The sequence below is a fragment of the Ochotona princeps genome, chromosome 30 (assembly GCF_030435755.1).
Source record: "Ochotona princeps isolate mOchPri1 chromosome 30, mOchPri1.hap1, whole genome shotgun sequence".
Lineage (NCBI taxonomy): Eukaryota > Metazoa > Chordata > Mammalia > Lagomorpha > Ochotonidae > Ochotona > Ochotona princeps.
The window spans coordinates 4,181,289-4,323,419 of NC_080861.1; the positions used below are offsets into that span (position 1 = coordinate 4,181,289).

The 142,131-nt window shown below is 49.6% G+C and overlaps 1 protein-coding gene across 2 annotated transcripts; it reads left to right on the forward strand.

The window, feature by feature from the left end:
• Window positions 1-30,080: 30,080 nt before the first annotated feature.
• RYK (receptor like tyrosine kinase) lies at window positions 30,081-92,911 on the forward strand. 2 transcript variants are annotated; one of them, XM_058657090.1, is made up of 15 exons: window positions 30,081-30,514; window positions 46,373-46,494; window positions 51,747-51,846; window positions 53,492-53,626; window positions 55,118-55,171; window positions 59,064-59,208; window positions 62,648-62,748; window positions 63,001-63,135; window positions 66,288-66,374; window positions 73,070-73,139; window positions 77,530-77,662; window positions 78,980-79,089; window positions 79,237-79,396; window positions 91,460-91,596; window positions 92,495-92,911. In XM_058657090.1, exons 1-15 carry the CDS (start codon window positions 30,286-30,288, stop codon window positions 92,604-92,606), a joined length of 1,830 nt encoding a protein of 609 aa, XP_058513073.1. In that variant the 5' UTR covers window positions 30,081-30,285; the 3' UTR covers window positions 92,607-92,911. The 2 variants fall into 2 exon arrangements, with proteins under 2 accessions (XP_058513073.1, XP_058513074.1); XM_058657091.1 differs by having other exon boundaries at window positions 63,010-63,135.
• The last annotated feature ends 49,220 nt before the right edge of the window (window positions 92,912-142,131 follow it).

A 142,131-nucleotide genomic window follows, 5' to 3' on the forward strand; every position in this document is an offset into this window, starting at 1 on the left:
GCCTCTAGGACTGGAGCAGCATGGCTGCGCAACAAGCTTGAGAAGGAGACCTTTCCACTGTATTTCGCTTCCAGACTCTAATCATATAGGAACACAAGGAGGATGTTTGGCACAGTTGCCAAGATTCCCCTTGGGAGAGCTGCTTCCCAGCTTGCCTCGGCTTGCGTCCCAGCCCTGTCCCAATCCCAGCTTCTTGCTTCTTCCCATCCTGACAGAGAGCAGGCGATGACCCCATGGGGGGCCTCTGCCGTCCAGGAGGGAGACCAGAGCTTCTGCCTGCCCCAGCCCGGCTGTTGGAGGCATTTGGAGCGTGAGCCAACAGGTGGGCAGATCTCCCTGTCTCTGTTAAATAATGTAAATAAATACACTATAAATTTTTTCAAAAAGAGTTATAAGGATGTTTTCCTTATTCAGATAAAAACAAGAAAGTACTGGGCTCGGCAGCGTGGCCTAGTGGCTAAGGTCCTCGCCTTGATCCCATATGGCTGCTGGTTCTAATCCCGGCAGCTCCACTTCCTCTCTGTCTCTCCTCCTCTCAGTATATCTGACTTTGTAATAAAAATAAAATAAGTCTTTAAAAAAAAAAAAAAAACAAACAACAAGTAAGTACTGCCTAAGGCATTCTCAGTGCCAGGCCAGCACACAGCACACCTGTTCTGTCCCTGGCACGGGCTGTGGCAGGCTGCCTGGGAATGGAGTCCTGGGAAGCAGGGCTCCAGGGTGGGGGCAGCAGGGACGGGAGCTTCGGCTCTGACTCACTGCGCTGCCCTGGGCACCGTGGCAAGGCCTCCTCCCTAGCAAAGTAGAGATAATGGGAATGACTCAGCGCCCAGCACTCCGACATAACACACACACAGAGGTACACATGTGCACATCTAACTGCATGTATGTACTGCACACGCAGGTACACGTGTTGATGTGTTTACATGAACACACACAAGCACATTCCTGTGTGTTAATGCCACAGCCTAAGGAATGCACCTCCGGACCGGGATCCCACATGGATGCCAGTTCCAATCCCGGCAGCCCCGCCCCGGCCATCACCTCTTTATTACAGGCAGCAGGATGCAGAAAAGACTGGACGGCATCGTGTCAACCATTTCCACTTGCACGGCATTGGCCATCACTTACGTGCATAGTCACTGCTAGCTGTTCTATGTCAGGGTCACCTTTATTACTGTTATTATTATTAGAAAGGCAGGTTTAAAGACAGAAGGGGAGAAAGAGATCTTTCATCTGCTGGTTCATTCCCAAAATGGCCACAATGGCCAGAGCTGAGCTGATTCAGAAACAAGAACCTCATCTGATTCTCCCACGCGGGTGCAGGGTCCCAAGGCTTTGGGCCGTCCGCTGCTGCTTTCCCGGGCCACAAGCAGAGAGCTGGATGGGAAGCGGGGCTGCCGGGACACACACTGGTGCCCATATGGGATGTGAACGCTTGCAGGTGGAGGATTAAACAGTTGAGCCATCACCTCTGTCAGGTGAGCAGCGACCACACAAGGCTCAGGTTTGCTGGAGCTGGGAGCCCAGGTCATGGCAGTGAAAGGACTTCTTTGGGTTCCCACTTGAGTTGTGCTAAAGCTAGCAAACCCAATGAGTCATGGAGAGGCTGCTTGGGAGCCCGCTGCAGGCCCCGGAGCCCACCACTGCCCGGGTTCCTCTCTGCCCGGCGTCCTCCCCAGGGAATGGGCAAGTGCTTTGTGGCTGGGTGTGGTACGGCCCCACCTCTACGGCATCTCTCCTCCGTGGGAAACAGCCCGAGGCATGTCCAGGCCTGGGGGGCTCTAGGAATTGCTGACGAGTCATGCCAGCCTGTGGGGTGTGTCTGCAACTGAGAGGAAAACACAGCCTGGGCAACACATTCCGACCAGGATCACCCCGGCACCCATCATGCGCTGAGGTCCCTGGGGGGCGATGGCGGTGGCAACGCGCACTGGTCTCACAGCTCAGCCCTGGTTGGGGGGCTGGTGTGAGGGGCCCCCCAGGCTCCAGCAGGACTGCTCTGCCACAGTGCCTCTGCTCTGAGAGTGCTTTAGGAGAATCAGTTATTACACGGTCACTGCTAAGACAGCCCAGAAACAGGCGCAAAAGGAAGGCCAGCAGCCAACCCTTTCTTTCAAAAATGATTTCTTTTTATTTGAAAGCTGAACTTCCAGAAATAGAGAGAGAGGCAGAAAGAGAGAGTGAATTTGCATCCACTGGTTCACTCCCCAAAACAGCAGCAGTGGCTGGCACTGAGCCAGGGTGAAGGTGCCCACCAGGGCTCAGCGGAACTGTCTGCAGTGGGACCCGCACCTGCGCCCGCACCGGCACGCACACCCAGCCCAGGGAGCCCCACGCATGGGCTCCCGAGTCCACTGTGGCGGAGCCCCAGCTGCAGAACAACTCTCTGGGGCACAGGTCGCTGGCTCTGCACAGGAGGACAGGGGATTTTCCCGTGCCTGACAAATGTGTGGAATTTTCAAAAAACAAAGCCAAACCCAAGACAGGAAATGCTAAGAACATGGACTGAGCGTGTAGGGCAACGCTTCCTGGTCTCTCTGCCTCCTTCCCCGGGTGCCAGAGGCGGGCGGCCGCAGGGCAGGGGGGTGGGGAGTGGCACGGAGGGCTTGTTGTGCTGGGGGTGTCTGTATTTACTGGCACAGGGCTCAAGGAAGCCATTTTCCTGTGTTTGCCTAGGAACAATGCTGCGTGGCCGCCTCAAGGCCTGCCCTTGCCCTCTGCACCGATGCATTCCAGGGAGGGGGCCCAGCAAGGGACCCATGGGCACACATCCATAGGGACCCCTGCCAGGTGAAGACCTAACTGCACATGCAGCCCAGGGACTGTGAATCCCACCTCGCTGCAGCTCCAAGCAAGACCCTCCCAGGCTCCAAGGCCTCCTCAGCACCCACAGGTGCCCTGGATGGACTCCAGGAGGGGCCAGGCACGCAGTCTCATCTTCCTTGTGTTGTCACCTAAAAAGGGAGGTACAAACGACGGGGTGGTCCCCCAGCGTGGTTCTGGCCTACAGGAGCCAGGAAGGTGACGGAGGGGCTGCCCACGTTTCTCCCAGCACCCCCTGCAGCCACGCACCCTGTCCAAAGCTAGGTGTGCGCTCTCTCTGTCTTTACAACACCCCCAGGGAAACGCCCAGAGCCCCTCTCATTCCTGCTCCTCGCAGGCCACTCCGGGGCTTTCCTTCCTGGGAGTGAAGGCCCAACACCAGCCACATGGTGGGTGCAGGTCGGCAGGGCTCCTCTTAGTATGCCTCTGCTGGCCTCGGCCGACACTCAGGCCAGGAGATGGCTTCACACCCGCGCCCCCAGAATGCAACTCAGGGCTGGCATCGCGCACAGGCCGTGTAGATATCTGCCAAATGAATAGAGTGTTCCCTTTGAACTCCCTCCCAGGCCAGAGCACCTAAGGCGACAGCGAACTGTCCCTCTTACCCCTGCTCTCCCATCTCCGAACCCCATGCCATGCCAGCCAAGGCTGATGTTGGCCCAGCCAGCGTTCCCCTGCTCCAGTTACTCCCTCTTTTCACCCCAGATCCTCACGTTCGGCCTTTGTCCCACACCCCTCTCCGGACGGACAGGAGGGGAAGAGGGCCGGTGCGCCCAGGGCGCGCGGCGAACACGCCGTTCACATTCCTGCGCGGCGGCGCGGAGCCAAGGGCGCATTCCTGGGCCGAGGCCCGAGTGCAGCCCCGCCGGCGCCCCCCGGCGGCGGGAACGCGCCCCAGCCTGCCACCCGCTCCCGGCCCCCTGCCCCCAGCAAGCAGTCAGCAAGCAGCCTGCCCGTGCAGTGCCCCCAGCCCAGCCTCACCCACCGCGAGCCTGAAATCTCAGCTGCCAAGGCTGCACCCCAGGGGAGGGCCTGTCTGCACAGTTGGCCACCCTCACGGGTCCCCTTCTGAGCTGCAACCCTCCCATCAAGGTGCACCTCACGGTGCAGGTGGCTTTTCCCGTAGCTCGTGGGGGGCTCAGTGGGAAGGAATGTGGTGGGTGCCTTGAGTAAGGAATGAGAGTGCTGGCCCTGAGAGGATGGGCGGCGAGCTGTGGGTTGGCCCGCAGTGACTGCTGCTGAGAGCTGACCCCAAGAAAGTGGAACAACACAGGCCCGGAATTTCCATGGGGCGTGGGAAACACTCGCTAGGTACACCAACCAACACACACACCTGCGTTAGCAGTAAAATGGCACCCACACCTTGTTACAGTTGCTGCCATGCTCCGGGTACTTGAAGGAGTGAACTGTGTCATGTTGACTTCCTCCTCCGTGCCCTGAGAATTTGTCCGCATTCCTGGGCAGTGGGCGTGCCTGTCCCCACCATCTTCGCAGCTTGTTGGCTTCTGGCACCAAACACGGGGAAGGAGCGCTGTTTGCACAGGGAACAGTGCCTGGTTATCAGACCTGGGGGAGCACACCCCTGAGTGACACCTGCGAAGCCATTAACCAAGGGGAACATTCCTGGAACTTGCCTGGCTCAACATCCTGCAGGGCTGTGCGGGAGGCTCCGGAAGGGTGGGAAGCAGGCGGCGGCCTCCCATTGGCCCACACCCCAGCTGTGAGAAAGGGTGCGGAGAGCTGGAAGCGGGCTGGGCTGGAAGTCACCTGGTTTGACATCCTTCCCTACTGCGCAGGGGTGGGGCCTGGGAGGGAAGCCAGAGGGACTGGGCGGGCCACTGACCATGCAGGCATGGGTTGGAGTTGCAGAACTGGCTCGGGTCAACCTCTTCCCGGTGCCCAGAAAATGGGTACTGTGGATGCTACACGCGCCGTGAGGATCACCCCCAGGCTCAGCTTCGGTGAGCCGCAGGGGCACTGGGGCAGTAGTGACCACACCAGACTCCAGGGAGCCCAGCTGATGAGCCTCTACTTACTACAAACATTCCTGAACCCAGGTCCCACCCCCACCCCAGAAAACTCAAAATGCTGCCCCTCCCCGCCATTCTAAGGCAGATTGGTGAGTGACAAAGACTCGGGTAGACCACGGGGTGGCGTGGCCCAGCACGGCAGAGCAGGCCGTGAGTCATGGGGTGGTGGAAGTGGGCAGTTGCCCCTTGTCGCCATAGCCCTCCTCAGGGCTTTGGTCCCTGGGCCAGCACACTGATTATTATTTTTTTCTCTCCCCTTTCCAGAAGCTCTGTGAGCCTCACTGCTAAGGTGGCTGGGCTGACTGGCCCGATGGGGTCACTTTGATGAATCCAACATGTGACTCGACATGAAGATGATTTAGTTATGTAACACAGTCCCAGATCCGCTCAGCAGGCAGATGAACTTAGCGCCAGTTCATATGATGGATCTCAGCAGAAACAATTGGCCTATCTAGTATTAATGAAGTCACATTCTTATTTTTAGGTTGAAAGTATAAATACTGAGACCAGCAGGGCAGATTAACGGCTAGTCCTCCACCTTACAGTGCAGCATGCTGTGTAGCTGCTAGTTCGAGTCCTGGTTGTTCTAGTACCTGTTGAGCTCCCTGCTAATGTGCCTGGGAAAGCAGCTGAGGATGGCTCAAGTCCTTGGGCCCCTGCATCCATGTGGGAGACCCAGAAGAAACTTCTGGCTCCTGGCTTCAAACTGGCTCAGCTCTGGCTGATGAGGCCGCAAGACCCCTCCCTCCGTTAATCTGCCTTTCAAATAAAAACAAATAAATCTTGTAAAAAGAATTATAAATACTAAATACAAATCATTGCATTTTCTTCCTGCACCCCCAAAGAATTATCTTTTTACTGAGATCAGGCGCATTCAGGGTGGTATGGCCGTAGACGAATTACCTTTTAAAAAAAGATTTATTTATTTTTATTAGAAAGTCAGATTTACAGAGAAGAAGATCTTCCATCCAATGATTCACTCCTCAATTGGCCACAACTGCCGGAACTGAGCTGATCTGAAGCCAGAAGCCAGGAGCTTCTTCCAGGTCTCCCAGGCAGGTGCAGGGTCCCAAGGCCACAGGCAGGGAGCTGGATGGGAAGAGGAACAGCCAGGAAGTGAATCTGTGCCCATGCGGGATCCTGGCACGTGCAAGTTGAGCATTTAGCTACTGAGCCATCGTGATGGGACCCCAAAATATTGTTTCCAGAATCAATGTGGAAACCAGTGACCCAGCCTGGATCCTCACAGCCCAGGGACCCACATTTCTGAAAACCATGTTTCCTCCCTGAAGAATGGGTCTGGGTGTTTAGCCATGCCCCTCAAGCTGGGTGCACATGCCCTAGCAGAGGAAACCCGGTCCCTTGTCATAGGGTGAAAGGCTGGGCCGAGGTGTAGTGAGGGTAGTGAGGGTAGTGAGGTAGGTCCCAAAGAATCTGCATTCCTGGGATCCCCTGTAGTTCTTTCAGGCCTGTGGTTCCTGAGGGGGGCCGCTGAGCAGTGGCTGGGCCCCAGGTCTGCATATGGAGAAACAGCGTCCCCTGGTGGCTCTGCTGCGCGCCTGCATTGGAACTCCAGCTCTCTGGCTCTAGGATGGGCTGGCCTTGCATTGGTGCCCAAGGCTGGTGACCGCCTGGTTATTTGTACAGACCCGCAAAGGGGAGACCTGATCTCCTGGCTGCGTTCGTCAGTGTGCTTCCAGGCACAGGATCCTCACTGAGTTCCAGTGTCTTCAGTAACACAGTGGAACACCCAGACCTACTTCTTGGAGTTGCTGCTAGAAGCAAAAGAGGGCGGATGACACACAGCAAACAGTGCCGAAGTGGCGGATGTCCACGCCTCCACACAGCCGCAAAGCACAGCCCTGGAGGGAGAGTGGGGAGCCATGGTAGGCAGGGACACCTGTGCCCTAACACGCAATCAGCAGGGGACAAGCCGGGAGCTGTGAACCTGTGTGTCTGCGGTGTGTGTGTGTAGGGAGTGCAGGTGTGTGCAGGCGTGTCCTCAAGCCCAGGCAGGGTAGGAATGTGCAGTGCCCCAGGCACACCCACCTAGGAGGAGGAGTGGCAGCAAGGATCAAGCCGTCCTCTCTTACTTTTGGGTCACAGCCCTGAAACGAGTCCTGAGCTCCGGGAGCTTACAGCCTAGAACACAGCGGCCCACACCTCTTACCCACAGCGGATCCTTTGCCAAGTTCCTAGTGCAGACCTAAAGTCACAGATAGAACCGCTCTTGTACGTCCTGGTTTTTTCCTGTACGTACCCCTACACACGATCTAAGGCCTTTCCCGTCTTAACCTAGGTGCTGTGCCCATAACTTTGGCAGCAAAGCTAGTATAAGCTTCACTCCAATTTCACTAGCTGAAGATTGGCAACTTCAGCATACATGCTTCTGGTCCACTTATTCAACAACTTTCATCTTCTCCCTCCATGGAAACACTTCACAGGGTTTTTCTCCAGTAAAATAGAAATGCCTGGAACACAGCAGAACAGTCGCTCCAGTGACAGTGACAGCTGCTGGGTGACTAACGGCGCGTAGTGCATGCAGCATAAACATGCTGGACGAAGGGATGAGTCACTTCCCAAGCAGGCTGGTGTCTGGCTTCAGCGTACTTCGCAGAACGACATGCAGTCTGCAACTTAAGAAGTGCTTATTTCTGGAATCTTCTATTGAATATTTTCGGACCCCACTGAACCCTAAGTAACTGAAGCTGTGGAAAGTCAAACCACACATAAGGGATGGTTGCCACGCTTCCTGAACACCTGCTGCAAACTTGGCAGGATCAAGCACCTGGGGACGTGGGGGCGCTGAGGTCAAGGTTGACACTTGTGCGTCCTGTGCCCCTCCTCTTCCCCTTGGACACTCTTTCTCTCCCAGGTCCCTCACTCCTCTAGAGGCCAGCAGGACCCATCTTTGGCCCTTTTCTGTCCGCACTAAGCATGGACCGTCAATACTACCTCTACTCCAACACAGTCATTCAAGAGAAAAGCCAAAATTGCTGTCTTCCTGTCTCCACTTTCCTGCGGATTTGGACAAACACCACTGCCACAGTGTCACAGCTGACCTGGAGAAGTGCGGGCAGCTGTATGGCTGGGGAGCAGGCTGCTGTGGCTGAGGAACCACCCACTCCGGAAAATGAGACGTGCATGGAGGTCTTCTGCGGCCTCCACCACTCGGATGCTGGGGACCCCGTGTTCCCCTGATTGTCCTCTCCTCTCCCTTGACACCCTGATCCTGTTCTAGGCTCTGCCCTTGCTTCTCAGAAAGGAGAGAAGTCATGATCCAGGGTGCGTCTGAATTCAGAAGCGTTCAGTTCTCCTGGGTGACTTTAGTAGGCTTCAGTTATAGGTCTACAGGAAACTAAGCTCTCTGCCAAAACCTCCCCCCACCCCAATATTAAACAATAATTAACTCCAGGAAAACTGAAAGGAAACATAACTGTAATGGATCTTTCACAAGACTCCAGTGGACATGAATGTAACCAACAGTTGGGACGGCACTGTTGGAGGACAGAAGGCCAGCAGGGGGACCCAGGAGTGATGGGCTCAGTCTTCACCTTCCACAGCAGAAAGTTGAAAGCATCAAGAGTTGACAAATATGGAGGTAGACATCAGAACAGAATCGATTAAACATTTTTGGGGGGTGTTAGGAGTAATTGTGATATGGTAATATTTTGATTATAAACCGTATGAGACATATTTTACTTGCAAATCAATCCTTATGTGTTGGCTAAACTTTTTGTTCTAGAATTTTAAAAATGCAGGGCCAACGTGCAGGAGATATTTTGAAAAGCATCCCCTTTAGCATAGAGTGAAAAGGCCAACAGACACAAATTATGGACTAAAGTTGAAATGACACAGCGACAAAGCCAGCCATCTGGGCTGAGAGACAGAGGACAGACAACAGGGCAGCCACGGACAGATGTGTCCTAAGGCCAAGGCCAATGCAGGCCGTCAAAGAACCTGACCAGGGCAAATGCACAGGAAATCGGGGAAATACTATGGAAATACACGCAGCTAAAGAAACGCACATTGAAATGCTGGTGTTTCCAACGTGCTGGAAGCCTGCTGATGCTAAGGCAGCAAAGAAGTGAGAATCTGGGGCCCGGCGGCGTGGCCTAGTGGCTAAAGTCCTCACCTTGAACACGCCAGGATCCCATATGGGCGCCGGTTCTAATCCCGGCAGCTCCACTTCCCATTCAGCTCCCTGCTTGTGGCCTGGGAAAGCAGTCGAGGACGGCCCAAGGATTTGGGACCCTGCACCCGTGTGGGAGACCTGGAAGAGGTTCCTGGTTCCCAGCTTCGGATCGGCGTGCACTGGCCCGTTGTGGCTCACTTGGGGAGTGAATCATCAGACGGAAGATCTTCCTCTCTGTCTCTCCTCCTCTGTGTATATCTGACTTTGTAAAAAAAAAAAAAAAAAGTAAGAATCTGACATCCTGAGTGTGTGTTGGAAACACAATGGTACAACCCTCTTGCAAGGCAAATTATCCCCCAGGAAGGATCACATTTGAAAATATCCCTATTCTTGGGCCCGGCACGTTGGCCTAGCAGCGAAAGTCCTCACCTTGAAAGCACCACATGAGTGCTGGTTCTAATCCCGGCAGCCCTGGGAATGAATAAATCTTTCAAAAATATATGCCCCTATTGTTTTTCTATATTTTTTTTTAAGATTTATTTATTTCCATTGGAAAGGCAGATAAACAGAGAGGAGAGAGAGAGGAAGAGCTCCCATCCAATGATTCACTCAACGGCTGGAGCTGAGCCAATCCAAAGCCAGGAGCCAGGAGCTTCTTCCAGGTCTCCCACACGGGTGCAGGCTCCCAAGGCCATCGGCCTTCCTCGACTGACTGCTTTCTCAGGCCACAGGCAGGGAGCTGGATGGGAAGTGAGGCAGCTGGGATTAGAACCGGCATCCATATGATCCTGGTGGGTTCAAGGCGAGGACTTTAGCCGCTAGGGTACTGTGCCAGGCCCTGATCCTTTTCTTCAGCTCCCCAGTCACACTACAATGATAACCATACAATGTAAGCTCATGTTACAGTGACATTGCCTGCATGGAGTTGTGGTATTTCAAAACGGACCTGCAAAACACGTGGTGAAAGGAACAGAACAGCACATAAACACGATAAACCTTGACAAAGAAAGGGAAAAACAGGGAGAGTGAAATTCTCTAAATTCTTTCAGCTGCCTACATTGTATCAAAAGCCAGCTGCGGTCTTTGGATTCTGTTACGAACACAACCGGGAAGGACCCCAGGCTGGACCAGAAAGGAAGTGGCTCCAGAGGGGTATGGGAGCTGGGTCTGACTAATCCTGCCTCTGAGCCCCTTAGATGCCTCATCAGGGTGGCAGCTTGAATTGAACCACAGCAGGAATATTCACACCTGGGATGTGAGTAAATTCTGTGCCTTCCTCTCTGCTCCCACAGCACCCTTGTCACATAGTTACCCCACAGAGCGGGGAGCGGGACTGAGGCCCCCCGGACCAAACGGGCAAGGCTCCCCTGCGGTGCCTGCTGCCTGCTTCCTGGGGCCCTGGCCCTGGCTCACCTGACGTCTCCAAACCGCAAGCCATCCTCCACTGCTTTCCCAGGTGCATTAGGTGGTTCAGAGTGGAGCGGCCAGGACTCCCACTGGTTCCCCTATGAGATGAGATGCGATGCCAGCACAGTAGGTGGAGGCGTAGCACGGTACACCATGGCCACTGACGCCTCAGGTACGACTGCAACTTAGGTCCAAGTCTGAGATTATTTTCAGGGAAAAAATTGGCTCTTCATTACCCATTAACTCTGTGATCACAACCCCCAGGTTCACACTCAAGGTGTTCTCCAGGTTGTTTGTAGGCAGGCAGGGAGCCAGGAAGGAGCTGTGTCCCTCAACACACTCCCAGCTGAGGTCGAGCTGGGCCAGCTTTTTCAGCTCTCACCCTGTGGACAGCTGTCCTTGCTGGGGCTGGCACTACACGTTTCCATTTTGTTCTGCTTCGGGTGGGTGATTCTGCTGCTCAAAATGCCCCCAGGTGGGCCTAGCACGGTGGCCTAGCGGCTAAATCCTCACCTGGCACAAGCCGGAATCCCAATGGGCACTGGTTCCTATCCTGGCTACTTCACTTCCCTTCCAGCTCCCTGCCTGTGGCCTGGGAAAGCAGGAGAGGACGGCCCAAAGGTTTGGGACCCTGCACCCGGGGAGTGAACCACAAAAAAAAAAAAAAAAAAAAAAAGTTCCCAGGCACTGTGCTGCAGCGCCATCTCGTGGTCTGTCCGTGCATCACCGAGGAGACGCCTTTCGGCCCTAGAGTGCTGTGTAGGGTGACTCGGCCGTGGGATGCAAACAGCAGCAGGTGAGAGCAAATGGCTCTGTGGCTACTATCCCAATGTTCCAACACTTTCTAAAAATACAGCTAGCATAACTCAAGGAGTGATGCTGCATGCGCTGGTGTGTGTTTGTTTGTTTTGTGGTGTCAGGACTGTAATATCTTGCAATTAACTAGAGTCACCATGGCGTGTTGTGTACCTTGGGAGTTTATTCCTGCAGACTCCTGCAAGTTTGTGTATCCTTCCCCCAACTGCACCCTACTCCTCCCAGCCCGTGCTGGTCCGCCACTCAACCCTCTACTACTCTGTGTTTCAACTTTTAAAAGTTAAAAATTCAAGTGAAGTTTTGTGGCATTTGTTCTGTGATTTCTTCTGCTTAGCATTTTGTTTTCCATGTTGCCACAGATAACACAATTTCCTGCTTCTTCAAGGTTGCGTGTATTCATCGTGCATTTACAGCACATTTTCTTGATCTAGTCATGCCGTGCTGGGCGCCTGGGTTGGCTGCGTATCTCGGCTATCGTGAAGAGCGTGGCGATGAACGCAGGCGGACCTGTGCTTTGACATACTGCTCTCCTCTGCTGTGGCACACGCACATACAGACTCAGTGACTGAGTCATACGGCAGTTCTATTTTTGATTGTCTGAGGTCTCCACACTGTTTTCTACATGATTGTACGAATTCGCATTCCCGCCAACAATGAGCGAGCGAGCGAGGGTTTCCTTCTTCCCATCCTCCCTCACACCTGTCCTGTTTCATCTTCGTGCTGATAAACACCAACAGGTGCGAGGTGACAGCTGATAATGCGTTTCGTTTGCATTTCTATGATGGTCAGGGCTGATGGGTGTTTTTTATAGCCCTGGCCACTTGGAGAAGCATCTAGTCAGATTCTTTACCCATTTGTTTTCCTACTATTGCTTTGTGAGCCCCTTAGCTGTTTTGGATGCTAAGCTCTTAGCGGATGTGTAGTTTAGCACCTCTTTCTCCGTTCCATCTCTTCCACTGCTGCCTTGGCTCTGCAGAAGCTTTTAATTTGGTGCAGTCCGCCGTGTTGTGCTTATTTTTGCCTCTGTTGCCTGCGCCTTTGGGTTCCTATCCAAGAAAGCTGTTGCCCAAATCAGCATACTAGAGTAGTTTTTTTTTTTCTATTTTCTCTTAGTAGCTTTTATAGTTTCAGGTCCTGCACTTAAATTAAATCCATTTTGGATGGATTGGTGTGTACTGAGTCAAGCGCCTAATTCTTGTCTTTGTGCACGTGGCTATCCAGCTATCCGAGCACTGTTTATTAAACACACCATCCTCACTCCACTGTGTATTCTTGGTACCCTTATCAAGAATCAATTGAAAATAAATATGTGGAGTGATTTTGTCCTGTTGTTTCGTTGCTAGCACCGTGATGCTGTGATTAGTACATGAGATGTGAACGTGTTTGATTTTTACATATTCTGGCTATTATAGGAATATGTATGTTTGAAGTCAATTTTAAAGTCAGGTGACTTGGTGCCCCTGCTTTGCTCTTTTACTCAAGATTGTTCTGACTACATAAGATATTTTTGGGTCCCCCATGAATTTTGGATTGCTTTTGCTCTTACTGTGAAAAGCATCATCACAGTTTGGGGTTGCACTGGAGCTGTACATGACTTTGGGCAACATGGGGAGCTGAACGACGTCGGTGTTTGCAGTCCGTCAACGCGGAGTAGCTTTCCGCTTGTTCGTGTCGCCGTCTGGCATCAAGGGCTCCCGTCTCCAGCGTGCAGTCTTTCCCTGTGCGAGTTGACCGGTTCCTTTGCAGTTACTGGAGGAATTGTTTTCTGGATCTGTCTTTCAGGTAGCTCATAGTCAGTGTGTAGAAATGACCTGGACTCCAAGAGCTGCTTGGAAACCCTGCGTCTTTACTGAAGTTGTCCATCCCTTTGAGGACTTTCTGTCAACACGTTTGGGTCTTATCTTCTCAGAATGCAAGTCTGGTCACGTCACAAAGCTGCTTCAAATGTTTCCACGGCATCTCCTTGCTCCTGGGATAAAAATTATTAAACCACCTAACACGACCGGCCAGCCTCCACACGCGGCCTCCTTGCCAGGCCCTGCTCTCTTGCTTACTCCCTGTCACCCCAGGCACTCTGCAAGCTCCCCTGCCAGAAAGTTTTCCCTGCCGCTCCCCCTGGGCCTGTTTAAATCTGCTCTCCTTCCAAATCTAACCTCACAGTGTATCCCCAGGCCTAAACCAGAACCTGGGGTACCGCAGGTGAAGGGGGGAGGCCAGCTGGGGAGGATTGTGCTGATGTGGGTCTCTGATCAAACACTCGGTGAACAGGTTCTTTTATCTTATTATCATTTTTTTAAGATTTATTTCTTTATTTGGAAAGGCAGATCTACAGAGAGGAGAGACAAAGATCTTCCTTCCACTGGTCCACTCCCCAAATGAGCTGGGAACTGGGTGGGAAGCACCACTTGGAGCACCAGACTCGAAATGGCGCCCAGATGGGATCTGGTGCATGCAAGGTGAAGACTTTAGCCACTAGGCTACTGCGCTGGGCCCCAGCACAGATTCTTGATTTGCCAACCTGGAAGAGATTTTTGTGTAACCAGACACGTGATGATGGTGAGAAAGCAGATCAATCCTGCAACGATGCCTTGGGGACGCTGTCCTTCCTGTCTGTGCGAGTTCCTCAGCCCTGGCAAGGGGGCAGAGGAGGCTGGGAACCGGCTGGTGGTTACTGCAGCTGCTGGCATGTGGCACCCTCTTAGGGAGCACCGGCTGCCCTTGAGCACAGCTGCCTGCAGGAAGGGAAGCCTGTGCCTCTGCATTGCAGCATCCTGGTGCTCGGCAAGGGATGACCAAACATTGTCACCCCCACCCCCACCTGGCACCCTCCCACTCTCTCCACCAAGAGATGTCTTGGGCATTCAGCAGAAGGCGGATTCCCAAGAGGAAGTGTCACAGCCAAGGACGCCCATCCCTACCCCCTGCCACCGGATGCTGGCCGCCGCCACAACCCCAAGTGGGTGGGAGAGGCGATCCCCAGGCTGCCACCTTGGAGCCACTCGTTCTGAACTCAGGGAGTCTCCACAATGGTGAGGAACTTGTGGCAAAACCCACATCCTTCCCGTGTGCCCAGGGCCCCCACCCACATACTCCCTGCTGACTCTATTTTTGGTGGCAAAAAGAAGCAAAAGTCACTTAAAGGTACTAAGAAAGAGACTAACAGATTACCCAGGGGTTCTCCTCTCTGCAGCGTTCAGGGGCTCCTGGCTATTCAGCATCCACTCCTCGGCTCTGAGCTCTGAGCCGGCTCCTCCCCTCACCTGCTTCACCTCCTCTCTGTATCTAGGTTGCCAGATAAAACTCAGTGCCTCCCACAGTTAAATGCGCATTTCAGACAAGTCACCTCTTCCTATAGAGCTGTCACAGACATCTCTGGGGTCTACTCACACTTAAGAAACCTCGTAATTCATCTGCAATGCAATTATCATTGCACTTCTGGCAGTTCTACTGGCTGATTCTGCCCACTCCACTGTGTAGCCACCAGAGTCAAGCTACAAAAATGTAGAATAGCTCATGTCGCCAGTCTGCTGAAAATCCAGCAGCGGCTTCCCGTCTGAGCAAAGCCCCTCTTGGTTCTGTGGGACTGGCCTCCTGTTCCCGCTGGCTGCCGGGCATCTCTCGGACAGCTGCCCTTGCATCTGCTCCAGGTCACTGCTGAGATGCTGTGGAGCCCCAGGGGGCCTTCTCTGACTGCTCTGAGGGCACCGCCCAACCCCCTGGCCCTCTCACTGCCTGGCCTCCACACTGCATTAGACAGATGTATCAGCTTGTTTGCTGCCTCTGCCGACGTTCATGGTCCACGATGGCAGGGGTGGTGTTTTGTGTAAGTCAGAACTCCACACCACCCCGTGTGGCACGGAACGTACAGCTGAGACGTGCTGAACCCAGCGTGAGAGCTAGGACAAGACAACCGGTCAAGTCCAGAAGCGCAGAGTTTGGTGACGTTTTTCCTCTTGGACAGGCTTGCTCTAATCTTGCTCTGCTCATTGTTCAGGGTTTCCTATGGCCACTGCTCCAGGTCTCGAGAGGACTGCCCAGCGGTGCTCCCAAGGACAGGACCGGGTGGACATGGGGCGCAGCAAGTGAAGCCATTGCCTGGGAGGACTGCTGTGTGTCCCCTACGGGAGCCCCAGCTGGCTGCCCTGTTTCTTACCTGACTCCTTGCAGATGCAAACTGAGCAGGCAGCAGGAGACGGTCCCACAGGGACTGCCACCCTCATGGAAAGCCCAGATGGAGCCCCTGGCTCCTGGCTGCAGGATGGCCCAGCCCTGGCTATTGCAGACATTGGAGAAGTGAAGCGGAAGATGGAGAAGATGGAAGATCTTGAAATTTCTCTCTTTTTGTTTATTTATTTATTTTAATTGAAAAGACAGATTTAAGGAGAGACAGAGAGAAAGATCTTCCATCTGCTGGTTCATTCCCCAAATGGCCACAACGGCCAGAGTTGAACCAATCCAAAGCCAGAAGCTTCTTCCAGGTCTCCCCCACGGTACAGGATCTCAAGGTTTTGGCCCATCCCCTGCTGCTTCCAGGCCATTAGCTGGGAGCTAGACGGGAAGTGGAGCAGTGGGGACACAAACTGGCACCCATATGGATGTCAGCACTTAGGGGTGGAGGTTGGTTAGTTGAACCATTGCACCGGGACCTATTTTTGTTCTTTCAAATAAAGTAAATAAACATTAAAAATGAGGTAATGAGTGACTCAGTTCCTATCCCCTCTCCCTCCCTCTCTTTCTATCAGTGCTTTTAATTTTTTAATTAAATGAGTAACATTTCTAAAATTAGACTTAAATCTTAAAAAATAAAACAAAGCGGGCCCGGCGCTGTGGCCTAGCAGCTTAAGTCCTCACCTTGAACACGCCAGGATCCCATATGGGCGCTGGTTGTAATCCCCGCAGCCTCATTTCCCATCCAACTCCCTGCCTGTGGCCTGGGAAAGCAGTCGAGGATGACCCAAAGCGTTGGGACCCTGCACCCTCTTGGGAGACCTTGAAGAAGTTCCTGGCTCCTGGCTTCGGATTAGCATAGCACCGGCCGTTGTGCTCACTTGGGGAGTGAATCACTGGACAGAAGATCTTCCTCTCTGTCTCTCCTCCTCTCTGTATATCTGACTTTGTGATAAAAATAAAATAAATCTTTTTAAAAAATTAAATAAAGCAAAGCTTCCCATCCACCTCCCTGCTTATGACTTGGGAAATTAGCAGAGCAGGGTCCATGATCCTGGGACCCTGCACCTTCACAGGAGGCCTGGATAAAGTCCCCAGCTTCAGCCTACCCATGATGGCCATTGGGAGAGGATTTCTCTCCTATCTCTCCCTCTAGCTGTAGCTCCAACTTTCAAAAAATTAAAAACAGAAAAAAATGGAGGTGCAGCTTGGTAGGCAGCAGTGGTACCGGCGACATCACAATGCCGACCCAGCTCCGCGAAGCTGCTTCCCTGTGTTGCCAGCAGGATTAGGATTCTTTCAGATTTTGCTATTGCATTGAACGAAAATCACATTTGTGTCTCATTTCCATGTGCTTGTGTGTTTCCCACAGCGTTGAGTCTTCCTCCACGGTGGTTCACAGCCGTGTTTCCGCAGTGAGGTGTGTGAGCTCAGCTACCGGCTTGCTCGTTCCAGCCTTGAGGTCTTAAGCCAACATTCTACCTGCTCTTTCTAGAACAGAACATAGGAGTCTTCTCTGTGTGTGTGGTGGTGGCATATTTGGGCCTTCAACTTTTTATCCCAATCTGGCATTTTTATATTTTTGCTTTAGTTATTTATTTTTATTGTTTTTATTGTGGTACACGTGTTTTAAATTTTTGTTTACTTAAACATTCATCAGCTTATGTTTTGTGGTTTCTTTCTTTTGGTTTCTTTTTCTGTTTTCACTTAAAAGCTGACAGACGTGTTTCCTGTCTGGAAATTTGATCAATATCATCAATATTTTATTTTCTTTTCTTCCAGTTTGCCTTCTGTGATTTGGCTTTCTGACACTTACCATAGAATGATGTCATTTCTTCTTCTTCTAAATTGTGGAAAATGCAAGATTTCCTACACTTTTTGAAAGTAAATAAGTATATAGAAGTGTGGCTGGTGCAGCGGTGCCGTGGGTTGAGGCTTTCTCCAGGCCTCCCACATGGGGTGCCGTGCTTGGCTGTGCTGTGGACCCCGCTGCCTGCTCACGGCCTGGGAAGGCAGCAGAGGATGAGCCAAGCCCTCGTGTCGCTACGAGCGGTGTGGGAGATCCCGGTGGAGTTGCCTCAGCCTGGTCCATCCCCAGCTGTTGTAGCTTTAGGGGGAACGAACGAGTGAGTGGTCCTGCCACTCCGTCCTTCTCGCTCTGCAACTCTGCATTTCAAATCAATAAATCTTTACAAAGTATTTATTTATTTGAAAAGCAGACTTACACAGGGTTTTGGGGAAAGAGCTCTTCCATCTGCTGGTTCCCTCCCCAAATGGCCGCAATGACAAGAGTTGGGCTGGTTGGAAGCCAGGAGCTTCCCCTGGATCGGTGTCCCAGATGAGTAGCAGTTCAAGTCTCAGCAGTTCCATTTCTCACCCAGTTCCCTGATACCGCCCTGAGAAAACTCAGGAAGATGGCCCATCTCTGACCGTTGCGGTCATTTGGGGAGTGAAGCAGTGGATGGAAGCTAGCTCTCCTTGTCTCTCCCTCTGTGTAACTCTGCCTTTCAGACAGATAAATAAAGCTAGGCAGAAAGAAGGAAGGAAGGAAGGAAGGAAGGAAGGAAGGAAGGAAGGAAGGAAGGAAGGAAGGAAGGAAGGGAGGGAGGAAGGAAGGAGAAAGAAGAAAGAAAGAAAGAAAGAAAGAAAGAAAGAAAGAAAGAAAGAAAGAAAGAAAGAAGGGACTCGATTGCTGATGCTGGTGCTATGGTGTAGCATCCCAGAGGGATGCTCAATCTTGTCCTGCTATCTCTACTTTTAAGAAAAAGGAGGGGCTGGCAATGTGGCATAGCAGTTTAAGCATCTGTTTGGAACATCCGCATCCCATTGGGAGGGCCTGGGTAAAGTCCTGCCTCCACTTCCAGCGCAGCTTGCTGTGAACGCCCCTTGGAGGCAACAGCGGCTCAGGTGCTAGAGTCTCTGCCACCCACTTGGGAGATTGCAACTAGCTTTAGCCTGGTCCGGTTCTGACTGCTTTGGCCCTTTGTGGGGGGGTCAACCAGCGGATGGGAGATCCCTTTGGTCTCTGCCTCAGTCACTCTCCATTTCAAATAAAATTAAAATGAATAAATGCACATTTCATAAAAAGGAAGAGTCAGGAGAAACATGATCATGTATACATAAATCTATTTGCTTATATGATTTTTTTTGAAAGGAAAAAAATGGAAGAATAAACCAAAAACTAAAAGGAACTGGGGCTCTTTGGAAAAGTGCCGGGAGCAGGAAATGTACAAGACAAGCCTGGACTATTTTGTTATACCAGCAAACAAAGAAGCTATCAGAGACTGCTGGGGCTGTGCCAAAGGGCACAGCAGCCAACGGGAAGGACTGCCCAGGAACCAAAGATGGAAATATTAGGACATCAAAAGTAAACCAACAGGAGCATGGCACTTGGCACAGCAGTTAAGACGCTATGAGGGGCACCGCATCCTATCTCAGGCTGCTTGGGCTCGAGACTGCTGCTTCTGGCTCCTGCGCACACTGGCAAGGCAACAGGTGCTGGTTCAGGTCCTTGGCTTGAGCCTGACCCAAACCCAGCAGATGGGAGATCTCTCACTGACTGTGTCTGACTCCATCTCTCTTCCTTTGTAAAAAATAAATGCAATTGTCAAAGGAAACAAAACATAAAATCAGAAAAACTGAGAAAATAACAACATGTGTGTGCTTGATGGAAACTGAATGTATCCAAATCAGTGCGTTCCATAGACATATGAAAAATCTTTCTCAATTCAGAGAGGTGAATGTTGGGGAGCCAAGTGATTATTTTGAAGAGCAGTAAATGAAGGAGAGAAAATAGAACATTTATTACACCTCTCCTAAACAAGCTCTGTTTCCTGAGAGCAGGGTGGGCAAGCAAGTGCAGGCTTTCAGGATGAATCTCCGACTGACATTTGCAAAGGAGGATGAAGGACAGCCCCATGGGGGATTCTTGGGGGCTCTGCCTCCTCCCAAGTTCTCACCTGGTGTGACTCCAAGGTGGGACTGTGTGACCAGCAGCACAGTGATGGAGTGCCATCTCGGAGGGTGGATTGCAGGATAGCCCGGCTTCCACCTGGCTCAGCATTGCCGGTGTCTGTCTCTGGCTCTCTTGTCTCCAACCCTCACTGCTCATCCGGGCAGCTGCCACATTGGGAGACGGGCATACAGTCCTCCAGGCAGGCTTGGCTTTTGTTATTGTGAGAAGGAAATGAGACATTTCATCCACGATTCTGGCATTTCTGAGGCCTCACAATCACAAATCCCTCTCCCAAAGCTCAAAGTTCATGGGGTTAAGACAGCTTTTCAAGCATTCAAGCTGAGGACTTTAGCCACTAGGATACTGTGCTGGGTCCCACAACCGTTTACATTTATTGCTCAAAGTTCTGGGAGTTGGGTGGGCTCAGCGCGATTGTTGTTGCTGAGGGCCTCCTGTGATGTTGTACTCAGATACAAACCAGGGCTTGAGTGAACTGAAGGTTTCGCTGGGCTTGACGTTCAAGGTCCCTTGGTTATGCGCAGTTGCAGCTAGCTGGAAGTTCATCTATTCCTACCAGCTAGAGTGCTTGCAGCTGGTTTCTCCATACAGCCCTGGTTCTGACAATGGATTCCTCCAAGAATCATGCAAAAGCCACGTGACAGCCACAAAAGGCCCAGAATGTAACTTCCACCACACCCTGTGATGTAGCAAGCAACTCGGGCTTGCACAGAGAAAGGGTAACTACTGGACTCCACATCTCATGTGACGAGCATCAGGTGCAGGCAGGGAGACAAGGGGTGGATGGCAGCCGCCCTGGGAGAGGACCTCGCCACACGTGTAAGCATGGGAAGGTGGAATAATTGTTTCCAAGATCGCAGTCAGTGGCCAGCCTGCAGTCCCTCATCTTCTCTACAAACTGAACTCCGATGAGATGGTGCCCTGTCTTCCCCCAGAATCAACATGTGATCCTTACAGTTCACGGGAGTGGCATTGTACAGGGATAGAACGGTGACTAAGAAAGACTTCGGGGGAGGGATGGTGTTTTTGACACAACAGGTTAAGCCACCATCTACCATGCATTCCATATGGCCACTGATTCAAGTCCCATTTACTCCCATCCTGTTCCACACCCGGGAAAGCAGCCGAAGCTAGCCCAGAGCACTCGGGCCCCTGCGGCCCGTGTGGAAGACCCAGACAGAATTCTAGGTTCCTGGCATCCTCCATGAACATGATCGACATGCAGTCACCGCCAGATCTGGGTTCCAACTAATCTGGAAGAGGGGAGAGATGGCTCAGACTTGAGATTGGGCCACACAGCTTCCTGCACACAACTTGGTCACACCTTGGTCACTCGGCCTTACCTAAGCCCAGGGAGGTTGGCAAAACGTTGCCCAATGAGCCAGCCACAGCAGTGATTCTGTTTCTAAGCAAGGGGAAGGAAGAGGCAGACTCAGCTGCCAGTTCTTCAGTCTGGCAGCAGAGTGTGGGGGCTGCTTGAGGCTAAAGCCACATGTTCTTCATCATTGGCCCCCAGCCCTGAGCCTGCTTCCTGCTCAGGGTAGTGCTCCGGCCAATCCACCGGGCCGACTGAGCCATTGTCCTGGACTAAGCTGAATGTGCACACAGAGCAAGCCTGACTGGGATCTGCACAGGGAGAGGGGGAGGAGAGAGGCACGGCCACATTTAATAAGGAGATGCAGAGGGCTTGATGAATCTTGCCAGAACAGAGTTGTTAGTGTTATGATTTTTTGTGGTCTAAATTGACAGCTCTTTGGCTCAAGTTGAAAGAGCTTGCACTGAATACCTCACTTAACAGAAATGTATTGAACCCAATCCAACGTCATGAAATTCCTCAACTGTTTTAGGAAAAAGCATGTCCTGAGCTTGAAGCCTTCCAGGGTTCTGGTTCAATACCTGCCTCTGCTACTGTCAACAGGTTCCAGAGCCGAGCTGCACTTTAGGGCTTCCACCTGCGGCCACTGCAGGCGGTTCACCAGGCCTGGCCGGCGCTGGCAACAAGCAGCAACCCCCTTGCCAAGCGAACGTGCACACTCAGTCACCGTGTCCAGATGCTGGCTGTTTTCTAACCAAGCTCTGCTGCTAGGCCTGGTTTACACACATGATTTCTCCAGGCCAGAGAGGCGTTAGAAACAGCACAGGCCGAGTCAGAGTTTAGCTGACTCTCATCGGATGACTTCATTGTTTAAACCCTAGCTTCTTGGCTTGTAAAATGGGGCTTTATTGGGGCTACCTAATTGTCTGTATGAGAATTAAGTACAATGCTCTTGGCCCTGATTCAAAATGAAGGCCAACAAACAGTAACTTTTCAAATACTATGGCAGCTGGTGAACTCCTTGGGCAGCTAGTAGAATGTTACTCGTACCTCCATTTGCTCTCAAACAATAAAGCAAGTGGCACAGAAAGAAATAACTACTTACTGCCAGTTACGAAGTTCAAGAGTGAGAAAATGAAAACTTCTTCATTTTTTTTAACAGGCCTTGGTTCCCAACCCTGTGTCTCTAGCCTGGTCCCTAGAAGATGACCTGCTCCTGGTCCATACAGCACCACCCGTGACAACCTGCTCAGCAACAGAATCAACCTGAGGAGAAGTAAGTATCTTCCTTTGTCTCCTGTGCTTGGACGGCCCGAGCTATGGTTGGCTACTGGTGTTCTGGGGCTCGTGTCATGACAGAAGCTGTGCCTTCATGTCAGTGGCTGTTTCTGCCCCACCCCATAGGGCCCTGTCTGGGCCTTCCCTCACTTGTAGGACTCAGGGTCACTGGTCCCCTTTCCCTGGAGGCAGCCAGGCCCTGCCTTCCAGGGAGCAGGTGGCACTCCCCTGACCAAGGTCAGCTAAGTCGCAGTCTCAGCTTACCTATGTCCCTGACTAAGTGTTCCCTGATGTCATTGCACTGGCTTCGCCCGCCTGAGAAGGCACAAAGCCCCTCTGAGCACCTGCAGTTGGAAAACGGAGCCTGTGTGCCTGCCACTCTCTCTGGCACCCTGCCTGCCCCTGGGGGATCCGCCTTTCCATTCCGTCCCCTTCCCTTCTCAGCAAAGCTCATGCTGTGTCCTGTGGTCCCCCTGCTTGTCCCTCTCTCCTTCCTCTGTAACCCTGACTCTGCCTCCATCTTCCCCAGCACAGCACTCCCCGAGGGGAGGTGGAGGGATGTCTGCACACACGCATGCGCACGTGCACCTGGCAGAAACCAGTTCTCCAAGTTTGTGCATACTTTTTCCAGACTGTCTTTGTCTCCCATCGACTGGGGAACAGAATTACTTTGAAAATGATAAGCTGAGAAGTCTCCTCTTGCTATTAGCAGACCCTGGGTGGTGGTGGAGGGGGTGTGAACTAGCTGTTTGATGTCTCAGCTGCTGGCTGCCATCAATTAGTATTCGTGTTCCATCATGTCTCGTGAGTTCCATAGGTGTTTACCAAGCTAACTTTGAAAATAGGCCTGCCAGGCTGTGCAGCCCATATAGAGGGCTCCACTCGACCCCTCTGTATCCCATTCCAATCTTTTTATTTAATCTTAATGTTTTTTGCAAAGTTATGTGTAGTTTAAAAAGTCAAATAATTCTCTGAGACATTAAATGCACAGCAGCGTTTTGGCCGCTACTCCTTCCATACTTTCCTCTCGGGTACCGAGGCCTGGGATTGGGGGGCTACTCCTTGATTTCTCGGTTTTCAGCATCATCTGCTCATTTCCAGTTTGAGAAGTGAACACGTAGTACTTCTCCAAGACTTCCCTGCCGTGATATCGATGCTGTAGAATAACCACCACAGGTGAGCCTCGCAGCAAATGACAATTACCTTTGCTTTCATAAAATCCATTCGTGTTTGTCCTGGAGCTTCCCTGGCTTTCCCTGTTGCTTAGTTTTCTGCACACGTAATCTCCGAGTCAACAACCTCTTCCACAAGACTCTGCTCCTAGAGCCTTCTTTCTTACTTTCTGGATGAGAACTCTCTTGACATTCATCCCTTCATCTGCTTCCAGAAGGGTCCCTTTACCTCTCCTGCAGCAAATTCACTCTTTTCTGGACCCCATTCACTGTGTGACCCAAATCATTTTGGCCATTCCCTACCTTTTGGTTCTTTTATAGCCTCTAGCTGTAAGTCCCTTCCAACAACTTTGCTACCTGGTGATAAACATCAGACTAATTTCTGCCAAAGATTCAAGTATTTAATGCAAGGCGGCACAGAAAGATCTGCACAGACACTTGTTGCAGTCTGGGCGATGTCCTTATTTCCCATGCTTGGACATTCTGACAGGTATCATAATGAAAAACAATGTGTCAGGAGCTGGCATCATTGCCCAGTGGGCTATGACCCACCTGTGTTCTCTCAAGTATTTTTTAGACATAATTAACATCTAAATCCTAAAGCAGTTGACCCACCACAGTGAGAGTGGGCCTCAACCCACATTAGCCGTGATAGCTAACGTTTTCCAAAGAAGGAATTCTGAACTTCCGACATATAGACCCTCTCTGAGTGTCTAGCTTGCAGATTTCACTTTCAGGACCGCAACAAGGGGGCTGGCATTTGTTCCTGTGATTAAGATGCTAGTTAAGACTCCCATAATGGAATGTCTGGATTCCATTTCCTGCTGTGATGCTGATTTCAATGTCCGGCTTGTGGGCCCTGGGAGACCTCAAGTAGCTGGATTCCTGTCACCCACAGGGGAGTCTGATTGAATCCCCAACTCCAAGTGTGTCAGCCTAATCCAATCATAGGCACACACATATACATGTATGTGTATATGTGTACATGTGTGTGTTATAGCTTCTTAGCCTACATTGTGCACATACAAGTCTTCCAGTTGTGTCTCTTTTTAAAAAGATAATTTATTTTTATTGGCAAGGCAGATTTTTATAAAAATATAAAATATTTTCATTTACAAAGAGAAGGAGAGACAGAGAAAGATCTTCTGCTGGTTTGGTTCCCAGTGGCTATAATGGCTGGAGCTGAAGCCAGGAGTTTCTTTTGGGTTGCCCACATGGGGACAGGGTCTCAAGACTTTGGGCTATCATCCACTGTTTTCTCAGACCACAAGTAGGGAACTGGATGGGAAGCGAAGCAGCCATGGTATGAACCAGCGCCCATGTGGGATCCTGGTGCTTGCAGGTGGAGGCTAAGCTAATTGAGCCACCGTGCATCAGCCCTGGAAGCTGCATTTCTCTCCCCCCTCTTTACACACACGGTGGCATGTTTCACATAGTGCTGTGTGCCTGGTCTTACTCATTGAGAATGGAGACAATTCCATATCCACGCACAAAGAGCTGTGCCATCTGTCTTTGCAGCCACATGACTTCAGGGCCTCAGCATAACTTCCTAAACCATTGCACCGTGGATGAGCAAATGCTTCCCAGAGACTACGACGGAATGGGTGACTCAGTATACACAGCGTTTCCTCCACGTGCAAATACGCCTTCCGGATAAAAGACTGTCCGTGGAAGTGCTCAGTCCAAGCCTGTGTGCACTTGCGAACGTTGGAGGCAAGGGACACAACGGCTGCCTTGGAGATGTGTGTGAATTCCATTCCGGTCAGCTCTGTAAGAGGCTGGCGTCTCCACACTGGGACCAGCCCCATGTGTTTGTTATCAAACTGCTAAAGACTGGCTAATCTAATTTAGTGAAACATGGTATTTCACCATACTTTCACTTGCATTTCACTTATTTAGACTAACATTAAGCACCTTAATGTATGTCCAAATTATTTGCACTTCTCCATGATTTTTACATTTTTTCACTCTTTTTTATTGCTGTTGAATTATTTAGGTATTTGCATGGATTAAGAATTGCAGCTCCCCTTCTCAGTTCATCTTTTTTTTTTTTTTACCTTGTTTATGGCTTTTTGACCTATAGAAAGATTTTGTCATGCCAATCACATTTGTTATGATGGATCAGAAAAATTTAGAAATGTCCCAAAGGATGGAAAGCAAATGCTGTCAAACAGTGAAACCTGATCACAGAGAGTTGCGGCCTGACGTAACCCCAGGAGAGCTCTGCTAGGGCAGGTGGGAGTGGCCTTGGAACAGTTTCAAGTTCAGAATCCATGGGCCCAAGGTCAGGGGGAGGGGGCAACTCTCAGGGTGCAGAATTGGAATCTTTGGGCTAAGGAGACCCTCTCCTCCAGCTCCTTTTGTCCTCAGCAGGAATTCCCCCTGGGTCATCCCAGAGACCATCACGAAGGCCAAAGAGGAAGGTGCATGCTCTGGTAACAGGTGCTTGCCAGGCCAGGCAGGAAGACCTCAGCGCCAAAGGAAAGCTGGCAGAGGGGCCCACCACTCTGCCAAAGGTACACTCCCCGCGCCAAAACTGCACCCTCAGAGACTCATGTCGGGTCACACACACATGCAGCAAGCAGCAGTAGGCTCCACTCTGTTCCGAGAGAGCAGCAGGTTCAGCAAGCAGAGGGAACTTGGAGAGTGTCAGTGGAGAGCAAAGGCAAGGATTTAAGCGAGTCTAAATGGTTGAAAACACGGCCTCAGGACCCAAGCTGTCTGAAACGGACTGCTAGCTCTACACTTTCTAGATGTATGAACAGCACTTGGGAGAATGATCTGACAGCTCAACTGTATGTGGGTTATTTTGAAAATTAGTCATATGAAAATAGTTAATTCATAATGAACTAATACTAAATACTCAATAAAATCTTAGACAATGTTACTTTTATTTCAAGAAATAGCTAGGTGCCGTAAAGAAAGGAAAAAAAATGGGGATTTAAAAATGAAAACAGGGCAGGCCTTGAATGTAGGGAATTGTCACTTGGATGCCGGCCTGCCTCCCGATCGGTGACGGGGTCTGAGTCCCAGCTCTGCCCCTGATTCCAGCTTCCTGCTCATCACAGCCTGGAAGGTAGCAGGTGATGGTTCAAACAGCTGGGGCCCTTCCATCCACACGGGACACCCAGATGGTGAGCTGAGCCCCTGGCTGTTTATTGCAAGCATCTGGAGGAATGTCTGCTTGTGCCTCAAATAAATAGAAAGAAAAAGATTTTCAAATTAAAATTCACGGCAAAGTTCTCCTTGAAGCAGATACCGGGAATCGAATGGACACCTGTGGGACAAGGAGCTAGTGACAGATGTTGCCAGGGCACCCAGAGGGCCTTGCCTTTTACGGTTCCCCTGCTTGACCTGGGATGGGGGAAGGGGAGAGGACAGAGACCGGTGAGCTTTGTAGGCAGCTCCAGCAGTGTTCTTATCTAAGGAAGCTTCGGATGAGTAAACAGACACACTGAAGGGACTGGCAGCTCTGCGTCTTGTTGTCTGAGAAACGAGTTGCAGATGGGGAATGAAGAAGGAATGGTGGCAGACGGGGACCAGAAGTTCCAGAGCGAGCTCATGGATTTTACAGATGTGTGTGTTGTGTTCACAAGTACAGGCAAACACATAAATAAACCCATGTGCCTTCTTCATATCTCCCTAATGGGCCTAGAAGTAGTTCTGTCCGAGCAGCAATGAGCAGCCCAGACTCCCAAACTGTGGTTTCTAAATACCACTCTTTACAAGCAGGAACTGTGGCTCCTACGGGAAAGGGCTGGTTCCAGGGACAGTGTAGGAAACAGGAAAGATTATTTTGTTGTTCCAAAAAGCAAGACGATGCTCAATGAATGTTATGAAGGAATGTCAAAAGGACACAGGGCCACACTGAAGAAGCCCCCCCCCCCCCAACCCTCAGTTAAACTGGGGACACTACGAGCATGAAAACAGTAATTTAAAAAAATGCAACATAAAACAGTGTTAAAACGGTGATTGTAATATTTTCCATTCTTTTCGTACCATATCTTCAGAAGCTGGTGTGTATCTTGTACTTATTGCATATCTTAATTCTACTAGCCATATTTTAGTTACACAACAGCCTCGCATGGCGAGTGTCTGCCACCCGGCCAGCAGAGATCAACACGGACGGGTACACAGGAGGGGGGTGTGAAACAGGCTGAGATTGTAGTCTGTTTCACGTTAGCTGCAGCTACTAAGCAGGGAATCTTCGATACATGTAACAAATAGTGTTTGGGACAGATGCCCCAATACAGAAAAAAATGAAATTGTGCTGTGTGCCATATACAAACTGATTCCAGATGGATTCAGGAGCTAGTTTTGTCAAAAGAAAAATAGAAAAGTATTAGAAAAACCTCAGTTGTGTCATTCACTCACCCCTCCCCCCCTTTGTCAGTGGTCCACAAGGTTGTACATGCTTATGTAAATATCATCAAAAATAAAATTTTAAAAAGTATTAGAAAGTGAATTTTGTCTCTTTTCTCCCTCTATTTAAAAAGATTTATTTATTCATTTAAAGGGCAGAAGGGGAGATAGAAAGAGAGAGGGAGGAAGAAAGAGGGAGAGGGAGAGGGAGGGAGAGAGACAGAGAGAAATTTTTCCTCTCTGGTTCACTTGGCAAGTGGCTATCACAGCCAGGCTGGAGCAGACGGCAGCTGGGAGCTTCTTCCCAGCCTCCTACACAGACAGCAGAGATCCAGGCACTTGCTCCATTTTTTCTCTGCTTTACCAGTCTACTAGTAGGGAGCTGGATTGGGAGTATCTATGACATGAACCCACACTGGCATGCTGGCATTACAGGCAGTGGCTTTATCTGGGAAATCTCACAAGCTGCCACCTCCACCTTGGCACAGGCTGGAAGCTTCCTCTGTAGGGATTAGGGGTGCTGGAAACCTGGAAAGAAAGAAGTGGGGGGACTTGGAACTAAGGGCTTAATTAAGCCAAAGGAAGTTTGTGATTTTCATCCCATTCAGAAGTTACCACCTGGAGTATTGATTCCAAAGAGGTCAGAGATGAGGCCACGTACACCTCCCACAGAACACTGCAGACTTGGAAAACGGCAGTGCGCAGGCCCTGTAGTGGGAGGCAGGTGGGGTTTGGGAACTGCCTTGATTCCTGTAACAACCTTGCTCTATCTTCTACATGAAATGGGGTGCTTTGGGCACGTAGCACCTCCAAGCCAACATGCACCAGGGTGGCTCTGACTGCTGTGTGCCTAACACACGAATGCAGCATTGAGGAAGCCGCTGCAATAGGTCAGTGGAGACACAGTACATGGAGATTATCTTCCCTAAGTGGCGCAAAGAAGTACCTGAGGGCCATGAGAAACAGAGTCCCCAGGGTCCCATCCCTGCGTCGCTGGTTTGGGATGGAGCTTAGGAGTTGGAGTCCTCAGGTGAAGATGATCCTGCCCACCTGGGACAACCATGAGCCCTTCCCTCGTAGCACTGGTGACAATGCACAGGAGACACTGCCCTTCTGGGGCCCCAGGATCCCAGCGTCTCGTGGGAGGCCCTGGAATGAACGGGCAGAGAGCCCAGGCTCTGGGCCAGGTAGAGCAGGCCCTCTGGCCTAAGCTGCCAGGAGGTGATTGGTGATGACAGTGCTACAGGAAGTGGTCATTAGAGGGAAGGGATTCTTTGTAACAATAGTAATTAACGGGTGTGACAACCAGCCAGTGTCTGCCCTGGGCTGTTTAGTTACACCTGTGCAGGCACTGCCAGTCAGGCATGATCCTCTCTGCTCTGGGAATGAGGAAACCAAGGACCGGAGAGTTTAAGTCATTTTCCCAACATCATGCAATTAACAAGGGCCAGAAGCCAGCCAGGCAAGGACAGCTCTGGGTTATACAAACGGCCTCAAGAAGTCACTGACAGAAGCAGATCTGAAAGGCTGAAAAACCTCTCCAAGTTAGGAATTTCCCTATTGAGACACCAGGAGCCTTTGACAAAATGCAGGGAAAATACCAACTTTTTTATAAAGATTTATTTGTTTTATAGGAAAGTCAGATATACAGAGAGGAAGATCTTCTATCTGCTGATTCACTCCCCAAGTGGCTGCAATGGCTAGAACTGAGATGATTCGAAGCCAAGAGCCAGGAGCCTACTCTAGTTTCTAGATCTTTCTAGATCTTTCTAGATCTAGTTTCTAGATCTTTCTGGAAAACAAACGTGTGAAGTATCAAGCCACGAGAAGACGCACAGAAACGCTGGAGCTGCCTTTGATGAAGAGCTAAAAGGTGATTTCTATATAAATCTGAGTTTTCTCACTCAATAAAAAAAAGCCTGTTCTTTTTTTCTCCTGGCAACCCAAAAGGCCCTTTCCACGGACGTTCGGAGCCCGCTGGCTTGCAGCCGCGGCCACAGGCCTTCTCACGTGGGGGGCTCTCCGTGGGAGAAGCAGGGGACGCACACACACGGGGGGGGGGCGGCAAGGCCCTGAGGGGCGTCCTGAGGAGGGGCGTCCTGAGGAGGGGTGTCCTGAGGAGGGCCGCCCGGCCGCCCTGGGCCCCGCGAGGCCCTGAGGAGGGGCGTCCTGAGGGAGGGCGTCCTGAGGAGGGGCGTCCTGAGGAGGGGCGTCCTGAGGGGGCGTCGTGAGGAGGGGCGTCCTGAGGAGGTCGGCCGGCCGCCCTGGGCCCCGCGAGGCCCTGAGGAGGGGCGTCCTGAGGAGGGGCGTCCTGAGGCGGGGGCGTCCTGAGGGGGGGGCGTCCTGAGGGGGGGGGCGTCCTGAGGAGGGGCGTCCTGAGGAGGTCCGCCCGGCCGCCCTGGGCCCCGCGAGGCCCTGAGGAGGGGCGTCCTGAGGAGGGGCGTCCTGAGGAGAGCCGCCCGGCCGCCCTGGGCCTGGCCACCCTGCGCCCGGCCGAGGCGCTCGAGGACGCAGGCGCTCGGCGGCGGGCGGCCCGGCCCGGCGTGCGTGCGCGGCCCCGGCGCGGCGGCCGCGCGCACGGGCGCGCCCCCTGCGAGCAGGCCCTCCTCCCCCGCCGGCTCGCGTCGCTCTCCCGGGACGATGTCGCCGAGGCGGCGGCGGCGGCGGCAGCGCGCTCTGGCGGTCTGAAGCGGCGGCTGGCTGCCACGGGCCGGCGGCGCGATGAGCAGGGCGGCCGCCCCCGGCTCGGGGCTGTGAGGGGCTCGGGGCCGGGGGTGGTGGGCGGCGGCGCGGCGGCGCGGGCCATGCGCGGGGCGGCGCGGCCGGGGCGGCCAGGCCGGGGCCGCGTCCCCGGAGCCCGCGGCCTGAGGTCGCCGCCGCCGCCGTGGCTCCTGCTGGCGCTGCTGCAGCTGCTGCTGCCCGCGCCCGGCGCCGCCGCCGCCCCGGCCCCGTGGCCCCCTGCCCTGCCGCCGGCGGCCGCGGGGCCCAGCGTGAGCCTCTACCTGAGCGAGGACGAGGTGCGCCGGCTCATCGGTGAGTGGCCCGGGCTGCTTCCGGCCGGCCGCGGCGTGGACCGCGGGCCGGGGGTGCTCTCCCCGGGGCCTGCGCCCTCCCAGCTGGCCGGTCCCCGGCCCCGGGGCCGTCTCCCCTGATTTCACCCCGGCTGCCCCTGCCGCCGCCGTGGGGGGTGCGGCGGGGGATGGGGCAGAACCCGCGGCCTCCGTGCAAGCCCCGCGTCCGGCGGGTGCCAGCCTCTGCGAACCCCCCTCCTTTGCCACAGACTTGCCCTCCTTGTGGCAACTCTGCAGCCGTGCGTCCCGTGTCTGGGACCCTCCCTGTGCCTGTCACACGGGGGGGCCCTGGACGGAGGCTGCCTCGAGTTTGCCGGTTCAGAGGAAACTTGTGCAGATACCTGGGGCTGGTTTGGGTGTCCGTTAGGCCACGCTCCTGCGCTCGGGCTTGCTGATGACACGCTCTGGCACAACAGGAGAGCCAGGGAGAGGGTGTACGGACTGGGTGTGGGTGACCCACGTCCAGGTCTTGGGACCAGTACGCGTGCTTAAAAACAGTGAACGGACCGCCAGGTGTTAGATCTCTGAGCCCGGGTTTTTGTTGCTTGTCTCGCGTGTATGTGTGGATGGAGAACTTGGCTTTGGGTTAGCTCGAGGTCGTGTTCACCTTCAGCAGAACTTTGTCGATTTCTGGACATTTTGCTGTGTGTGTGTGTGTTACCGCAGCCCTTCAGTGTGGTCTCGCGGTGTGGTGCCTCTAAATGGTGGAAGGGAGAGGAAAAAAGGTGATTCTCTTAACCAGCCATTATCTGTCAGTTTTATTGATGTCTTTTAAAGTTAGCAGTGTTTTCTTGAGGTCTGTGGAGATCCACTCGCGTCGCAGGCTGTTGGGTCGTAGTTATGGGTATGCGTTTGTAGACTTCTGCCAAGGGAGTCGTCTGTGTTTTTGTAACGTCGGGCCTTTCTAATCCTCTCTCTAGTCCAGCTGAATTAGCTGACGGTCTTTTTAGTCCAATTAAACTAGTGAATTGGCTTAGTGCTTGGAACGGAGGCTTAGGGAAAATAGTGAATGTCGGTAACTCACCTGACATTAGAGAGTAGGGCTTGTGATAGGCGCCCTGAAGTTGTTTTTTTGTTTACCTGCGTTTCTTCTTTCCTGGTCAGGGCTGGAGGGCAGGAACACAGGACTGCCAGGCGTCTGAGGTTAATGCAGTGCCTGTGGACACCTGACCCTGCAGTGTCGTCGCTGTGTTATGTCCTTTCTGTTCCAGTGACCCACAGAGCTCTTTATTCCGATTTTAGAGATGAGAGCTTTAAGCAGCTTGCTCAAGGTAACAGTGTTCCTGATTTTTAAAAATGAAATGGAGACATTGGCTGCAACATTTTATGGTGGAAATCGTTGCTCACCAGTGTTTGAGATGATGTGTTTGTTCCTTTGCTCCAGGGTAGAAACCATTTCTCGCAGAGGAAGCCTCTGGTGGATGAGCACCCAGCTTATGCCCAGAAATGGACTGAGTGGAGAAGGGGCGGGAGCGTGGCGGGCAGGCTGGACGCTCTCCCGTGCCCGGCCCTGGGCCCAGGGCCTCCAGCCTTTAGCTCTCTAGGCTGTCAGGTCCAGGAGATATTCCCTTCTCCTGCGTGCATTTCGTGTTGAATACTCCCTGGCTGCCCCTGCATGGGCAGCATACCCGGGCCGTTAGTTGGCAGGTTGCAGCTCCCTGGGGAAGCTGTGTTGGCGTTTTCAGCCCACTTGAGAGTACTTTTGTACTAGAATTTTGGATGATGATGGGTTAAATGTCTTCTGGGAAACTGAACATCATTTTGTAATATTGCTAGTACTGTCATTTTAGGGTTGTGAGAAGCTTACAACTGAATTTGATAGTGATAAGTTATATGCTATATAAAATGAGCCAGCTGCATTTTATGAGAGTAAACTGTATAAGTCCAATTAATGCATGCATGTTTTTTCAACAGTGAAAAAGAGCTAAAAGACCTAGAGCGAAAGCTGTCCCCGCTGTCGCCCCGGGGCCGGTAGCTGCTGCCTCCCCTGGGTTTTCTGTGCTCTTCCTGAGTTTCACATTTATGTTTCTAAATCAGTGTGGGATAAGCATTTGCTCCTTGTCATAACTGGGTGCTTATCCGTATTTCCTTAGACTCTATTAAGATTTTTGTTGGTTTTGAATGAAGCCAGCGATGGGCTTTTTGTGGAGCAGTGGGTCTTGGCACATGCACTGCTGTGTGGTGTACTTTCCTGCTAAAGTGTGCCCTGAAGGCAGCAGCCACTGGCCAAGGCCCTGGGCTCCTGCCACCCATGTGCGAGTCCCGGGTGGACTTCCTGGCCCCTGGCTTTGGCTTGGCAAACCCTGGTGTTGTGACCACTGCTTGGAAAGTCAGTCTCCCCACCCCCACTCCCACCCCTCCATCCCCCGTCCTCCAAGTCACTCTGCCTTTCAAATAAGTAGATAAGTACAACCTCTTGAGTAAGACCAGCAGCCAATATTACATTAAATGTACATGTTTTGCTCCCTTCTGAGTTAGTGGCCTTCTTTTTTTCTTTTTCTTGCAGATTCATTTATTCTTATTGAAAAGGCAAGTTTGCAGAGAAAAGGAGAGACGAAGAGAGAGGTCTTCCATCCACTGGTTCACTCCCTAAATGGCTGCAATGGTTGGAGCTAGGTTGATAGAAGCCAGGGGCCAGGAACCTCAGGGTCTCAAGGCTCTGGACCGTCCTCTGCTGCTTTCCCAGACCACAGCAGGGAGTTGGATGGGAAGTGGGGCAGCCAGGACACAAACCAGCACCCATGTGGGATCCTGGCGCTTGTATGTGGAGGATGAGCCATTTGAGGCATTAGGCAGGGCCCAGTCTACTACTTTTTTTTTTTTTAGATTTATTTCTTTTTATTGGAAAGGCATATATAGAGAGGAGGAGAGACAGAGAGAGGAAGCTCTTCCGTCCGATGTTTCACTCCCCAAGTGACCACAATGGCTGTTGCTGAGCCAACCCGAAGCCAGGAACCAGGAGTTTCTTGCGGGTCTGCCACGTGGGTGCCTGTTCATAAAGCTTTGGGCCGTCCTCGGTTGCTTTCCTAGGTCACAAGCAGGGAGCTGGATGGGAAGTGGGGCCACCGGGATTAGAACCGGCGACCATATGGGATTCCGGTGCATTCAAGGTGAGGACTTTAACTGCTACGCTATTGCGTTAGGTCCCAGTCTACTTCTTACATGCTTTTGTTTTCTAGAGAAAGTGTTTAAACTTTCTGATGAATCTCTTGTGTGTCTGTGGCCATGTTTCCTCAACTCGAAAACAATAGGCTGTGTGCCTTTTGAAGTTTTTCCCAGGTAGTGGCTCAGGTTCGTCGCCTGTCAGTGCCACCGCCTGCCTTCTGGACCCGCGTCCCCCTGCAGTGCTCCGTCCTCTGGCCTGCGGTCTGAACGGCAGGGTTGTGTTCCTGGGACTCCATCCCTTTATCCTGACCTGTGGCTCTTTTCCTTTTCCTTGGTCTCCTTGGTTTCCTTGCACCTCCCTAGTAGCTCCGTTAGGAGGAGTGCTTGGGAGGTGAGCCATTGTCAAGATGTCTGTCCCATCCTCATGCGTTGTAGATGATTTAGAATATTTAATTAATTAATTTTTTTAAGATTTTATTATTATTGGAAAGCCGGATATGCAGAGAGGAGGAGAGACAGAGAGGAAGATCCTCCATCCGATGATTCACTCCCCAAGTGAGCCGCAACGGCCGGTGCGCGCCAATCCGATGCCGGGAACCAGAAACCTCTTCCAGGTCTCCCACGCGGGTGCAGGGTCCCAATGCATTGGGCCGTCCTCAACTGCTTTCCCAGGCCACAGGAAGGGAGCTGGATGGGAAGTGGAGCAGCCGGGATTAGAACCGGCGCCCATATGGGATCCCGGGACGTTCAAGGCGAGGACTTTAGCCGCTAGGCCACGCCGCCAGGCCCTAGAATATTTAATTTAAAAGAATTTTTATTTATCATGTCAGTGGCATTTTCACACTGTTGTGTCACAAGTTTGTGATAAGTGCAATTTTATACTGATTCCTTTTTTCCACTTGTACTTTGAATCTCGGGGTCTTTCTGTTTGACATTCTCAAGTTTTGTAATGTTCTGTCGGTTGTTTGAGTTTTGATCTTAGTGGGCCTTTCAGTGTCACAGGGTCACCACTGAGTGGTCAGAAACGTGTTACTTCTTTGGAAACGTTTACTCTGCATTTTTCTATTTTTTTTTCCATTTCTAAGACTTCTGTTAGAGATGAATCTTCAGATTTTCTTTTATTTATTTGCGTTAGAAGGACTGAGTAGGGGGAGAATTTTTAAATTTTGTGTTCAAGACTTTAATTTTTTTTCTTTCTTTTTTTCTTAAAGATTTATTTATTTTTATTACAAAGTCAGATATACAGAGAGGAGAGACAGAGAGGAAGATCTTCCGTCCGATGATTCACTCCCCAAGTGAGCCGCAACGGCCGGTGCGTGCCGATCCGAAGCCGGGAACCAGGAACCTCTTCCAAGTCTCCCACGCGGGTGCAGTGTCCCAAGGCATTGGGCCGTCCTCAACTGCTTTCCCAGGCCACAAGCAGGGAGCTGGATGGGAAGTGGAGCTGCCGGGACTAGAACCAGCGCCCATATGGGATCCCGGGGCCTTCAAGGCGAGGACTTTAGCCGCTAGGCCACGCCGCCGGGCCCAAGCCTTTAATTTTTTCTAAATTTATTCATTTAAAAGGTGGAATGATTAAAAGAGTTTAGCTATTGGTTCAATTGCCAAATGGCTGCAGTAGCCAGGACTGGATCGGGCCAAGACAAGAAGCCAGAAATTCCTTCCTCGTCTCCCATGTGGGCGACAGGTGCCAGCTCCATTACCCTCCCAGGTGCGGTGTCAGCAGGCAGCTGAATCAGACGCAGAACAGCTGGGCCAGAGCTGGTGTTCCAATATGGGATGTGTGGTGTAGCAAGCTGAAGCTTGACCCACTGTGCTAGCCCCCAGGCAGTCCTCGACTGCTTTCCCAGGCCACAAGCAAGGAGATGGATGGGAAGCGGGGCTGCCAGGATTAGAACCAGCGTCCATATGGGATCCCGGTGTGTTCAAGGCGAGGACCTTAACCACTATGCTGTCGCGCCGGGCCCTAAAGATTTCTTTTCTTAAGAGACTGAGAGTTTTGTAGGGAGACTGTGATAATATGACTGTGTCACTGAGAGCAGTTATATTACTAATTGACATGTGAGTCAAAAAAGTGGGTGCTTTGTTTTTGAAAGATTTATATGCTTTGGCAGGCAGAGTTAGAGACAAGAGGGTAGATGAGGAAGAGGGGAAGAGAGGAAGCAAGCTCTCCCGTCTGCTGGTCCGTTTGCTCCCCAGATGGCCGTACAACTGGGACTGGGCCAGGCTGAAGCTAGGAGCCAGGACGTTCACCCAGTTCTCTCGTGTGTATGACGGAAGCTCCAATATTTGGGTCATTTTCTGCTGTTTTCCCAGGCACGTTAGAAGGGAGCTGGATTGGAAATGGAGCAGCCGGTACTTGAATTGGCAATCGTGTGGGATGTTGGCATTGCAGGTGGGGGCATAATGTGCTGGGTCACAATGCTGGCCCAGAAGTGATTCGTAATGATTTTTCTTGATAGAAGGAAAGTGTCATAAGCAGGATTTCCTTTGATAAAGAGGAGAGACGCTTCGAAGCTTATAGAGTTTAGGGAAATGTTCTAGAAAACATTGGAGCCTTATTTAAAAGGGTGAACTTTTAACATTTTTCATTTGCCTAACCCAATGTGGTGGCCTAGTGGCTAAAGTCCTCATCTTGTACGTGTGGGGATCCCATATGGGCGCCAGTTCTAATCCCAGCAGCCCTGCTTCCCATCCAGCTCCCTGCTTGTGGCCTGGGAAAGTGGTTGAGGACGACCTAAAGCCTTGGGACCCTGCACCTGCATGGGAGACCTGGAAGAGGCTCTGGGCTCCTGGCTCTGGATCGGCTCAGCTCTGGCCGTTGTGGTCACTTGGGGAGTGAATCATCGGACGAAAGATCTTCCTCTCTGTCTCTCCTCTTTATATATCTGCCTTTCCAATAAAAATATACATGACTTTGCAATAAAAAAATAAATCTTTAAAACATTCTTTCATTAGCTTTTCTTTTAAAGGGCAGAGGGACAGACTGATGTCTTTCACCTGCTGGCTCACCCTGAATGCCAGCAGTTGGAATTGCCTGAAGCCAAGAGCCCTGAACTCACTCCGGGTTTCCCCTGTGGGCAGCAGGGTCCCAATAGAAGGAAGCTAGGACTAGAACCCAGGCACTGAGTGTTGGTTACCGGCGTCCCAAGCGGTGTTTGACCTGCTGTGCCAAGCATGCACTCCTTAAGAGTGAATTTGATAGAAAAGAGAGCAGCTTATGCCAGCCCGAGAAGATGGCATGAGCAAAGGCATGGAAATGTGAAAGCAGATGTGTGCGAAATCACGGATTACAAAAAGCTAACGTGGTTACAATGAGAAGAATTGGCAAAGCCGAGGAGGAGGCGAGGAGGAGGCTGAGCCTGTGTTAGGAACGTGGGCTTTCTGGTACAGACCAGGAGGGGTGCGGTCGGCACTGGGTTCTGTAAGCAGCTTGAGCTCCAGGGCGGAAGGCTGGCTGGGTCTGGGTGCCCACCTTGGCGGAAGGCTGGCTGGGTCTGGGTGCCCACCTTGCCGGATGAAAGGGATCAGGCAGGGCAGCTGACTTTGTGGAGTTTCACGTGGACTCCATGAAAGAGACCTGCGGGCCAAGGAAGGGGTCGGAGTTTGAGCTGAACCAGAGGGTTCTGTCGTTCAGAGAGAAGCTGAGGTGAGCTGTACATTCTCCTTCTAGCACCCTCTTTTTCCTTCTAGATGCCAGGTGCCCGGAGGACGAGAGTGATGAGGGTGTCCTGTGTGCTCAGGTCCTGGGAGTGGGGTGGGTGGAGGTGGGCTCGCACTCTGCAGCAAAGCCTTAACCCTTGGCGTTTTGGGTAGGCTTGGTGGAATTGACACAGCATTAACTTAAACGCATCTGGTCTTCATTGGGAGAGCCAGCCTGAGACATTGTGCAATTGTGGGTTTGAGGGTTTTTTTTTAAATGCTGCACATGTGGGAGAATTCTGACCAATTATGGCTAAACCTGTCCCCTATGAGTCACATCCTGAGTTGGCAAGTCAGTTCTGAAGGTGCTGCTTAAAAAGCTATTTGGATTGTAAGGATCATTTTAGGAACGAATGAAATGTGTGCGTTTACTCAAGCACCCTGACTTGACAAGTTCCACAATGTTCCTTTTGAGAGCTTGGTGCCTATTGTCAGTGTTGGGAAAGAATCCTGCCAGTTACAGATCCTAAAGCAGAAAATTCCATGTGAAGCAGAAACAGTAACTACTCAGAAATTGCATTAAAAGAATGTGCCCAGGGCCTGGAGTGCAAGGTGGTTTTAGCCACTAGGCTACCACGCTGGTCCCTAAAATTTTTTTAAAGATATATTTTTATTGGAATGGCAGATCAGATTTACCAAGAGAAGGAGAGACAAAGATCTTCTATTGGCTGGTTTAGGTGGCTTTTCCAGGTGGCTACAATGGTTGGAGCTGAGCCAATCCAAAGCCCGGGCTTCTTCCAGGTCTTCCACACGTGCGCAGGGTCCCAAGGCATCAGAATGTGCTTGATTGCTTTCCCAGGCCACAAAGCAGGGAGTTGGAAGGGAAGTGGAGCAGCCGGGACAGGAGCCATATTCTGTATTGCATCTCAGTGCATGCAAGGCGAGAGCCTTTAGCCACTAGGCTACCTGCTGGTCCCAGGTACTCGGCATTTTTGTATTAGGATGAATGCTACTGGGTTTTGGTATAGGCTGCAGTTTTTTTTCTTTTTTTTAAGATTTATTCATTTTTATTACAAAGTCAGATATACAGAGGAGAGACAGAGAGGAAGATCTTCCGTCCGATGATTCACTCCCCAAGTGACCACAACGGCCGGTGCTGCGCCGATCCGAAGCCAGGATCCAGGAACCTCTTCCAGGTCTCCCACACGGGTGCAGGGTCCCAAAGCCTTGGGCCGTCCTCAACTGCTTTCCTAGGGCACAAGCAGGGAGCTGGATGGGAAGCAGGGCTGCCGGGATTAGAACCGGCGCCCATATGGGAACCCCGGGGCGTTCAAGGTGAGGACTTTAGCCGCTAGGCCACGCCACCGGGCCCCTAGGCTGCAGTTTCTCAGACACAGTTTGGCCCTTTTAGGTTTTGAAAAGACTTGTTGGAATGGTCGGGGCAGTGCTGAGAAAGGGGCTGTTTCCCGTTGCTGAGTCGGGTGTCCTTGTGTACCTTCCCTGGGAGCTCTAAGCGCAGAGAACTGGGAAACACTAGGAATTGCAAGAGGTGATCTACTCTGGCCGGTAGGAATGTATTGAGATTTCAGATTCTAAGTGCTAGGTACTGTTCCCTTTTACCCTTGCTATGCCCTGGTAGAGGTTCCTTGCGTGCATAGTCTGAGGACCCAGCTGAATGCTGGAGGGCACCCCGCAGCAGACCTTGACCTCTGCTCAGCTCTCCTTCCTGGTGATCTAGCCTACACACTGTAGTTGCATTCATCTTCCTGAACTTTCAGCTTTGTCCTCTCACTTCCCCTCTGTGCTGTGGTTGTAGAACTCATCTTGTGGTAGCCTGGCGGTGAAAGCCCTCGCCTTGCATGTGCTGGGATCCCATATGGGCGCTGGTTCTAATCCCGGCAGCCCCATTTCTCATCCAGCTCCCTTCTTGTGGCTGGGAAAGCAGTCGAGGACGGCCTAAAGCCTTTGGACCCTGCACCTGCGGAGGAGACCTGCAGGAAACTCCTGGCTCCTTCCTGGCTTTGGATTGGTTCAGCTCTGGCCATTGCGCTCATTTGGGGAGTGAATCAGTGGTTGGAAGATCTTCCTCTCTTTCTTCCTTTCTGTTTATCTGACTTTGCAATACATAAAATAAAATGAATATTTAAAAAAAGAAAACTAAAAAAAAATGAACTCTGCTGAATGGGAAGCAGGGCTGCTGGGATTAGAACCAGTGCCCATATGGGCACTCATTTGTGGGAATGGCAATCCAGGATTGTGCAACATTGATTTGTAGGACAAAGACGACAAGAAGTGGGAGATTTAGTTTAAGATTGGATGTTTTCTGACTGACATGGTTATGTCTGATAGACTGGTAGAACAAAGTTGGGGTACTGGTAAGAAAGTGATTTAGATCATTGGAACGGAAGCCTTTAAGGAGGAAAGGGGGAAGTTTAATAGAATGTGAGAAACAACAGGATAATAAACAAGTGAAAATCCAGAAAAGAAAGAAAAGCCAGCCACTGTAAAGAAAGCCTGCCATGGAGCTTCTGACTGCTGGATCAAGATCTCAGCACAAGCTTTGGGAGGCAGAGTGATTTGCATCTGGGCAAGTTGTGTTGGTCTGTAAGGTTTCCGGAGCTGAGGACTAAAAGGAGCGCGGAGTAGGCTGGGAGCGAGCAGATCGGCCCTAACCGATCACGGGAGGTGGGGACGTCATTCCAGACTCCTCTGTGCACAGGTGACGGAGATCCTGGGCGAGAGGGCTGGCGGCTGAGCTGACGGCAAGGTTTTTGGTAAGGAGTTCCCAGTCATCGTTTGAAGTGGTGGTCATGAGAAACTAGGACAGTTCTTGCAGAGTGCGGAAGGATTGGGGTCAGGGAATGTTACAGGCAGCACAGAAAAGGCTCAGCAGGGAATCAGGGATGGGTGGCCAGGCTGAGAAGCTAGCCAGTCCACCTGAGGGTCAGGGAGAACTTAGAAGCCTGGAAAGGTTAGCCAACCAGCCTGCTTAGTCTTGAGCTGGGGTGTTGTAGAGTTGTTCTGGTGTGTTCAAAGAGATGTTTCTGAGATGTTTAGGTTGGTAGAGAGACCTTGAATAAGTTAGAAAGAACAGGTGTTAGGAGGTGGAAAGAAATGGACCCTATGCTGTGACAGATTAGAATTTGGAGAACTTGTGTGAAGTGCCCAGCGCCTGATGGCATGTCTGCCTTTGCGCTGGTCTGGGCGCTTACTGCTCTGTGCCATCCAGCTTTACACAGAACTGAATTTGCAGAACCAGTAAATGTCCTTGATACTGTGAACTCTGAAAAACTTTAATGCATACTATATTATCTTCATTGTTATTACCAGTAATTACACAAACCTGTTATTAAGAATAGAATTTATTTCCCTGTGAAAGGTATTTGAGGTTTAAAATTGAGGTTGATCACTGATTAGTTTTTTTCTAAATCAGTTTAGTCTGCTAGTAACTAGCATTACTAGTTAGTACTAGCATTACTCTATGATTTGCAAGTCTTTTTGAAATAAAAGGTAAGAAGTATTGAGTGTTGACTTTTTATTTTCCTCTCCATGAAAGGCCCAAATTTTAGATATTCAGTTGGTTGAGTTTTTAAAAATGCGCAAGAATCTCCCATTGCAATGAAGATGCAGAAGGAACATTTCCATCACCTCTAGGAAGTTCCCATCGGTTTGTCCATCTCTCTCCATTGATGGGCTTGCCGTCGCCATTAGTTAGTTATGCCTATTCTATAATTAACAGGATTATAGAGTATGGACTTCTCCTGTGCCTACGGTCTGATGCTCTGATGCTCTGAAATTCACTCCTGTTTTTGTATCAGTTGAAGGACATTTGCGTGGTCTCCAGTGTTGGCTGTGAACACTTGTGTGCAGATCTGGGGCCTTTGCTGTCAGGTCGTTGGTAATTACCTGGGGGTGGAACTGCTGGGTCACAGAGTAAGTGTCGCCTGAGATTCCGGACCCTCCGTCTTTCCACAGTTGTTAAGCATTCCTGCGCTGCCAGCTTTGTGTGACTTGCAAGTTCTCCGTTCCTGGGCAACGTTCACTCTTATTCTTGAGTGCCACTGGTTCTCCTTGTGGTTTCTTTCGATTTGTGTTTTTCTGATTAATGATAACACCTGTTCTTGCATTTCTTGGCTATTTATGCATCTCCCTAATTATAAAATGTCTTACTTCTTCCATTTTGCTTATTTATTTATTTTTATTGGAAAGGCAGATATACAGAGAGGAGGAGAGACAGAGAAAAGTCTTGTGTCCCATGATTCACTCCCCAGGTGGCCGCAACAGCTGGAGCTGAGCCAATCTGAAGTCAGGAGCTGGGAACTTCTTCCAGGTCTCCCATGTGGGTGCAGGGTCCCAAAGCCTTGGGCCATCCTTGACTGTTTTCCCAGGCCACAGGCAGGGAGCTAGATGGGAAGTGGGGTCCCGGGGATTTAGAACCGGTGCCCTTATGGGATCCTGGCGCGTTCAAGGCAAGGACTTTTAGCCACTACACTATCACTCCGGGCCCAATTTTGCTTATGTTTTATATTTTTGTAGGAGTTCTTTGTTCTAAACGCAAACTAACCAGTGTCTCATCACTTCCCTTCAAGTAAGTCTTACATTGTAAATAATTTCTCCCAATTTATTTTCTTAATGTCTTTTTAGGGCAAAAGTATTAAATTTCGATGAACACCCATTATTTTCATTTATTTATTTAGGTTTGTGTTTTGTCCTGAACAAGAAATCTTTGCTTATTCAGGATTGTTAAGATTTTCTGTGCTTACCTGCATTCTCTCTTCTAGTCCGGATAATGTCATCTCACAGTAAAGTCCTGTTGATCGCTACACTGTGAATGTACACACATTGGCCTGCCCCAAAAGGAAAGCTTCAGAAACCTGTGGGTGGATTTCTCTCAGGTCCAAGACTCCTTTCCTGAGAACGTGATTGCTCACAGTCTCTGGGAAGAGGCTGCTGGTTAGTTGTAAGGACATTGCTGAGGATAGATAGGGAATCTGTAGCTAGAGCACAGAAAATTGCTCAAGGTTGCTCCAGATGGCTGAGACAAATAGACCCTGCGCACACCACCCAGGTCACACTGACCTGGTGGAGAAGTTACTAGCTCTGTGCCACACTCCCCGGGCAGCTCTCAGTAGGCGCTCCTCCTCCTGGCGCTGGGCAGGGTTGGCACAGGCATTTTTCACCTGTTTGGATCTTCTGATTTACTAGAGAGTATTAATTTCCAACTGCAGTTGTCAGTCTGTTTCTTGCTTTTTTTGCTTTGGGCTTTTCTTTCTATATTGGAAGCATTTTTATTCATTGTGCTACTGCAGCCTTGTGGTTTTTATTAATGTGGAATATTATTAATAATTTTCGTATTAATGATTTATTAGTATGAAGTCTTTGCCTTGAGTTCCAGTTTGTCATATGAGTGCTACCTCATGTATATTTTATTTATTTTTTCTTTAGCTGGCATGTAGTTTTAAATTTGGTTCAAAGTGTAATTTTGGCAAACAGGATTTATCTGGACAAGACTGAACAGCGTTGTTTTGTTTGTTTGTTTGTTTGTTTTTTTACTAAGCACATTTAAACTACTTATACTTATTGTGGTTACTGGTTTTATTTGGTGCCCGGCTTTCTTGTTGCATATTCATTTTACCTTCTCCCGTGTCTACATCTCCTTTCTTTCTCCTCCTCTCCCTTCTTCCTGCCTTTCTCCAGCTCTTGGTCCTTCCTGCTGGGAGCCGGGCAGCTCTGTCCTGCCTGCAGGGGGAGCCTGTTGCAGAAGCCCTCTCGTCTGTGATTGCTCTGGGTTCTTTGCGAGATAAACGCTCCCTGGGCTCTAGCCACTGTAGCAGCTTTCTCAGGTAAGCCTCGGATGTCATTTCTGAATCAATGGCTCCAATGTGTTCCCACTCAGAAATAAGGAAAAAACCCTAAATTTAAGGGCAGAGTACTTGTAGCAGAGTTGTTTCCCTGTCTGTATTCTTACATGTATGAGGGATTTCTCGTATTGACCTCTTAGCATCCATGAAGTTACAGTAAATGTAAAATTCACATTTTGCTTGCCCCCTTCTGTTTTTCCCTTCAGCATATTTTGTCATGCATTACTAGAGGGAAACCTGGACATAATGTTAAATATCACAAACCAATTCAAGACAAAGTTATTTGCTGTTTTTATGTATTTATTTATCTTTATCCTGGAGAAGAGCCTCTGATTCTTGACCTTGCTGGAACACCTGGCAGCACTCTCCTCCTCTTTTGTCCATTATGGGTGGGGTTCTAGTCCACTGCTCCGGTAGGCCTTAGAATATACTATTATTTTGTCTTCCCTTTAATTGGTCTTGGCTACTTTGTATTTTTCCCAGAATAATTATTCATTTTTCTACTTATGGTAGTGACTAAGATTTTTCTTTAATATTTTTGATTGGATTAGTTTTATGTTTATTTTAAGAAATTATTTATTTGAAAGCGGAGACAGAGCTACAGACATGACCAGACTGAAAGCTGGAACTCAGTCCAGGTCTGTAATGGCAGTACAGTGACCCAAGCACCTGGGCTGTCAGCTGCCACCTCGGGGTGTACATTAGCCGGGAGTGGGAATTGGTCTGGTTTGAAACCCAGGTCCTCTGACATGGGCTGCGAGATCCCACCTGGCTCCTTCCCCACCCCCTTTGGTTGCAGACAGGGAAGGGAAGTTTTATTGGAAGTGATCAGGAGCACATGGAAAGAGGGAAAGGGAAAGAACCTTCTGGGAGAGGGCCGGGAGGTGGAGTGCCTTTTGCAAGGAGAGTGGGGGAGACACCAGAGATTTGAGGGAGGGTCTTGAGATTTAAGTATTCCCTGACCCCTCCTTGTCTGGGCGGGAACTGCGGGGTCTTGCTCCCCATTGGTGGGCCGTCAGCCAGTTAGGAAATGGCTGGGCAGTTCTGGTGTCACTCACTTGAAGGTGTGGCCAAGATTTTAGTGGGATTGCACGGTTTCAGACCCCTTCTTGGAATCCCACATGCTACTTCTGTTTAAAGTGAGAGGTATCTGCAGAGCGAGGGTCTAGTCACCCATGTTGCTGTGGTGGAAGTTGGTCGGCATACAAGGTTTCATGTTAAGAAGACTCCTAATCACTGGGAAACAGAAAACACAAGATGATTAAGAATACAAGGTCCTGCCTGTGGCGCCAACGTTTTGATTGTTAGCCTTGTAAAGATGAAAGGCCACAATGATGATTTTGGGTGACAAGACGTGGCCCACATAGAAAGTACTTGTCTGCCAGGTGCCTCTTTGAAAAGCAGCTTTAAAGCCGTCAGTGGTTCGCAGGTGTGTGTTGGTTCGGGAGAATCAGGTTGAGCATGTCTTCAGCAGGTGTCTCAACTGTGGATGAATCTGGTGGATTGGCAGGAGTCACTCCCGGGTTAGTTTAATGGCAGCAGGTGTAGCGATGACAGGAAAGGGTCCCGCCAGACATACTTGTTCCTCTAAAGATTTTCCTAGGGCCAAGTCTGCTGGAGTGAATGAGGACTTCTCTCTCTCTGAGCGAGGTTTTCATGTAGTTCACTCAGGACTTGTTGGGTAACATAGTCAGCCATCCATTGAGTTTCTTGGTCTAAAACTATGTCCTTGGTGAGGAATGGTCACCTATAAAACTTCCTGAAGGGAGAAAGAGCTAGCTTTCCAGGGGTGTGCACGTTCTGGTCACATGGCGTGCACAGTGCAGCTTGACATTTATGCCCAGCGTCCGAGTCAGAGTCCCCGAGTCACTTGTAACTTAAAGGCTGGGCCGTTGTTCCTTGTGTTGAACATGGGGCCCCAGTGTGTGCAGTGATGTCCTGCAATAATGTCTGTTAATTTCTTTGCCTTTACTGTCTTACACACAGATGTCTCAGCTCATCCTGAGGAAGTATCTACCATGACCAACATTACTTTGTGCCTCTTGTCCTGGCATATGGGTGACCATGTGGCTTCTTAGATGCTGCACCAAGCATCTGTCCCTGAATCACTGTTCAAGAAAAAATATTAGAGCCCGGTGCAAAGGTTCAGTTGGCTAATCCTCCCCTTCAAGTGCTGGGATCCCATATGGGCCTCGGTTCGTTTTCTAGCTGTTCCACATCTGTCTCTTCCAGCTCCTGTCTTATGACCTGGGAAAGCTGTGGAGGACAGCTCAATGCTTTGATACCTGCACCTGCAGAGGAGACCCCGAAGAGGCTCCTGGCTGCTGTCTCTGTATCTGCTCTGCTCTGTCTGTTGTGGCCACTTGGGGAATGAACCAGTGGGTGGAAGATCTTTCTGGTTGTAAATATGCCTTTCCAATAAAAGTAAAATAAATCCTGAAAAAATATTAAATACATGCAGCGTGAAGGAATCGAAGAAGGGAATATGTTTTGGAGGTTGGATGTGATCCTGGTGAAGAAGGTGGCACAGGAATAAGTGAGCTTTGGCAGTCACTTCAACACTTTCATCTAATAGTGATCTGCTTTGGGTAGAGAACTCCATCCTGAGGATGTGATGAGAAATGAAGTTAGTCTGCCCATGGTCTGGGAAGGGACCAGGACAGGGCCTGGTGTGAGTGCCACACGGAATGCTGGCAGAAGGGACCAGGACAGGGCCTGGTGTGAGTGCCAGTGCTGGCAGAAGGCTGTGATGCTGCGATGGCCTTAGGATGGGGTCTGGAGGTGTTGGCTCACACTTGTGTTTTAACTCGGGCGTCTTTCTTGCTCTCACAGCTGTTCTTTTGAGGGGAGTGTGTGTGGGTACTGTAAGCAGAAGGGTGTGTGCAGGTACTGTATCCAGAAGGGTATGTGTGGGTACTGTACGCAGAAGGGTGTGTGCAGGTACTGTACCCAGAAAGAAGGACCACACTGGCCACAGACAGTGGCTAGCAGAGCTGTGTTTCTGGTGCACATGTTTCTAGCCAGAGAATAGCTTGATTGTTTTGGTGATGATAAAATCCATTATCCTTCTTACTTAATAAAGCAACACACAAGAGGGCCGCTTTCAATATACAGTTATATGACTGTTATCTCCACTCTGTTATTAGGAATAATGATGGGTATGATTTTGAAGGTATTTTGGATGTTTAATTTTTTTTTTCATTTTTTCCTAGGTCTCGATGCAGAACTTTATTATGTGAGAAATGACCTTATTAGTCACTACGCTCTATCCTTTAACCTGTTAGTACCCAGTGAGACAAATTTCTTGCACTTCACCTGGCATGCAAAGTCCAAGGTAAGAGAGTGGCTCACCACAGCTGTCCGGCCGGGGTCCACCAGGCCGGAGGTGAGGGCTGTGCTTCAGGTATCTCTTGAACAGAGAGGGTCCTGGGGTGGTATGCTGAAACCATACTGGGTCTTCTCAGCTTGTGTTTTTTGTTTGTTTGGTTGGTTGGTTTTTGTTTGTTTTGTTTTTGTTATTATCTTGGGCCTACTCCTAAAATTTCTGACATTCTTTAAAATGGATATGGTCTGCATCTGGTTCGTTAGCACTTGACAGAATGCCTTCTTGTAGGTAAACCGGGCTTGAGCTCTAGCTGGGGAGGACAGTCTGATGATGACTGCGGGCAGGGTGAAGGCTTCGAGGTGGGGTCGAGCTCATCGGTGAGGTCTGTATTGAAGAGCTCTAGTTCTCCCATTGGTGGTGCAAGGCGCAGGGGAATCAGCCGCCCGGGCTCCCATCCCTGCTTTATGGGGGCCAAAGCCTACATGCTTCGGAAACCTCTGCCTGGCTGACCTGTACGCAGTTCTTTGTGTTTCCGGTGACGGGGTAGGTTCCTCAAGCGTAAGTTTTCTCCTGGGACAGAGAGAGGGGGGCTAGGTGGGCATGTGTGTGTTTGAAAGGCAAGCATGGTTGACATTACATTTGGACCCAGGAGGAGGACCCCAGGATGCAGCTCTGTGAGCTCCTCTATGTCTTTAGCATGATCTGGGAGACTCTAACTTCTGGAGTCCTTGGACTGATGTCAGCTTACAGTCACTAGTGTGCGTTGTGGCTGCTCTCACTGCTGTGACAGCTCTGGAAAGGGAGACGTTTCCTGACTGTAGCAGGATGTCTCCATTTACTCATATGTGCAAGCCAGAAGCCTGAAAGAGATCCCAGGCTCTTCCTCGTTCATCTTGCAAGTCCAGCTGGTTCCCTTATCACACCTTCAGTTCATTTCACGTCCCTGTGGGGACCCAGAGCTTCATGTTTCGTCTGGGCTTTCATTGGTTCTCCTAGGCTAGGAATGGTCTTCTCCCGGATCTCTTTGCCTCTGACCTGTGTAAAACCAGCCTGCGTCTCTGTCACCCTTGGAATGAAGTTCTGATGTCTCAGCAGATGTTGTGACTGCTTCCCTACCTCTCTCCTCCCAGCCATTTTGTTGGCACCGTGTTGTCTCTGCGGTTGCTTCAATGTCTCATTGCCCTGCTGCCCTGCCCTGTTGGAAAGGTCCTTTTCCGGCTGTTTGCCCGATTATCTCTGGTCCTCTAGCAGCGCCCAGCTGTCACCTGTCCTCCAGCCGTGGCAGGTGCCCTTTGCTGTGTCTACCGTGCCCCTCTCTCACGGTCCCAGTTGAACTCTCAAGCTGTTACGATAGCTGACTTTCCTTTCTGTCTCCCTCCTCATAGCCACGCGGCTCACGGGCATCCAGGGTGTGGTCTGTGCCTGGTGCCGAGCACGGGGCATCCAGGTTGTGCTCTGTGCCTGGTGCCGAGCACGGGGCATCCAGGGTGTGGTCTGTGCCTGGTGCCGAGCACGGGGCATCCAGGGTGTGCTCTGTGCCTGGTGCTGAGCACGGGGCATCCAGCATGTGCTCTCTGCCTGGTGCCGACATGGGGCTCTGTTTTGTCTTGCTGAGCAGACGGCGACCCCTCCAAGGCTGGAGCTGTGTCTTACTTTGACTAGTCTGGTGCACGTCCAGTGAGAGGTTAAGACCATGTGCTGATGGACTTCTGGAAGGGAGGTCTCTGGTGCTGGCTCTCTTCCACAAGGCCACACAGATGAAAAAGCAGACTACTGAGTGATTTTAACAGAGAATTAGTTTCTTCTATATTCCAGAAATTTCCCCCCCATCCAAGGAGAAAAATCCAACTGTATCTGTTAAGTGTCAGTCGTTATTTTAGGGTTAGGGCCAAGCGCTCGGGGTTACGGGTTAAGGTTACAGTTAGGTAGCTGAAAGGCAGAGATGTGCTGGAATGTAGCAGAATGCCCCTCTGGCAGCCCTCATGGCCTAGCTGTTCTCTGGTTTCAGGAATTCTTCATCAGTGTCAAGATGATCTGCAGGCAGCTTGCCAGGGTTCCTTCCTGCAGTGGCCCTGGGGCCAGCCTCCTGTGTCCCTTGTGGAGTGACCTTGCTATGAGAAAGGCAGGCTTTCCAATAATTTCAGAGGAATTAAAAGGCTATTTGGCTGTAGGCAAGTGTATTCACTTTAAATGTGTTTTGTCTGTGTTCCAGAAAGAAATGTCTTTACCCATCAGCTGCCCTTTTGCAATTGCTATTTGGTTCCAAGTAAGGGAAGCTTACAAAAAAATGTTTATTTTTTAGCTTGTTCAACTATTTATGTTTTCTCTGTTTTTTTTTTTTTCTGGAATTATGTTTGCTTATTCCTTTTTCTGATAAACAGCTGCTGCTTGAATTCCTTTTCACAGTACATTATAAAATTAGCTTTTGAACAATTCAGTTTCTTCAAAAGATGATTGGCAAATGAATTCCTTATAGATTAAACCATGCCAAAGTAGAGAACATTGGACTTCAATCATGGGCAGTTTCTTCTCTGATCCTAGTTTTGAAATTTGCATCACACAGACTCCAAAGGGCAAAGAGAACCGCCTTGGGAATGCGTCCTGTGTTTAGACAGTTGTCCCGAGAGCAGGCTTCCACGCTTTCGTCCTTGTCCCTCTCCAGGCTGCTGCTGTGGCCAAGGGGCTGCTTTGTCACCCCTCCAGGCAGCCCCTGCCACTCTCCTCTGCTACAATGAGGCACGTGTGCCTATCTTGTCCCCAAGTCCTCTGTGCTGTGCTTAAGAACCTTGGCCTCTCTTCCATGCAGCATGTTTGCTTTCTTTCTTTTTTTTTTTTTTTAAAGATGTATGTGTGAATTTGAAAGTTATTACTGTGGAGAGAGAGAGAGATCCATGTCCCATCTGCTGGTTTACTTCCCATAATGGCTAGGACAGGAGCAGGCTAAAGCCAGGAGCCTCAACTCCCTCTGGGTCTCTGATGTAGGTGCCAGGGCCCCAGGTATTTAGGGCATCTGCTGCTGCCTCTCTGCGTACAGAAGCTGGCTGCCGGGCCGGGCCCAGAGGTGTCTTGACAGAGCACAGGAGGGTTTTGTCAGTGTCTGGGCCCCAGCGGAGGCTGATGACTGTGGAGAGGCGCAGCATTCCCATGTATGTGGTGCCTGTGAGGTAACTGCTGTTGCTGCGGTCTGGGTTTCTCAGAGGGACGCCTCACCTGACCAACTCCTACATTGCATTAGTTATCCTGTTCAGTCATAGCATGTTGTAGTATCCTCATTTTATAAAAACTGAAACTCAGAAAAATGTCTACTTTACCTGAGGGCTATATGATGTCACAGTTCCATGTCCAGGCTTACTAACTGTGCTGACTTCCTAAGCGTCCCTGACTTCAGGTGTTGTCCTGTTCAGATGCAGCATGGGTGGAGAGAGAGAACCAATTACTCTGGAGGCTGGGTTGCTGAAAGGCCAGCTCATTTCCAACCCCTGCTGCTTGACTGTAGCCCTGTGGCACCTCCAGGGGGCGGTAGTGTTGTGGTGATGTGCTAAGGTGGAAATACCACTAGGCAATGTACTGTTAAACCCCTACTGTGCCGCAGCAAAACCATTTCCTTTGCTAGGAGCGTGTGCTTGGCAATCTAACCTTCCGTGGTTGTTGGTGGAAAGGAAGAGTCTAGTGTTTGCACACCTTGAGCGTTTGGCTTAGGACTTTGGAGTATAGAGAGCCCAAGTGCATGTTGGGTTGAGCCCTCCTCGTCAGTGTAACAGCACCTCTGCCGTAGTTGAGGCCTAGTGGCGATCCCTTTCTTATAGTCTGAGATGGTACTTTTTCCCTCTTTATTATTTCATTCCTTTTTTTTTGGTTATTAATACAGAAACATGCGTATCTCATTTAAAAAAGAAAAATCTTTGACAATCCCCTGCACCCTGTTTTTGCTAGTTAAGCTTCCAGAACAGTGAACTTACCCCATCTCCCAGTCTTTCCCCAACCCACCATCCCATGGCTCTGTCCATCTTAACTCTTTAAAAGCTGCCTTTGTGACCACTGAATGGGAGAGGGGTGCCGTGTTTACCAAGGTGTGTGCCAGTCCGGGAGTGATGTGACAAGGGAGGCTTCGTTGGAGGTGGAGCCAGCACAGGAGGCGGCAGGTGGCAGTTGTGGATTTCAGCCTTACGGAAGGAGCGGCAGCTGCTGCCTTAGAGCCGGCTGCAGTTCTTGATGCTGCTTGGGTCTGAGCAGGCCAGGCATTGACGAGATTTTGGTTTTGGAGATGCTTGCCGTATTGTTGTCTCTGTTAACTTTTGGATTCTGTATTCCTTGAGAAAGTACACCTAGAGCTTAGATGAGGAGGCAGACATGAGCTGTAATGGTGAAAGCTGAACTAGAACGTTCTGTAGGAGAGCTGCTTGTGGGAAGATGGGTCTGCACAGCACACCTGGATCCTCCAGCCGCCAGCTGTGTTGTGGACCTCAGCACTGGCTTGCGTCAGTCAGAAGGGTCGTCAGTGACGAGACATGAGCTGCCGGTTCTGTGCCTCAACTCCCCTAGGCCAGGTGAAGCCAGGAGCCTGGAGCTTCTTCTGGGTGCCCCTGTGAGTGGTAGGGGCCCAAGTGCTTGGAGCCTCTCCTGCTGTTTTCTCCAGGCCATTAGCAGGGAGCTGGATCAGAAGCAGAGCAGCCAGGACTGGAACTGCTGTCCCCACGGGATGCTGGAATTGCAGACACTGGCTTTACTTGCTTTGCCGCAACACCAGCCCCACTGGGTTGAATTTTTATGAATTGAAAATTCCTGAGACTGTTTTAGACAACTTGGGTGTTTTTGTAACTAGACCGTGAACCTACACAAGACTAATGCGTGGCCCGTCACCTGTGGTGCTGGCAACTTGTTTGGGCACTGGTTCATGTGTCTGCTGCCCACTTTGTATCCAGCTACCTGCTTGTGGCCTGGGAGAGCAGTGGAGGACGGCTCAAGTCCTTGGGCCCCTGCACTCGTGTGGGGAGACCTGGAAGCTCTTGACTCCTGGTTTATAATCAGCCAGCTCTGGCTGTTACGGTCACTTGAGGATATGAACTAGTAGATGAAAAATCTGTCTGTAAATATGCCTTTCAAATAAAATAAATAAATCTTTAAAGAAATAATAGAAAGGCAAATACCTGTTGGTTAAAAAGAGGCTGAGACACTGATTAGTTAATGAACGATTAATGCAGTGGTTAGTATTCTTCAGCCCTTTGTGTTATTATGGATACAATTTTATTTCCATTTTACAGGTTGAATATAAGCTGGGATTCCAAGTAGACAATTATGTGGCTATGGACATGCCCCAGGTCAACATTTCTGTTCAGGGGGAAGTTCCACGTACTTTATCAGGTGAGTAAGAGTCCTCAGACAGTTGATACAGTGTTTGCAACGGTGTTCCCATATTCCAAAAAGAAGGTTTGGTTGCTTGGTGGGTAGTGTGTCTTCCTTGATAGGTATAAGTAAAAGCAGGTTTGAAAAACATTGATTATCTGCCCCAGTGTTAAATCATTTTCTCTTACTGTTCTTCTAGCAATGTCTGTCTCAGCTCTTCCCTTTATCTCCGTGTGTGTGTTGCTGGCACTGCCTTCAATCCCAGGCCCCCTGTTGAACCTTGTCCAGCCTCCCACAGTGTGGCCTGGTTGCTCACTGCATACTCGTCTCTTGACCACAGAATGTCATCAAGCTCCCAGGCCCATCAGCTGAGCACCTTAACCTCGCGGCCCCACCTGCCTGTCCCCCACCTGCCTGTCCCCCACCTGCCTGCCCCCACCTGCCTGCCCCCACCTGCCTGTCCCCCACCTGCCTGTCCCCCACCTGCCTGTCCCCCACCTGCCTGCCCCCACCTGCCTGTCCCCCACCTGCCTGTCCCCCACCTGCCTGTCCCCACCTGCCTGTCGAGCACTTTTGCTGCACCTGCCTGCCCCCGCATTCTGGCGTTTCCCATGTCCACCCCTTTGCATGTGCTGGCTGCTGTATGTGGATCCATCTACTTTTCTAAAATCCTGTTCATTTTGCTCATTCTGTAAGACTCGCAGTCTGTACTGCCATTTCCCTGCATCCTTCTCTCCTTCTGGTTGTTAACTCTTCTGTTCTCCTGTTCCATTTATTTTGAATTGATTATTTCATCCTGTCATTTTGTTGCGTAGCACAGCATCTGGACACAGCATAGGCACTGTACATTTATGACTAAATGAGCTATCTCATTTAACTGAACACTTCAACTATGTGAGATCGTAAGAAAACAGAAATATTGTTAAATTGAAGTCCTAAGCCACGGCAGTGTTATCCGACTTCTCCTGGCAGTCTTATTCATGTTATTAGTGATATCCATTAATTTAAGCTTTCAGAAATGTAGAAAGGTAGATTCATTCTTAGAGATCACTGGAGAAGTTCAGAAATGTCCATATCTTGATATGCTTTGTGGTAGAAGGATATGTTCTCAATTACAGAAAAAGGATCTGCAAGTTATTTTTAAAGGAAGGCAGCATTGGAGTGTGTTACCTGATGCTAGTTAGTCATTGAATGTTTAGAGAACTGGTCAGATTTGTTTATCTGTTTATATTTGCTGTTTCATTAAGAGTCAAGTGTGATACATCTGGATGGTGAGTTGTCCTGCTGCTGTGTGGTTTTGGTTGTTTGCTGTTCCTGGTACCACAGCCAGGGGTCAGCAGAGTGCCTTAGAATGTTGTCTGCTGTATTGGTAGGATAGGACTTGGGAGTCAAAGTTATGTGTTAAAAATCATCTCTTCATGTGTGTCTTGGCTTGTTCTTTAATGTTATCTGTTTAAAAATATCCTTAATGAATGAGATACTCGATGTCTAGAACTATGGAGGTCTAAAGATAAGTTATCTGAAAGCTTCTGATTAGTTTATTTAATTATTTTAGATGTTATTACATCAGAGTAATTCTGAATTGTTCATTAGATCCATTTCGATCATTAATGTTGATTTTTAGAAAATTAAACACTTTTTCTTTCTTCCTTTTTTTTTTAAGTGTTTCGGGTCGAGCTTTCCTGCACTGGCAAAGTAGATTCTGAAGTTATGATTTTAATGCAACTCAACTTGACAGTAAATTCCTCAAAAAACTTCACAGTCTTAAATTTTAAACGAAGGAAAATGTGCTACAAAAGTAAGAAATTTATTCATTGAAATGTGTTTTACATAGATGTGTAAAGTCAAAAGTAGACTTTGTCGTCTCACACATCTGATTATGACCATGTCTCGATTGTGGTTGCAAGTGAGAAGAGAACGCACATCTCATTCAGTCCTCTCAGTCCCGGCTTCCCAGAAATCCTGTTGGAACTGCTGGCATGTTTCCCTTAGAGATGTGAGCTGGGATTACTGGGACTGAGAGGTAGAGAACCAGGAGTCTTGTGGAAGCCGGGGTAACTGCACACGACTGTGTGTTCTTTGTGAGGTCGCTTCCATGTGAGAGCATTGCCCTGGGGTCAGAGAGGCCTGGGCTCGGATGGTAGCTCTGTTCTTTTATTGTGGCAAGTTACTGCATGTAAAATGGCACAGTATGGATTTCATAAATTTTCTGTTTCTGTTTCTATTTTCTAAAGAATAATTAAATCTAGCTATAACATAGAATATCATGTGGGCACTTCATAAATGTTAGTCATTTTTCATTTTGGAATCTGTTGTCTATCACCCAGGAAATGACAGTATGTGTGAATGAGTTCCAGCATGCAGGGTCCGAGATAAAATGCTTTTGTCGTTCTGTTTAAGTTACACAAATTCAGGTTGCATAGGTAGATTTAAAAAAAACCCATAAATTAAAAAAACTGCTGTAGGTACTGAATGTTTACTGTGGTCTAAATATTTCACATGTGGTCATCCCATTTAGTTCTCCCAGCAGCGTTGGGCGGCTCGTTCATGTATTGTCCCCGTTTTCGGAAGAGGAGGAAGCTGAGGTTCTGAGCTGGCTGACCTGTGAGGCCAGGGAGCCGAGTGGCACAGCTGGGATGCACCTGCACACGCAGTGTCCTCGTTAAGGTGGCAGCCTGCCCGAGGCCAGCAAGGGAAGGAGTGACTCATGCGCAGATACATGCTAATTAAAAAAGCTCCACTGCGTTAGAACATACCTTTTAACAATAGTGGGTTAGTGCCTTTTGGTTTTTGTGTTCAGATACATTTTTCAGTTTTAATATATTTGGTTATTTACCTACTTCTGTTTAATTTTAAAATCGAAAGTGAATTAAAAGTTTCTATAATCCAACTTAGATGATTTAAACTTGACATAAGGAGACTGGATTATAGAGTGTTACTGGCAAGAAAAGCTTCTTTTGTGGCACGAGGCTGTGAATTCTGGTGCAGGCAGTTGGGCTAGTCCACAGCCCTTGGGGTCATTAGGTTTTGTGAATGTGCGCCATGAGCCTCCAGTGCACGTGACCGGCTCGGTCACTGAAGCCCTCTACTGGTGAGCACCTGGCTGGACTGCTGAATGATGATTGAGGGACCATCTGTTAACAAACAACCTTGTTACTTAGCTCAAGCAGTATTCCGATAGAACCCAAAATTACGTTAGAGGAAAAATTCATGCAACTTAGAGTGCTTGAGGATTTTTTTTATGAAAGAGAACGGATCCCTAAATAATTTCTTCTCTCTCTTAATTTAGAACTTGAAGAAGTAAAAACTTCAGCCTTGGACAAAAACACTAGCAGAACTATTTGTAAGTGTTACTATATTAACTTTGTTATTAGGGATAAAATTGGTTAATTGAATACAAACATGATTTTCACAAAGCTTAGAGATTCCATCATGTTGAATGATAACGATGGTATACGTGTCTCGTTGATGTTTTGTAGATTATTCTATGGGTCAAAGGAAACTGCTAGAATATTGAGTAGTTTGAGAAGTGTATTCATAATATATCTTAAAGAGCTAAAAAAAGCTTTTGCAGGCCAGAATCTGCTTTATGTCTTTTCAATGTATTCTAATTAAAGTGTGAACATGAAATACGTGTAAGATCTTCACTGGCCCATGCTTAAAAAGTCTGACTTGTATCTTGGCCCTCGCCAGGTGAAGATGGAAGCTTATCCGCTGTGTTACAGCAGCACTGAAGCGCACGGGAGGTCTGCCGGGGAGAGCGTATTGCTTTATGAGTAGCTCCTGTAACAGGCCTGTTTTTTTGCATGAACACATAGATCTTATTTTCCTGAAAGAGTTGTTAACAGCAGAATTGATAATTCTCTTCACGGAAGTCAACGTTTTAAGTGCTTTTTTGGAGCATTTTGAGTATACTCAAACTGAGAATGTGTTTTGATGATTGCCTGTGCCGGTTACCCAGCTTCAGCGTGATGAGCATTTCGCCCACGGTCTTGCATTGAAGAACATTCTGATGGTTAGGGAGCAGAGTATTTGAAAGCACATCCGAGGCATCACGCTATTTGATCCATAAGTATCAGTGTGAATCTCTGTTTTTTAAATTATTCATTGGAAAGGCAAAATTAGAGAGAGATCAGGATCTTGATGTTCTGGTTTGTTTCTCAACTAGCTGTAAGGGCTGGAACTGGGCTGTTCTGGAACCAGGAGCCAGGGGCTTCTTACAGGGTCCCAAATCCTTAGGTCGTCCTCTGATGCTTTCCCATGCACAGATGGAGTAGCCTGGACTTGAACTTGTGCCCCTATGGGGTGTTGGCACTGCAAACAGCAGGTGTACCCACTTTGTCACAGGCCAGCCCCTGTGCAAATCTCTTGAAAAAGCACAAAACAAAAACACCAGCCACCCAACAGCTACTCCCTTAGATGTATCACATATAACAAAATTAGCTTCTTAATATCTTCTAATAGCTAATCCACGTTCAAATTAATCTAATAGTCTCCACATGTATTCTGTGATTTTGTGCTGAGTCAAGAGTCGTGTGAAAACTATACATGCAGGGCTGGCACGATGGGTCTACCGGCTAATCCTCTACCTTCAAGAGCCAGTATCCCATATGGGCACCGGTTCTAATCCCGGCAGCTCTGCTTCCCATCCAACTTCCTGCTTGTGGCTTGGGAAGAGCAAAGGAGGCTGGCCCAAAGCCTGGAGACCCTGCTCCTGTGTGGGAGGCCCGGAAAAAGCCCCCGGCTCCTGGTTTGGATCAGCTCAGCTTGGTTCCGGCCATTGTGGCCATTTGGGAAGTGAGCTAGGGGATGAAAGATCTTTGTCTCTCCTCTCTATAAATCCTCCTTTCCAGTGAAAGAAAATAAATCTTTCTTGTTAGTTTTACGGAAAACTGCGTAGCAGATCTTTTTTGAAGGTGAAATAATACCAAATGGTGCCTACTGGTGTTTTACTTAAATGTATCTCTGATAAGGAAAATATGTTTTTAAGATGTTACTGCTCTGACGGTTACTTTGACAGGTCAGCTGATGAGGCCATGTCTGTAAAATCCAGCAGGTCATTACTTTTCGTAAGAGCTGTTGCAGGTTTTGGCCTCGGTCCCTTCCTTGCTGCTTTGTACTGCTCTTCTTTCCTGTTGAGCTAACCACCAGCATTTATTGACGCTCCCTGGTGGACCGGGTGGCTGGGCAGGGTAGAGAACTCTTGCCCTCGGTGCTCTCCCTCTCCGCTGTGGCTGGGAGATGCCAGGACAGTGGGCAGTGATAGAGGCACAGGGGCTTCGGGAACCTGACGGGGACGCGTGACCTCAGCCACGGTGGTGACCAGCTTCCTGAGGAGAGGGACGTCTGGCGTGACACCCACGGCGGTGTCGGGGAGAGGAGAGGAGCTGTGCACGCACGGGTCTGGCCGCCGGTGCTGCGGGGGAGAGGAGAGGAGCTGTGCACGCACGCCGGTGCTGCGGGGAGAGCGTGTGTGGCTCCTGCGGCAGAACGTGGTTGCCACTGGCGCGCATGCTGTCGGCTGCTTGCTCCCGTTCTGCGGGAGAGCGATGGCGTGCAGTCCCCTCGAGGCAGTCAGACCTTCATTAGGCTACAGCCCGCTCCAGGCACCCCAGAGGTCCTTGGGTCTTTTTGCCTTGATTTGTTATGATTTATTGTTTGTTGATTCAAACTTTAATTTTAGGAAGTAGTCTTATTTCCATCTTTTGAAAGTTACAACTTTCATCTGTTATCCTGACCTATCCGCAGAACTCCAGATTATAGATCTGTCAATTCTACATCTCCGTAGGGTTTTGTTCTAGGTATTCTGAATTTAACTAAAAATGAAAACAAAAGACGCCCTGTTGATTCTCAGAAGCCAGCATGTTGATTCCTGTTTTTCTTTTTGCACGAGTGCAGCTTGTTCACAAGGCTCATTCCCTGCTCCAGCTGCACTGGCTTCTCAGCTTCCCCGGGCCCTCACCCCCCCACTGCTCTCTTCTGGGGGCGGCTCTGCTGAGCTCTAACTGGTCACCCTTTCTGTCCTTGTTCCCCCACAGCCTTCTCCACACAGCAAACAGTCATGGATATCCTAAATCCTTGCATAAGCTTACCGTAGCTTTTTATTTATTTATTTCTAAGATATGTTTATTTGTTAGAGTTACAGAGGGAGAGAGAGAGATCTTCCATCTGCTGGTTCAGTGTCCAGTGGCTGCAATGGCCAGGGCTGGGCCAGGCTGCAACCAGGAGCCAGGAGCTTCGTCTAGGTCTCCCTCCTGGGTCCTGGGGCTGTTATGCTTTCTCAGGTACATTTTCAGGGAGTTGGACCACAAGTGAAGCACCTGGCGCTCCAGCCAGTGCCCGTGAGGGCTGCCAGCATTGCAGCGCTGCTTGACCCATTGTGTCATTTTTTTTTTAATCAAAGCTATATTTGTCATTCCTTGGAATACTTTTCTACGTCATTTAGGATAACTCCCTAGATTCCTGTTTTTATTCAGTAGAACTATGATTCTCTCATTGTCAACACTCACATGATTGTCCAGTCTTACCACTTCTCTTTGCTCATGTCACATATACAGTGTGTCTCCTTTCTCATTCGGTGACTGTGTAAGTCTGTCATTGACTTGTTCACCTATAGTCTTGCTTTCTGTTTCTCTTAAAAAAATGTAAAGCTGAATATCATTTTGCCTAATCAATAAACTCTTTAAAAACAGATAAAGGGTTGTAATTGTTACTCTCAAAGAAAAAAGATGAACAGTTTGTAACTGGCGCCTCCTTTCATCTCTTTTGCCCTGAGCCGGTGGTCCTTGATGGCTCCAACCTGGGCGTCACCGGGAGAGAGGAGCCATTTGTAGCCCTGCGTTGTGCAGGACGGTCACTGCTACACCACGTGGGGCTTTTTAAGTTAAAATCAGATCCAGCTGAAGGCCCGGTTCCTCAGTTACCCTGGCCGCATTTCAGTGCCTGCAGCCCGTGGGCACTGCTTTGGGCAGCACCCCGAGAGCATTCCCAGTGCCACAGTGACGTCTGCCGGATGACATTGCGATGGTGTGGTCTGTGCATCCCATTTGTGCTCAGCGGTCATCGTGTTAGCCAGAAGGCCTGTTCAGAACTACAGCAAAAACAGTGAGAAATTGTGTGAGGTCCGGGAAGTGATCTTACTGAAGAGTGGCTACGTAACGGGCATCTTGTTCGCTGTGCGGACGAAGTGACCGATGGTGTTTAAGAAGCTTACTGTGCCTTTTGCTTTGTTACAGATGATCCTGTACATGCAGCTCCCACCACCTCTACGCGCGTGTTTTACATCAGTGTAGGGGTTTGCTGCGCAGTGATATTTCTTGTAGCAATAATACTGGCTGTTTTGCACCTTCATAGTATGAAGAGGATTGAACTGGATGACAGGTATTGTACATATTTTGGAACCAGAGAAAATGAAGAGCTGTTATTTGCACATGAGTCAGCTCCTGCAAACAGTGCCGAGGGAGAAGGGAGGATTGAACTGGCTCCAGGCAGAGGAAAAGTGCGGTGTCCTAACACTGGCTTCCAGTTCTCTGATTCTATTATTGTTTTATTTGTGAAGTCAGAAATAACCATTGATTAGTTGCTGAGGAAGAAGTAGGAATCAGGTGTATCTTTTTCACTGTTTGACATTTTTGCACCCTGTTCTAGACTCCTATTGCTTTTTTTTTTTTAAGACTTGTTACTAACATGAAAGACAAAATTACAGAGAGAAGAGGGAGAGACACAGAGAGAGAGAGAGAGAACTGTTTATCCACCAGTTCACTCCCCAAATGGCTGCCCAGGCTGGGGCTGGGCCAGGCTGAAGCCAGCAGCCTCGAGCAAGCGAGTGTCATCCCTATTTCCCACACGGATCAGGGGTCCAAGCACCTGGGCGGTCTTGTGCTGTTTCCCAGGTGCGTTTGCAGGAAGCTGGATCAGAAGTGGAGCAGCTGCCCGTAGACTAGCAGCTTTATCAGATGCTGGTGCGGCAGACAGCATCCTAGCTTGCTGTGCCACAACACCGACACTGTGCTGTTCTGTCCACCCAGCCATGAGTTCATCTTACAGACATTGTTGTGTATCCGTTATGAGTTTTTTAAATTTTATTTTCACTGCAAAGTCAGATATACAGAGGGGAGGAGAGACAGAGAGAAAGATCTTCCGTCTAATGATTCTCTTCCCAAGAGGCTGCAACAGCCAGAGCTGAGCTGATCCAAAGCCAGGAACCAGGAGTGTCGTCTGGGTCTCCCATGTGGTTGCAGGGTCCCAAGGCTTTGGGCCGTCCTTGACTGCTTTTCCAGGCTATAGGCAGGGAGCTGGTTGGGAAGCAGAGTTGCCGGGATTAGAACCAGCACCCATATGGGGTCTCGGTGTGTGCAAGGGGAGGACTTTAGCCTCTAGGGCGCCATGCCGGGCCCCCATTATGTGTTAAAACATTGCCTCTCGGCCTAGTTACATGTTAGTGTTACGAGGCCCTCACCTGCCGGGGTACCGGTGATCAGTCTGGATGTGTGGGCTGCAGTGTCTCCCTTAGGGCTTCCTGGAGAACTGGCGGACTGTCGCCTTGGCATGCACTGCATTAGGTGTTACGCTGAGTGCTGGGAAGGCCAGAAGTAATGATGTACTTCCTGGTGTCAGAAGTTTCATCTTTGATAGGAACTCTTGCAAGTGTGTCAATCTGGTGATCGTGAGAGGTGTAGCAAGTGTAGGAATACAAAAGGTGCTGGTCACAGCCTAGGTGAGTCGGAGGTGACCAAGGGGAGGACGTTGTAACCAGTGACACCTGTGCACAGCCTTCCCTGTACAAGCATTGCAAGTGGATCTGCCCAGCCTCGCTGCTGCTGGGCGCCTGTCCCAGAGAGGCAGTGCCCTGTTCATGTTACACTGACGCCCCCCCAACGGAGCTTTCCCTGAAGCGCGTCTGCTGTGCCGGTTTCCCCGGCTGCTCTGTGTCTGTGGCAAGTTCTTTCCCCTTTGGTGTGGTGCTGCAAGTTGGTACTTGCTAGTATCTTTGTTTTCCCCATCTCCTTCCCGTTGCTGGTGGTCAAGTCCTGCTCTGCGTTTGTTTGCTAACAGCGTGTGGCACGCAGTCAGATGTGCAGTGCAGGATAGATGGGGTGACCATACTGTTGTTACTCTAGTAGTCGTTGCCCCTTTCGGTCTGTAGCAGCTGCCCTCTCGGAAGCAGCCAGGGGAGTGTGCTCTGCCATCGCTCATCACACTGGCCCGAGTGCTGGGCAGGGAGGAGCGGGCACACACTTTCCGGCCTTTGTGGAGCTTAGAGTGAGGCCGACATTAAGCAGAAAAGCCCGTGGAGTTCATTGCTGGATTTCCCGGCAGTCAGCACAGTACGTGGTGTGTCATGGCACTTTACAAATACTTCTTGAAAGAGCAAATGAAAGCGTAAGTTGTACAGGAAATAGCACAGATTGTAATACCCCAGCTTCCCTGAAATTCTGAGGTGGCACAGTAATGCCACCTGCTGTTCACTTAATGGATCTACCACAGCGATGCCGATTGCAGTTGAGATTTAATTGAGCTTTCCGTGTGTCATCCAATCTCAGCCTCACAAAACTTCTGCAAGGTTCATTGCTTATTGTTAGTTTATGATTAAACCGAAGTCCTTTATTTCCTCATTTCCTCCTCCTGAGGAGAATCCTCTTTCCTCACGTTTCTAGCCTGGTCCTTGAGTCTACATGTACAAACAAAAGGTGGGATTCAGGGGCCTTGCTGTGTACTGGTGGAGTGAAGACACGGTGTCTTCAGCAAGGTGGCTGGGCAAGTTGGCCGATGGCAGGCCCAGGAAAAGCAGATACCTGGAAATGCTGGGCGTCCCGTGGAGAGACATTCTATGAGGCAAATATATATATTAAACAGAATGGCTTGCACCTAAGTGCTTTCCAAATGTTTATTGCAAGACATTAATTTTATTGTGACTTTTCAGGATGTTTTAATTTTACTAGTAGATAAGATTATATCACTAGTGATAAAAAGCTTGCATAGAATTCATACTGTGTTCTAGATTTGTATTTTCAGTTGTATGTGTGAGTTCTTAAAATTGATAAAATGTGATTTCATGTTTAATGTTGTAGATGATATAGCAGCCTTTTGCTGTTACGCATTTTGAAATCACTAATTTCTAAAATTTAGGCCTATTTTGTGGGAGGGGTCAATGAGAAGGTTTATAAATTTCAGAAATTGGGTGTGTGTGCCTGTGTGCCCGAGAGCCTGAAGTCGCTCTTCACCCTGGGTTTCCATGCTGTCTTCCCCAGTGCCGCCACTTCACAGGGACTGATGTGGCGAGACTGGACGTGCGCGGCGTGCCGGGCACGGGGACCCGACCCACGCAGAAGATGCAAGTGCATGTTTGAGAAGCATTTGTTTGTAGGAACCGTGAACACAGGACTAGCCTGTCACCCTCTGAGTTTCCCGGGGTGAAGATGTTCCTTGTTGTCTGAACCAGGCCCGATCCTCTTTCCCAGTGCGACCTTGGGGCACGTGGCCACGTTTGGCTCGGCGTGGTCGTCTGTAGGCTCACACAGGCCTTGCTGGCCCTTCTCTGGAAAGCAGCCTGAGCTGGCTGGGCTGTCCTTCCGAGCTGATTATTAGTCCCCCACCATGTCTGTGTGGCCAGCCCTTGGCTGCTGCTTTGGGTAGTTAGGGTAATATGAAGCTGTGTGGTGACTCGGGAGGAGCCGAGAGCTCTACACGGAAGCAGATAGACTCTCCGTTCAGGCATTGTGGTAGACAGCCTGCACTGTGATGATCAGGGACTTTGGTGCATTTTGTATGCGTGGGTAGCTGACCTGGACAATGTTTCTCTCTCGAAAATTGTCTGCAGCCTCAGCGCCAGCAGTAGCTCCCAAGGCCTGTCTCAGCCGTCCACCCAGACGACGCAGTACCTGAGAGCGGACACACCCAACAACGCAACTCCCATCACCAGTAAGAGTTAACTTAATTCTAAAACGGCTGGAAGGTGGGGGGTCCTTGTTTTAGTTCTGCAGGTTAATATTCCGGAAGGTATGTTAGGCGGGAAGGCATTTCTTTAAAATTGAACGTGTCTTGGGGCTGACTCTGCCTTGATGGCTGTGTTCCCGTCCACTCGTCCGAGCCGGTTGGCCCTGGTGGCGTCACAAGGTTCTTGCCCTCGTGTGTTTATGTTGTGTGTTTATGTTGCTTGTCTTGGCTTTGTTGGCTCCTCAGGTTATCCCACCTTGCGGATAGAGAAAAACGACCTAAGGAGTGTCACTCTTCTGGAAGCCAAAGCCAAGGTGAAGGACATTGCAATATCCAGGGAGAGGATCACTTTGAAAGATGTGCTCCAAGAAGGTACTTGTTATTTGAAAATGAGCTTTTGAAGTAATGTTTAATGGTATCCCTCTAAAAAATTTGTTGAATCACCTAATTTTAAGCATTTCATTTTGTGTGTGAGTGTAAAAAGCATGTATCTCTTTTATTAAAATGATTTTCTTTTTCTAGATGTTAAAGAAGCTCTGACTCTGGTGCAGTTCTTGATTTTGAAATAGATTAAAGCATAAGTAATTAGTTCCTGTAACATTTAGTTTGTTTTTCTGTTGTGTTATGAATTCAAATGATGGCTGCCAGCAGGGCCCTGACATGTTCTAAGTCACTCTCTCTGACAGATGATCGGCAGGGCCCTGACATGTTCTAAGTCACTCTCTCTGACAGATGACGGGGGATTTCTAGCAAAGGGAACAGGCACAGGGTTTGGACTGCAGTTCTCCCACGACCTGTTGCCCGTGTGACCTGGGAGGAATTACTGTCTTTTGTCCCTGTGTCCTGTGCAGGGAACTTGGACCATATTGGCAACTCTCAGACTAGTTATGAAGATTGGATGCGATGATATGCATTAAATGAACTAATTCATAATACTATTTGGTGAATATTAATAATTTTCCTTTTTTGCTAGTGCTTTTGGACTAGTTTTGGATTTTAGGGACTAGGAGGCACTGAGGGAAGAAAGCAGGCTGAGTACTGCACTGAGCTCTTCAGCTGGTTGTTTTTCTAAGCCATTGCTATCATTCCGTTTAGGTGTTTCCCGTGCGTGTAAGTCCTTCGAGATGCGTCCGTCTGTTGGGATGCTTTTGGTCGGTCCCAGCTAAGTGACAGACTGCCCTCAGTGACAGATGGTAGTTACTAGAAGCAGATTTGGGGGGTGGGGGGCTTTTTAAAGTGTGAATGCCACTTGTTATGACTTTTTTAAAAGATGTATTTATTTATTTGAAAGGCAGTCACAGCGAGAGAGAAAGAAGGACAGAGAGACGGATGGAGAGGGTTTCCATTCTCCGATTCAGTCTCCAAATGGCCAGAGTGGCTGGAGCTGAACTGGTCTGAAACCAGGAGCCAGGAGCTTCTTGTGGGTCTCCCACATGTGCCGGAACCGAGCACCTGGGCTGTGCTCCGCTGCTTCCCCAGATGCATTAGCAGGAAGTGGGGTCGGAAGTGGAGCAGCTGGGATTCAAAGCCATGCCCTTATGGGATGCCAGCACTGCAGGTGGAGGCTTAGCTTTATGTGCCGCAGCACTGGCCTGTCTGGTTTTTAGGTCTTCTGGGGCCTGAGGGGAGTAAGTAAACAATCAAAGGACGAGGAGTAGTGTGCTTGTGAGTGGCTTTGGTCTCTGCTTGGACTGGAAGGAAATAATCTTCTGTGGTGCAGTGTGAGGAGTTGAGCTCTGGACTTGACTGTTCTCTGATGTTTTCAAACAAATTAGCTTTTTTATTGTTGTATTTATTTACATTTCATATAATATGTTAATATAGAGATTTTTCATAATTTTTCATATGTAATTCTAAGATAAAATGATATTTGATTTCAGAAAACACAATAGCTAATAAAAATTTTCAAAAACTGGTCAGGTTCAGTTTTGATAAATGCAAATCAAACAGTGGTTACATGCCATCTTTAATCTGTCCAATTAGGGAAAATTAATAGGCTAAGTACTACACAAGCTGGCCAGGTAAGAGGAACAAGCTCTCTTCCACATTGCTAATAGGAATATGCATTAGTATAATGTTGTGGTGAAATTATAAATATAAATATATATAAATAAATATACACACACAGGTGCACTTTTGCATATGTTCCCCACATCTGTACATTTTGTTTTTAATTGTATGTAAATTCATATTTAGAAGTACTTGAAAATGGGCCCAAGTACTGGGAAGAGGGAACAGTAGGTGTTTGCCTCGTGGCTTGGCGGCAAGAGAAGCTTTACGTGGCAGGGTCAAGTTGAGTGCGGGTAGGAGGGCGGACTGCTGAGCAAGGGACGGCCAGGCCACGCACTGACTAGGGTATTTGAAGGTATTTATTTGGCTCTGGACAAAAATGTCTTAAAGAAAGATGATCCAGAGCTTTTTTGTCTACACATCCGAGGACCTCTGGGCCGGGGACTGGGTCGACGAGCACCGGCCACGCCAGCTGACCGTGGAAGGCCTCCGAGCGGGCCAGCTGACCGTGGAAGGCCTCCGAGCGGGCCAGCTGACCGTGGAAGGCCTCCGAGCGGGCCAGCTGACCGTGGAAGGCCTCCGAGCGGGCCAGCTGATGGGTGTGGAACTGCAGCAAGGCACAGGTAGCTGCAGGCATGCATTTTACCAGATGAAGTAAGCGAAGTAGATCTTTTCTTAGTGAGAAAGTGAAGTGAGATTAACTTAGGATGATTATCTTATTTAGGAGCTCTTGCTGGTGATTAGAAAATTGCTAGTAAAATCTGTGGGTTTTCATAGTCCATTTTTAATCCCTCCTGCCATTCTTAATCACTCCTTCCCTTTCGGGAAGGTCCTAGCTTCCCGTCTTGTTGTAATGGATTTTATTTTGTTTTTCATGAATCAGTTCCACAGGCTCAGGGATTTCCCCTTCCGCCGTCCCCACTCCTCCCCTTCCACCGATTTTCCTATATTCTAATTGCAGTGGTATAGTTCTTCATCAACAGTCCAAGTCCGTCATTCTGCTGGTACAGTGTGCCATGACATTGTAGGTATAGGCCAGGGCAGACAGTGTAGCATCTTGTTATTGTCAAGATACGTAGAACGGTTTCGTTGGGGTTTTAGGGTCACATTTTGCTAATTGCCTGGGAGGCTACATGACTCACTGAGATTAGAACCCAGGGCTGTTTGAATCCAGACGTGGCGCCCTTGAAGCTTGTCTGAAGCTACTTTGCACCTCTTGTCTTCACCCTGAAGCTCAGTCTAGATTCATAAATGCCAAGGTGAGTACTGAGCTCTAGTTTACTTTGGATAATTCAGAACAAAAAGATCTTGGATACACAGCTTAGGAGTGGCATTTCTTAAAGCAGTTAGGACACTTCATAGTTGGAACTTTTTACAGCTGTTACATACAAATGATTTCATTTTACTGTGGAGTGATGATACTGTTTGTATGCCCTTGTCCTGTTTGTTAGGCATGCTATGCACTTTGATGAAGGTTATTATATAATTTCATTAGTTATTATTCTTTCTTTTAGGTACTTTTGGGCGTATTTTCCATGGGATTTTAGTAGATGAAAAAGATCCAAATAAAGAAAAAGAAGCATTTGTAAAAACAGTTAAAGGTATGATTTCTTTCTATGCATCCCGAGGTGGCTCGTGCCAGCACGTTTCTGTCTGATCTTCAGTGTGCCCAAATCTGTGTTAATTTAACTCCGAAAGACTGCCTTTATCAGAGATTTGAGATTTTTCTGATAGATGCAGAAAACGTAACTCTGGTGAAAGAAGGCAGCACAGACTTGTGGCCGTTACTCAGGCTTCAAGCTGCGTCTGCCTCATCGTTGCTGCGGCTCATGTCCGACTTTCCCGCAGTTAAAGCCCTTTGTCAGTGCGCCTTCTCCCTCGTACACTGCCTGTAGCTCCCCCCAATACTGAAGACTGTTAAAACCGTTTTAAAATGATTCTGTGTACTTCATTGGCTAGCCACTGGTTACCTTTCACATGCCTCTTTATTATTTACTATGTCCAGGGAGAGAGAGAGAATATTTCACAGATGTGGCAATAGTTGAAATTGCTGGCCCAAGGGGTGTGTATATTTCAAATTTTATGGATGTTTTCAAATTATTCATCAGAGTAATGGCACTGATTTATCTGCGTGAACATGTCTGTTTGTACATGTTTTTCTCTGGAGCCATTTTGAAGCATGAGATCTAATTCTTAATTTATTGATTTATAGAAATTTACTCAAAATTCCTGTCAAAATATTGCAATATTGTCTTTACTTGTATATGGCTTAGTTCCCAATAACAACACATTTGCAAGGCTTCATAATATAGGAATTTATTTAGGAGTGATATTTTAAATAATTCTTAGTTAAATCCTTTCTTTGTTTCTCGTTTCATAGTTAAATCTTTCACTTAAAGAAAAAACAGTTATTTATTTGAAAGGGAGAGAGAAAGAAGATCTTCTGCCTGTTGGTTTACTTCCCCAGATGGCCACAGCTGGCCAGGGCTGGCCGGGCTGAAGCCAGGAACCTCGGAACGCCGCTCAGCTCTCCACTGTGTGTGGCAGATGCTGAAGTCCGTGCGACGTCTTCCTCTGCTGTCCCAGGTTCACTGGCAGGGAGCTCAGAGGCACAGATGGCAGCTTAACCCGCTCTGCCATAATCCTAACTCGAATGTGTTCATTTTGAGTGAAATAAACACTTACCGTGGATACCTGATATGCTGATATGCACTGAAATGACAAGATAGCAATTTCTGAAGAGCAAGTTTTGTACTTTGTTGAGGGGGGAAAGTCATTTAGTTTTGTAAATCGGCAGCAGAATCATTGAAGCTTATGAAGTAAAATTTTTAGAAGATTTCTTTGTCATTTTATTTGAAAGGCAGACTTACAGAGAAAAAGATCTTTGCTGGTTCACTCCCCAAATGGGTTCAATGACCAGAGCTGGGCCAGGACAAAGCCAGCAACCTGGAGCGTCACCTGGTCTCCCACATGGGTGTGGGGACACAGTGACCAGGGCCATCTGCTGCTGCTTGGCTAGGCACATTAGCAGGGAGCTGGCTAGGAAGTGTTTTCAAGTTAAAGAATACATGGAATGTCTGAAAAGTTTGTTTATTTGTGAAGAATTAGGTTATAATTTTTAATAAAAATATTTGGAATATCACTGTCTATAGTTTAGCAAGATTACTTGCTTCAAATCACACACCCTGTATCCTAAAACTAATGACTGAACTTCCTGCCTCATTTGGTATTTATTCACCCCCAGATTTTTATTTTTATTTTTTTTTTAAAGATTTATTCATTTTATTACAGCCAGATATACACAGAGGAGGAGAGACAGAGAGGAAGATCTTCCGTCCGATGATTCACTCCCCAAGTGAGCCACAACGGGCCGGTGCTGCGCCGATCCGATGCTGGGAACCTGGAACCTCTTCCAGGTCTCCCACATGGGTGCAGGGTCCCAATGCATTGGGCCGTCCTCGACTGCTTTCCCAGGCCACAAGCAGGGAGCTGGATGGGAAGTAGAGCAGCCGGGATTAGAACCAGTGCCCATATGGGATCCCGGGGCTTTCAAGGCGAGGACTTTAGCCGCTAGGCCACGCTGCCGGGCCCTACCCCCAGATTTTTAAAGGCTAATACTTAGGTTAGGTTCCCATAGGCTCTGTAACTAATTTTTAAGGATAGTTTACATATTGTTATAAATATGAACCTTGAACAAGCAGTTTAATAAAAGTTGTTTTTATTACTTTTCTCCTGGTTGTTACCGAAACATTTCCCGTTAGTTCCACTATTTCTTCTGGGGTTTGTAAACATTCTGTGGATTGTTCTGAACTTGGGTATTACTAATTTGTTGTGAATGAGTTTTGAATTGACGAAAGTTTTGAATTGACAGAATTGGGTTGATTAGGGCTGGAAGGGGTGGGGAAGGAAATAATATTGATAAGAAAACACAATGTGGATACTGGGACTGTTCCCTAAGATAACATTTCTCCTGTGTGTGCTTGGATTGTAGTCGGTTGGTGTTTCTCTGCCTTACTGCTGAGTGTAATTACGACGTTCTTTCACAGCTGGGTGGAAGTAAGAGCAGTGCAGTGAGTCCTCAGTACGGCTGTGCTTCGCATGAAGGATGGAGAGAAAATAGAGCAGGGTACCGGGCGCGCAGTTGCGCAGCGAATGCCACGTGATTATCTCTGCAGTTCACTCTTTCGGAGTATTTTTCAGTTGAAGCTATTTGAAGTGTATTTTCACAAATTTGCTTTGCTGCATGCTGCAAATTTAGAGGCTTGCATAAAATGGGCAAAAAACAAGTTTTAAAAAATGTGTTTTTATTTGAAAGGCAGAGTTAGAGAGAGAGAGAAGTGGCAGGGGGGATATCTTCCATCTGCTGCTGAACTCACCAGTCTCTGCAGTGGTCGGGAGCTCAAAGCTCCGTGCAGGCCTGCCGTGTGAACGGCAGTGGTCCAGATGCGTGGGTCATCTCCTCTTGCTTTCCCAGGGGCGTTAGCAAGGAGCTGTGAGGGAAGTGGAGCAGCTGGGATTTGAACTAGTACCCATAAGGAATGTTGGCGTACCAGGAACCCGCTGTATTACAACAGTGGCTCCAAATTAAGTCCTTTAGAGAACATTGGCCTTTACCTTAGGCATAAGCAGGAAATTGGATTTGGCTCTTTAAAATTCGTAATTCTGTGCACAGATTATATAAATGGATATTCTAATATGAAATTCGAGAAATTGGAAACCTGAGTCTCATACAGTAAATATTGTGAAATTGAATTACATAAAATAAAATGCAATAGGGTTATTGATACTAAGTTCTTATTTTCCTCTTTATAATTGCTACATTGCTGTGAGTTTGGAAATAGGCATTTGTTTCCGCTCCCGTCATTTGTGCTCCTTTGTGACTTGGGCGTGAATGAGCTGTACTGTAGCGCCTTTCTCAGATGTGTTCATTTTGAAGATGGACTTCCCACCACTAAAAATGGAAAGATGAAGGCTGGAGGAGTCCAGGAAAATCCAATTTTCTTATTAAATGTATACAATTATTTTTTTCTCTATTTGAAATGACTGTATGGCCCAGTTCAAATAGGGATATACATTGAAAATTAACGTCTCAGAAAAGGTATATATGTTAACAAAAAAAGGGCACTTGAAATAAGCATGTAGAAAAAGGTGCAGTGAAATTACCTTTTGTTGTACTTGAGTCTCCTTCCTTACCAATTGAGAGATGAGTTAACTCTTAAATACCTGGGTGGAGGCCTCCATCCTATTACTGGTTTTCAGTCCTCAAAACAGCTTCCCAGGACCACACTGTGCCATAGTGAGTTAAGCTGTAACCTGTAGCATTGACATCTCATAGGGTGCTGATTCAAGTCCTGGCTGCTCCACTTCCAGCTCAGCTTCCCAGTAATGAGCCCAGGAAGCAGCGCAAGATGGCCCAAGTGCTTTGGCCCCCTGCGCCCACATGGTAGACCCAGAAGAAAGCTACTTCCTGGCTCTTGGCTTTAGGCCTGGCTCTTGCTCCAGCCATTGTGGCCATTTGGGAAGTGAACCAATGGATGGAAGACTTCTCTTTCTCTCTTCCCTTCTCCCTTCTTCTTCCTCTCTCCCTCTCTAATTCTTTCAATAAATAAATCTTTACCCCCCCAAATATATATATATACATATATATGTATGACCCTCCCAACTCCCAGTAGGTCACAATTTCACTATAAATTAAGTTATAGAAACAGTAATTTGGGTGTGTTCTGCCATTCAGTAGAATTTATTAAAACAGACACTAGTGTAGAGCAAATAATTCAATGTCTTTGCACATTCCTACAGAACTCTTCAACAAAAACTTTAAGAGAAAAAATTATTCTGAAAGGAGACAGTAATAGCAAGTAATGGAAGAGGGGGACCACAGGAAGTCAGTCAGATGTGAGGTATGTCAGCTGCGCTGCTGGGGGAGTGAGCATGGTGGTCGTAGTGCCAGCTCCAGGGCAGGCTGTGCTGCTCAGTGTCTCCTGGATGCCTGGCTGTACCAGTGCCAGTGCCAGCTCCGGGACAGGCTGTGCTACTCAGTGTCTCCTGGACGCCTGGCTGTGCCAGTGCCAGTGCCAGTGCCAGCTCCAGGACAGGCTGTGCAGCTCAGTGTCTCCTGGACGCCTGGCTGTGCCAGTGCCAGCTCCAGGATAGGCTGTGCAGCTCAGTGTCTCCTGGATGCCTGGCTGTGCCAGTGCCAGTGCCAGCTCCAGGATAGGCTGTGCTGCTCAGTGTCTCCTGGACGCCTGGCTGTGCCAGTGCCAGCTCCAGGATAGGCTGTGCTGCTCAGTGTCTCCTGGACGCCTGGCTGTGCCAGTGCCAGCTCCAGGACAGGCTGTGCAGCTTAGTGTCTCCTGGACGCCTGGCTGTGCCAGTGCCAGCGCCAGCTCCAGGACAGGCTGTGCTGCTCAGTGTCTCCTGGACGCCTGGCTGTGCCAGTGCCAGCTCCAGGATAGGCTGTGCTGCTCAGTGTCTCCTGGACGCCTGGCTGTGCCAGTGCCAGTGCCAGCTCCAGGACAGGCTGTGCAGCTCAGTGTCTCCTGGACGCCTGGCTGTGCCAGTGCCAGTGCCAGCTCCGGGACAGGCTGTGCTGCTCAGTGTCTCCTGGACGCCTGGCTGTGCCAGTGCCAGTGCCAGCTCCAGGACAGGCTGTGCAGCTCAGTGTCTCCTGGACGCCTGGCTGTGCCAGTGCCAGCTCCAGGATAGGCTGTGCTGCTTAGTGTCTCCTGGACGCCTGGCTGTGCCAGTGCCAGTGCCAGCTCCAGGACAGGCTGTGCTGCTCAGTGTCTCCTGGACGCCTGGCTGTGCCAGTGCCAGTGCCAGCTCCAGGACAGGCTGTGCAGCTTAGTGTCTCCTGGACGCCTGGCTGTGCCAGTGCCAGTGCCAGCTCCAGGATGGCTGTGCAGCTCAGTGTCTCCTGGACGCCTGGCTCTGCCAGTCTGCTGAATCCTGTTCTCCATCCTAGTATGTGAGCCAGAGACTTCAGAAATAGTTCTTAGTATTTTTACTGTTGCCATTAAAAACCATTTACTGCTTCCTTTGAAAAATGCTTGTAAGGGTACACTGTATTGAAATTTTTCTTTGGTTTTTAAAAAATTTTTTTGAAAACATTTTCAGTTTCACAGCACAAATACACCATTTAATAGGAATGTTCTACTCAAACAGTGGAAAAATCTTAATTGAAATAGTGATCTGTATAGGATGAAGAACCCTGGATTTTTGCAAATATGTGACAGTTAAATATTCTTTCGGTGATGCAAATTGAAGATATTATTAAATTGTTACCAAATTATTGTTTCAAAACATTGGCCTAAAAATCAGTTTCAGTTCTAATTTGCTGCTTTGAACCCCAAACCATGCACTTAGAAGTTAAAAATGGGTCTGGTGCAATGGCTTAGTGGCTAAATCCTTGCCTTACAGTCACTGGGCTTCCATATGGGTGCTGGTTTGTGTCGCAGCAGCTCCACTTCCCATCCAGCTCCCTGCTTGTGGCCTGGGAAAGCAGTTGAGGACGGCCCAATGCATTGGGACCCTGCACCCGCATGGGAGACCTGGAGGAAGCCCGTGGCTCCTGGCTTTGACTTTGGATTGGCTCAGCTCCAGCCATTGGGGAGTGAACCACTGGATGGAAGATCTTTCTGTTTCTCCTCCTCTGTAAATCTGCCTTTCCAATAAAATAAATTATAGAAGAAAAAGAAGTTTTAGTGCAAAAAATTTGAAATCCCCATATTGACATACCAAAGATGAATCTATTTGTAGACTCTTAGTGAAAGAGTAATACAAAGTGTATGTTCGTTTCAAAGCCTTGTTGCCTGTTGCTGCCCGCACCTGGACAGCGTGTTGCTGAGCCTGCTGTCCTAGTTGTTTTCTGAATGGCGTAGCTGAATTCCTTAGAGTAAGGCTGTAGAGTCTATAGAGTAAGGCTGAAAGCCGTGGTGGTGTTCTGTGCTCTTGTCTCATCTCATAGCGCCTGCCTCTGTCTCACTGTTTTCCCTTATTGGTTTTTGTAAGTTCTATGAAGGAGGGAGGAAAGGACATTGTCCTTTATGCCTTAGGTGTTGAGGCCATGTTTCCCATCTGCTCTTGCTTTCCCTCCTCTATTGATTTCTGATTTTTACGTAGAAGTTTCTGTAATAGTTGACCTGTCAGTACAGAAGAACTTTGGCTCTGTTTAGATTTAGCTGTAACTTGCTGTGGAAATCCACCTTCAGTCCAGGAGGAGCGTTTGCTAGCAGCACAGGCTGTCCATTCCCTGTGTGCAGTGTGGTCACTCAGCTCGCTTCTCTTCTCTGTCTAGATCAAGCTTCTGAAGTTCAGGTGACGATGATGCTCACCGAGAGCTGTAAGCTGCGAGGCCTTCATCACAGGTGAGAGGAGGAGCCGCCACGTCTCCACGCGGAGTATGGGAGCGCTCAGGCTGCACTGTTGTGCAGAACACGAGCATGACTTATAACGGAAAGCTTTTTGCAGTAGCTTCGTTTTTTTTAATGTAAAGGTGAACTGAATGCTCTTTGCACAACGTGTGCAAGCACAGTGAAGTGTGAAGATACAGCACACAACATACATCTGGATCAGAGCTCTGCTTCCTAGAGACGGTTCATGCATATTTATGAGCGTATCTGTCTTTTTCAGAAATAGTGGGATGATACACGTTTGCTAAAAATGTTACGAAAGTTTGAACGTACAGAATAGCAAAGACTAGAATAATCAACACAAGTAACCCTGTCTCCTGGATGCAGTAATGATGTTTTGTCAAGATGGCTCAGTGTGTGTGTGTGTCTCCCTTCTGTGTAGCTCTAGGTATACGTATTTACAGACTCGTATTTGTAGCATGTATTTTAAAAGAAGAAAAAATAATAAAATAGGACTTAAAAAATACTGTGATTTTAAATAAAACTTGATATCAGTCTTGTTCACACAGCTGTGATGGAAGCTAATTTTTGAGTCAAGATTAATAGGGGCAAAGATATTTTAATTTTTGAAGAACTATGTAGCCAGCCAAATTTGTGTGCATACTAATAATTTGGTCACATATGCTTACAAAATGTAGTGGTAGCCATCTCCTGGAAAGGTGTTTGTGAATTTTCTAAAAAAAAAAAAAAAGGTAACAAAGATTGATGCATGCAAAATGCATCATGTAATTTTTAAAAAAGATTTATTTCATTTTTTATTTGAAAGAGTTAAAGAGAAGAGGGAGGGAGGGAGGGAAGGAGGGAGAGAGAGAAAGAGAATCTTCCATTCTCTGGTTCACTCCCCATATGGCCACAATGGCTGGAGCTGAGCTGATTAGGAGCCAGGAGCCTGCTCTGTGTCTCCCATATGGGTGCAGGGTCTCAAGGGCCTGGGTCATCCTCCGCTGCTTTTCCAAGCCTTAAATCAGAAGTTGCATGGGAAGTGGAGCAGCTAAGACACAAAGCGGCCCCGTGTGGGGTACAGGATGCTGGCGGCACAGGCGGAAGCTTAGCTCGCTGTGCCGTGGGGGCGTCCCTGCACGTGATGTGTTTTAGTTTCTGTGAACTTGGGCAGTTACTTGAGCTCTATTAAAGCAGAAGATGAATACGTGGAGCTTTATTTTTGAATTTTGTTAATGCCTTGATTCATGTTCGGAGGCATTTGAGGGTTTAAAAAGTTGTCAGCTTTACATACATAGTTAGATCAGTAAAATGGTAATGAAAGTGAAATTTTTGGCATGAGAAGTCCAGCAGCCAGGCCTCCAACAGGCATTTAAATGGCATGCTTGGGTTGCTGGTGGCAGCTTAGCCCAGTGGGCTGCAATGCTGCTCCCCCATTTTTTTCTACAAGAAGACACACTAGTGTATTCCAAATAAAGGGGGCAAATATGCAGAACCCAAAGGGACCTAGTTAGTGAAGCTAAAAAAAAATAGACAAAAATAACAACACTTAATGTATTCAAGGAAAAAAACTTGGATAGAGCACTGGAAACCATAATAAAAAGCACAGATTTCAGAACTGGAAAGTGAAGCAACATTGGTGAAGAACTCATTAAGTAGGTACAGCTTGCTGCTTGGACAGGATCAACAAACAGTGCCTTCTATTGAAGGATTAAAATCACGACTGTGAAGAAAGGGCAGGCCAAACACTGTTCACGTCCAGAGGACATGTTTTCAGAAGACAGGAAACAGTGCTATAAATCCAAATGCAGCCGCTCATAGGAAGGACAGGAGACTTGACTGGCACTGCGTGGAAACGGATTTCCAAATGATGAATAAACATCAACGACAAGTTAGAAAAGAAAGCAAACCAAGAACCTTTGGCCTAATGAAAAGTTTCCTCTTGGCTTCCTCTGACACAAGCTCAAACCAGTAAAAATGGTTTCATTAGAGTTTCCCTTTTAAAATATTTTAATTAGCAGCAATTATACATATTCATGGGATGCAGTGTGGTATTTCAACACAGGAATACAGATGCACTGATCAACTCAGAGCAATTAAGAGGTCTGTTTCCCCATATTGTTACTTTATGTTTGGAGCCTTGCAGCTAGCTCTAAAGTATAGAATAAATAGGTCATTGTGAACTCTAGCCATGGTGCGCCAGGAATACTAGAACTTGTTAGATCTGTGTAACTGTTGAGTATGCTTTATCCAACCTCCTCCAACCCCTTCACAACCCCTTCACAACCTCATTGATGTCAGCTGTCTTGTCTAGCTTCTGCGTGGAGAGATTACGGTGTGCAGTGTATTCTGTTCTGTGTCCAGCTTGTTTCTCTTCCGATGTTCTCAAGCTCCATTCATTTTCCTGCAAATCAGAATTTCATGCCATTGTGCATATACACCATTTCTTTACACATTCATTTGTTGGTAGACACGCAGGTAGATGCCATCAAGTGTTACTTGTGTCCAGTACGGTTTCACTCTTCTCGTGGTAAAATAAAACATTTCACGTCACAGTACAAATCCACTGTGTCTGTATAAAATGCCTGTAGCTCTCTAATTGAATTTCATCCATGAAGAAAAGAGTAGAAGAATATTATTTTTAGGGTTAAGGAGACTGGGAAACTCGTCATAGTCACCCAAAATCATGGTATCCTCGGGTTATCCTTTGGGTAAACTTGTAATTATTTTAGGGTGTGTGGGTTTGTTAGCAAGTAGACACTAAGCATTCTGCGTCCCTTCTTGCTTCCCTGAGGAAAGGTCCAGTGGTCCAAGGGGACACACCAAGGGCTCGGAGTTGGATGAGGATCTGAATATTTTGTCCATGTGTCCATGTCTTACTGTTGTCCCTGGCATGAGTACTCCTGTGCAAGGTGGCTCTGGTATTTCCTGCCGCTCTAACGCAAGCAGAAGCCTGCCATAGAGTGACTTGTAGAGCTTTACCTGCCTCCAAGCCTTGATTTTCCAGCTCCTTCCCGGTCAGCACTTTCCGCGTCAGTAATGTGACACACGTGTGCAGTGTGAGCCCGCTAGATTCCCATGATTGTGGTTTTAAACATGGTGACATTTCATCAGTTGAGACAAGTACAGAGTGCAGAAAAGCAAAGTAGAAGTTACCCATTGCTGTACAAGTCAGAGAACACCTTTAGGGACAGGCCTTTCACCTGATGGTCAGGACTGCAGGAGGGATTCCTGCATCCCGGTTGGTTGGAGTTCCTGGGTTTGAATGACAACTTCCTCTTAGTGCAGTGGGGATGGCTCCATCTAACCGACAGCCTTGGGTGGAGTTCCCAGCTGTGTGGGCACCTAGGGAGTAAACCAACATGTATCTCTCTCTCTCTCTCTCTCTCTCGAAGAAATAGTGTAAATACCTTTTTAAGCAGAGAGTAACTTTTAATTCAGCCTATTTTTGATTTAATATTTTTTCTATGCTTGTAATTATCCTGTAGATATGCAAATTATATATCTTGCTTTCCTTTAGGATAAACTTATTTATGTAACATCTTTGTAACCACTTAGGGTTTACATATCTTATTGCATTAGTCTGGATTTTCAAGGTGTTTGCAACTTTTTACTATTACCACAGTAATTGTACTTTTTCATGTGTTTTTTTTATGATTGATATATTTAAGATGTATTTATTTTTTACTTGAAAGAGTTACAGAGAGAGAGGGACAGATAGAGGTCTTCCATGCATTGATTCACCCCTTGGTAGCCACAATGACCAGAGCTGGGAGTCAGGAGCTTTCTCTGGACCTCATGTGGGTAGAGGGACCCAAAGCCTTGGGCCATCTTCTGTTGGTTTCCCAGGCCAGTGGCAGACAGCTGGGTCAGAAGTGGAGCAGCCAGGACACGATCTGGTGCCAGCTCTGCAGGCAGATGAGCCCTGCTAACACTGAATCACTAGTGTTAAATTGTTTTTTCAATGTTTTCATTTTCATGTACTTGAAAGGTAGATGGAGAAAGAGAAAGATCTCCTGTTTGCTGACTTACTCCCCAAGTGTCTGCAGCAGTAAGTTCTGGGCCAGGCCAAAGCAAGGTGTCGGGAATCCCCTTATGGAGCCCGGGGAGTGCTGTCTTTTGAGGCTTCTCAGGATTCGTTGACAGAAAGTTGGGTCCAAAGTGGAGTAGCTGGGAATCAGCCCCACACCCTGGGGATGTGGGCATCTCACAGTGCTTAGCCCAGAGGTCACAGTGTCCTTCCCTTGACGTTATTGCTTCATTAAACATCTGCAAGAGAATTTGCAAAGTGGTAACCCTGCATGCTTAAGTATGTTTGGGCTTTTGTTTTAAGTTATATTTATGGTTTTTATTAAAAATAGTCCCTTGAGGATTGATACTTACTTCCTCCCATATTATTTTGCAGGAATCTTCTTCCTATTACTCATGTGTGTGTAGAAGAAGGAGAAAAGCCCATGGTGATACTGCCTTACATGAATTGGGGGAATCTTAAATTGTTCTTAAGGCAGTGCAAATTAGTAGAGGCCAACAATCCACAGGTGAGAAAAACATTTCCAGATACCAATTATCTACTGAAAGTGTTTACTAATTTCTTTGACAGAAGTTAACATTCTTACATAAAAACAATTTAGAGAACTGCAGAGAAATCCACAGTGCACCAGCTTGCATTTATATAACCTGTTGTCTGAGAGAAGCATGACGGTTGGTGATTCTTGTCTTTACTCCACTGATGGTAAAGCTTCCCCTTGTAGTTTGGTACTTCAACAAGCTCATGGAAAAATGGAATTAAGCAATTTAGAATTTTATTTTGAGGGTGGGCGTTTGACTCAGGGGGTAATGCCTGCACCTGTTACTGGAGTGCCTGAGTGGCACAGGGGGTAATGCCTGCACCTGTTACAGGAGTGCCTGAGTGGCACAGGGGGTAATGCCTGCACCTATTACTGGAGTGCCTGAGTGGCACAGGGAGTAAGGCCTGCACCTGTTACTGGAGTGCCTGAATTTGAGTCCTAACTCACTCCCAACCCCAGCTTGCTGATACTGTATACCCTGGGATGTTGCAGGGATAACTCAGGAGTTTAGTCCCTGCCATCCATGTGAAAGACTTGGGCTAAGCTGCAGGCTCCAGGCTCCTGGCTCCTGGCTCCTGGCTCAGGCTTGGCCCAGCCTGGCAGGTGACAGCAATTTGTGAACCAGCAGATGGGAGATTTCTGTCTCTTGACTCATCTCTTTCTGCCTCTGCCTTTCAGAAACAAAAAATATTTTTGTGCAAAAAGAAAAAAATATTTTAAACCTATTCCTAGTTTTTTTCTTAATGCACACGTTCCATGAGCTTTTTGAAGACTCTTTGTATTTTCTGTGACACGATCTCATTTCCTTATTTTCTGAGAGTTCTTTCAAGCTCTTGCTGGTTCCCTTGTGCAGTGAGAACAGACTCTACAAAGTCACCTGGTCCGTTTTTGCAGAAGCTGACAAGGTTAAAGCTAGTGGTTCTGTGTGATGGCCCAGCAGCATCACCTGGGAGAGAATTGTTCCTCACCCCACAGTGCTGCTTTGCAGCTAGAGAGCTTATGTTAGCTTTCAGCGCATTCGCTGACCAGATGGCTGGCAGCTAGTAAAGGTTGGGCGGCTACATATGACGCATGAGATCGTCCAGTGAAGAAAGTGGGTCTAACAAGGGCTGTATTGATATCAGTACAGAATAGCGAGCTATGGGGACGTGTTCTTGGTCAAGTGGTAAAGCGGTAACTGTTTAAGCCCCTGTGTGTGGGTGTATAACAGTACTTGTGGAATGAAATAAGCAGTGCCATCATTCATTTTATGCTATCTGAAAACCTCGTCATTTTCTGTTACCCCAGGCAATTTCTCAGCAAGATCTGGTTCACATGGCTATTCAGATTGCCTGTGGAATGAGCTACCTGGCCAGAAGAGAAGTCATCCACAAAGACCTGGCTGCCAGGAACTGTGTGTAAGTGCTGTGAGCTTGTCAGCATCAGTTGCAGTTCAGGGCCGCTCAGGGTTGGTGTTCTCTGCTCGAGTGACCGTGGAACTCAGGGGTAGTTCCTCTACTGGGTGGTACTCGGAGTGCATTGAGATCCTTGTTTTTACTTTTCAGGATTGATGACACACTTCAGGTTAAGATCACCGACAACGCCCTCTCCAGAGACCTGTTCCCCATGGACTATCACTGCCTGGGGGACAATGAGAACAGGCCAGTTCGCTGGATGGCTCTGGAAAGTCTCGTTCATAATGAGTTTTCTAGTGCCAGTGATGTGGTAAGTGCTGGATGCGACAGAATGCAGAAATGGTCTTGTGTTTGAAAATGCTTCGCCACTCTTTACCTTTGTCTTTGTTGACGTTTTAAATTCTTGTAACTGTGCCTTGAAATTTTTCATGCAGAATGCAAGTCTAGTTAGCTTCCAGTCAGCCAGGTAAGAGACATGGCATCTTGTGGATGAGCTCCTTGGTTCCTGAGCTGTGGACAGAGCAGATGTGGAGGGTTAGAGAGTTACAGTGCTTGGTGCTTTTTCTTAGTTAAATCTCAGCATGAGCCAGTGGTTGCTAGGCAGGGATACTGTGTCTGCTTTTCTCTTATGTGACCTCTGCCAAGTGTCGTGGCCTCTGTATACTTGCAAATTCCCACACATCTCTCTTCCCTCTGTCAGGTGATGTTTGTTCTGTCACTCAAGCAGACCACACAGTTGGAGCCTTTAAACTTACTGCTGCATCGAGTTCCAGAAGCCACATCTACTTGTGGGAATTTTGCAGTTCTTAATTTCTGTCACTTGACCTTTTCGTCTGATTTAGAACAGTAAGCTTGCTGTGGTGTGTTCTGCCTCTTGCCTGCTGTGTTTCATTGTTGCAGCTGGGGCTTTGGAGAGGAAAGCTGCACGTGAGGTCCCCGTGCCGGCGGCCACTCGGTGCTAGTCTGTGGCATGGAGCCCTCGGTTCCCGCTTTAAGAACTGAGCAAGGCAAGGACTTTAGCCACTAGGCTACCATGCCAGGCCCCAATATACTGATTTTTTAAAAACATTTTATTTCTTTGAAAAGCAGAGTAACAGAGAGGTCCTCAACCTGTTTATTCACTAATGAACACAATAGCAAGAACTGGGCAGGCTGAAGCCAGAAGCTCAGAAATCCATTTGGGTCTTCTAGGCAGGTGGCAGGGTTCCAAGCATTTGGAGCGTTTGCTGCTGCTTTCCCAGGCACGTTGGCAGGAAGCTGGGCCAGAACTAGTGCAGCCTCTGTGTAGGATGTGGTTTGTAAGCCATAGCTTCATCTGCGGCATCACACAGCAAGCCTCAGTATGCTGCTCTTTTTAAATTCAATGTCTCGATGAATATGCCCATGTGAACAACAGTTTACCCATATGGTGTTTTTTGGGAGAGTATCTTAAGATTTCTTAAGAGTATCTTAAGTTAAGGCCTTTGTGTAGTGTTTATATCCTCAGAATACTTCAACTTGAAATCAGCTACCGTCTTGTAAGAAAAAAACACCAACTTGGGCCCGGCACAATAGCGTAGCAGTTGAAGTCCTCACCTTGAACGTGCCAGGATCTCATATGGGCGCCGGTTCTAATCCCGGCGGCTTCGCTTCCCATCCAGCTCCCTGCTTGTGGCTTGAGAAAGCAGTTGAGGATGGCCCAAAAGCTTTGGGACCCTGCACCTGCTTGGGAGACCCAGAAGAAGTTTCTGGCTCCTTGCTTCGGATTGGCTCAGCTCCAGCAGTTGAAGCCACTTGGGGAGTGAACCATCGGATGGAAGATCTTCCTCCTGTCTCTATCCTCTCTGTATATCTGCCTTTCTAATACAAATAAATAAATCTTTAAAAAAAAAAAAAAACAACTCACGTGCAGGCCAGTGGATTTTATAGCCCTGCTCAGCCTGCTGTGCCCCAAGTCCCAGTTCTCTTGTTCACCAATGGGATCATTGGCCAACCAGGGGAACCCCCAAAGCTCCCCTGCTGGGTTCACCCCCCATCCTGGGTCTTACATGTACGGTAGGAACTGTGAGCTGTGGCTCAGACTAGCACGGCTTGCCTCAGTATTCTCTAGTGGGTGTTACAGCCTGACAGCCTGGCTCAGCCTGGCCACTTTATACTGCTAGGTGCTACAGCCTAGCCCAGCCTAGCCAGCCCCTAGTCCTGGCCCTGATGTGAACTGGTATTCTGGCCCAGCGTGGTCTGTTCTGCATCTTGTCCTGGTTCTCACAATTATCAGTGGGTGCTGTGAACTGGCACAGCCTGGTCTGATCCCAGACCCGAACCACACAGATACGCTGGTAGGTACTGTAACCTGGTGTGGTCTGGGATATGGCAGCCTTGGTTCTTGTGCTCACCTGCAGGGACTGCATCCTGACAGAATAGTTCCCCCAGCTCCTCTGTCAGGTCACCTCCCAGTGGCAGATCTCACCCACACTGGTAGGTTCTTGGCCCACTCGACTTGGCTCACCTCCTGCCCAGGTAGGTACAGCAGCCTTGCCCAATCATCCCACACCTTTTCTGGCTGTTACTGTTGGGTGCTACAGCCCAGCTTTGCCTGGGCTACACCCAGACCCAGCTCTCACATGGCTCAGTGGCTGCAGAGCCCTAACCCAGCCTGACCTGCAACCACTCTGGCTCATACTAGCACCAGTGGGTGCTGGAGCCTAGCCCAGTCTGGCATACTAGACCCAGTTCCACTCCCATGCTGAAGTATACTGCAGTCATGTCCAGCCCAGTTCACCACGCACACTCTGGCTCTTGTGTTCACCAGGGGGGACTGCAGCCCAGCGTGGGCATCTCCTTAGCTCCCTGACCAGGCCTGCTCCCAGCCACAGATCTTGTTCATGCTAGTAGTGGTTCTGACCCAGCCCAGCATATCCCATCTCCTGTCTTGGCCTTTGCCATCAGATGCTGCATCGTGGCCTGGCCTTTGCCCAGTCCCCTCTCGCTGGTGGGTGCTACGGCCTAGTCTTGCCCAGTCTACCCACATTTCTGGCTTTCATGCAAACCAGTAAGTTTGATAGCCTAGCCCAAGCCAGCACAGCATGGCCCGCACCCCTTCCTGGCTCCTGTGCATGCCAGTGTGCTATGGTTTGGCCCTGACTGGTCCATCCTTCCCCGCCCCCTCCCAGAGCCAACCCACATGCATGCTGACAAGTGAAGCAGCCCTGCCCGGCCTGACCAACACCCAGCCCTGACTCACGTGCTCACCAGTGCAAACTGTGGTGCACCAGGGGAGCTCACCAAGTTCCCCAACCAGGCCCACTCCCAGACCCAGATCTCACACATGCTAAAAGGCCCTTAGCCAGAAGTCTTGATCTGTGTCCCAGTCTCAACCTTTGTGTGTGCTGGGCGATTACTGTGGCCCTGTCTGCCCCCACCCAGTTCTTGGGTGCACCTGCGGGTGCTTCAACCTGGATAAGCCCAGCCTGTTCCCAAACCTGGTGTCCATGAGTATTGGTGAGTTCCATGATGATCATGCCTAGCGCAGCTCATCACCACTCGCAGTCCTCAAGCAAGCCAACTGGTCTGGCAGTCCCACAGGAGTGAGCCCAAGATCTCCCACAGAATCTGCTCCCAGATCCAGTTCTCTCTTGAGCTGGTTAGTGTTATGGCCCAAGCTAACATAGTCCACACCCTGTTCCGACACTCAGTGGCGGGTACTGTGGTTGATTCCTACCAGGTAGGCCCCCAGCTATAGCTTTTGTGTGTGCCAGTAGGCCATGGTTGATACACTCTTAGTCTAGCTCACATCTCCCATGTGGTGTATTGGTTTGGCCTCAAAAGGTCCTCTGGTCCCCTGCTCTAAAACACTCAGCCTTAGCCCCCTTATTTACCTGCAAGTGTAGTAGTAGCTTATTTGGTGGAAGTTCCCCAGTAGTCACTCCTCACCTGTCATGTTCTCCCTGAGCAGTCCTTCCTCTCACACATCTCCAGACCTCCTTCCCTGAGCAATCCACAGCCCCCCATGCCCAGCAGTGCACAGATCCCCAAGCCCAGTCCTCTGGTGATGTGCCATGCCAGCCTGGGGCCCTGCCTGCCTACCCAGGGTCCACGCACATTTGCACACAGGCCCCCCCGACCCTGTCTGCTGGCAAGCTGGCATCTGCCCTGACATCATAGGGGTTTAAATCACACACGTGCGTGCGCACACACACACACACACACACACAAACACAGGCAACTATGCTGTCACACTGGCATGATTACCATAAATTTGGCAATAACCAGGCCTAGGATGCCTGGCAGCTTTTTGCTGCTTTTCTCAGTGCAACACTTAGCTCGGTACAAGGCAACCTAGACAGGTATACATCTGTCCTTTGAAGTCTAAGTGTAGCACCCAGCTACTGCTGTCATGCAGGGTACAGTCTCCCCTTTAAGAGCCCCTTAAACGTTTTTGTATTGTTTTGGATTTAAGAATTTCACATGATTTGTTTTTGTCTTACAGAAATTACATTGTGTCTCCTGGTTGTGTTTTCACAATTTTACTGGAAGGATTCATTATTTCAATATGTCAAGATTCTTGTAGTGTTAACATCAGCTTCTAACTATTGAGCTTAGGAAATATGCACAATTAGATTTGACAGGTTATGAATGTCTTTCTAATACCGTTCCAAAATATGATGTCATCATGGACATTCTTAAGAATGTCTGGATATTGTTTTTATTCTGTGTTCATCAGATGTGGGCTCCACCATAGATTGTCTAATGTGACTTTTCCTTTATTTGAATGTAAAGTGCCTTAGTTTATGTCAGCTTTGAGTGATTTAGTTATAGTAGTTAACAGAATTCTGCCATTGAGGAACTAGCTTCTGTAAAAAAACCTGAATGCAATCAGGAATGCACAGTTAGGAGTTTCTTGTTGATTTTCTTGTCCTTAAATTATTATGTTGTGTTTAAAAATAGTTTCCTTGGGAAAATTAAGTCAAGAAAATGACTAATCTTACTCAGAATGCTTATGGCAGTGAAGGAGACCCTTGTAAGGCACTGGAACAGCTTTTAGGGCATAGGGCAAGTCGGCCTTTCCTCTTTGCCTTTAGCTTGTTCATCGTGTGTACCAGTGACCATCGCATGTACAGCGTGCTGCCTCATGTTGCTGCTTTTGTCCCTGTGCCATTGGAAGGTCTTTGCCACACCCCATGCCAACTTTAACTGGAGACCCTCTGTATACCTGTGAGAGTGGTCTGTTGAACTGCTGGACTCTCCAAGAAAGTTACCAGAGAGAGCCTATCACTTAAAAAGTACAGAAAACTTTCTATTTTATATTGTGTCTTCAATATTAGTTTTAGACTAATCCTTAGATCCTCAATACTGATTTGTTTCCTTTATGATTGTAGATTTTTACATGGCAAAAAAATTTAGAACTTCATTAAGTATTACATTTACATTAAAAGGTATTAGTATTAAAGACAACATTAAGACCTTAGCTTAGGAACAAAGCTTAGATATAGTAGCAGTATTGTTAAGACACTGTTAGGAGGTTACTGTTGTAGAGGGAACGAGTTAAGCTACCACAGGCCATGTTGGATGCCTGTTGAATCTCATCTCCTGCTTCGAGCTCAGCTTGCTGCTGATGCATTCTGTACTTTTGAGTCCCTGCTGCCCTCATGGGAGATCCACATGGAGTCCAGCCCTGGTCCAGATCTGGTCCAGCCCTGACTGTTGCAAGGTAAACCAGTTGATGGAAGATTTTCTCACTGTAGCTTTCAAATTAATAAAAATAAATAAATCAAAAGTGAAGCCAAACTTTTTTTAAAAGAAGACATTATTTGCTTTTATTTAATAATGTTGTTGTAATCACACTGGTGTTTTGGAATAAGACATGTGGACTTCCTGCAGGAATGGCTGATGTGCTTGCAGAGGTACGCGGTTGCTAGATGTGCTTTCCGTCTGGGCTCGGCCTTGGGCTGTTGTGTTCACACTCGTCCTTGCTGTTCCTTTAGACGTTCATCTTCATCCTTGCGTTCACTGAGCCCTTCTCGTGTTCCGGCACAGCAGTGTTTAAGCATCTGCTTGGATAGAACACCGTGCATGTGGGGCCCGGAGGCCCCCTGTGTTGGCTCCTCTTCCTAGTCTCAGGTCCCCAGACAGAGTCCTAGCAGGAGTGATCGCTCAGCTGTGTGTGACACTGTGCTGGAAGGTTGCTGTATTCTGAAATTGGGAATAGAGTCTATACCTTCTGGCTGCTATAACAAATGACCATAAACTGGTCTGCTGTGACAAGATTCATTTTTCACATTTCTAGAATTTTGCAAGTCTGAAAAAAAAACATCAGTAGGTGTCTAATGAGGGTCTTTTTTAAAAAATTTATTTATTTATTTATTAGAAAGGCAGATTAAAGGTGAGAAAGAGAGACAGAAAGATCTTCCCCCTCCTGGTTTATACCTCAAATGGCCACAACAGCCAGAGATGAGCTGATCCCAAGCCAGGAGCTTCTTCCAGGTCTCCTGTGTGGTTGCAGGGTCCCAAGGCTTCGGGCCATCCTCTGCTGATTTCCTAGGCCACAAGCAGGGAACTGGATGGGAAGTGGCGCAGCCGGGCCATCAACTAGTGCCGCTATAGTGTCCTGGTGCTTGGAGGTGGATGATTAGTCAGTTGAGCTATCTTGCAGGCCCTAATGAGGGTCTTTGCCTAAATTTGTAATGTTAATCTTGCTTCCCAGTTCTCCTATGGCTTTAGAAGTCATTGAGCTTACTGCCAGTTTCTTGTCACAAGGACACTACTCATCTTACTAATGACAGTCCCACCACTTTGCAACATCCCCGACTCCTAGTTCCATTGCATTGGGACTAGGGTTTCAACATATTAATTTTGGGGGGACATACAAACCCTCAGTCCATCACATTCTACTGCTTGCTCTCTCAATTCATTTCTTAAACAAAATGCCTTCATTCCATCCCAGTAGCAATAAAAAGGCCGAACTTTCCAGAGACACTTTAGGCTCTAAAATCCAAAGTCTTCTCTATTGTCTGATTCAGATCTTGTTGAGCCTCATGGTACAATTTCTGCTGAGACACGATTATCTCCAGTACCAACCCTGTGGAACCACACAAGTTACGTGTTTCCAGAATGTAGGGCTGCGACAGACATATGACAGGAATGTCATCCCCAAAGGTAGAGATTGGAAGGAAGTCAGGGGTGATAGCTCCCACGTCATATCCAAAACCCAACAGGGCAGACGGTACTTCTCTGTGGCTCAGTCCTCTGCCTTCTGGACCTACCACGGCAGTAGTATCACCTGCACGACTTGGTGGAAAGGCGCACTGGTCCCACCTGGAGACACCAGGTAGCATTACAGACAGCAAGAATTCAGTGTAACTTTTTGACTAGCCACATTCATATATGTTGTTGGTTAAAAAGGATTTTTTTTTAAAATTTCCTAAAAAGTTACAACACAGATTGGGGCAAATGTGTGGGAAAAATAGAACATTGTTGTCTAAAATGTTCTGTAGGTAGACATGGCCACAATCTTGCTGAAACCCTGGAAAAAAACAACTTGACCTTCTTCTTGCCCCCTTTCCAACTACGTCAGACAGAAGGAAATTATAGAATAAGCTTGTCTGCATTTAACTGGTTGGGTTACTTATCAGAAGACTCTAGAGAGCAAGTTTTCCACAAATCAGCCTTGTGCCATTTGGTCTTCATTCCTTTTTTAAGAGTTGGTTAGCCAACAAGCAATTTATCACTTTTGTTGGATTTGAGGAAGTGAAACTGCAGTGCACCCTTCTGGTTTGTCCCTTATTTCAATGTGCTTTTCAGTGTTGCAATGCGGAACATGGACTGTGAGAACCGTAGGTGGATTGTTAGTGAAAAACAGTGTGAGAGAAGTAATTCTTAAATGTTTATCTTTTTTTATTCTGTATTTTTGTTTATTGTTATTCTTTTTTTATATTTTACTATTATTATTATTTTATGATACAGTTCCATAGGCTCCTGCTATTTCCCTTATCCCAGCCCCAATTCCTCCCCCCCGTTAAGTGTTTATCTTTTTTTTTTTTTAAAGATTTATTCATTTTATTACAGCCAGATATACAGAGAGGAGGAGAGACAGAGAGGAAGATCTTCCGTCTGATGATTCACTCCCCAAGTGAGCCGCAACGGGCCGATGCGCGCCAATCCGAAGCCGGGAACCTGGAACCTCTTCCAGGTCTCCCACACGCGGGTGCAGTGTCCCAATGCATTGGGCCGTCCTCAATTGCTTTCCCAGGCCACAAGCAGGGAGCTGGATGGAAGTGGAGCTGCCGGGATTAGAACCAGCGCCCATATGGGATCCCGGGGCTTTCAAGGCAAGGACTTTAGCCGCTAGGCCACGCCGCCGGGCCCAAATGTTTATCTTAATAACATGTAATATAGCATGTTGTTATTAACCATGATTTTGTGATTGTTAGTTAATCACTCCTTCCCATGGTTCTACTGAGAACAGTACATAAGAACAGGCCTTCATCATCTGGAAAGAAGGGAGGGACATATCCCTCTAGCCAGTTTGATGTGTTTGGGTCCTGTTCACTTTTCTATGGAGATTGAACCATGTTCAAAACCTAAGCATTATATTCACTAATCATTGTCGGAATCAAGATTTAGATCGAATGATGTCTTCCAGTAGACAGATACCTACCTGCATGTGAGCAGGCATTGTCTTCTAACTTGTATTAATTTGAAACTACTTTTTAAAAATGATGTATTTATTTTACGTGAAAGGTAGATTTAAAGAGAAAAGAGATCTTCCATTTACCGATGGTCCCTCAAAGAGCTGTAGTGGCCAGGCTGGACCAGGCTGGTTCCAGGAACCAGGAGCTTTATCCCAGTTTCCTATGTGAATGTCGGGGCCAGTGCTCGCCCTCACCTGCTTTCCCGAGGAGTGTTAGCAGGAGCTGGGTCAGAAGTGAGGGAGCAGAGCCTGGCAGCAGCACTTGGATGTGGTGCTGGTGTTGGAGGCCAGGCTGAGTCACTGTGCCACAGTGCTGGCCCTGCTTTTCTGTTCTTGAGCCTGGCAGCAGCACTTGGATGTGCTGGCGTTGGCGGCCAGGCTGAGTCACTGTGCCACAGTGCTGGCCCTGCTTTTCTGTTCTTGAGCACGATGGATACCCCAGTGGGCTAAGGAGAACTGCAGCAAGCCACAGGCCCTTTCCCAAAGCCGGCTCAGCTTGAGCACTGCGCTGCTTCCATCATCTCTGTCATTGAAAAGGGTATTTGATTCCAAAAGTTGAACCACTGGTTTTGGTATTTGGTTTGGTAATGTTGCTCACAAAGTGATTGGGAAATGCCCCTCTTCCCTGTTTTCTGAGAGAGTTTGTATAAGATTACGTGATGAGTTGAATTGTTTCCGTACCTCCACTATTCAGAGTGTTTAGAAGCAGTCATTGCAGGGGTAAGATAAATTCCTATTAAGTTAGGGTGAGCTTTAGTCCAGTTATCCTTCTAAAAAGAGAAGAGACACCAGCAAAGGGAGATTGTCACATGACAACACAGATGAAAGCACCCCGAGGGACTCAGGATTGCTGGCCTACAGAGGGTTCCAAGGGGACAGGGCCCCGCTGGCCTCCAGGCCACGAGACTGGAGAGCTCATCACTTCAGCACCTTGTTTGAGGTGTTTTGTTATGGCAGCCTTGGGAAACTAGCCCCGATTCCTTATCCAGAAATGTGCAGAAGTGTTCACATGTTGGAGTGTTTTGGATTTTGAAATATTTGCATAGACTTAATAGTTGACCATTTTTAGTCCAGAAATCTGAAAACCACAAGTTGCAGTTTGCAACTTTTTGAGGGCCAGAGTATCTGGGTTTCAGGGATCCTCAGCCTGTGTAGATCTGCGTGTGGCTTCCTTTCAAGTTTGGTAGAATCGCTCAGTGAAGCAGCGTGCGGTTTCTTTCTAGGAAGGTTATAAATTATGAATTCAAATCAATTCAGTAAATACACAATTGTATAGAGTTTTGGTTTTCTTTTGTGTTTTGATAATTTGTATTTTAAAAGTGGTTGGTTACATGTTGTTGAATTGGTCATCTTTTTTTCCAGGCTCTGCCTTGGTGCTCTCTCTTCCCATTGCTAATAGCGCTGATCCTGTCGTCTCTGTTCAGTTTCGCCCAGTGGTTCCCAGCTGGGAACATCCACCTCTCCCTGGGTTATTTGTGGAGCCATTTTTGGTTGTCACCACTTGGTGGGTGGCTGGAAGAGCCCCAGGAATGCTATTACACATCCTGTCCCACGTCACAGATGTGTGCAGCCCACAGTGTCAGTAGCACTGAGGTTAGAAACCCAACTGTTGGGTTTGCAGGTACATCTAACAGTCACAGAAAGTGTTACATAGCTCAAGATTTAATGTAAGCACTTCACAGTGTGTTTCTACTCCTTGCCGTCTAAGTGTGATACTGCTGCAGGCATGCATTTTGTATCTGTTACAAACCCATTGTTAGCTGCGTTTGCATTAGGCAGTGCATTAAGGAAATGCTAAGGTGAGAAGTCGGTTGTCACCGCCTGTTGTCAGCACTCACTCCGTGCACAGCTCTGAGCCTCCGCCTGTGCGTGTCCCTGCCGCGTGTCTCGATGCTGCAAGTCTGCCTGTGACGTGTTCTCTCAGCCAGGCTTGTTTGTGAGAGTGTTCTGTCCTTGCTTTTGATGTGTGTCTTGGCTTACTGAGGAACTCTCCATTGGCAGTTACTAATGTATTATAAGATATGTCATTCCATTGGTCTTTGTGTTGGTGTTCTGCTGTTGTTTGGCTATATTCTTGTAAGAATGCAGCTATTGCACACTAATAGGAGACTTTAAAAAATCTTCATATTTTAGAGTATTTCTAGGTTTCATTATGATTGAAAAACCATAACCTAAAATTTAATGCACTGTGCTTAGATTTTGCAAGTAGATGTATTTGATTCATGTTAATTAAGTATGTTTTTCTTTTCTCCCTGTTTTTCTCTTTCATCTGTTTGCTTTTTTTGTAAAATCAACCCACCCATGGTTCCTAGAGATTGGTTGTAATAATCAGTGCAGGGTCTGGCACTGTGGTGTAGCAGGTTAAGCCATAGCCATTGGCGCTGTATCCCATGTGACACCAGTTTGAGTCCCAGCTGCTCCACTTGTCTTCCAGCTCCCTGCTTCTGGCCTGGGAGGGCACTGCAAGATGGCCCAAGTGCTTGGGCTCTCACGAGGGAGACCTGGCAGAAGCTCCTGGCTGCTGGAGTCAGATCAGCTCCGTTTCTGTTGTTGCAGCCATTTGGGGAATGAACCAAGGCATAGAAGATCCCTCTCCCTCTCTGTCACGCTCATGCCTCTGCCTCTCCTGCTCTGTAACTTTGCTTTTCAAATTACTAAATCTTCCTAACAAATTAAGTGCAATAAAGGGTGCAGAATGGAAGCAGGATGCCCTGGTTCCGGTGTCTTTTCCGACTTGACTTGTTCTGACCCGCGGGTTCTACACATGGCGGCGGAGTCCTGGTTGCAGGTTCTCCGTGGCGGCAGCTGAGCTCGGAGCAGGGGAGCTGCCTGTGCCTCACAGCCGCTGGGGGCCGCAGTGCCGCCAGGGCGGGGCTGGAGCAGCAGCCCTGATCCGATCATGAGTGGCCCCTCTTGTCACAGCTCACTGTTCCAACTCCTACCAGCAGTTCACAGGCTGCTTTTAAATACATCTGATTTATACTTTAGGCAAAGGAGGAAAATATTTGCTCAGGATATTTTAAAAAATGAATAAAAACTGGATTTGAAACACAGTCATAGAGATATTCCATCTGCTGGCCTTCGGTGATCAGAACAGCCAGTGCTTAGCCAGGCTAATGCCAGGGACCAGGATCTTGTTCCAGGGCTCCAACGAGGGTCCTTTTCCATGGCTTTCTTGGAAACACTAGCAGGGAGCTGAGCAGGAAGTGGAACAGCCAGGACACAAACAGGCGCCCGTATAGAATACTGCTGTCGCAGACAGTGGCTTAAGACACTGTGCCACAGCGCTGGCCCCAGGGTATTTCCATCTGTAGTAAAAAAATTCACAATGTCATATTTTATATAATTTTCCTTTCACACCCAGGATACTTTTCTCTAAACATAGACTAAAATTACATTCAATCTCTACTCAGCTGTGTAAACTGGCCATAAATTTTAAAGTGAAAAATTTTCATATAAGTAGAATCTTAGATGTAATTCATGACATTGGGTGCTATAACTTATAATCAGTAATTTAAAAAAAAAAAAAAAAGAACAAAACTGTAGTCGCTTAGGAGTTGCCAGACAAGTATGCAGGCTAATTCACAGAAGTGCTGTCTTCCATCCAAGCAGAATGAGCTGAGTGTGATGAGGCAGGTGCATGGTTGTTTCGTAGCGGTGCCCAGCAGCTACTTCCAGTGCCTGACTTTACTGCTGCTGCTCTCCTAGTGGGCTTTTGGAGTGACGCTGTGGGAGCTCATGACTCTGGGCCAGACGCCCTACGTGGACATCGACCCCTTTGAGATGGCCGCCTACCTGAAGGATGGTTACCGGATAGCCCAGCCCATCAACTGCCCCGATGAACTGTGAGTGTGCCCAGCTGGAAGGCGGGTTGAATCTGGCTTACTGTATTGAGATAACAGACACAGAGCAGCTTGCCTTGTTCATATGCCATGTGTTCTCTTGAGACTGATGACTCTTTGGACTTGAATGAGGCAGACAGATGTATGCGTTTTGTTTTATGCATTTAGAACGTCTTGTACTTCTATTCATAGTACAGGAACCAAGCGCTGCTGATTAATCTGAGACTGAAGTGTGCCGTGGGATTCCTGCGTGCCTATGGGCCAGTTACTCTGTAGAGAACGCGTACCTGACTGCTCGTACAGCCAGAAGTTGACTCAGACCTTGTCGTTTCCAAAGCCTTTGTCCTTGTCTGCCTTGCTGGCTGGTGTCATAAGGAAGATGTTGTGGCCTAGGGAGGGAGCTAATTGCCTCCTGTCTTCCTGATTCCCTCACAGCTGATCTTCCATGTAATAAAACGTGGAGGGCAGTTGGCTCCTTCAGGTGGGACTGGATGCACGCATGATTGTGTTCTAAGTTCTAGAATGCTCTGAGGCAAGATGGTGGCTTTTGCATGCATTTTACTGTTCATCCAGTGTTCTTGGAGCTTAGAATTTCTGTTTCTCTAAGGCCCTTTCCTCAGAATTGCAGCATAGGATAAGGCAAATGTCTACATAAAATCACTGTGTATGTTGTTGTTTTCATTTGGTGTCATGAAACTTGATGTCCACACATATCCAGGTAACTTGTGTTTGCTTCTTTTTATTGTAGGACTGAAGGCAGATAGAGACTTGGCCAGTTGTTAATATGCCATCTCCCATATGCCCACATTAGACAGGAAAAGTAACTGGCATCTCATTGACCAACAGGCTAGACTAGTCCTGTGTTGTTACTAGCTGACCTCCGCCTGCTGTCGCTCTGCAGGTTTGCCGTGATGGCCTGTTGCTGGGCCTTGGATCCGGAGGAGAGACCCAAGTTCCAGCAGCTGGTCCAGTGCCTCACAGAGTTCCACGCAGCCCTGGGAGCCTACGTGTGAGCCTTCCAGAGCCCGCAGCCTAAGGAGGACGGTGCCTGCCGGGGTTCCCTGGAGCCACTCACGGACGCTTCCCACGGGACGCAATGCTGGCAGGAGCGCCCTTGTCCTCCACAACACTGTGCCTTTGGAACACTTCAGAAGCTCAACTTCCTAAGATAGACTCAATGTGGGATATTTTTAGGTGTCTCTTTTATTAGGTTGAACTGAATGGGGTTTTGTAAATTTTGTGGCCAAAGTTTTTTAAAAAACATAGTTACTTTGGATTAGGAATATGTTCTTACAAAATAAACCATTTTAAAAATTGATTTAGACACAGCTATTTGGAATAGCGATCTTAGTGCCAACTGTCATTTTTAACTTCATCAAGGTAATGTAGGTGGCTCAATTTTAGGTTTTTTAAGCACTGTTTTATCACTATTCTTGGAAATGATTTGTGTTCAAGATACAGTACTTTTCTTATGGAAGGAAAAATAAACAAAAAGAGATCTGGTTTGCCTGGTACAGAAAAGGCAGTATTAGCGGGAGGCAAAAAGAAAACAGGGGGAAAACTTTTTTTCATACTTATGAGAAACTGTCCTTTTTTGGAAAATTGTTTTTGGTTTTATAGTGGAAGTGAGTTCTGCTTTTCTACTTTCGGGGACGTGGGAGCCGAGTTTATTACATTTTGTGTTTGGCGGAAATGGGCTTTTCTGTGAGCCTGCTGGGGGTCTGGGGAGGGCAGTAGTACGCAGTGGTAGCTGTATTTATTTTCACTCTCCGGAAAGGCAGTAATGCAGCTCTGGAGAGTGAAGCCCTGTCTCTCAGCTGAGGGCACCCTTGTTGCTGCACCTGGATTGCTGTTGTGCACAGAGCAGGGCTGCAGTTGGGTCTCTTTATTGTTTGTTTAAGGTAAACTGGTAAATTTTGTGCTTCTCTTCAAGGCAGGCTTAAGTATAAAAAAATTTTTTTTTAAATACTTAAAAAATTCAAGCATCTGTTTTATGCAGTAACAGTATTGAAGATGTTGTTCACACTGCTGAGTGCCTGTGCCTGGGAAGTCCTTGACCGTACGCCAGCCGGAGCTTCATGCTTTACTTCCTGAGCCAGCCCCGGCGGTGGTGGGCTCCAGCTGCCACGCTCAGCAGTCCTGGGTGTTACTGTGCCACAGGGGAGGGGCGTGCGTCTGTACTCCCTTGGGCTTGCCCTGCAGCTGAACGGCCTGTTAAACAGCTAGGCCTGCAGGGCTGCTTCAGGTAGGCAAGGGGCAGTGCTGGCAGCTACAGCCTTCTGCTGCTTTTAAGAAAGCTTTATAACTAACATGTTGGGGAAAATAGCTTGCACAGTGCGTGGTCTTCTGAGACCAGCATTTTGTGAGTACCATGTTCCTTCCCTGGAATAGCTGGAATCATTTGTAACTTACAGATGTTTGGTCATAATCTGTCTTCTTGGAAGGCATTCAGTCAGCACATACTTTGCTTCGCAAGCACTGTGTTATGTGCACACACTCGTCCAGCACCCAGCGAGTGTCTTACTTAGAAGTTCAAGGTGTCAGATCTGCTCAGCATGACGGATATCAGAACTCTCCCGGTTAGCAGATACCTAGAGGGACTCCGATTTGCTGCCTTGTCCTGGTGTAAGCACTTGGCTTCAGTGGATTTTCTTGCCTAGCTACTTGGAAACGCTGACGTGAGGAGGACAGACAGTTACGAGGTTTCCATGCTGCTTCTCTTGCAGTGGCGTTGTTGTAGTTAATGAACACGACTGAACAGACTTTGCAGGTGGTGTCATTTCTACAGGACAGAGACACATTCCTAAGAGTGTGGTCAGTGTGGTGTTACAAGTTGGCTCTCGTGACTGAGGTCCTCTACGTTCTGCCTTTTTAAAAATTGTTTGTTTTTGATGATGTTTACAAAGTTGTTTAGGATGTGAAGGGTCAAGGATTAGGGGAGAGTGGGGGAGACCATTGTTTCCACATTTTCTTTTTCTTCGTCCTGTGTCTGGGAGGAAGAAGCCACACTCAACCTGCCAACCGCCTCTACCCGGGGATGGGAAACTGCCACCCAGTGTCATGCCAGGGTCCCCAGTGCGGAGCATGTTCTGAGCATGTTCTGCTATCTATCTCACAGATCCAAGGATGAGGAAATGCTTCCAAGGCCATTGGCTGACATAGTCCACCTTAGAGTCTTCATTCGCCCAGAAATTTGCTGCCAATGCTTGGCTGCGGTAGTTGACCAGTTTGTTCTGCCCTTCTTGCTCTGTTGTGGTATCGGATGTCCTCTGCAGGCCCCAGTGGACTGCCAGAGTGTCCATGTGCATCTGGGTGTGCTGTCCACTGTTCCGTCTGAGCCACTGAGAGGCCCAGCTCTGACACATGCACTGTGCTGTCAGACCACAGGTTCTTCCGCTCTCCCCATGGTTGGAGCCCCAAATCCAGTTATTTAGTTGGGGGATATCCTCAAAGAAATCCCTTCTGAGGTCAGATCCCAGACCTGACTCTTGCATTGCTAGACAGTGCTGGGTCTGGCTCTGTCCGTTCCGTCAGCGTACACCACACACACACACACACACACACACACACACACGTAGTTGCAATTGCTAGGTCAGATCCATCTCCAGTCCTGTCTCTCTTACACAAACCAATGGGTGCCGTGACCCAGTCCAGCCCGGGCCACCACACACTCGGCCCTCCCTCACATACACCAGCAGGAGCTGCAGCCTAGTCAGAGTGACCCCTAATTACCCCCACTGGGCCAGTCCCCAGCATTGGTTCCTGTACCTGCTAGCCTGTGCAGTGGACTGGTCCAGCCTGTCCCACATCCCACTCAGCTCTCAAACACATCATTGGGTGTTGAAGCTTAATTTATTCCAGCTGACTCCACCCTCCAGCTCATACTCATGCCAGCAGGTGCCACCACCTGTCTAGCCAGGCCCTGGTTGGGCCTTTGGATCAGTAGGACAGAGTCTGCGGCTCCAGGAAGAGGGCTCAGCAGACACACCAATGCAGAAGTGTAGCTTAAGTGCCATTTTAAAGCCATGACATAGTGTGTTTGCCCCACAAGAGGGGGCAGATAACGGGCCTGAGACTGAGTCTGCTCACTCCATCAGGTTGAGTCCTATGAGGGAAGCAAAGGAGGAGAAGCCATTGTAGTTGGTTTAAAATAATAATCATGAGGTGTATAGATCCAGGGAAGGAAGTGTTAGAAGTGGAGGGCAGGGCCCGGCGGCGTGGCCTAGCGGCTAAAATCCTCACCTTGAACACACTGGCTTCCCATATGGGTGCCGGTTCTAATCCCGGCAGCTCCACTTCCATCCAGCTCCCTGCTTGTGGCCTGGGAAAGCAGTCGAGGACGGCCCAAACCCCTGGGACCCTGCACCCGCGTGGGAGGAAACCTGGAGGAAACTCCTGACTCCTGTCTGGATTGGATCAGCTCCGGCCACTGCTTGGGGAGTGTATCAGCAGACGAAAGATCTTCCTCTTTGTCTCTCCCCTTCCCTGTATATCTGACTTTCCAATAAAAATTAAAAAAAAAAAATGTTGCTTGCAATGTCAGCCTCCCCAGTGGTGTTCCAGTTCAAGTCCTGGCTGCTCCACTTCCAGTCCAGCTTTCTGCTAACGAACCTGGAAAGACACAGGGTAGTCAAGGTTCTTGGGCTCTGCCACCTACGTGGGGGTTCCTGGCTCAACCCCACCCTTTAGCCACTAGGCTACTGCGCCGGGTCTGGTGCCTTTACTCTTGCTGGTTGATGTAGCTGTGCTCTTTGGAGACGAGCCAGCCATCTGTCTACATGGAAATCCTTACTGAGGCCTGGCACCTAGTAAGTGCACTTGGGAAGTTGTCTGCGGGACAGGAGACTTGGGCGGCCAGGAGGAAGCACTGGAGCTGCCGTTCAGATTAGAGCCCCTCTGGCTAGGCTGGCCAGGAGTGTCTGGCAGCAGTGCGCTGCGGGATACGTGTGGGATCTCTAGGCAGTGCCCCTCCGGCCTTGTGCCCTCCTCTCCCTCTCCCTGGCCGGAGGGAAAGGGGCAGCTGGATTTAGAGCTGATAAGCGTTCCTAGTCCATGAAGCTGACTCCGGTCCGGTGCGATGTGTGCCCTAGGGCCTTCCTCACCTCTTCTGGGAAGGCAGGAAGGGCAGGAGACAGGAGCTGGCACTGCCTGGCAGTGTGGAAACCTGGCAAAGCTCCACCCCGGGCTGCCCCTCTCCACCCTGACCTCTTCCCATTCTCTTGTGTTCCTTTGTTGCCAGCCTCCCCGGCTGGCTCCTGAATCCCATGGCCCTCAGAGAGGAGAAACGCCGTTTGCTTTCCACAGGATGCTACACGGCAGACAGTTTAAACAACGGAAGCTGTAGGGCTGGAGAAGTAGATGCCTGGGTTTGCACAGGGCGTAGTGCGGCGTGCTAGAGATGGAGGGTGGCTTAGCTTGCATTTTATAGACGAGGAAATGGAGTTCAGTGTCACTTCCCAGACATAACTCACGCGGGATGGTTCAAGAGGTGCGTGTTCTTCTCTAGGAAGGGGAGTTAACTCATTAGGCGTGAATCCTCTCCAGGTGGGTGTTTTAGTATGTATGTGTCAAGTGAATGAACACTTTATTTGCTGAGACCTGGGGCGGTTTGGTATTACGGAGCACCGTTTTCAAGGCCGAGGAGGGTGGGGTGGGGCGGCAGAAGTGCTGTGAGACCTGCGGGACCAAGTCACTCTCACTGGTCCCGCAGGTCAGTATGCGGTCCCAATTGTAGCAGTGTCACTGGGCTCTGCCCTGCCTCCTGCCTTGACATGAGTTATCTCATGTAAGTGTAATAGTTCTGTAAAGTGGTACTGTTGCTGTTTCTATTTTTCAGTTGAAGAAGAGCGAGTGAGAATACACAAAGGCTGTGTTGACCCAGAACCCAGTGAGAAGGACTCCCGAACCCCCACTGGAAGGAGAGGGCCGGGGCTGGCTTAAGCAGGGTGTCAGGAGACCGCACCTCGTGGTCCCACCAGCCAGTAGGATGTGGGCAATGCCAGTGTTGGCTGAGAAGGAGTGGGGGGTGGCACCAGTGGGGCTCAGAATCTTTGAAGACTTTGCCAGAGGTGGCAGGGGCAGACCAAACAGGCGAGTGAGACCCAAATGAGGATAGGCACAGGGTCTGGGTTATGCCACTCTTCCACCCATGCGCAGTCGCAGAATGTGCTGCAGCAGAGTGTAGATGAAGTTGGATGCGTTCTGATTCTCACGTTATAGTCCAGGGGCAGAGGGATGGTCCAGGCTAGAAGGTTGGTTCATTTTCAGAACATTTGGGGTTTTGGTTAGTGGGGGTCCCTGAGCTCCGTCAGAGCAGGGTCACCTGGTCAAGAGACCAAGAACACGGGAGCCTGGTGCCCAAGAGGCTGCCATGCAGATGGAGGGCCAAGAGGGAAAGTGGCTGGAACAGGAGTTGGTTAATTAGCAGGCTGACGTCTAGGAGGGGTGGCTCAGCTGTGGGAGAGTCCTGGTCATGGTGAGGTGGACGTGTCTCTCGTGCTGAAGGCGGCTCAGGGCACATCAGGTGTCCCTGCACAGGGGTCAGACTTCCCATCCCAGCAGGACTTTGGCCGTCTGGCTCCATTCCTCACCCTCCTCTCTGCCTTGTCGTGCAGGATGAGTTGTTCCTGTGCACACAACCCCCTGTGTCTTCACAGTTTTCTCTCTCCATGTCACTCCACACCCCCACTTTGGACCCAACCGGGAACCGACCCCCCTACTCACACTTCTGCAGAAGCCACTCCCCAGGGTGCTTTCTTGGTCTCCAGCTTCCTTGAGTCTCCTCTTTGACTCAGCCCGCTTCTGCCTCTGCCTTTGTGTAGTGTTTTCACTTGGGCTTACATGCAGCCAGCTTGGGTCTCCCCAAGTTCTCGTAATCACTCCATAGCTACTGCCATCTGCTTGCCTCTGCTAGGGACCACAGCTGGCCCGTGACTTAGCTCCCCTCAGCTGCCCACACATGTACAGAGGGCGGACACTGGCCCTGCACTCAGCGAGGACTGAAGCTGTGTGAGATGCCAGCCCCAAGGGAGCCTGATTCAGTCATTCCGTTCATCTGCCAGAACCTCTGGGGCTGGAGAGGCCCGAGAGCCCGTCCTGCCTCCTGGTGGGCAACTCAGGAGGGAGGGACCATGAGCCATGGGTCTCCCTGGCCGCTGAGCCTTGCTCCAGCATCTTGTGAGACCTGGGAAGACTCCCCCAGGGGCCATGACCCTGCATCCACCGGGGAAGGTCATGAGCCCTGCAGGACGTGGTCAGTATCCTTGAGCTTGGCCTAAGTGGCGTGGTGAGGGACAGCGTCTCCGAACCTCAGGTCCCACTCTTTGCCCACACCCTGGGTATCGGCCGCTCCCACAGTGGTGGCGTCAACAACAGGCAAGTCTTCCTCCCTCGGTCCTGCCTTGCCCGTTCTCATTGAAGCTTTTACTGGCAAACCCAGCCCCTTCTGTCCCTGTGTCTGTTTCATAGAGATAAGACCTCAGATACTTATCTTAAGGAGAACTACGTCATGCTGACTCAAGGGGGGCATCTTCTCAGATTGAGAGGGATCGGCCTGGATTGGGGAGGAGGTGGGGACAGGCCCCCCACCGCTCACATCTGGGTCCTGACTCCCTCCAGAACACCCCATTGGGGCTGCATGTGAGAAGGGGTTCTCTCTGCTCCCACTCAGTCATCCAAAGACCTGGTCGTCCCCTGGGAAGCAGCCCTGGGCTCCTTTGCCAGGGTTCTGCAGCCCAGAGGGAGTGCCCCTGGGGTGGCACATGCCCCCCTCCAGCTCTTCCTGCTCCAAGTGGAGCACCACATCCTGTGTCACTGGCCACAGAGTTCAGTGTGGCATCTCTCGCCCACCCTGTTCTCAGCCTGCTACTTCTCAGCCTGCCTCTGCATCTTTCTACCTTCCATCCAGCTCCATTGTCAGTCCTCTCCAAGTGCGGGCCGTGGGCACAGCTGCCCGAGCCAGCCTGCATCGGGGGTGCGTCCTAAGCCCCGCCTGGGCCCTACAGTGGACACTTGCAACAAGGCCCCAAGCACACATAGAGGTGCCCGAAGGAATCACTCTGTGTGCCTCACTTGCATGTCCTGCAAGTTGGGAGTGAGGGCAAGAAGGCTTGGAAGGAGCCTGGCACAATAGCTTAATGGTTAAAGTCCTCGCCTTGAACACACCGGGATCCCATATGAGCGCCGGTTCTTATCCCAGTGACTCAGCTTCCCATCCAGCTCCCTGCTTGTGGCCTGGGAGTGCAGTTGAGGACGGCGCAAAAGCTTTGGGGCCCTGCACCCTCGTGGGAGACCTGGAAGAGCACCTGGCTCCTGGCTTCGGATCGGCTCAGCTCCAGCCATTGCGGCCACTTGGGGAGTGAACCATTGGACGGAAGATCTTCCTCTCTGTCTCTCCTCCTCTCTGTATATCTGCCTTTCCAATAAAAATTAATAAATCTTAAGAAAAGAAGAAGGCTTGGAAGATGGGGCAAGGCCAGAGTGGCTGCGTCAGAGAAAACATGCTGAAACGGGCCTCGGCACCATTGAGAAGTGCTGTGCCATCTGTAGGAGCCGGGAACTCAAGGAGAGAGCTATCCACGGCTCATTCCCAAACTGCAGGCCAGTCCAGGGCCCTCCTCACCTGGAGCCTCAGGCCTCCTCCTCCGTCGCTCTCTGCCCTTCTCAGCCCTGGGCACAGCAGCCCTTTCCCGCTCAAGGTAGTCCACACGGGGCTTCTCCCCATGGCTGCCACTGGCCCCTCCGCCTTCACTTCCCCAGAGATCCTCCCACCTCAGTTCCTGCCTCTGCTTCTGAGGAACCAGGCCCCGAGCTCTGTGCACCTGCGGCCTTCCGGGGCTGGCCTCAGAGCCCATCCTCCCTGGGGCTGCTCGCTGTGCAGGCGCCAGCTGTGCGGACCTTTCTGTGCTCCATGCCTGCTCAGACGTGTCTCCCACCCACACGTCTCAGCTGCATGCGCAAGGCTTTTCTGTTCCTCACCACCTGCCCAGGCTTCCGTCTCTCTGTAAATAGGAGGGAGTGTGCTCTGTCCAGGCTGAGAATGCTGGCACCCCCCCAAGGTGGCACAGCCTCCTCATCCCAGCACAGCCAACGCCCCTCGTGCCGTGGGGGTTTCCTGGGTCACTAGTGGCAGATCTGCAGCCCGCATCCATCCTGAGTGTTTGCAGGGATGGAGGGAGAGCCGGCTCTCCCTGCACCCCTTTGCCTCACCCCAGCATTGACTACAGCAGCCTGTTTGGGCCTCCCATCCCCATTTAATTCCCAATGCCAGCACTGGTTGCCAGTCACCCTCACTGTCCTCTCTTGAACATCATACAAGCATTTATTTCAAGCGTTCAGAGAAATAGTTGCCTCCCACAAGCAGGGATAGTCATGTGATCAGATACAGGTGGGTTTTTCCTTTTGTTACAAGCTCCCTAGGCAGGAAAGGCCACCCCACCCCTCTGCAACTCCGCCAGCTCTAAGGGCTGCTTGCATGTCCACATTTCCTGGAGGGAGACAGTAGCTTTACTGCCCACATAAAAGCAATCCTGCCAGTGAAATGGGTACACATAGAATTCATGATTCCAAGTATACCTAATGGCAGGGTCGGGGGAGGTAGGCACTGAATTTAAAAGGCATGAATAAAGGTAGGTGGGAGAGATGGGGCTGGTTCCATGGGCACCTTCCTGGCAGGCACAACAGGGATGGCTTCTTAACTGTCGACCTGCCTGGTGGGACGCCATGTCCTGCGGAGCTGGGCATGGGTGCCTTCCCCACCTCTCAGTCCCCTGTGACACACAGCTAAACAAGTTCATTTATTTACTCACCCCACATTTATGCAGACACACGAGCTGCATTGCTCACAGCTCAAAGCCCGTGGCCTTGACCTCTGGACCCAGACCTGAGACCACAGGGCGCCTGCCAGGGTTGGGCTGCAGCCTGTGGCCGTGAGCCACGAAGGAAATGGCCCATGACCTAGATAGCACCAACTCCCCACTCCAGTTGCCCAGCACAAACACCAGCCGGGCTGCTGTGCTGGGAACCGAGGCTGTTGGCGGCTGGAGGGACGGGAGGGGCCTCTGTGGTCCCACAGTGATTTCACGACAAAGACGCCCAAGGCCTGGCTCACCTCAGGAACTAGCTGGCTTAATTATTTTCATGTTAGAATGTTCCAGAGTTAAATTAGGAAGTGCACAGCGTGCTAGTTAGAGATGGACATTCTTAGCTCAGTGCCAGATACCAGCAAGTTTCTATGAAGTTGTTTTGAAGATCTAAGGAAGATGGCTTTTGTAATTCATGTACTTGCCACTATAAGAATTTGATTCATTTCCTAGCCAGGAGACAATGTGAAGCTGTACATGATCAGGCTTTAGAGCTGAAGCAATGCCTAGCAATAAGAGAAAAATATTTCTTGGAGTATGAAATTCATATTATTTACCCTATATTCCGTGCGTGTCTTAGCCTCGTTTTTTTTCCTTCTAAGATTGATTTCATTTGAAAGACAGAATGACAGAGTGAGGGGAAGTTGAGGGGAGCAGAGGCAGAGGTCTGTTTGCTGTTTCACTCCCCACATGGCTGCAATGACTGGGACTGGACCGGCGGAACTCCGAGTCTCCCACGTGGCTGTCAGGAGCCCAAGCACTTGGGCCATCAGCCACTGCTTCTCACACACATTGCCAGGGAGCTGGGTTGGAAGTGGAGAAGTTGGGACTGGAACCAATGCTTGGATTCTGACATGACAAGCAGTGACTTAACCCACTGTGCCACAGCATCCACCACTTTCCCTTTTGTGTGTATACATGTACATATAAGTTACATCATTTGTTTGAAAAAGTAATAGAGAGGGAGTTACTGCAAGCCATAGAGATCTTCCTTAAGCTGGTTCACTCCCCAGTTGGCCTCACTGGCCAGCGCTGAGCCAAGCTCTACCCCATGTGGGTGGCAGGGACCTAAAACTTGGTGCCTTTCACTGAATCAGAAGTGCAGCAGCCAGCCCCAGCCCCTCGGCTCTGCGCACTCTCATCCTCTTCAGGCTTGTGGGTTTCAGCTGGATTGCTGTCCACCCTGACCGCAGAACCACTCTGATGCTCGGCTCTCTTTTCCTCATCTTCATTTTCCTGATTTTATCCCTCATCTCTCCCCTTTCTTGTCCGCTGCGTTGGAATAACACCAGCCTTGCACTGGGAGTTCTCGCCATTTAGGAAGCACTTGTCACCCCCCACTTCCCTCCGTCTCCCCCTTCTAGCCTGTCTCCTTTCACTCAGCAAATGCCGAATGACAGCGAGATCATCGGGCTGGGGTGGTGGTGCAGCATGCACGCACACGCTCGTGTGCCGCGGGACATGGTGGCACGTCCTGCCCTGTGCAGGGATGTCATTGGGGGAGCACAAGGTGGGCCTGGGGAGGGGGCTCGGGGGAGGCCTTCCTGACAGAGGAAACACTGCATGCAGAGCCACACCTTCAGGAAATCAGCCACTCTTTACACTGGAGCCCTATGGAAGAAGCCAGGACCAAGCTCTTTCTCTTGAAAAGGAGGGACTTGGAGCTGCTGCTCCAGAGGCAGGCTCAGCACACCCTGGAGTGCCAGGCAGGGTGCGAGAAGCCAACCTGCTGCAGGCCCCCTGGAATGGATGTGTGGGAAGGAGGGAGCTTTAACTTCTTAGGGGATTTGGTGTTTGCACTGGAAGCTCATCCTTCTGTAGGGGCTAGTTGAAACCAGCAACGACCAGCAGCTCATACCTCTTGTTTTAAGAGTGGCTGGAAACCCATGGGTCCTGGCCTGTTGGGGTACTTTCCCACAGTCCCACGGTTCAAAGCCAGGGGAAATTCATTAAAACCAGAATGAGGCACAGGAGTAGGGGAGTTGGGGGAGGTCACCTGGCTACTGTGCTCTCCCTCTGTCCCCAACAGATGCACAGATGGCCCAGCCCCCTGACAGCTCTGACTCAAGTCTCACACAGTGCTGGGGAGGTAGCCACAGCCACCTAGGATATTCTGTATTGGAGTGACCTGGGAGAACTGAGAGATGAAAAGCATGGGGCTTTTTACCACCCCTTGGCACTACCAGGGCCCAGCCTTGGCCCAAAGACAGCAGATCTTCCTGCAGCACCTGGGGTGGCTATGGGACTCAGCCCTGGAGGCAGCTGGGCGAGGAGGGACATGGGCTAATCAGGACTTTCTGCTGGCTCAGCGCCTTGGACGAGTCACAAGGGCACACTGAGTGTCCGCCTAGCGAGGAGAGTGGACTATTGGTCAGATTCAATGTGGGGGTGATGGCACTCTAGGACGCTGGATGCAGCCCAAGAGCCTGAAGAAGAAGCAGGAAGCCTGGCCCAAGAGGCCCCAGCAAGCACGAGCACTGTGCAGGCCCCTGTTACAGTCAAGTGCGAGGAGCTTAGCTTGGATTCTGCATTGGTGCTCACACGAAGTGTTGGATCACGCACCTTTATTTGTTTCCCAATTCTTCCAGCAGAAGCTGATGTCAAAATAGAGTGCCCTGGGGCCCAGCATCAAGGCACCAGGGCTGAAACCACCACTCGGGACACCCACGTTCCATATCATAGTGTCAGTTCAAGGCCTGACGGCTCCACTTCCAGTCTAGCACCCTGCTAATGCACCTGGGAAAACAGGATGGCCTAAAGGCTTGAGTTTCTGCCACTCCAGGAAGCTGAAGGATGCAATGCTCTGGGAAACCTTGGTTGCTGACTTATCAGCCCAGAAGGATGAAGATGTGAAAGCAGCAGTGGCCAGGTCTTGCCTTGTGGAGGTTTTCCAGAGTGCCATGTCTAGGGTGCAAGCTCCCCTTCCTGTGCCCTCAGGACGCCCAGCCCTCCCAAGAGGGAGCAGCCTGAGTTTTGGAAAACTCCTTCCTTTACTGCTCAGATTATGTTCATAGAGAACCTGAAAACATGGCGTGTGAGTCCCATTTTCAGGTTCTTCTAAGACCTGAAGACAACCATTGAGTCTGTGATGCCAAGCTCAGCTCCTTACCGGGAACCCAGCTTCCCAATGAGGGCTCGACGCTTGCACAGCCTGCTGCAGGACTCTGCCCCGGCGTCTGTGGCCGTGTGCTTCCCACCGGGGTAGACTTCTGTCAACATCGCTGCCATGGCCACCATCACCAACAGCCACCTGCCCCTTCCCCTCCCCACCCCACCGCTGTCATAAGCATCAGTCACCATCAGCCATCATCATGATCATTTCTGCCCACCACTCCTCTCTCCCTACATCCTAACACTGTCATGACACCCCATGCCGCCCCCTCAACACCCTTTCCACCATCATGGGGTCCTCTGCACACCCCATGCACACCTCCCCAGTGTCCCCTCTGTTGGCGATTCTCTGCTGTCTTGCCTCTTCTCGAATCCTTTGCCACCTGTGTGTCCAGGTGGTTGCCAGAGGGACACATATGCTTGCCTCGTGCTTCCAAAGGTGGGGGGGGGGGCTCCAGAGGGATTTGGTTCACCCCGATCGTGACCACTTCCAGAAGGAGCAGCAGATAATGGCCAAGCACGTCAGCTTGCATTCAAGTGCAGAATGGCTGATTCCAATTTTAGTATCTGTGCTGCCGAAGGGAGCACATGAATGAGCCCTTCGCTCAGGATACCGCCATCAGCCGCTGGGCTTATCCCAACATGCCTGTGGGGCAGGTGTTTCTCTGGGAGAATGAATTGCCTTCAGCCAGTTCATAAAAGCCTGCCTCGTCCCCCTGCTGTGCCTCTGCGGGTCTGTACCAGTGGTGTCAGGGCCAGGGGAATTTCCACCTTGATCCTGGAGGCCAGTGCGAGGGCACTTCAGGGCCGTCCTGCTCAGGCTTCAGATGAGGTTGCCAGGAGCTGAGTCAGCTCTTTGAAGGACTGTTTGCCTTGGAATCTGCGTCCATGTGGGGCGACGCGGCGGTGCAGTTCTGTAGCCTGGCTGCACGCCAGCAGGTTGTTGGAGCGTGGCCCTGACCTCCTTCAGCGCAGGTTATCACTGTTATTCCTGTAGCACGACTTCTGTAATTCCATCTTCTTGCCTTTGGTGCGCTAGGGACCTTTGTGTCTCAGTGCTCTGGGGACACTTATCTTGCGTGACTTGAGACCTGATGCCCTTTTGTCTCTCATTCTGCCATTTCCATCTCTGCTTTCAAATGCTTGTTTGGAGGCGGGTGAGGTGAGCAGCTTGGCAGAGCTGCACGTGGGACACCCGCACCCCACATCGGAGTGCCAAGGGTGTGAGTCATCCCTCCGTTTACAGTCCAGGTTCCTGCTCCTGCACACGCGGGGAGACAGCGTGATGGCTCCAGTACTTGGGTCTCTGTCACGTGTGGGAGACACACTCAGATCGAGATCTTTGGCCTTGACCTGACCCAGCTCCGGCTGCTGACGGGCGTTTGAAGGTTACAGGCAGACGGAAGGAACATCTCTTCTTCTGTCACTCTGCCTTTCAAATAAATGGAAATAGATAATTTATTAAATGCCCGTTCACCCCTGTTGTTCATTTTCTATTATGTTCTGCCTTATCCTTTGTAAATCATAGGAGTTCTGTTTTGTACAAGATATGTAAGCACTTTGTCAGTTACACATATTACAAATATTTTTTGCCACTCGGTGCTTGCCTTTCTTTCACCCTTAGCTTTATCTTTTGTGCCCTACTTTATTGTTTAAGTGACATGTGAGAGCTTTATACACATCCAGAGAACACACGCGGACAGACCTTGCCTCCATTGGTTGCCGCCCCAAACACTTGCAGTGCGGGAGCTGGACCACGCTGAAGCCAGGAGGCAGGGACTTCATTCAGGTCTCCCACAGTGGGTGACAAGCACCCAGCTCGCTGAGGCATCACCTGCTGCCTCCCAGGATGTGCGTGAGCAGGAGGTGCAAATCCGGAGTACAGCCAGGACTTAAAGCCAAGCTCTCCAACATGAGACGTGGGCATCCCCTGCGGGGATTTAACCACTGTGGCAAATGGCCTCGTGTCCTGCCTTAACTAAAATCCATATTCTCTAAATTATAAAACATTCCTCTGTATTGTCTTCTCAAATATTGATTGTTATTTTCCCATTCATGTCCATGATATGGGGGTTTTATTTCGTTTGCATTTTATGTGCACATCTTAGGGTTTTGGAGTAGTTCTCCACCATTTCACAGTGCTGCCATCTTGGACCTGAAGCTGGTCTGCTTGTATGTGTTCATAGACTCAGCGTTTTGTCGCACTGGCTGGTACCCACGCCACACTGTCTACACCACAACCCTTGCAGTCTGGTGGTCTTATCATCCACAGGCCAGGCTTTTCCAAGCTTTTTCTTCTTTCAGAGATCCTAGCTCTTAGTTGTTGGAGTTTTTTTTGTTTGTTTGTTTGGTTTTTTTTGTATTTCCATGTATTTTAGAAACAACAGTGAAGCTCCACAAAACAGCTACATTGAAACAGCTGTGCGGTGCACGCTGGGAGAACGTGAATTCAGAAACAGGCCTGCAGAGTGGGCATTTGTCTTCCTTCCTCCTCCCCTTCTGGTATTTCTGTCAAACATGCAAGAGCTCTTCAAAGAGTTCATGGGAAACGCGTATTAGGAGAAAGTTTTACAGGGATTTCAGGAATTTTTGTACCAAAACAGATATAGCTTTTAATTTCACTTTCCCACAAAGTTCTTGAAAAATTTTTGTTTATTTTATTGGAAAGCCAGATTTACGAGGAGAGGGAGACAGAGAGGAAGATCTTCTTCCATGTGCTGATTCACTCCCCAAGCAGCTGCAACAGCCAGAGCTGAGCTGATCAGAAGCCAGGAGCTTCTTCCGAATCTGCTCAGGCCCTCGGTGATCTGCCCATGTCAGTCTTTCAGTCTAACACCCTCGGCCTGGAGCAGCCACATCTACTCAAGAGAAAGGAAAACCTATGGGCACAGAACACGTTGTGCATAAACGCTTATCTTGACGCGTTCATCATATCACCCCAGAAGACAAACATCCCAAGTGAATATTTAAGGAAGAATGTGTAAAGAAAATGTGGTAGCACTGAGTGAGGCACGGCTGAGCAAGGGTGACAGATTGTTTTCTTAGATTCCTTCTGCAGTAGAGCCTGAGGCTTGAATTCTTCTGAGCTCTCAGGTCCCCGTGACCCTGTAGGATCCCTATTGACACGGTGCAAGGTGCTGTGAAGAGACGCATGCTGCATTCCTGTTGTCGGATTCTTCTGGTGGGTCCGTGCTCCTGGCTGTGACTTCCATAATAGCCCATCAGCAACTCCACCCGCTGCAGGAAGAGAGCTGGTGAGCGCTGGAGCTGGGACCGGTCCTTCCGCCTTATCAGTTAAGCCAGACCAAAGTAGTAAAATGGTTTTCTTTGAGTTTCAGCCTTTGATGATAAGAACTGAATGTTTCCAAAACTATCTCCCCCATCTCCCCAAACCTGAAATATGAGCTAGAATTTTTCCCAGATCTTCATACCCAGAGAGCCTGGTAGGTCTGTGGAGGGAAAACTCAGAGAAGGGTTGGACCCCCACTAAGGCTGCACTCCCTGGAGCTATTTTTGTAATCTCTCAGCTTATTCCCTGTTCAGTCCCTGGTAAGCAGTCCTTTCCATCCAGTCCGGGTCCTGAAGGATTCCCCACAGGGTTCTGTCCTGGTAGATTCCTGTCTTTCCAGGTTTCGGTGTCTGATGACTCTGCGGACTGGTTGTTGATTTGCAGTTGGCTCGGTTTTATCTCACTGTGAGAACAGGAATGATGACCTCACAGATCTTCCAGACTCTCTACATTTTAGACAGGCGACCAGAGGCTACATTGTTCACTTCTTTATTGCTGTGCTGACTGGAACCTGCAGCATAATGCTCAACAAAAAACCATGGGAGCAGGCATTCTTCCTTTGTTGCGTTTCTTCATTTCTTCATTAAAATGACATGCATTGTAGCTTGACAAGCGTAACCTGACGAGCGTTACCTGTCTCAGAGTAGAAGCCGTAAGATTCGCCAGCCACCAGGGAAGGAATACATCAGCTGAATATGGAAAAAGAATTTTAAATGACCTTTCTTTTTTTATTTACTTGTTTATTTCTGTTTTTTTGTTTGTTTACAATTTTTTAATTATTATTATCATTTTATGATACTCAGTTCCATATCCTTGGGATTTCCCTTGCCTCCACCCTATGACCACTCCCTCACTGAGTTCCCCTATATTATTATTATAGTATAGTTCTTCATACACAGTCATATGTCCATTATTGCGGTCATTGACAATAGCAAAGAGTCCAGCATCCTATTGTCAAGACATAGTAAACAGTTTCATTGGGAGTCCATCTTTGATCTGGAAGTAGAGGTGGATACTGCATTATATCCTCACATCTGGATATGATAGTCTCCATTACACAGTTATTATACATCCCCTTAAATGAAAAGCCACAATACAAAATCAACAACAGGAAGAAGAATAGAAATTTACAACGTCATGAAGTTTTGATAGCTCAACAGTCCTGAATTGCTGTCAATCCTGCCACTGCAATTGCAATGAAATCTCTCCAGAATCCACTGGCTGTTTTGGTCCACCTTAGAGTCTCCATCTGCCCAGATATTCACTGCCAACACTTGGTTGGAGTAGTTAATCAATTTGTTCTGTTTTCTGTCCTCTGCTATGGTACCAGGTGTCCTCTGAGGCTCTGATGTACTGCCCTTAAATATCCTTAAATGCTTACCTGCAACTACAGTGGTCCTGTTGTTGGATGTCCCTCAGGATTCATTCCTCACCTACACGTACTGTGGCCTTATCCATGGATGTGCCTAGGCCATAATTTGTCACGCCCAAGTTCCTGGAGCTTGTCGGTGGGTGGCCAGCAGGCAAAGCCCGGCACCAAAATGGCCCAAGCCATTTCAAAGCAGCCAGGCTTGGCCACGTCCCCTCACCCCAACCAGCCAGGAGTGGCTGATGGGGTGATGGGTCCCATTTGCACACCCAGCCCTCCAAGCCCTTAAACTGGAGCCAAGATGGCCCCAGCTGCTCGAAGCAGGCAGGCTAGGCCACTGGCCTGTATTTCAGAAAAACGAGGTCGTGGGCGTTATTTCCCTGTGCATCAGAGAGGCAGACGTGAAAGGGAAAGCTGCAAAGGAAAGAAAAAGCCAGGAAGAGATGTGCAAGTGAGTTTTAAGTTCCCCTTGACACGGAAGCTGGAGCAGGAGTCGCTTCGGTCCTTATTTGGTGCTGGGGCATTGGTGTGTGTCTGTCGTTGGTGCAATGGTGGTTTCACTGCCTCGCGGGCCTGCCAGAATTCTGTTGTCCCTTCCAGGTGACCAGGTTCAAAGCAAGCTCTGCCCTCCTCTGGTTACCATGGCAACCATCAGAAGTAACCTTCCAATTTTAGTTTCCCAAGAGCTTTCCTGTAGGAATAGATATTGAATTGTATCACATGTAAAGCTGTTGAAAGGGTCTTCTGATTTTTTTTTTCTTTTCAGTCTATAATGTGACCCATTATTTTTCTAACCACATTTCAATCTTGTAATTTTGTGAATGAATACAATTTGACCATGATAGATTATCATGTGTTGTTGGCTTTAATATGGCAGCTCCCTGCTCTTGTGCCTGGGAAAGTCATGGAAATTGGTCCAAGTAATTGACCCCTGCACCCATATGGGAAAGGAGTGGACCATCTGACTGGGAGGTAGCACCTACTGGCACATGCAAGGCCCAGGGCTGGCAGCAGGCCTGCTGGGTAACTTCAGGGACTCTCTTGCTGGGTTTTGTTTCCACTGGTGAGCATGAGAGCTGGGACTGGGGGTGGGCTGGTCTTGGGGCTAAGCTGTTGCACCTGCTGGTGTGCACAAGAGCCAGAATGGTACAGGCCAACCAGTTGGCAAGTACTGGGACTGCAGTACCCCCTGGCAGGTGCAAGATCTGGGGCTGGAAACATGCCTGGAAGGGGAACTATGAGCACTCCCCTGCTAGGTTGTATCTATCATTGGTGAGCATAAGAATTAGGGCTGGGGGTGAGTTAAGCTGAACAAAGCAGTGGTCCCTGTTGGCGTATGTGAGGTCTGGGACTGGGCTAGGCTGCAATGGAGGCTGGCACATGCAAAAACCAGGACTGGGAGTGGGTCTGATACAGGTTATTGGTGGTCACCTAAACTAGCTTGTGGCACCTGCTGGTATGTGTGAGGACCAGGGCTGTGGCAGACCAGCTGGGCTGGGCTGTATCACCTGTTAATTCGTGTGAGATATGGTGCTAAGGCAGAACTGAACCACTAGCGTGTGTGTTGGCTTGTACAGGTGACAGATCACACCTGACCCTGCACTTGCTGGCACACTTAAAAGTCAAATCTGAGGTCACCCCCGGAAAGGTTGATTAAGTGGGCTTACCCCCAAGTGGATTGCTGGACTCGGACTCTGGCCACGGGGAGGATTATAGGATGTGTAGTCTGACCTCAGACTGCGTGTATCAGGACTGGGCCTCCTCAGTTGTTGATGCCTGTGTTGTGGACAGCACATCCTAGATGGGGGCTCATCTAGGCCAGCAGGGGACGTCAACTGCCATGTCAGAGAATTCAAAGCAGAAAAAGTTGGACAGTTGTCTTGGCCAAGCTTTTCAACATGTCCCTGTGGATGCATTAAGATGGACTTTGTCAACCAGTAGACCTTGGAAAGATTTTCTCAACCCTGGAGCAACAAAATCGAAAACATCTCAAAGCTGTTGAAACCATTCAAGTAATACCTTCAGAATACTCTTCCTCACTTTGGGGTCCCTAGGGCATCACCCAATGTCTGTCCCCCACCCCCAGGTGCTGATGTGATGGAACAGCAATGAGCAGGCAGAGGAGGGAAGAAAAAGACTGAAACATGTGTCCCTTCCACCTTCTTCCGCACCTGACCCTTCCCACCCTGGTTGGGCATGCATCCCTCTCAATGCTGTAAAAAATATAAAAATAAAATTAAAATTAGATTTATTTATTTGTACATTGGATAGGCGTAGCAACCAAGAGAGAGAGTGAGGGAAAGAGTGAGGGAGAGATCTTCCATCTGTTGTTTTATTCCAACATGGCTGCAACAGCCAAGTCTGGCCCAGGCTGAAACTAGGAGGTAGAACTTGTGATTCTCACACAGGTGGTCGTGGCCCAAGGGTTTCTGCTGCCTGCTCCTGCCTTTCAGGGAACATTAGTAGTGAACTGCATGGGACGTGGAGCAGCTGAGACTCAAACTGGCACTCTATAGGATGCCAGCATTGCAAGTGTCAGCTGAACCCTCTGTGCCAGAGTACTGGCCCTATTTCCTTTTTAACAGTCATCCTACCTGAGCTGAGGTGACAGATTCTTGTGGTTCTGATTTGCGTTCCTGTAATGACTGGTGATGTTGAGTAACATTGATTTACCTGTTGGCCATCCATATGTCTTCTGTGAGAAAATGCCTGTCTAGGTCATCTTGAGAATAGGGTTATTATTATCATTGGTATTGGGTTGTATAAATCCCTTATATATTTTGTATATTAACTCCTTACCAAATACATGGTTTGCCAAAATTTTCTCCATTCCCTTTCACTCCGTTATTGTGTTCATGACTATGCAAAACACATTCAGTTTGATCTGATCCCATTTGTCGATTTTTTGCTTTTGTTGTCTGTCCTTTTGATGTCACATCCAGGAACTTGTTGTCTAATTCAGTGCCAAAAAGATTTTTTTTTTCCATTTTCTTCCAGTTCTATATTTTTAGGTCGTTTGTGAAGTTTGAGTTAATTTTTGCATAGGATGTAATACGAAGGTCCAGCTTTGTTCTTTCGCATTTGAATGTCCATTTCCCCCAACACAACTTGTTGGAGAGACGAGCCTTTTCCTGTGCCGTGGTCTTGACAGGCTTGTTGAAAATCGTTTGAGAATATATGCAAAGGTTTTATTTCTCAGATTTCTGTTCTACTTCTTGGTCTGTTTGCCTGTCTTGATGACAGCATTGCATCTTTGTGTTAGTGTAGCTTTGTAACAAAGGTTGAACTCAGTGTAGATCTTCTTTGTAGGTTCTTATTTTTGAGATAAGGAAGAGCAAGACAGAGAACAATGCAATGTTCCCATCCACTCTTTGCCTTTCCAGATGGCCACGGTGATGGAAACCATAGTGACCCAGGCTGAAGCCAGGAAATGAAAGTCCAGTCTAGGATTCCCACACAAGCGGCAAGGACCCAGTCACTTGAGCCATCTCTCGCTTGTGACAGTCCAGACAGCAGAAAACGGCGGCAGTCAGTCTAGGTCTTCTGAAACATTTCTGGGACATGTCTGTAACCTGACTTTTGGGTTCCTGGAAAGTCCTGGAAGGGAGTGTAAATGCTTATCTCCTGCCAGGATGAGATCTTGATTTTCTTTTATAGCTCAGGCAGTAAGCTGATTGCCCCAAATTGGTTTCTGTACATGAAATTAGAAGGACCTGTTTGCCTGATTCTGTGGTTCACTATTAGGAGGGATGCAGCTGTTAACTGCCTGGATGGTCTAAAGTGCGTGATGCTAAAACTGGGTATCTGTGTTCCACAGCGCTACAATTGATTGGATAATTTGTATTGAACACAGATGTAAGTCTGGTGGATCAAATGATTTGTATCACATGGCAATGCTTTCTTTTTCTTTTCTTTTTTTTAAAAAAGATTTATTAATTTTTATTGGAAAGTCAGATATACAGAGAGGAGAGACAAAGAGGAAGATCTTCCCGTGTGATGATTCACTCATACTATTCTCACAGAGTCCTTTCTATTTCTGTGATGTTGTTTGTAAAGTTGCCTCTTCCATTTCTTCTTATGTATTTGAAAGGCAGAGTTCGAGAGACAGAGGGAGGGAGAGAGAGATTTCCTATCCGTGAGTCCATTCCTTAAATGGCTGCACAGGCCTGGGCTGGGCAAGACCAAAGCCAGGGGGAGGAAGCTTCTTCTGGGTCTCCCAGTGAGTGCAGCACTTGGGCCATCCGTCAGTCCATTCCCAGGTACATTATCAGGGAGCTGGGTCAGCAGTGGGGCCCACTCAGAATGCGACTGTCACAGATAGTGGCTTTATCAGCATCAGCACAACACCAGACCCAAGATCGTCTTTGGCAAGAAGGAGTGGGGGAGAAATGGTTAGTTCTGTTTGTTCAAAAGGCAATGAGAAAATGGCAAAGGGAGGACTTGCACTCCCAGAAGTTTGAGGGTGGGCTAGGGGGAAGCTGGCAGCCTGACTCCGTCCAGGTCCCCAGACTTGAGCCATCACCTACTGACTCCGAGAGTGCACAGTGAGAGGACACTGTGTCAGAAGTGGAGCCTGCCTCTAAGCCGTGCTGCGTGATGCAGCTGTGCCAAGCAGATTTTAACTGCTGTGCCAAATTTGTACCTCCTGTCCTTTTGGATCTGTAATGATGTGAATGCAGTAGAGTCGCAGCAGGTCCTCTCAGAGGAATTGGAGTCATGGTTGTTGACTGTTTCTGCGGCCACTCTCCTGCTGAGGCTATGTCCTCAATGGTGACTGGTTTGAAAGGATGCTGTTCGTGTTTTGTTTTTTTTCTAACTCCTCGGTAATTTAGAAAATTGAAAATTATGTTTCCATGTGTGTTGCTAAGCCTTTTCTTATACTGGAGTGTTATGACTGGTAAATATGCTGTATAGTTTTCCAGTCCTGGGAACTTTTGGATATTTCCTTCATAACCTGTTAACATGGCATTCATAAACATTTTATGCATATTCTATTTTTTTTTTAGTAAAAAGTCCTAATTGTATACTTTGCACTGAGTTTCTTAATTTTCCCATTTAAATTTTTATGTCATTATTTCTTATTTTAAAACATATAATTCACCAATTTCTGAGCAAAATATAAGAGAAGCCTTTGGGCATGTTTCTCTATGATTGGCCTTTTAAATTTGCCAAATTTTTATTTCCTATTCTGTCAGACATGATGCTTGGTCCATATGCATTTATGATTGACATGTTTTATTAGTAGTAAGGAAAATGATAATTATGCTATCAATTTTTAAAAATTATTTCTCAAATATCATTTTCTGTCCCAAGATAGAATTTTTTTGAATTCTAACACTATACTAATTCTAATACTATATTCATATGCCTGACTTATTAGCATTTTTGTGTTATGTCTTTACCCACCCATTTTTAAATTAATTTTTTTTTAATTTCAAACTTCTTGCACATGGCCTGGCCCTGTGGTGTAGCATGCTAAGCCTCTGCCTGTTGTGCTGGCATCCCAGATGGGCATCAATTCAAGTTCTGGCTGTTCTACTTCCAAAGATGCCCCAAGTGCTTGGGCCCCTGCATGCACGTGGGAGACCCAGAAGAAGCTTCCTGGTTCCTGGCACCAGACTGGCCCAGCTCTGCCGTTGCTTCCATTTGGGGCGTGAACAAACGGGTGGAAGAGCTTTTTCTCTTTCTCTTCTTTTCTCACTGTAACTTTGCTCTTCAAATTAAAAAAAAAAGTTTTGTATTATTTTAGTATGCTATATTTTTAAAGGATTGTGATTTTGTATTATTAAAAATATAATCACAGTGTTCTCAGAGTAGACAAATTTATCCCTGTAGCATTTATTGTGATTATTGATATCGCAGCACAGTTCTTGATACCTACCAGCCAAGGACCACGAGGGCACACTCTGCCCAGGCAGGACCACGAGGGCACGCTCTGCCCAGGCAGGGCCACGAGGGCACGCTCTGCCCAGGCAGGACCACGAGGGCACGCTCTGCCCAGGCAGGGCCACGAGGGCACGCTCTGCCCAGGCAGGGCCACGACGGCACGCTCTGCCCAGGCAGGGCCACGAGGGCACGCTCTGCCCAGGCAGGACCACGAGGGCACGCTCTGCCCAGGCAGGTTGGTTTCTTTGCACTGGTAGCTAGGGCAACACTCCTCAATGCCCGTTGTGTAGTCTTCTGTTTGCAACAAAGACCAATTGTCCTCTTCACGTACAACAGTGCTGCTGGCGGCCTTTTGCTTGGGACATCACTTGGGAAAGCTGACTTTGTCTCGCAGGTAAAGCTGTCTCCCTAAGTGTACCTTGCTATCCAGCTGTCTTGCACTTCTTTCCAATTTTTAGTCTCTATTCCCATAATTCACACACACACACTCTCCCTTTAGTTAAGCCTGATTTACCGGCTGAACACTAAGTGCTGGGAATCAGGCTGGGAGCAGGGGTGACAGGTAGAAGTCCAACTGAGCTAAGCTCTCTCAGGAATTTTTCTAGTACAGCAATAAAAAAAAAATCTCTACGAACACTATCTCAATCTTGATTGTTCTTGATAGTTAATTACTCTATGACAGCACAAACTCAATCATACTCTTCTCCCTGGGATCCTAATTATGCAAATGAATCAATCCCAGTTTGTGCTTTCTTTCCTGTTATAGCTCAAGACCTTCTGTTCACAGAACCAACTTTCACTTTCCATCTCTAGATCATCAGAGTCGAGCTAGAAAAGAGGGGGCGAAACACAGGCAGAGGAGACTAATGTGGGGGCACTTTTCATCAAACCCTTCCACTTACATCCCATTCACGATTAAAAATGCCTTCCGTTGGTACTATCTCTTGCTTACTGGAGTAGGCAGGGAACATATCAACGTGTCTCTTTTATCGATGAGGGAATTGGATGCATGCTTTGTTCCCCTATGCCCGTGTGTGCACCAAGCCCTGGGTCTCAGACTGGGTGATCCAAGGATATAGGAGTTAAGTCCTCAGGGCAGATGGTGCTGGAAGTTGGAGGGGGGGAATGGTTGCAGGGTAGGACGGTAGATAGCTGACTCAGCCTCAGGCACTCTCTAAGAGACCTGGAAGGGATGTGAGTGGGGCCTGAAAGGGTCACGGTGGTACAGGAGACAAGGAACATGGGACAGGAAAGCACATCAGAGACAGAGTGGGAATGTGGAGTGGATCAAACCTGGGCCCAGACGCTTGTGGTCTGTAGGGGGAGGGGGAGGCATGGAGCTGGCCAGCAGCTGCTGCTGGAGCCCAGGGCGTCTGTCCTGGATGGCTCACGCACCTTCCTCATGTGATTCAGTCCGGGGCTCTCCGTTATCTGGCAAGTTGGCAGAGATTCCCAGCCTGCTCTTCCTTCCCCAGTCCTGCTGCCCTCCCCTAGTTCAAGACCCGGCTCTACCTCTACACATTCTGGTTCACTCTCCAGTGAAGTTGGTGGGATTCTTTGATTCAAGTGAGGGGGTAGGGATGGTTAGTTTTGGTTTGATTTTAACAATGGTAACCAAAGCAGCCCTGAAGAGCAAGTATGTGCTGTGCCCCAAGCTAAGGTGTTTTAGAAGAACTGATTGGAGAAAGAGGCTGAGGCTTCCATGTTCAGTCTAACCTGGTCATGCAGAACTCGCTGGCAGCAGTCAGGTGGTGGAACTCAGGGTCCTGCACCCGTGAGAAGCAGCTCACCTTGGTCTGTGAACTTGTGTTCCATACAGAAGTCAAAAGGAAAGGCCAACAGAGAGGGCAAGACTGGAAAATAGTCGATTTGTGATAAAGCCACAGCAGTGCCCCGTGTGGAGTTGGGAGTCTGTCCTCCGTGTGGGGCTGTTCCCTTCAACATTCCTTCCCCCTCCTCCCTGATCTGTGACACCCTGGCCCCTCACCTAGAGTAGCCAGTAGTGGGGTCGGGTTTGGACTGGCTCCCCCACCTCTGTCTGTGATCAGAGAAGGGGTTGGGGAATTGGATCCCCACCTCAGTTCGCAACTGTTGGGCAGGGTCTGAAGCTGGATTCCCCTCACCTCTGTATACACGCAGGAACGGTGGGCATCTGGTTACTATTTCCTGTACTCTTACCTCAGTGGCCACATCGTCATTTTCCTCCTTTCCATCTAGTCTAAATTGTGTTTCCTTACACTATGTTCCCCCACATCCTCTCCAGGGCTGGAATTTTCTAGAAATTTGCCCAAAGTTCCCATTCTCCTTCTTCTTCTTCTTTTTTTCCCTCTGACCCTGCCTCTTTCCCAGCACAGAGGTCCATATTGAGAAGGGAAGATGTGCCCAGGTTTGTGCAGAGATGGAGAAGAATGAGTAGGCAGCTAAAGCTGACCCGTGAAGCTCGTGTCTGACCATGTGAGGGAGAAGTCTGCATGTCTCTTTGGGGAGCTCAGAATCAAACTGGGGGCAGAGGAGAAAAGTAGTGCTGGCAAAGTTCTGCAGCTGTGTGTCAGAAGAGACAGCAATGTGGATTGGAGGAGGCTAAGGGTGGCCATTGGAGAACACTGGGTTTTGTGAGCATGAGAACCACGCCTTCCAGAAAATACCCTCTCCGATGGGCCCGTGTCCCCAAGGTCCAGGGTGTTGTCCAGCTGGTGGCCTCTAGACCAGCCCTAAGAAGGGCTGTGTGCAGCGATGTCTTTGGAGGGACCCCCTGTTGTCCCTTAGGAGGTCTGCGGTTTGTCAGCATCGGCACGATCCAGACCTGCATTTTTACATGTGCGCAGCTGGCATGTCTGCCTGTTAAAACATAAGCAGGATGTGGCTCGGAGGGCTCTTGGGCCCTGCTGCACATTGTCCCACATTCCTGTTGGGTGCTGGCTTGGATTCGCAGTTCAGCAGCTGTCTTGGGGGGAACCTTCTCCAGCTAGCTAAGATAGAATCAGCCACTCTCACCTGTGTGCCCAGCAGGGGTTAGAGGGGACTGTTACAGATGGGAAACTGCTGAAATTCACATCACAGTGATGCCTGGGGTAAGGAGCCTCCCTGTGACCCCACCCCCACTTGGGGAGCCAACCCTGGGGCTCAGTAGGCCTTTTTAGAGAGCAGCCCTGTGGGGCCTGCAGTCTGGCACAGCAAATAAAGCCACCAATGCAAAAATGGCTTCCCCTAAGGGCTCCAATTCAAATCTTTGCTATTCCACTTTCAACCCAGCTCCCTATTAATCCACCTGGGAAAGCAGTGGAAAACAGCCCATGTCCTTGGGCCCTGCACCCATCTGGGAGACCCAGAAGCAGATTCTGGATCCTGGCTTCAGCCTGAGGCAGCCCTAGCTGTTGCAACCATCTGGGGAATAAATCAGCAGGTGGAAGATCCTTCTCTCTACTGCTCTGCCTTTCATATAAATTAAGTCTTTGGAGGGAAAAAAACCACTCAAGCCCCATTTCCCTGTGGGACTGAATCTTCCCCAGGTGCAAGACCTCAGTTAGAGCTTGGCTTCCATGAAAGGGATGGATGGGGAGCCCAGCTCAAGGACTTTAATGAGGGGCTCTATCTGATGGGGAAAGTAAAGCTGTGGCCATCCTCTTTCTTTTCCCTCAGGGCTACCTGAGGTACATAGGCTTATCTTCCTGACCAAGGCTCCCTTGCCCCTCCAGGCACTAAAGTCAGCCCCTCCCCCGGCACTGGGGGAAGAGCATAAGGCATCTGCTCTCTGCAGGATGCTGGAAATGTGTGCCCTTGTGACCTCCTGGAATCTTGTGATAGTAAGATTTTTCCAGATAGATCTAATTGTTGACCTCCCTCTAAGGATCTTTTTCCAGTCTAGCAGGTCAGGTGCTGAGACAAATGCTCTACTCACTCCTTGGCTGTGCTTTGTGGAAACCTGTAAGAGATTGTGGGTGGAAGCAGCTTGCTCGTGGGGTCTAGAGAAGACTGTTGAAAAGCCTCTCCTCTGCTCCCTGGGTCTCCCACCTGCCCACTCTGGATGGACGTAAGATGTGTCTCTTTTCTGGGCACTCCTCCCTTCTCATCTAATTTTCCCTGATGGACTGAGGAGGCTGCAGGTAGGGCTGGTGGTCCATGCAGAACCAGGCTTATGGCGATGTATGCCCAGAAAGCAAGCTGGCATCTGGGAGCCCACCAGCCTCCCATGGCAGCACCAACATGTAGTCCTTCTGTGCATCTCTGGGTGTGTGCACAGGAACAACACACACAGGGCAGGATCGTGTGGTGTGAGCAGCAGGGGAGTGGGTGCTAGCAACATCCAGGCATTTGGAGGAGGCGACTCAGGCCCCTGGATGCAGAACTGCATCACAGACCATTAGGACAAGCTGGATGTCTTAGCCCATGTCCTGTCTCCGTTAACAAGAGCTTTCCTGACCCTGCACTCACCATTCCTTAGATTTAAAAAAAAAATGCACCTGTTGATCGTGCAACTTGGATGACTGCTCTACGACTGTCTCTCTGGGATCACATCCCAATCAGCCCACAGGACACTCTACCCACCCCCAGGAAAGGAAAGCTCCTGCAGGGCCATTGGAGCTGGTTCCTCTCCAGCCCTGACTCAGGCTGGCTTTCGGCTTTCTGTCGCCAGAAAAATCCCAGGTTAGCCTTGTCTTTTCTAGAACAGCATCGAAATAACATCGTGTAAGATACATTCTTTTGTATCTGGCTTCCTTTCCTCAGAAAACAGTGTAGACAATGGGGGGGGGGGGTTGCTTTGTTTTGATTGCTAAGTAATGTTCCCTGGTAGGTGGGTATTCAAGTCGGTTTATTCACTGTGTCCTGGGGGACCTTGGGGTTGTTTCCACCCTGAGGACTACTGTGAATAGAACTGTCGTGAACACACCTGTGTGCAAGCCTTTTTGTAGACACGTGTTTTCATTTCTCTCAAAAGCTACAGCGGGATTACTGAACATGTGTTTAACTTAAGAAAGTTTTAAACCTTTATTTATTTGCTTTTTAAAAAGGTTTATGTATTTGAAAGGCAGAGTTACAGAGGGAGAGATCTGCTCCCAAATGGCCATGATGGCCAGGGTTGGTCCAGGCCACAGCCAGCAGCCAGAAGCTTCATTCAGGCCTCCCAGGTGGGCGGTAGGGGCCTAAGCACTTGGCACATTTTTGGCAAGAAGCTGGATTGGAATTGGAGCAACCTGAACTCAGGCCAGCCCTCTTTGGGGACACAACTTCTGACATTCGACCATTCTATGCTCACATAGCAGAGGGACAGTGTGAGAGTCACACTTGTTCCACATTTTTTTTAAGATTTATTTATTTTCATTGGAAAGGCAGATATGCAGAGAGAAAGAGAGACAGAGAGAAAGATTTGCCATCTGCTGGCCCCCTTTCCAAGTGGCTGTGATGGCCAGAGCTGAGCTGATCTGCAGCTAGGAGCCAGGAGCTTCCTCTGGGTTTCCCATGTGGGTGCAGGGCCCCAAAGCTTAGGGTCATCTTCTGTTGCTTTCCCAGGTCACAAGCAGGATGCGGGAAGGGAAGTGCAGCCGCCAGGACACGGTGTCCGCAAGGTGAGGATTTAGCCTTTGAGCCATCACACCCGACACATTGTTTCACATTCTTGTTAACTTTTTGTGTTTACATTTTAACTTTTACCCCCAGCTATAAGCAGCTGCCCAGGTGGGAGTTGGGAGAAGAGCAGTCAAGAGTTGGAATGCATTCTGAGCCTGGTTAATGCCATTTTGTGTAAACTATTCTAGTCTGTCTCTAGTTTCTTCTGATAATGTTTTGTGGTTTTGGTAACTAGCATGGTATAGACTGTGAAGTATATCTCTAAGTGTTTCGTATTTCTTGATATTGTTTACTAGGTCTTATTAAATTTCTCATTTTTAATTTGTTGTTGATGGATGGGAGAGCTCTTATACATTGACTCTGTAGCCTACGCTCTTTCTGCGTTTTAATTTATTCTAGTAACTTATTTTAGATCATGTAAGATTTTCAAGGGATATGAGCAAGTTGTTTGCAACTGCAGAGTTTCATTTCTTTCTTTCTTATTTTACCGTTTATTAATTTCCCAGCTTGTAGCATCAGTATTAGTTGAATGGAAGTGATGAGAAATACACAATATGGTCATTCTTGGTTTCCTTCTCAATCTCTTTATGTATTTATTAAGTTATATTGATTCTTCCTTTGAAATACATCTGGGGGCTGATGTGTTGGCTCAATTGGCTAATCCCTGCCTCTAAAAACCAGCATCCCATATGGGCTTTGGCTGGTGCCCCAATCCGGGCTGCTCTACTGCTAATCCAGCTCCCTGCTTATGGCTTGGGAAAGAAGTGGAAGACGGCCCAATGCCTTGGGACCCTACACTCACATGGGAGACCTGGAAGAAGTTCCTGACTTCTGCACTTGGACCAGTCCAGCTCTGGCCATTGTGACAATCTGGGGAGTGACCCAGCAGATAGAAGATCTTTGTGTCTCTCCTTCTCTCTGTAAATGTGCCTTTCCAATGAAAACAAACATAAATCAAAGAAAAAAGGAAGAAATCCATCTAGTGTCAGATGACTTCATTTGTACTACAAATGGCAAGTTGCTTAGATGCAAGCACTCTACAATCAGAATGCTGGATTTATGTATATGTGTGTGTGTGCGTGTGTATATGTAGATATATTATAGGTATGTATGTATGTATATGTATGTATCTATATACTTGGGAGGCAGAGTGATCCAGGTGTTGGGGGTGGGATGGGGTGGTGGAAGAGATCTTTCACCTGCGGGAACCTGGAACACCATCTGGTCTCCTACAGGAGTGGCAAGGTGCCAAGCACTTGGGCCGTCTTCTGCTGCTTTCTCTGATGCATTAGCAAAGACCTGGATCAGAAGTAGAGCAGCTGAGTCTCAAATCAGTACTCCCCGAGGACACTGGCGTCCCAGGCTGCAGATTAACCTGCCACACACAGCACTGAGCACTGGCTTCCGATCTTTATCCTCAGGCAATTACTTGATCTCTTTGTTTTGGTTTTCTGATTAGTGAAAAAAAGATTTATAATTATGATGGCTACTTTATAGATTTTTGGAGTGAGGATGAAGTCTTGGCTCCTGCAGTGTGCACACTTCATGTATCAAGTAGCCTCTTTAATGGTCTCACGGGTCTGGCCTTGACTCCTTCTGTCTGTTCTGGATACAGCTGCCACACAGCTGGGAGAGTCTGAGCTCTGACAGAGCTCTCTCCAAAGCCCTGCAGCAGTTCCCATCCCACCCAGAGAAAGTCACAGACCTTTCCCAGAGCAGCCTGCCACGTATGCTGGACACTCCCCTCTGCAGGAGGTAGACGTCAGGGAGCCCCGAAGGTGAGCCAAAAGTCTCCACGCTTGGTTGCTGATAAGAGTAGCAGTCCTCGCCTTGCCTTCCCCGGTCACCCTGCCCTCTCCTGCTGCCGGGGCTCCTCGCCCTGCAGGAAGTGTGTGCTTGCCCAGTGCAAACTCTAGTTCCTTCCCTGAGATGAGCGCCTTCAACAGCACACGGGCCAGTGTCAAAGGGAGTGCTGGGCCTGCAGCCCGTTCCTGCTGGCCAGGCCAGCAAGCTGGAATGGCTGGCGAGCACAGCAGCTTGACCAGCAGCCAGACTGTCTCCTTTCTTTCTTTAATGATTTTGTTTATTTGTTTGAGAGAGTTACAAGGAGGAAGGTAGCTACAGAAAGGGGTTTTCCATCTGCAGGTTCACTCCCCCAAGTGACGACAACAGCCAGGGCAGGGCCAGGCCAAAGTCAGGAGCCAAGATCTTCCTCAGGATCTCCTGCATGGGTGACAGGGACCTAAGCGTTAGGCCATCTTCCAGCCATTCACAGGAAGCTGGATGGGCTCCCCACATTGGATGCTGGTATGGCAGGCAGCTTTACCGGCCACACCACAATGCTGGTACCTGGGCTGATTGTTGGGGTTCCCCTCTGCATGGTGCCTGGGCTGATTGTTGGAGTTCCTCCCTTCATGGTGCCTGGGCTTATTGTTGGGGTTCCCCTCTGCATGGTGCCTGGGCTGATTGTTGGGGCTCGTCCCTTCATGGTGCCTGGGCTTATTGTTGGGGTTCCTCCCTTCATGGTGCCTGGGCTGATTGTTGGGGTTCTTCCCTTCATGGTGCCTGGGCTGATTGTTGGAGCTCCTCCCTTCATGGTGCCTGGGCTGATTGTTGGGGTTCCTCCCTGCATGGTGCCTGGGCTGATTGTTGGGGTTCCTCCCTGCATGGTGCCTGGGCTGATTGTTGGGGCTCCTTCTTGCATGGTGCTGGAGCCACAGCTGTGCAGCTGCATCCTCCTCCTTGGGTTGCTGAGGTGCAGGGTGTCTGCCTGTCCCGTTGCAAGTTCAGGGACGGAACCTACAGTGGCACACAGAAATGACCGAGATGTAGCCCTGCTCTCCTGGCGCTTGCCGTGTGTGGGATGCAGATGTGCACATGGCCGGCCTGGGGAAAACCCTGAAGCAGCAGGCCTTTGGAGGAGGGTGTTTGCTTGACCCTGCGGTTGTGGCAGAAAAGTGGGGGAGATCTTCTGGGTTAGGGTTAGAATGAAAATTAGAGGGACAGTGGGGTGGCACAGCGAGCTAATTCTCTGCCCCATGGCACCAGCATCCCATATGGGCACCGGTTCAAGTCCCAGTTGCTCCACTTCTGATCTAACTCTCAGATTACGGTTGACTTTGGATCCTTGTGGCCATTTGGGGAGTGAACCAATGGATGGAAGACCTTCTCTCTTTTCTTTCCTTCCCTCTCTAAAATCTGCTTTTCAAATATAAATAAATAAATCTTTAAAAAAATACAAATGACATTAGATTTTCTATTGACCTCTTATGGGTACAGGTGGGAAACTCAGAGGGTCTCTGTCCCCACAGTTCTGACAGGCTGAACACTGTCACCCATTTCTTCCCACACCTACACCTGGGTTACCTGGCCATGTCATGGGATTCAGCATCCTTGGCTGGTTCCCACATCGCCAGCACAGGTGGAAGGCAGGCAGTTGAGCATCTGCTGCACATCAGGTGCAGGGCGGCACTGATGTCATTGTGTGGGTGAGCCACACCAATCCTCTGTGAAGCTGGGATCTGTGCTACCACAACAGAGCACCTGAGAGGAGCTGCCTCTAGAAGGACTGGGATTCCAAGATTGGGATGCCCCATGGGCTCAACGTCTGGTGACAGCAGAGTACCACGGGCCAGAGGGAGTGGGCTCTCTCCTTGTAAAGCCCCCTGACTTGGCCAAGGGGCCCCGTCGTAACTAGCTCATCCAATCTAGATGCTCATGACCGGATTAAGTTTCCACCCAAAGTCCCACAGACACAGACTCTAGGAACCAGATCTTTAACACGTGGGCATTGGGGGACATTCCATGCCCACAGAGTGTTGCTGTTCCCGCTTCAGAGATGAGCTCACTCGGCTCGAGGAGTTTGGTTCTCCCCTGCTGCAGGTGAGCCTGAGGTGCTCGCCAGGTTCAGGGTCCCTAGTTTGGACACCCGTCCCCACTCTGCCCTGCACACAGCACCAGCTCCCTGAGCCTCAAAAGACAGGTGTAAGGATCTGAGTCTCTAGGGCACCTGCTGGCTGCACTTCCAACGCCATCTGTGGGTGACTGGCAAGGAAAGCCTCACATGTCACACGTCTGAATGGAAGCTGAGCCGCGCCCCTGGAAAACCTCTCCCTTGAGAACTGAGGAGACCTTAGTCCTGGCCTTGGCCAAGTGCCATCAGAGTTCTGAGACACAGAGCTGAGGAGCCACAAATGAGGGGAGGGCAGAGAGATGCCAGGAGTTCACGCTGGGTTCCAGGGCTACTGTGTGAGACGTGTGTGTGTGCTGGGACTCCCCGTTACTTATATGTGTCCTGCTTGAGGACCTAGTGCCCCTCTGGTCACGTTGGCAGTGAGAGGGCAACTGTCACTCAAGGTGCTTCATGTAGGGGTTGGCTCCTATCCTGGGCTCCTGCTCTTTACACGGGCAGGTGTGCACACCCACCAGAAGACTCAGCGCCATTCCTTTCTGCTTAGCTGGCCTGCCCTCACTGCCCTGCCCACCCAGCCTCCCTGGGAGAGGAGGCTGCAGTCCCCTTTCCAATAAGGTTTGTAGACTCTGAAACCCTGCCTGGCAGCTCCCTGCAAAGCATGGAGGGTGTTAATGCTGCACGCAGGATGGCCTGAGCGCCACCAGCCACCATGTCTGGTCCCTGAGCCCTTGTGGACTTGCTCCCGCCCGTGTTGTCATGACGTTCTTCAGCTGTCAGCCTTCAGGCTACAGGATGTGTCTCAGCCACAGCTGCTCAGCTAGGTCTGGGTCACAGTGGCTGACGGACACCCTCCCCAGGTGTCCCTCATCCTCCGTAGGCCAGCTTCCACTCAGTCCCGCCCATGGGCAGTGGGCATGCTGCCTGCCTCTCAGAATCCCTCACTTCCCTGAGTGTGGGCACTCTGATTTCCTCAGGGATGTGCACGTTCGTCGTTTCGGTTGTGCCGTGAGCTCTCCCAGGCTGACCTGCCACTCAAGGAACTTAGAGGGCCAAGGCAGTGAGCTCCAGTCTAGCCAGCTGCCCCCTAGGGCCAGCAGGCTACAGAATCATGCCCTGGGAACACCACATTTTTGGATAGCAGTGATGAGGAAAGTAAGGTGGGGAGGAGTGAGTTCAAAGGGAGGTGGTACAATGTGAACCAAAGGGGCTCCAGGGGCCAAGGGGGCAATGACAAGTTCACAATGCAGTGAGGGGCCCGGTGAACTCAGAGATGCATCCAAGGGCATCTGGAAAAGCACAACCATCTGATGGTTTGTACCTCCTCCTTATTCTAGTAACTCACAGGAAGTAAATTAAAAACAGAGCCATGTACTTAGGTATGACCAGGGGACAGAATGTTACCAAATGCTGTCTAGGAATGGAATGTCCACAATGTTTAGAAAGGCAGCTTTGCCTCAATAGGATTAATTCAGTAGGATTAATTCTGTCTTCCCCGATTTATGTCCCATTTTAATTCTGGTGAATGTGTATTTCCTATGAGATCCAAATGGATGTCATTACGTGCCTTACCGAAGAGACCCAAAGAGTTAGCGTCACTGTGTTTAAAAATGCTTTTCTACGATGGAAATTTTCAATCACTCGAGAAAATCGTAAGGCGAGACTCCCACGGGCTCAAGGTCAGTTTGCTAATCACTGACATGTGATCAGTCTCATCTCCAGTTCTCATTCCCGCTTCTTCCCATGCCTCTGGCCACTGGATTATTTCAAAGCAAATTCCAGACTTATCCCATTTCATCCGCGGCCAATAGATGGAAGGTCTTTCTCTCTGTATCTCCTTATCTCTGTATATTTGCCTTTCCAAATAAAAATGGATAAATGTTAAAGAAAAAAAAAGGCGAGTGGTGAAAGAGGCTGTTGGGTGGTTGGCTGGTTAACTGGTTGGTATTTGCTTTGGTCTTGGGTGCAGCCTGAGCTTTGCTCCCAAGGACCCTATCTCCCCACTCCCGCTCACCAAGCTTTTGGCTGGGTGGCCAGGACTGAGACTGAACTTCTGTGGGACTCACATGGGCACGGTGGGAGCCGAGACCACATGGAAAGCTCTTGGCGCACAGTCTGGCAGATAGGCCACTGTGTGGAAGAAGCTGTGATCATCCGACTTACTGTGTATCTCCTCAGACCTCGTGGATTTGAGAGAGGGGAAGTGGCAGCGGCTTAGGACTGGTGACTGGGGAGCACGGAGAGCCACTCCTCCCCATTTGCCCTGGAACTTTCTGGTTTTACTTTGGTGGATTGTAAGCTCTGATGCTCCTCAGTCCAGCCTTGGGCCCAAGGATGCCCTGATGGGAATTCGCGTTGGCTCCCCCTGCACTGTTCTCCCAAGGTCACCATGGCAGAGCCTCCGATGCATAGCTCCCGGCACAGGACAGCCCAGAAATGAGCTGAAATGAGTAATGGGAAGTTTGTTGTCTTGGAAGCTGGAGTCGAGAGAGAACACGGGGATGCCTTGCTCCTTTCTCCCCAGCCTGTGCCTAAAAACAACTCTGGCGTGTTGGTGTCAACGTTTTGTTGGTCGCTGCGGTGTGGTGTGCAGTTCAGCTCATTTCCATCCCCACCAGGTTATTGCTGTGTCATGGTGACCAGGCCAGTGGGGGATATTGGTATGCAGTGTTTTTGGGACTCAGGGCAGGTGTCTTTGTGGCTGCTCTCAGCTGCAGCCATCTCAGGCTGGAGATGAAGCAGACATATTCTCTCCTCAGGTTGCATGACGCCTCACTGTAACTAAGGAGGAGGTTGCTCGGCCACAAAGCTGGGGTCTTGCAGGGCACCCCACCCACATCCATGGTCATCGGCCATCCCCCATCATCGGCTCTATGATTCCTCCTCATCAGAACCAGGCAGCAGCACCAGGCACGGCTTCCCAGAGTCCCACAGGTTTTAGCTTAGCCCCGATGGATTTATAACTTGAGTCATCCATCCCAAATCAGCTAATTGCTCTGAAAATTGTAAGTTCACGTTCGGAATAGCTGGCGCTGCTCCACAGCCCCGGAGATCTTTTGCCTCCCAAAGTGCTCTGCTGTGGGGGGCTGCCCTGGGCTCCTCCGCACCCGCCTGTGCCACCTCCCCACCAGGCCATTTTTCTCCCCAAAGTGTCAAGTGCATTGTGTCCTATTGTCGTCAGGAAGGATGTGCCACCTCTTTGGGAAGTCTGACACTTGACCATGCTGACTTCCTTTTGTGAATGAAATATCTCCCCTGAGAGGACAGCCCTGGTGGGGTGGCCCCCATCAAGGCAGGGCGCCCACTGCCGGTCGGGCCCTTCCTGTTGTCACTCTGCCATGGCTGACATGAGGCACTGAGCCAAGGTCTGGCCTTCAGCCCACATGGCCATGGCTCTGATCAGACCCAGCACTGCAGGCCCTGGGCTGCCATGTGCTGTCCACTCCCCATGCTGCGTGCAGTGCCGGCCCATGGCGTGTCGGGCCTGCAGCATTTGGCAGGCTTCCAGTGGTGAGCAAGGCCCACAAGATCCCACCCTTGGGGACTTCTTGGGAAACAGTCTGGCCCCTCAGAGCCTGGGAATTGGAAAAAAAAAATCTTTCAAAAATTAATGACTTACTTATTTTCATGAAGTAATGAGTCCAATGCAAAGTCTAAGACTCATGTCATAAAACGCAGTCACTTCCCATGACCGTCCCACTCGGCTCCCCTGGACCATATGTCCTTGTTTCCTTCCAGAGCTAGCTCAGGCTCCATTGTCAGGGCAACTCGCAGCACAAACAGTGGATGTGTCAGCCACGTCAAGGAGCTGGTCCCACAGAGACCAGGGTGTGTGGTGGTGTGGGTCTGTGGTTTCAGGAAAGGAAATCAGGAAGGGCGTGGGGCCCCATCTGTGAGAGTGATCTGGGGCTGAGGTGTGCAGCAGCCGAGGGGCGGGGCTGGCCAAAGCAGTGGGAGGAGCCAGCTGGGGAGGGAGGAACCAGCTGGGGAGGGAGGAGCCAGCAGTCCCCTTCAGGAGGGCTTGGTCCTGAATGTCAAGGGCAGCTTTCCACCCTGATGACTGTAGCAAAACTGACCTGCAAGATGAGCGTGAGCGTCTGCAGGGTTTCCGGAGTGTGTGGGGGCACATGTCCCTGAGCTGACCGAGTCAGCTGAGGCCTGCTCTGCTGGCTGTGGTGTTGCCACAGAAACACCTTCTGAAGCTACAAGCTCGCTTGGCATCCTTACGCCTAAGGCTGAGGCCCGATGCTACAGGAAACCTTTCAGCCTCAACTTGGGGCTAATTTGTAAGGGAGGCCTGGAGTAGCCAGACCTAACTCTGCCACTGCTAGGGCCCAATGTCCTTATTCTCACTGGGCCAGGGCCCTGTGCCCTCTGGCTGGGGCGTCCACAGCACCTTTTCCTCGGGAATGGCCCCACTCCTTCCCCCAAAGGCCTGTGCAGTTGAAGGGCAGCTCTCGTCCAAAACCAGGGCTGTGCTTGAATAACTGCTGGGTCTGGGGTGTGAATCTTTAGGCCTCTGCTTTGTGAAGGAGCCAGAGCCGCCCCGACCCCATCTGACACTATTGCCTGAGGTTTCGTTCTGGCTTATTGAGCCCCAGCCAGCTGTTCATCCACTGTGGGAAGGACACACTCATAATATTAATAATAAGGTGTAGCTGCCAAGTCAGTCGCCCCTCTGGGAGTGCTAGTTTGAGCCCCTGTTGAAAGAGCAAGGTGTGATATTGCCTCCTCTTGGTTGCTCCTCTGTTTCCGATCCAGCTCCCTGCTAATGTGTCCTGGAGACAGCAAGTATTTGAACCCCTGTCGCCCACTTGGGAGTTCTAGGTTCCTGGCTTGAGCCTAGGCTGGCCTAGCTCTGGCCATTGTGGCACCACTTGGGGCCAAGTCGGTGTCCTCCTTGGGCATGTTCAGGTGGGCATGATGTTGTCCGGCATTTATGAAGGGCATCTCACATAGATGATGCCCTGTGATACAAGAAGCCTAGGGCTGGAGGGACTGGCAATGTGTCCGAGGTCACACAGTGTGGGGGTTAGGTGGAAATCTCTATGGGGTGGGCTCACTTGGTCAGGGCAAGGGGGGACAAGCACTTGGTCCAGCCTCAGCCACCCTGGCTCCTGCTGTAAACTTTCCCAAGCCCACTCAGGGTGCTGAACAATGAGTTGGCCAAGTCTCTGCCTTGAGGGTGCTTGTTGTCAAGCAGATCGAAGCCCATGTGCTAAGCCCTGGCCAGTGCTGTTTGTACCATTCCTTGACTGAAAAAGAGTAGAGGAGAAGGTTCTATTGAGATCTAACATATCTGCACCCACTGTACTATCTGGGATCAGATATTGCAGTAGTTAATTATGAAATTCAGCGGGGGTACGCCATTATCAAAAACTGTGCTCACAGTGCCTGGCCTGGTGCCTGGCAGGTGCGTGACAAGGCTCAAGTTAACAAAGAGGCGGGGTTGCTGGCAAGAGGTTGTTGTTGTGTGTAACCACCTTTCCATCCTTGGAAGGGATCAGGGAAAAACTCGAGGCAATGGAACATGTTGGGAATGTGTTCTGTCTTCATTCAAAGAAGGTTTAACAAATACTTTGTGCCAGGCACAGAGCAGGCCAAAACCTTTGTCCCATGGAGCCTTCGCTGCAGTGGTGTGATAAACCCACCATCCGGAAGGCGCACTCCAAGTGGGCACAGCTCCCTTGCAGATGGCAGGTGGCTAAAAAGACCAGCTGGGGCTGTGGGGTCAGGCTGCCACAAGGGCCTGCTAGCAACCCTCTTGTAGCTATAGAACAGTCTACTTATTCTTTGTTTTTTAAAGAAATTTCAGCTGCAATTCCATGTAAACAGTGTTTTATTAGTATAAGTATATTGGATGCCTTTTATTTATAATATTTACCAGCTAAGCCAACCAGTGAGAACCATGCGGCAGTTAGGTAGATGTAGCCGCTTGAAAGGCGGGCTATGGAAATCAACTGTAGGCTTATGCCAGCCTGGGCACTCAACCCTGTCCTGTATCAGGGCCCAGGCAGCCCTTCATCAGGAGGCTGCCCGGGGCCTTGAAGACTGCTCAGCAGCCTTGTGGCTGGCCACCCACTGACCACCAGAGTGATACCCACTCATCCACCAGACACTAGGCTGTCAAGCGTCCAGCAGGGAACAGAATTGTCCCCACAGGGAACCTCTGATTGTGTCATGTTGAGAAATGCTGATTCCATGAAGCAGAGAACTCCGTTCCAGGGAGAAATTCAGGGCAGGAGGCCAGCTCCCTCTGCACCCTGCTGGTGGCACTTGGCACTTGCTGTTGGCATTCAGCCTGCATCCCTCAAAAGTGGCAACGAAGTCCTTCAGGGTGTTTCCTTGCGCCCTGCCAGCATCTGGCAGGACAGAGGTCTCATCTGCCTCCCGGGATGAATGAGATTCTGTGCAGTTTCCTTCATTTTACACACACAGAGGTGGAATTAAAATGATAAGTTTAGGCATGCGCATTTGGCCTGGTTAAGGAACAGGAATTGCCTGAGTTTGAGTTCTAGCTCCGGCTCCTGGGTCCAGCTCCTCACTTAAGGAAGACCCTGGAGGCAGTAGGAGACAGCTCGGGTGATGGAGCTCCTATTACCTGTGAGAACTTGAGCTCTCAGCTCCTGCTCCAGCCCAGTGCCCAGCCCACTGCAGGCACTGGGGAGTGAATGGCTGGATGGGGACTCTCTTTCTCTCTCTCCCTATTTCTTTCAAAACACTGATTTAAGAAAATGTAAATCCTTGCATAGTTTTCTCATTTTATATATATTTCTGTCAACTATTTAAGACTCCTTGTATTCATGGGTTTCAAATTTTTTGCATCAAAATAATCTTCTGGTTTTTTTTTAAAGGGATGTATTTATTCATCTGGAAAAGCAGACTTGCAGAGAGAGAGACAGAGAGAGTATCTTCCAACTGCTTATTCAGTCCCCAAATGTCCACAAAGCCTGGGGCCGGGCCAGGTTGAAAGCAGGAGCCTGGACCTCCATCCTGGCCTGCCATGTGAGTGGCAGGGGTCCAAGCCACTGGCTCATCTTCTGTTGCTTTCTCAGGTACATTAGCAGGGAGCTGGATTGGCAGTGGCACAACCATGGCTTTAAGCAGAGTCCATATGGTATCCCAGATGGCACTGGACTCACTGTGTCACGAGGCTAACTCCTAAACTTATCTTTTAATTACAGGTTCCTTAAACATTTTGACATACCCTCTTACTTTCCTAAATGAGAGCCAAAAAAAAAAAAAAAAAAAAATGGTTTCACATGAAGTCCTTGCACTGGTGACAGAGGTCTCGGGGCTGCACGAAGCAGCAGGGAGTGCAGAGTGCAGCCGCGCATGCCCGCAGCAGTGAGCTGGGCGCCTTCAGCCTGCTGACGCTTGCAGGCGGCACATCTGTGCGGGTGTGTTGTGATTGCAGTTCCGCAGAACAAGAAAAACTTTAAACCAAATGTTGATGGATCCTCCGAAACCCCTGGGGAAGCTACATGGAACCATAGGCGCAGGTTCCAGAGAAGAGGGAAAAAGGGGTGGGTTATGGTCAGGGTGTGTCTGCTGCCCCGGACATCCCAGTGAGGCCCCAAGCCTGACCTGGGGGGAGACCTGGGAACCTCCCGCTGCGGGAGGGACATGCTGAAGGAGAGGCCCCGCAGCCCAGAGAGCCCATCAGCTGGTGACGCAGGGCCGGGAGGTTAACCCCAGAGTGGTCATAATGAAAACAATCTGCTTGTACCACAGACGCTTCCAGAAATTCCCGGGAGCATGGCCAAGGTGGAGAATCCTAGCCGGAAGTGCTGCTGGTTGGAAGTGAGGGGACCTCGTGGGGCCGGGAGGGTCGGTCAGAGGACAGCGTCTTTCTCAGTGAGCCCCCAGCCCACCCCTACAGGCAGAGTGGGGAGGGGGAACCTGTGGCCAGGGGCGTGGAGGGAGTGGCGGGCTGCAGCAAGACAGCTGGGTTTAATGTTCTTGGAAGACTCTTCCTTCCCCTGGAATCCGTTTGTTACCCCTGGCCTGCGATGGGCGTGGATTTCAGGCCCCCATGCCTCAGGACATGTGCCTGTATTGGGGACAGCTGACCACAGACCACCTATGTACTGCTCCATGGGTTTTCTAGCAGGCAGCAGAGGCCTGACAAGGGCCCCGACAGCGTCTGGCTTTTGGGGTGGCTTTCAGAGGCTGCTGGACCAGGGATACGCAGCTCAGGAGTTTGCTGTGCAGCCTCCACAGGGCTGCCATTGTCCAGGGAACAAGCAGCCGAAACATTAGAATCCAGAGCGACGTTTCCATTGTACAGGTGGGGAAACTGAGGCTCCACAAGGTCACGTGCCCAGGCCTTCTGACCACTAGCTCTGCCCTCTGATAGGGACAGGAGGACCCACTGGCCCACACTGGAAGCAGGCCCAAAGAACAGGGACGGAAGGCTGCAGGAACGGTCTGGGAGGGCCTCCCTGGCCTTGTCTTAACCCGTCCCCCCAAGTCTGACCCTACACCCCAGCCTCCACCTGCAGGGTCTTGGAAGCTGGGCTGTTGTTACCCCTGCCATCTGCCACCCCACAGCTGGTGTTTGACCTGCTGGAGTATCCACCTGTGTGTTCACTGGCCCTGTGGAAGACAGCTGAAGGACCAGATAAGCAGGAGCAGCCCAGCCCCAGGCCAACTCAGGTCTGTGTGCCCTCACTGCCCCTGAGGCTCAGAGCCGGGGTGCTGGTTGCAGACTCGGGAGAGGCCAAGAGTGTGGCGCTCCAGGGTGGGGTCTCCGTCCAGGCCTGGTGACTTCCCTGCTGCCCACAATGGTTTCCCGATCCAGTTTTGAAGGTTTCTGAGCGTGTGTGTTAGGAGTTCTGTCCTCACCGGCCCTGGCCAGCGTCCTGCCCAGGAAGCCGTGAGCCAGCCCTTCCCAGGCTGTGTGCTTGTGGCTGACCCCAGCCTCCCAGGCCTTCCTCTCCTCATCAGAGAAGGATTCTGGGAGGGCAGGGCAGGCTCTGGGGAGAGCCAGGGCTCTTCTGGGAGGCACAAACTCCTGCTCTGCCCTAAGCTTTGGCCCGGGCAGGGGGAGGGTGGGGATGGGGGTCGTCTGGGCTCCTGAGCACTGCCAGAGCCTGACGGCAACACATCCCAGGACTTGGCTGTTTTGTCCTAGGTCAAACATAGCAGAAGGAAGGCCTGGGTCTCCTCCTGTCCTCACCACTGCCTCTGGAGGCTGGCAGTGGCCAGGGTGGGAAGACAGCAGCCTTCTCTTTGATGAGCAGAGCTTCTGGTGTGCCCAACCTTTGCAGAGTGGAAACCAAGCTGTGAGTCCACCCCCAGCCCAGCAGCCCTACAACTCTGAGACTGAACCCCAGGTCGTGGCTCGCTTCCAGAGCTTTGGAACCTGCAGTAATTGGCTTCTTGGTTGCAGTCTGACTGTCCTGGCCCCTGGGCCTGCTCTGCCCCCAGACATCACCAAGGCATGAAGGCCTTCTCCGTCCCTCGGCCTGCAGCCTGCACTCCCTTCTGCCTGGCCGGCTGTCTCCAGTGTCTCCCTCTTGCCTGCTGACTCCTCACCCTTCAGCCACGGGCGGCCCCTCACTTCCCTGGGATGTCTGCATGCTCCGCCAGAGTGTGTCCTTCTGCCCCATGACCGAGCTTCATGGACCTAAGATGACCTGTGGATCCTGCCTTTGCAGCCACATGGGGGTCCTGCTGCCGGGGCCGCCAGACACAGGTACCACCTGTGTCCCCTGCCTCCCCCGAAACCCTGCCTTTTCCATGGGAATGCTGAGGCCTGATCTACACAGCTATGAAAAGTCAGCAAGGAAGCATCCATAATGAACGGTACCCACTGAACGGAGCCCTGGTCTGCTTTTCTCCTCTTGGCAGGATCTCAGGTCAGAGGCAAGGGCAGGGGAAGGGCACCCTCCCACTCTGCAGATGGTCCTTAAGGTCTGTGTGACTCACAGGCTTCTCCATGCCCCTTCCACCCACCCAGGGATATTTGTTTCTGGGAAGGAAGCAGACCTGGTTCCCACTGATGTGCAGCGAGGACAGGACTTCCCACAGGGCTGCCCTGCCTAGCCCTGTGGTCATCAGACAGATGCCAACCTCTCACCAGGGCTCCAGGAAACCCAGAGTGGATGACACAGCTCCCCCGTGGAGGCCTCCCTTCCCAGGCCCCAAGCTGCGAGCCAGGCGGCATTTCCCTAGGGAAGGAGGCCCGGGCTCAGTCCTCACCTCCACTGGCTCCTTGGAGACTTGGCCCAGGTCCTGGCTTTCAGCCCTGCACATGTGCACCTGCAGCCCAGCCTGAGTCTCTGTAGCCTGGGACTCCAGGCTGTATATCAGATGCCACCCATTCCTGTCCCCAGCAAGTTGCCACTTGATAGCTCATTCACATGTCCCCAAACGGAGCTCTGGACACCTCTCACTGATGGAGTGTCCGGCTTCCAGGCTTCCAGAAGTCCTTTGGACCCTACCTTCCCCTCATGCCCCACTCCTGATCCGTCAGCTCAGCCCAAAGTGGCAGGCAGACACTCACTGAGAGTGATGGAGACAGATCCACCGTGCCTGGAGTATGAGGTGTGAGGGAGGGATGACGAAAGGGCTTGAGGAGACAGGAGATGATGGACATGCTGGGTATCTTGATTGTGAAAATGGTTTAGTATGGGAGATAGGGTGCTTCCAAATGTTCATGAGATTCAGACAAATTTAAAAATAAGTAAAATTGATTTGGATCCAAAAGAATTTAGATCCGTGCCTAGAGTTCTCATGGTACAGATTTTTCGTGAATTTTTGAAGTTCTTTGTTTATTATAATGCGTCAAACTGTAGACTTTGTGTGGGAATGGTTTTGTGTTTTAGTAATGCTTTAGCAGATTCCGTGATGAGACGCTGGATAAGCTCCTTCCCTTCCGTTGGCCTCAGTTTCCCCGTCTGTGAGATGGATGTGTCTCAGGCCATGACACCTGACACCCCCACATCTTGAGGACAGGTTCTCCCCATCCGAGCGTAGGGGGAGGTGAGGTTTTTGTGACTCAGCGTTGCCCAGCATTACTCAGGGTGGCTCAGACCAAGCAAGGGGGCCAATAGGTGGGCGGAAGGGCTGGCTCAGGCAGGAAGAGCGAGGAGGCGAGTGAGTGCATGGCTCCCAACAGCATGAACTCCTCTTCGAAGCCAGCAGGGCTGATCTGGGCTCTCGGTGGCAAGCGTCCCCATCCCTACCAGGATGGCCAGGACCCTCCCCGCTCAGAGGGGCCGGTCTGCATCCTGCCCCCGGCTGAGCCCGGTCTGTGGGCTGCAGCAATTCACAGTTTCTGGTCTTCAGCATCATCAATGTCTTCCTTGTATTTGTTGTCCAACTCGCCTGGTGCACATAGAAGCCCTGGAGGGCCAGGGGCAGGTGTCCTGTAAGCCTGGAGGATCTAGAGCATCAACTACCCAGGCAGGCCGAGACACATCCTTCCCTCGGGCATCCGGGCATCCGTGTTGATTCCATGGACAGGCTGAAGGAGGGCTTCTGGGGGCGTCTCGTCCGAGATCAGTGGTCCTTCTAAGAAGGCACCAGCGGCTGCTTCTCTACCCTCCCTGAGCTTCTGTTTTCTCGGCCACAGTATGTGGCATTCCTGGGCTCTGGTGGGACATGACATGCCACAGATGCAGTGCCTGGCTCTTGGCAGCCAGAGGCCAACCACAGGCAGAGATGACTTTTTAAAATGCTGAGAGGTGATACTCTAGGACCTGTGGAGAAGCCAGCCTGGGATATGCCTGGGGAGAAGTACGTTCCTCACCGCTTGAAGGGAACGTTAGGGTCCCAAGCCCATGGTGCTTGAAAGCCCTCTGCCAGGGGACCACAGAGGCCTGCCTCTCCCAGCTCGTTCACAGCCCACCCTCATCAGCTCTCGGGCCTCACCTTCCAGTCTGTGAAATGGGAAGCCTCCTCCGCTGCCAACAGGAGGGCCTGGGGGATTGCAGGGGAAGTAAGGGCGGCAGGGCTCTGTGAGCAGTGTGGGCTTGTGCCTCTGTGGGCGGGGTGGCCTCAGGTGGCCACAGGCTGCCAAGCTCGGTGTGCGAGGTACCAACTCACTGTCCGGAGCTGAATCATCCTCCTCTGAAAAGCCCCTGTGTGAACAAGTCCCCTCCCCCACCCCACCCCAGCATACCTCCTAATGCAACCATATTTGGATATGAAGGTGTTAAAACAGTTAATGGAGTTAAAATGAGGTCACGAGGGTGGAATCTGACCCACTATGAGTGGTATCCTTACAAGAAGAGGAAGAAGGGCCACAGGGGGAAGACAGCCCAAGGACAGAGCGAGAAGATGGCTGTCTGCAAAACCAGGAGAGGCCCTCAGGCATCCAGCACTGCCAGCACCTTGGTCTTGACCTTCAGCCTCCAGGACTGGACCTCTGCTCCCGTAGCATCTGACGCTAACACAGTTGTGGAAACTGTCCAGCAGGGTGCTGAGAGGGTGCTTCAGAAAGTTTGTGGGATTAAAATAAGTTTAGAAATAAGCAAAATTGGGGCCACTGCAATAGTTCAACTGGCTAATCCTCTACCTCCAAATGTCAGCATCCCATATGGAAGCCAGTTTGTATCCCAGCTACTGCTCTTCCCATCCAGCTCTCTGCTTGTGGCCTGGGAAAGCAGTGGAGGACAGCTCAATGCCTTGGGACCCTGCATCCTCGTGGGAGACGTGGAAGAAGCTCCTGGCTTCAGATCAAATCAGTCTGGGCGTTTTGGCCACTTGGGGAGTGAACCAGCAGATGGAAAATCATTCTGTCTCTCTCCTTTCCAATATCTGTCTTTCCAATCAAAATAGATAAATCTTAAAAAAAGAAACAAAATTGTCAAAGGCAAGTTGATTTGAGTGCAAAAAATGTTGAGATCCATGTGTATAGTTCTCATAGTACGGATTTTTGTGAATTTTTGGAGTTTGTCCATCAAAACTCATTGTACTTGAGATTTTGTGTGTGAATGAGTTAGTGTACCAGTGCTACTTCAGCAGATTCTGTGATCCTGGGCAGGACTCGGTCAGTGTGGGCAAGGAGACCCCGTTGCCTCCTCTACCCCCACACCCTGGAAGACCTGCAGGTTCCACAGTGCCTCCTTGGCCCACTGGCAGAGCCGTCTAGTCGGGTCCCTTGGTCATTGGTAGCCCAAAAGGAGGCCTGCAGCATCTCGGGTGCTCTCCCTCAGTGGGGAACCTCAGATACAAGCCCTGTAGAGGATCTAGGAGAAAGATGCTTCTGGAACCTTACTGTGTGCGAGTGAAGATGTCTCCAGTCTCCAGAAAGAGGCTGAGCCCTGACCCTGTCCCAACCCCGCTCTTCCTTCCGTGGCCCCCGAGACCCTCTCTGGGCTTGCTGGGCTGTTTGGCCTGGGGCACTTGAGCGTGCATCTCTGAGCCTGAGGTCACCGGTATGACAGCCCAGGGTCCAGGGGACTGAGAGCAGATCGCTGCCACAGTGGTGTGGGGGGGGGCAACTCACCATTCCACAGCTTTGGTCTGAAATACACTAGAAAGTCAAAGGGGTGACACCAAACTGGCATCATCGTAAAGGCCAACCCTTCTGGAGTTTCCAGGTCAGGGGGTGGAGTAGAAAGAATCCTGTTTCTTTCTGCTAACTCAGGAGGAAAATAAAAACAGAACAAAGTTTGCATTTGACCAAACAAGGCCACCCACATATACTCCCCTCCAAAATTCTAGGCTGCCTAGGAGTGCTGTCAATTGTCACAAAAGTGTCACCCCGCAGCCCGGGGTCTGGGCCGTCTCCTTATTTGGCTTGCCCCAGTTTAGGGAAACAAGGAGCTGCCAGGACCCAAGATGCCTACAAATCCACAGCCAGCAGTCCTGGCTTCCCTCCCCTTTCCTGTGTGTCTGGCTGACGGACCTGTGGCCTGAGGGGAGATGACTTTGGAATTCCAGCCCCATAGCCTTGCTCCCAATTCCCTCCTGAACCTAAGAGACTCAAGGTCAGCTGCTGCTGTGGGGCAGTCCCAGGGGCTTTGTCCAGCAGGAGCGGACTGGGCTGCAGTCACCTTGGCTGCGCAGCGGTTCCCAGCGTGGGTGTCCCATAGCCGCAGGGAAGTCCTCAGTTGGCATTGACCGGTGCTTGGAATTCAGCCTTCCGCCTTGGTGGGAGCATTCAGTTCTGACCAAGTGTTTTCAATGAAGTATGTGCAGGCCCTTGGACCCGCCCTAAATATGGATGTTTCTAACAGAAGTTGAGCAGCAGCACCCGGGGCTGTGACCTCCACTCTGTTTGTACAAAGGATCATCCTAAAATGGGATTTTCCTGACAGTTCCAAGAGTGGATTAGTAGCCTGCGTGTGTGGGTCTTACGAGGCCTGGGTGACCTGGGACATTCATCTTCCGCCCTGTGTCCATAGAGGCGGCCCCTGCGTGGGTGGATGATGGAGGAGCTGGCTGGGGGCCCCGCGTGTTTGAGGAGTCCCTGGAGCCCCCCAGCACACTCAGCGCTCGGCAGCCTCCGCTGCAGTTTCCAAGCAGGAAGCCACATGTGCCAGAGGCCCTGCTCGCGTTTGCAGCACCAACAGCGCCCGCTTGGCGTTCCCTGGGGCCCACTGCTGAGGCCTTGCTGTACTGTGGCCGCTCCCACACTGAGCGACGCTGTGTTTTTCAAGGCGGGTTAGGGAGTTTCCTGGCCGTCACCACGCGCTAGCTTCTCTTCACTTCCTTCTTCTGCAACCTGGTCTAGTCTACAGTCACGAAGATGTCCTGGGAATCATAAAATCCAGACTCATTACCAGATACATCTTACCAAGGCAGGAAAATGAGAAATACCTCCAGTAAAGTTTTAGAACGACGCCATTTACAATTGTTTTTCTTTCTTTCTTTTTATTTGAAAGGCAGACAGATACACAAAGAGAAAGACATAGAGAGAGCTCTGCTCTGTTGGTTTACTACCCCCAAATGCCCAGACCAGCTGGGGCTGGGCCAGACCAAAGCCAGGAGCTGGGAACCCAATCCTGACTTCCTGTAGGGATACTGGGAGCCGAGTGCCTGAGCCATCACCTGGGACCTCCCAGGAAGCTAGACTCAGAGTGGAACCCAGGCTCCCCAGTAGGAGCTGCAGGTGTCACAAGCAGCGTCCTGACCTCTGCCTCCAGCACCTGTGCCCCGAGGATAGCGTCTGAAGCTGCAGTGGACATGCTAGCATGTCTGTTGCACACACAGCAAATCCTGTTTGGCCATGGCCTGCTGCCCTGACCACGGCTGGCTCTCCCACCTGAACGAAGGTTCCACCAGGCACATGTTTTGCTTTCTCTGCCGCACACTGGTTCCACGCTGGCCTGAGCCCACCTCATCCTGAAGGGCCTTCCTTAGGGAATCCCTGAGGGTGAGGCAGAGAGAAAGATGCTGAAGTGCCAGGAGAAGGGTACATCTGGTACATCTGCCTGGTAGGACCACAGACACCTGCCTCGGGGGAGCAGCCAGATGGCAGTCACCTTGGCAATGCAGTGTTTTCCTGGGGCTGCCTTGCTGGGCTTGGGTTTGCATCCCAACCCTACACCCACTCACCATGGATGGCGCTCATGGCATGAGATGAGCTTCTGTCACCTTGGCATCCTCTTGCCCCATGCACATGTTAGTGGTTAGCTCCTTCCTAAGCAATGCACACGGAGAAGCCGGTACTTGCCTGCAGCCCAGCATGGCTGCTGTCCTCCCAGCTGCCCCTCTGTCTGTCCTTCCTTTCTTCCTTTGCTGGAGAGGGGCTGCGGATTGGAGCACCACAATCCCACATGAGAAGCATGCTTGAGCCTCTGCTACCCATCATGGGAGAACCAAGTGGAGTTCCAGGCTTGTCTAGACATCCCTGTCTAGTTCCAGATCTTAGTGGAAAAGCATCCAATCTTTCCCCATTTAGTATGAATGTGGGTATTGGGTTTTTTGTGTATTGCTTTGATTGTGTTATAGAATGTTTCTTCTATGCGTAATTTGCTTTAATTTTTTAGCATGAAATGATGCTGTGCCATATGACCCAGTTATCCCACTTCTGGGAATATATCCAAAGGAAATGAAATCTGCATAGGAGAAAGGGATCTATAGTCCTGTATTCACAGCAGCACAATCAGCAATAGCAGGGACATGGAAACAACCCAGACGTCCCTCAAAAGAGGAGTGGATAAAGAAATTGTGATACATCTACACCATGGAGTATTGCTTAGCCTTTAGAAAGAATGAAATTCTACCATTTGCAACCAAACAGTCCCAGCTAGAGACCATTATGCTCAGTGAAATAAGCCAATCCTAGAAGGATAAATATCATATGTTCTCCCTAATATAAGGGAATCTTCATGTACAATGCAAGGTCAGTAGCCCTTTCAGTGCTGTTTTTGCTATATTTCAGGGGGTTGATGTTTTTGTTTTCATTTTTATTCATCCAAGAAAGTTTTATTTTTCTTACTAATTTCCTCATGAATCATAGATCATGCAGCAGCATCATTTGCTTCAAGAAAGTTTTTGATTGTCATCTCTTCAGCAACACATTGGTCATTCAGTAGCATGTTATTTAACTTCATGTTGTTAATTTCCTAGTTTTTCTTCATGTTGTTGATTTTGTATGGATTTTCATTTACGGGGATGTGTAGTAACTGTGTAATAGAGACTATCACATCCAGATGTAAAGAAACAAGGCAGTATGCATCTCTACTTTCAAACCAAATATGGTCTCCTAATGAAACTGTTAAATATATCTTGACAGTAAGGTGATGAAATCTCTGCCATTATCCATGTCTATAATATTAGGACACACTTAAATAGTAAGATGATGGACTTATGACTGATTATGAAGGACTATACTATTGCAATGATAGGAGGGAAGCCAGTGCGGGGTGGGGAACTTGGGTAGGAGGGCAGGGAAATCCCAGATCCTATAGAACCGTACCACAAAATAATAAAATAAAAAAATCAAGTAAAAAGAATTAAAAAAACCAAAAAATACAATAAACCATCATCACTCCAAGTAACTCGCAAGGTATTTGGATTTCTTTTTTTTTTTTAAAGATTTATTCATTTTATTACAGCCAGATAACACAGAGGAGGAGAGACAGAGCGGAAGATCTTCCGTCCGATGAATCACTCCCCAAGTGAGCCGCAACGGGCCGGTGCGCGCGGATATGAAGCCGGGAACCTGGAACCTCCTCCTGGTCTCCCACGCGGGTACAGTGTCCCAATGGGCCGTCCTCAACTGCTTTCCCAGGCCACAAGCAGGGAGCTGGATGGGAAGTGGAGCTGCTGGGATTAGAACCGGCGCCCATATGGGATCCCGGGGCTTTCAAGGCGAGGACTTTAGCCGCTAGGCCACACCGCCGGGCCCATGTATTTGGGTTTCTTGCAGCCTCTGTCATGGAGATGAGAGAATATCCCTGCTGCTGGTTGCTCAGGCAGCCACTCGAGGTTAAACACATGTAGGGAAAGGCTGCAGAGTTAGAGTCTGGTGGGCCAGTGAGGGCAGAAGGACTGTCTGTACTGTCTGTACTGTCCCCCTGGGAGACAGGCCGCTGGGAGAGACAGGTGAGGAGGGAAGGGGCAGCCGGAGGAGCAGCAGCACCCC

Excerpts from the sequence above, each read along its gene's own strand:
- RYK (XM_058657090.1), top strand. The coding sequence starts at position 30,286 with ATGCGCGGGGCGGCGCGGCCGGGGCGGCCAGGCCGGGGCCGCGTCCCC. Across the intron at positions 79,397-91,459 it reads TTTCTAGTGCCAGTGATGTG|TGGGCTTTTGGAGTGACGCT; the intron begins GTAAGTGCTGGA and ends CTGCTCTCCTAG. Across the intron at positions 91,597-92,494 it reads ATCAACTGCCCCGATGAACT|GTTTGCCGTGATGGCCTGTT; the intron begins GTGAGTGTGCCC and ends GTCGCTCTGCAG.